This window comes from Colias croceus, chromosome 30 (genome assembly GCF_905220415.1).
Source record: "Colias croceus chromosome 30, ilColCroc2.1".
Classification (NCBI taxonomy): domain Eukaryota; kingdom Metazoa; phylum Arthropoda; class Insecta; order Lepidoptera; family Pieridae; genus Colias; species Colias croceus.
Window position 1 is genome coordinate 3,063,961 of NC_059566.1, and position 144,179 is coordinate 3,208,139.

General features: G+C 33.5%; 5 protein-coding genes and 1 long non-coding RNA gene across 18 annotated transcripts; 2 read left to right on the forward strand and 4 right to left on the reverse strand.

Annotated features, from left to right (window-relative positions):
• Window positions 1–1,198: 1,198 nt before the first annotated feature.
• LOC123704752 (gastrula zinc finger protein XlCGF57.1-like) lies at window positions 1,199–33,975 on the reverse strand. 4 transcript variants are annotated; one of them, XM_045653225.1, is made up of 7 exons: window positions 10,255–10,288; window positions 5,726–5,819; window positions 4,474–4,550; window positions 3,688–3,781; window positions 2,968–3,074; window positions 2,061–2,206; window positions 1,199–1,863 (listed from the first exon to the last, which is right to left on the reverse strand). In XM_045653225.1, the coding sequence occupies exons 1-7, from the start codon at window positions 10,258–10,260 to the stop codon at window positions 1,707–1,709; spliced, it is 681 nt and encodes a 226-aa protein (XP_045509181.1). In that variant the 5' UTR covers window positions 10,261–10,288; the 3' UTR covers window positions 1,199–1,706. The 4 variants fall into 4 exon arrangements, with proteins under 4 accessions (XP_045509181.1, XP_045509183.1, XP_045509179.1 ...); XM_045653227.1 differs by lacking the exon at window positions 10,255–10,288 and adding an exon at window positions 6,353–6,611; XM_045653223.1 differs by lacking the exons at window positions 1,199–1,863; window positions 2,061–2,206; window positions 2,968–3,074; ... (1 more) ...; window positions 4,474–4,550; window positions 5,726–5,819 and adding exons at window positions 7,043–9,929; window positions 10,973–11,134; window positions 33,949–33,975 and having other exon boundaries at window positions 10,255–10,379.
• On the reverse strand, window positions 13,915–15,291 carry LOC123704753. Its single transcript, XR_006753170.1, has 2 exons — window positions 14,933–15,291; window positions 13,915–14,554 (listed from the first exon to the last, which is right to left on the reverse strand). It is a non-coding gene; the product is annotated as an uncharacterized LOC123704753 (long non-coding RNA).
• Window positions 33,976–40,317: 6,342 nt separating the features above from the next.
• LOC123704742 (signal transducer and activator of transcription 5B) lies at window positions 40,318–89,628 on the forward strand. Of its 10 annotated transcripts, XM_045653193.1 has the most exons (23): window positions 40,318–40,478; window positions 42,428–42,464; window positions 42,838–42,896; window positions 43,820–43,896; window positions 44,931–45,080; window positions 45,524–45,644; window positions 47,129–47,249; window positions 47,651–47,760; window positions 52,669–52,775; window positions 53,334–53,538; window positions 54,194–54,276; window positions 54,661–54,730; window positions 60,938–61,044; window positions 61,280–61,327; window positions 62,239–62,362; window positions 62,681–62,809; window positions 63,479–63,585; window positions 66,656–66,829; window positions 68,242–68,366; window positions 68,639–68,791; window positions 73,840–73,969; window positions 84,927–85,047; window positions 87,579–89,628. In XM_045653193.1, the coding sequence occupies exons 3-23, from the start codon at window positions 42,846–42,848 to the stop codon at window positions 87,609–87,611; spliced, it is 2,346 nt and encodes a 781-aa protein (XP_045509149.1). In that variant the 5' UTR covers window positions 40,318–40,478; window positions 42,428–42,464; window positions 42,838–42,845; the 3' UTR covers window positions 87,612–89,628. The 10 variants fall into 10 exon arrangements, with proteins under 10 accessions (XP_045509149.1, XP_045509154.1, XP_045509148.1 ...); XM_045653198.1 differs by lacking the exon at window positions 61,280–61,327 and having other exon boundaries at window positions 60,938–61,092; window positions 84,927–85,068; XM_045653192.1 differs by lacking the exon at window positions 61,280–61,327 and having other exon boundaries at window positions 60,938–61,092.
• A 6,416-nt stretch (window positions 89,629–96,044) lies between these two features.
• LOC123704541 (lysosomal alpha-mannosidase-like) lies at window positions 96,045–110,538 on the reverse strand. Its single transcript, XM_045652923.1, has 17 exons — window positions 110,473–110,538; window positions 109,826–109,887; window positions 109,422–109,502; window positions 109,219–109,346; window positions 104,249–104,375; window positions 103,568–103,773; window positions 103,156–103,289; window positions 102,633–102,769; window positions 101,977–102,069; window positions 101,451–101,580; window positions 100,820–100,895; window positions 100,316–100,436; window positions 99,900–99,990; window positions 99,567–99,657; window positions 98,149–98,792; window positions 97,435–97,921; window positions 96,045–96,808 (listed from the first exon to the last, which is right to left on the reverse strand). Exons 1-17 carry the CDS (start codon window positions 110,536–110,538, stop codon window positions 96,048–96,050), a joined length of 3,435 nt encoding a protein of 1,144 aa, XP_045508879.1. The 3' UTR covers window positions 96,045–96,047.
• Window positions 110,539–115,151: 4,613 nt separating this feature from the next.
• LOC123704542 lies at window positions 115,152–135,219 on the forward strand. Its single transcript, XM_045652924.1, has 18 exons — window positions 115,152–115,217; window positions 115,989–122,079; window positions 123,143–123,454; window positions 123,933–124,040; window positions 124,382–124,414; window positions 124,995–125,034; window positions 125,372–125,467; window positions 125,903–126,042; window positions 126,384–126,444; window positions 126,700–126,905; window positions 127,378–127,685; window positions 128,519–128,669; window positions 130,707–130,799; window positions 131,651–131,762; window positions 132,540–132,712; window positions 133,353–133,508; window positions 134,044–134,147; window positions 134,931–135,219. The coding sequence occupies exons 1-18, from the start codon at window positions 115,192–115,194 to the stop codon at window positions 135,100–135,102; spliced, it is 8,382 nt and encodes a 2,793-aa protein (XP_045508880.1). The 5' UTR covers window positions 115,152–115,191; the 3' UTR covers window positions 135,103–135,219.
• A 1,711-nt stretch (window positions 135,220–136,930) lies between these two features.
• Window positions 136,931–143,911, reverse strand: LOC123704623 (zinc finger protein 675-like). Its single transcript, XM_045653018.1, has 9 exons — window positions 143,565–143,911; window positions 143,068–143,169; window positions 142,535–142,704; window positions 141,637–141,808; window positions 140,829–141,034; window positions 139,979–140,092; window positions 139,466–139,663; window positions 138,159–138,264; window positions 136,931–137,012 (listed from the first exon to the last, which is right to left on the reverse strand). Exons 1-9 carry the CDS (start codon window positions 143,655–143,657, stop codon window positions 136,953–136,955), a joined length of 1,221 nt encoding a protein of 406 aa, XP_045508974.1. The 5' UTR covers window positions 143,658–143,911; the 3' UTR covers window positions 136,931–136,952.
• Window positions 143,912–144,179: the final 268 nt, after the last annotated feature.

The following is a 144,179-nucleotide window of genomic DNA, read 5'->3' on the forward strand; positions in this document are numbered from 1 at the left end:
ATACCATATACAGTCGGGAAAGGAAAAATAAAAACGATACACATTTTTTCAATTATATTTATTGAAATGCATTATACAATTAAATGCTTCAATTAAAATTAAGAATAAATTATGAAATCAAGTCAGGAAAAAATAAGGAATAACAAAAATCTAAGTATAGTTAACGAAAGATAATCAAATTAGAAAATATTACATATAGTTAAAACAATCAGGTTAGTAAAAAAATATACAAAATGCAGTAGTAAAAGTACTCTAAGGAATATAACTTCATAAACATAACTACTTTTTATAAAAAAAAATATTTTTTTTTATTACATTTCACATGTGTGTTTTTAAATGTTTAATTAAAGAACTTTTAACTGTACATTGATAAGGACATATATCACAGGAAAATGGCTTTTCATCTGTGTGTGTTCTTACATGTTCAACTAAACTATGTTTTTGTATACATTTATAAGAACATATATCGCAAGAAAATGGCTTTTCACCTGTGTGTGTTCTTACATGTTCAACTAAACTATGTTTTTGTATACATTTATAAGAACATATATCGCAAGAAAATGGCTTTTCACCTGTGTGTGTTCTTTTATGTATAACTAAACTACTTTTTTGACTACATTTATAGGAACATATATCGCAAGAAAATGGCTTTTCTCCTGTGTGTGTTCTTTTATGTTTAACTAAATAATCTTTTTTATTACATTTATAAGAACATATATCGCAAGAAAATGGCTTTTCATCTGTGTGTGTTCTTTTATGTCCAACTAAATTATCTTTTTTATTACATTTATAAGGAAACATATCGCAAGAAAATGGCTTTTCATCTGTGTGTGTTTTTATATGTCTAATCAATTTACTTCCACAAGAAAATTCCTTATCACAAATAGTACAAGTAACTTGATTTAGAGTTTCATGTTTGGAATCATTTTGAATTTTTTCAAACACAATTTTGATACAATCTTTGCATACAATCTTTTCATTTTTATTACATTGGATATTTAATGTTTTCTTGCATAGTTTACAATTATTATTAAGAACTTCATTTTTGTTGATATCCATAGTCTTAATTGCAGGAATTTCATTTAAATTATTTTTGGTGAATTTATTTTTATCTGTTTTATCAATTAATGGATTCGAATTTTCTTGAATTCCGTTCTTACCGACATTATCAATATCTTTATCAGTATTGAGAGAGGACTTATTTTTGTCAATTACATTGCGTTTCATATTTTTATTACTTTTTAATTCGCGTTTAGATTCTTTTACTTTCTTAACTTCTTTGTTTTTAATTTTTGTATTTTTTTCTTTCGTAAGCTTCATTTTTTTAGTTGATCCACTTTCATTGTCAGCAGTTAAATTATTATTATTTGTATCAACATTATCTTTGTATTGTATATGTACTTTGTCTGTATTTTTTGAAAATGTATCGTTACATTTCGTAATTGGTTTTATAGGAGAAGCTGAAAGCGAAATGTGTATTATTCAATCGGTTTATCCTGTCTTATGCAACATACCTACTTAATTACCTATAAAAATCCAACGTAAGTACTTAAGTTTGTATGACACGCCATTTTTTCAACGTTAAATCGATACTAAATATGGCATATTTCTTGTTTTTATTTAATCCAACTTTAAAAGAGCAAAAAGTGTGGCAGTTTTTATGCTTAGTGTAGTTCACGTGAACGAAATTATGAGTAGAAGTTGGTTTATAAAAAAACAACACAAATATTAAACATACCCTCATCGTGAATGTAGAACCTAGGTGGTTTATTATATAGTCTTATATCTATACCAAGTCTGTTTGCAAATTCGCTTCCATAAAATACCATCAATTCAGTAAATCGGGGTATAATTTTGGTTGTTCTGAAAGTTTTTTATATCCTTAATTAAACTTTTAGTCATTTCGTTGATTTAGTCTTTAAATTACATTTAAAAGAACATATTGATTTAGGAAACATAATACTATACCTACTTCTGCGCTTAAATCATGAACAGAATTGTAAAAAAAATATAATAATTTTAGCATCTACAAATTGGTTTTTAGTAAGTATGTTTATTACCTATAGTAAAGCTGTCCTTGATATTGATAAGCAACGAGATTTTGTTCATACCAATATCTAGAACAATTAACATAACGCATCCAATTCGAATTATTCGCGTCTGATGCGTCCACCATGTGTGTTGGTTTATTGTTTTTATCGTAAATCTGAAATTGTATTTTAATTTTATGTTATAGTTTTTTTATATCTATTTATTATTTATTACTGTTAACAAGTTTTTTGTATTGTTAACTAATTATGTTCCTACACAATATTACACACATCAAAAAAGTCTAGGGATATTTTGAATTGCATCAAATATTTAAAAATCTAACTATAGTAATTTTGAGAAACTGAAAATATCAATAGACTTTGTTGATGTGTGTACATATTATGTATAAAATATAATAAACTTTTAAATGTCGATAATCATAAAAAGAAATAAGTCACCAAGATAAACATGGTTTTATTTAAAAAAATAAAACTATTTTAAGTATACATAAATACGTAATAATATGCAGTTTATAATCATATAAAAAAAAATTAAGAGTAAAACACTTTTTGTCTTCGTAGCCGACGCTTTGAAGAGGTGACTCTTTAATTTTTTCGATATATTTATAAAGCGCGTCACACACGGTGAAGATACTATAATATTTTATGTGACCCGAAATTTTGTGGGTCATTTGTAACAGGATGGCGGTTCTATAGGGGTCTTAGTACGCAATGACAAAAAGAAAAAAGATGGTCAGAACGCTGATACCGGATACCTTAAGATACTATAACGTTTTATATTAGAGAATCTATTATAGTATCATCACCGTGTGTGACGCGCTTAATTATGTACGTATCGTATTATTGCTATAATAATAAAAATATTAACTTGAACTATATACATTTATTAAATAAATAGGTTTTTATCTTCACCTACCTGCCAGCAATAGTCGGAATTCGCATCCTGCGTAATTAGTCCCCTATATGGTCCAAATTGCACATTGTTCGGTAGAGTCAGTGTTGTAAAAACACCTAAACCTGCCCCTAAGGTAAAAATGAATAGGTAATGATTTTTACTACTACAGTAAAAATGCTTTAAAATAGGCTAATATAGGACTACCAAGGCTTGGAATGTCCTTTTCTATATTGTAGTATAAAACTGATAAATTAGTACAAAAATATTATTTTTGCGTGAATATAGCTCCTCTTTACAATAGGTACGTTAAAAATAATAGTTTATATTTATTTATTTAACTCATTAATAGTTTTACAAATAGGAAACCTTAGAACTACTTACAGATAGAACAGAGTACAACTATTTTGGCGGCCTTATCACTTAATAGTGATCTCTTCCAGGCAACCAAGGTAAAAGGTAAACAAGCAAAAAGATCACTATTGGCGGGACGAGAACGAAACGAAACGAAACGAACGAAAGTTTATTCCTATAGAATTTTTTTTTGTATTCGTTAATTTTAATATGGGTACGTACAAATAATATGAGTTTTATAGGAAGCGCATTCTACTGTAGTAGTAAAAAAAACTGTTTAAAATAATAATTAATAAAAAATACATTATAACTACAGAAACGGGAAAAAAAATAATCAATGTTGATTTTATTGTTATTTGCATTTTAACTAAATATGTATTTTATACTTACCGAGTATGGTAGAAGGGGCCAAATGTAAAAACACATTTGGAATTGTGAGAGCGGCCCTTGGAACATACGAGGGAAAATTCGTTTTTGATGGTACCTTAAAATATTGGAAGAATGGAAGGAAAAAGACAGATATAGTATTTTTACATAATATTATATTACCAAAGGCCAATCGATTATTAAAATTTTATACATTTATGGTTATTGTGCAAAATATTTTATGTTACGTTAAAAGTTATAGTTACTAGCTTTCCGCCTGCGGCTTCGCCCTCGTTTTCAAAGTCAACCCGCATAGTTCCAGGTGGTTCCAGTACCCGTGGGATTTCCGGAAATGAACGTATGACGTGTTAATCCAAGTTACCCTCTATATGTGTACTAAATTTTATTGTAATCGGTGCAGTAGTATTTGCGTGAAAGAGTAACAAATAAGTATACATAACTACATCCATCCTCACAAACTTTCGCATTTATACCTAATATAAGTAAGTGTAAAAATATAAGAATTACAATATACATACACGGAAATTATTGTTTTTATTAACACTATACAATAAAATTTTATAAAACAACTAGCTGCTCCCCGCGGTTTCACCCGCATTGCTCCGCTCCTGTTAATCTTAGCGTGATGATATATTATAGCCTATAGCCTTCCTCGATAAATGGGCTTTCTAACACCGAAAGAATATTTCAAATCGGACCAGTAGTTCCTGAGATTAGCGCGTTTAGCTTTATAATATTAGTATAGATATAATAATATAATAAAACAATATAAAATAAGTTGTTTTTTACCTTTGTGTCCGGTATGACGAGTAAAGGACCGTGAATTGAACAATACTCGTAGACATAGTCGCCACAATCCGTACAATCTGTAATTTATTTGTAGAATTATTTTTGACTAGCTTTACGCCCGCGGCTTCGCCCGCGTTTCCATAGAAAAAACCCGCAGTTCCCATTCCCGTGGGATTTCCGGGATAAAACCTATCCTATATGTATTAATCCAAGTTACCCTTTATATGTGTGCTAATTTTCATTTAGATCGGTTCAGTCTTGGTTCAGTAGTATTTGCGTGAAACTAACTGTAACAAACATACATACAAACACATACACGTCATACATCCATCCCTTAGGGCTTCCATCCTCACAAACTTTCGCATTTATAATATGTATTACCTAAATCGGTTCAGTCTCGGTTCAGTAGTATTTGCGTGAAAGAGTACCTAGGTAACAAACATACATACATACAAACACATACACGTCATACATCCATCCCAGGCTTCCATCCTCACAAACTTGCATTTATAATATTATGTATTACCCAAGTAGAATTGGAGGTTTTATCACCCACTGTAGATCGAATTTGAAAAATATTTTTTTTTTCCTTGTGTAAGTAACCTTAAAAAGGATAAAATATTTTTACTTATAGGTTTTAATATCATTGAGTTTATAGAAGTAGTTTTAACAAAATACCTAGCTACATAATATGAAAAAATTGAATAAACTTCTGTTCAAAATTATTGAGTAGGTATGTATATCTTTAAAATATTATCTACAAACAATGAAATCGTAAATTGTGGTATACTTACCAATAACGTCGTTTTTTTGAAATATTTTGTAGAAATAGACACATTATATAACTACCTAGTTATAGTTACATAAAATTATAAACATAATATTATTACCAAGTTATTACCTACCTACCATTCTTTAACTGTGCCATAGTTAAAAGAACGTCTTTGATGACGCTATAATGATTATACCACAGAACATATAAGAGAGGTATTATACATAACGACAGCTTATCGTTCTTTTATTATAGTATAATCGCTATGAAGTATTCATCTAGGAAAATTATACCACGTAAAAGACAATAATTAGGTATCACACAGAAAATCCAGTACCTAAGTCATCATTGTAATAATCGCACGATATGGTAACTTGCAATTTTTTATTTTATGCAGTAACGGGTACAACAACGATCTTAATTTAGGTACTAGGGTAACTAAGTACCTACATAGGTTTTGATAAAACACACACAACTTACAAATATATTCATCCGGGCCAGGTTCATCCGGTTCGTAATAACTTACTCGTTTCTTGTTCCTCAAATTGAATTTACTCATTGTGAAAACATATATCTGTTAAGAGAATTAAAATTTAGTGATATGACAGAAATCAATACTACTTAATATGTATGTACCTACACTAATATAATTACACTGAAATTATTATAAGTATTCTTCTAAGGCATAAACTTTGCCAAACAAGATTTAGCAATTTTCCACAAATCGGATAACACAATAATTATTCACAAGCCACAATCCCGCCATAAAATAACTCCCGCCATTTCTCGAACCAAGACTGGATACGTTCACCACAGATAACAACAGCTATGATGCGTTCATTGTAGCTAAATTCCAGATCTAGTATTTTTAACTGTGTGTGATTTTACATATAATATATTAGTTACTTAAAATTTAAATTCACAATTTAAATGTAACTATATTGTTAAATAAAAAACCTACCTCAGTTTAATTTTATGACTTGTTTAAGAGTTTAGGCACTAAATTTTAGTTCAATAGTTGAAACGGTACATATACGTATTATATAGATTATAATAAAGAGAAAAAATATTTATATGTAACTACTATATAATATTTAGACTAATTACCTGAATTGAATTGAGCGCGAATCACACTAATATAATAGTTCTCACCAGTGTGTCAGGACCAGGATTAGGGATAATTCATAGACCTATATTTTTATAATACTTACGTAGTAATGCATTATATACAGCAAGTACATTTAGTTAAAACGATTACGTCTTATTTTAGTTATAAACTTAAGTAACTAATTAAATACTTGAACCGATACACAATGGACTGCAGTGTGATGTTGTTATTATAGCGCGTTTCAATATAGAAACTTATCTTCAATGGCGGCCAAAGCTGACACTGACATATGGTAGGGTCAGCAAAAAAGAAAATAAAAATAACGTAAATGGATAATTATTTTATTAATTATTTCAAATTATTTGTTGACAAACTTTTTTGTAATGGTATTTGTGTATTTATATGAATTATCATATGTATGTACGTATACAGAATGCAATAAAATTCCCATAATATGTAACGAGCCCATAAAACTGAACAAGTTTTCCCAAAGAACATATTTTGTCAAATTCCAATAAAACATTATTTAGTATCGCAAATACATAATTGTCAATGTAAATTTATGGTAAAAACTATTATAGATAAAGACTTAAGTATTATTAGGTTTTTTTATTACATACCATATAGGTACCTAGTATAATAGGTCATTGATAGGTACAGACGGGAAAAGTAAAATAAAAACGATACACATTTTTTCAATTATATTTATTGAAATACATTCATTAAATGCTTCAATTAAAATTAAGAATAAATTATGAAATCAAGTCAGGGAAAAATAAGGAATAACAAAAGAAAACTTAATTAGAAAATATTAGATAATATAGTTATAACAATCAGGTTAGTAAAAAATATACAAAATGCAGTAGTAAAAGTACTTTTCAGAATATAACTTCATGAACATAACTACCTTTTATAAAATTAAAAAAAAAAAACTATTTTTTATTGCATTTCAAATGTACCGTAAAATGGGGTTAATAGACACAACTTTCAACTTCTAGACTGATTTTCTTACACATTTTGTATTAAAGCTGTTATCAAATAATTGTCAAATTGCGAGTCTCGTTTTAATTAACCAAATAGTTATGCTTTGATTATACATAAATTTGAGAATTATTTGTGAAATAGGAAAAAGTAGGCCGTTTCTATTTACCTTGAAAGTGGGGTCAAAAGATACGACAGAGGGGTGAATAGAAAAAAACTTAGGGTTGTCAAAATCAACTTGTATTGTACTTATGTACCTACTTATTCGTTTTTCAGTAAACAACTATCAACAATAATTGAAAAGTTTAATTTTTGTAATTATAATCATATTGGTAGCGTTAGTAACATTACAAAGGTTGAAAGGATTAATGCCGATTAAGGCCGTTGAAGATAAAAAATGTAACTTTCAAATTAAAGTGTCACAGAAAAACATTTTAACAAAAATTTTTAATTGAAAACTGTCATGATGAAAAAATACTCGATTGACAACCCTGAAAATCATGTTTCTATTAACCTCTTTCTCGTTGCTATCAACCCCTCACTCGTATCTATTCACACCTTTGATCGATTCTATTGACCCTAAGGGCGTGTCTAATCGCCCCCCACTCGGTTCTATTCACCTCGAATTCTGTAAAAAATTTCTAAGTCTCGATTTTACTAAAAAATTAGAACAAAATGATGGAATATTGATACTCAACTTTTTATTCCTAATAGATGAGAAACTTAGCTATCCAAGTATGCAAATTGACAAGGAGATAACGGTGAAGAACTTGATGTTTTTTTAAAAGTTTTACACAGTTAATAAACAGTTGTACGCAGACATTCACTTCAACAGCTTTTTTCTTTATGTCATTAAACTTTACGTAAATTTTAATGTTGCCAGATTGAAGGAAAAATGTTACAGTTTTATTAATAGTGGGAATAAAGATACTTTAACAGACTATAGAGACACTAGAACGACCTTAAAGTTCTCAGGTTTGTTTCTATACACCCCGCGATTTCTATTCACCCCATTTTACCAGTATGGTTTTAAATGTTTAATCAAAGAACGTTTATCTGTACATTTATAAGGACATATATCACAGGAAAATGGCTTTTCACCCGTGTGTGTTCTTTTATGTGTAACTAAATCACCTTTTCGGTGAGATTTATAAGAACATACATTACAAGAAAACGGCTTTTCACCTGTGTGTGTTCTTTTATGTCTTACTAAATCATATTTTTGATAACATTTATAAGAACATATATCGCAAGAAAATGGCTTTTCACCTGTGTGTGTTCTTTTATGTCTAACTAAATCACCTTTTTGATTACATTTATAAGAACATATATCGCAAGAAAATGGCTTTTCACCTGTGTGTGTTCTTTTATGTCTAACTAAATCACCTTTTCGATGAGATTTATAAGAACATAAATCACAAAAAAATGGCTTTTCACCTGTGTGTGTTCTTTTATGTATATCTAAATTAACTTTTTTTATACTTTTATAAGAACATATATTACAGGAAAATGGCTTTTCACCTGTGTGTGTCCTTATATGTTGAACTAATCTAATTTTATAATTACATTTATAAGAACATATATTACAGGAAAATGGCTTTTCACCTGTGTGTGTTCTTACATGTTCAACTAAACTATGTTTTTGTATACATTTATAAGAACATATATCGCAAGAAAATGGCTTTTCACCTGTGTGTGTCCTTATATGTTGAACTAATCTAATTTTATAATTACATTTATAAGAACATATATTACAGGAAAATGACTTTTCACCTGTGTGTGTTCTTTTATGTATAACTAAAACATTTTTTCGATTACATTTATAGGAACATATATCGCAAGAAAATGGCTTTTCACCTGTGTGTGTTCTTTTATGTTTAACTAAATTACCTTTTTCATTACATTTATAAGGACATATATCGCAAGAAAAGGGCTTTTCATCTGTGTGTGTTTTTATATGTCTAATCAATTTACTTTCACAAGAAAATTCCTTATCACAAATAGTACAAGTAACTTGATTTAGAGTTTCATGTTTGGAATCATTTTGAATTTTTTCAAACACAATTTTGATACAATCTTTGCATACAATCTTTTCATTTTTATCACATTGAATTTTTAATGTTTTCTTGCATAGTTTACAATTATTATTAAGAACTTCATTTTTGTTGATATCCATAGTCTTAATTGCAGGAATTTCATTTAAATTATTTTTGGTGAATTTATTATTATTAATAATATCTGTTTTATCAATAAATGTATTCGAATTATTTTCTTTTGTTCCGTTCTTACCGACATTATGAATATCTTTATCAGTATTGAGAGAGGAGGACTTCTTATTTTTGTCAATTACATCGCGTTTCATATTTTTATTACTTTTTAATTCGCGTTTAGATTCTTTTACTTTCTTAACTTCTTTGTTTTTAATTTTAGTATTATTTTCTTTCGTAAGCTTCATTTTTTTAGTTGATCCACTTTCATTGTCAGCAGTTAAATTATTATTATTTGTATCAACATTATTTTTGTATTTTTCATTAATATCGTTTATATTTTTTGCAAATGTATCGTTACATTTCGTAATTGGTTTTATAGGACAATCTGAAAGTGAAATGTGTTCTATGAATTTAGAATACTCATTATTCAATCGGTTTATCCTGTATAATGCAACATACTTAATTATAAAAATCTTACGTACCTAGGTACTTAAGTTTGTATGACACACAATCATTTTCAAAGTTAAATCGAAACTAAAAATGACATATTTCTTGTTTTTATTTAATCCAACGTTAAAAGAGCAAAAAGTGTGAAAGTTTTTATGGTTAGTGTAGTTCATGTGAACCAAATTATGAGTAGAAGTTGATATATTATATATTAAAAAAAGTTGGTAGGTATTTGACTATGCACAAATAAATATTAAACATACCCTCATTGTGAATGTAGAACCTAGGAGGTTTATTATATAGTCTTATATCTATACCAAGTCTGTTCGCAAATTCGCTTCCATAAAATACCATCAATTCAGTAAATCGGGGTATAATTTTGGTTGTTCTGAAAAAAATTTATATACCTATTTAAAATTTTAGTCATTTCATTGATTTATTAGTCTTTAGATTAACATTTAAAAGTACATATTGATTAAGAAACATCTGTATCATGAATAATAATAATTATTGTTAATAAATACAGGCAGTCCCACTGTTGGTAAACTAAGCTCAAACTTCAAAGGAGGTTATAGTTTTGTATACGCTGAGTACCTACGTAAAAAAAAATTATATAATTCCAGACGCATTTTTTTTTCAAATACATGTGTACACCCATAACAAGCAACCCGCCCAACTTTGCCACCAGCATGTGAGCTATCGTTTAAGATTGTTTTCATAGACAAAATGCTCACATTAGAGAACCGGTATATTATGCCGGCAGCTGGCTGCGCGAAGCTAGAGTAGAAAACATGGATTTTCAGGAAAAATTAGCAAAAAAATTTTGACGTAATTTTGTTGTTTAAGTATTTTTTACGTGATCAGTGTATGCAAAAACTACAAGTCCCTTCGCGCTTAGCATACCAATAGTGGGACACCCTGTATATTAAAGTAATTTTAGCTTATACAAATTGGTTTTTAGTAAGTATGTTTATTACATACCTATAGTAAAGCTGTCCTTGATATTGATAAGCAACGAGATTTTGTTCGTACCAATAACTAGAACAATAATTAACATAACACCACAGCATAACACATCCAATTCGAATTATTCGCGTCTGATGCGTCCACCATGTGTGTTGGTTTATTGTTTTTATCGTAAATCTGAAATTTAGTGTTTTAATTTTATTTTATAGATTTTTTGTAAAAAATGTATAGATATTGTTATACATTACTTGCTCTGTGGTTATACGTAAACTTTTGATTTAATTAATTAATATTTTTGTGGATGAATAGTTGTCAATGAATAAGGAAAAGGAATCACATGGAAGTGACATACCTACAAAAAAAGTGTGGCCGGCGCCATATTGAATGTAGGTAACAAAACATGGCGGTGCTTAGTGCCGAGAATATATCGATAAACATTAATATGTTTATCGATTTAAAATTAATCTATAATATAAAAATGAATCGCAAAATGTGTTGGTAAGCGCATAACTCGAGAACAACTGAACCGATTTCGTTAATTCTTTTTTTATAACATTTCTTGAAGTACGAGGATGGTTCTTATGGAGAGAAAACGTAAAAATGTACCACGGGCGAAGCCGGGGCGGACCGCTAGTATTTATATATACATATTTTTTGAAGTTATACTTCTTTTGGCGCGATGGAGAAAAATAATGAGAATGAAGTATGACGATGAGTGCTCGTGACGGTAACACCTAAACAGGGTTACTTGTAAAACACCAGCAACCTCGCAGGACAAGATAGCTAACCCTGTATAGTTCAATTTTGACTTGGATATAAGGATTACGATAGACTTACAATTTGGCATTTAAGTTATCTGCTAAATTGACCAACTGGTTTATTGGATATTTTGTTTTGTTTGACTGGTGTTTTTGAAATCAGATATTATTGGAATGTAGTATTAACGGAAGCATGCCAGTAAAGAGCAAATGTGGTACAGGAATGTGGTATAAAATCTGTTGTATGCATTTTGCTGCTATGGTATTACAGCCATGCGGGATGGCGCATGCTCCGGAAAAACAGAATAATTTAGTATTCGATTGTTTTATTAAATTACTAGCGGTCCCGACTCCCGGTGAACTTCGTACCACCCAGTCATTGAATGTGCTGTTTGTTACCTTTTAGCTGAACTAATTTCAGTTTTGAGGAATGTTATATAATGATACAAAATAAATACTAATATAGGTATATAATAGTTTTTTATTACGATGAACAACACAATATACAGTAGGTAATAGGAAAAAAAAACAATAATTACTTAATAACAGAGAAAATTATAGAACTAAACTATTTCGTGCAGCCTGTGATGCACTCGGATTCACTCTGTTCATTTTTGAGTTCGGGATTTGAGGCTCAACCGGTACCTGCAGGGCTATTGTCTAATTTTGACACATTAAGTGATCAACATAGTTTTGATGATCACTGAACTTTGATGTCCACTAAAAATTTAAAGATTTGGTATTGCGTATAGGGCGTATTCAGAAAGAAAGCTTGAAACTTATAAGCGCTTATAAGCGCTTATCGGCGCTTATCGGCGCTGGTAACCCGCGCAGGAAAATATATGAACATGCGCCGATAAGCGCTGATCGGCGCCGACAAGTTTGTTGAAACTTGTTGGAACTTGTTGGCGCCGATCAGCGCTTATCGGCGCATGTTCATATATTTTCCAACGCGGGTTACCAGCGCTGATAAGCGCCGATAAGCGCTTATAAGCGCTTATAAGTTTCAAGCTTTCTTTCTGAATACGCCCTATCTTAGTAAGTGGACATCATGTTACGGTGTATTACGGTGCTTATCAACGATGACACCGAACGTCACTATTTTTTATCGACATTATGCAGCAAAATTAAAAATATATACATTTGGTCGTACATTCCATAAATAGTGAGCATATTTAAATCTTACGTGTTATATTAACCGGAACACTTGGAATTTGAAATGTTATTCATGGCGCTAAATTCATAACACTTGAATTTTGGTCTGTCTACAATTACAATTTTGGTCGTCGTTCCGTGTACACAAGTGTGAAGTGTATTTGAAAGTTAGAAACAGTAACAAATGAATAAAACAGCTGAGGTAAGTCTTATAACCCATGTTTTTAGAAAAATATTAACATTAATTTAAATATAAATTTGAAAATTTTTAATATTTGCATCCTTTATATTGCTTTGTATAGTTTTATGAAATGTTTAACAAAAATCTATTTTAAAGTACATCTAATAAAATGTAAGTTATTTACTTCAAGCACAATTATCTCTTTACTATCTCTTTTTGAAAATGACTATTCATGAGAGCTTCTAAATTAGATAGATTTGTCGGAAAACAGTACTTGAGGAGAATTAAATATTATTTAATTCCCATTAAATTAACCATTATTTTTAATTAATATACTTGTTATTGTAATAATGTGCTTTCTATAAACTATAGATAGTTAGTTGATTAACAAGTTTATCTAATTCATTGTGACAATTTTTTTAACGTATTGAAAAATCTAAAATAGTTCTAGTTACTCAAAGAAACTACTGAGTACAATATTTAATTTTGAAAATGTAAGTGAATTATTATGCTATTGTTATTTCAGTAAGCCAAGATGAGAGAGTGCCTCGTTGGGCCTATGAGTTGGAAAGCAAGCGATTGGCTGTTGAGGAAAGGCATACAGCTGCTATAGAAAAATTAGCTGCATCACTTACCAAGATACAGGAAGATATACATATACATATATATTAGTAAATTAAAATGATTTTAAAATGTTTTTGTTATTTTTTATAGTTTACATTTATGTAATTTATTATTATTAATTATTTATAACTCTATTCTGAGTTTTTCATAAATAACTGTCTAGATTTAACTAAAAATAACAATTATTGAATTTACATAATCTATAAGGTGTAAATTTCTTTAAAATTAAATAAAAAATATTTTTTTAGATATCAAAAGTTTAATTACTTAAATACCTTGTTTTAACTATTACCTAATTGACACAACTACATCACACTTATAATATCAGAGCATTAACAATGTATGATAATTTATAAATTATACAAGAAAATAATATACCCAATAATTGTCATATTCGATTAGAAGCTATAACATTATCTTAGTAAGAAAATATGTTTAATCACAGATACAAGTATAAATAATTTTCAGTTAAAACTAATACATTTTTAAGCACAATAAATATTTATTTAACATATCATCTTCTTGAATTCCATAGTCTCTGTACTAGTTGTTCTCTGGTAAGATCTTGTATAACCTCAACTATAGCATCCTCTCCTAAATCCTGAGACATTGCCTGTATTTCGGGTATTTTGGCATTCTGCATATTTGCAGGACAACACATGCATTCACTATTTTACCAGCAGTAACTGGATCATAATGAAGTACTCTATGAGCCAACAAAGTTTAACAACTCCAACTTGCTTTGAAAAACCCTAAACACCGTTCAACAGTATTCCTGACATGGCAATGAAGGTTGGTATAGTATTCTTCAGGTGTCCACAGGTCCTGCTCCTAATATTGGTGTCATCATCCAGGGCCGTTGCGCATATCCTGAGTCACCTAAAACAGGTATAATATTTTATACTCTATGCATACTTCATAATATGATGCTCACAGAAATTAAATTAAGATTTAGTATTTAATGAAAATGGATCCAAACATAGGAATCATGTGCTGTTTAATTTGTAAAACATTATGTTTAATTTGGAATCACATAGATAACAAAAGATATATATACATTAATTATTGTATTATTTTCTATGTAGGTATATCTAAGTATTTATAAATGAGTTACTTTAAGATGAGTTATTAATGTCTGTTAAACCTAATACAGATAATTATTAATGTTGAACAGTAATTTTATTGATTTGTAAGTCATCAGTAATAAATTACACATAAAAAAGGAAAAACAAAAGACATGGATATTTTTAAACTTACTATTAATACATTTAATGAAGGAAAATGTTTCCTATTTCAACATCTCCACCACCAGTTGAAAACCAGCCTTTGTCAAACGAAAATTCGCTATAAATTCTCTTTCAGGCAGCTGTAAAGGATCACCACAGGATCACTAGCATCACGTAAGCGTCGCCTTTCAATTGCTTTCCTCTTTCTTTCTTCCGCAAATCCAATTAAAAAAGAACGGGCCATACTTTATATTGCCCAGTACTTAAAAACAAGTTAAAAACCTTTTTTGACCAATAAAATGGCTATGTATTTATACTTAAAAAATTATTATCTATCATAGTACTAACTCAATGTTATCTATATATTTTTTGTTACTTATAGTCTTAGCTTATACCAAGAAGCTTATATCTAATACACTGGAGATTTCGGTATGAACATTGACGTGTAACAAGAAAATATTGCCCAGTTCATGTTTTTTATCACTTTCACACCTAACTTGGTATTGCCACTGTTAATACGAAGTTTTCCCAAGGCTACTATGTATGCTGTAATATTCTGCGCAAAAGGTTAGTTTTTGTACATGAGTTTGTTGATAAATTGCCAACAACGTCATTCAGAAGCATTGTTGGATGAGACAATTATTATTTATGCTAAATAAACTAAGTATCTGAACCAATTATTAAAAAGCGATACTCCCTGATTATGGGTAGTCACCATAATAAAATTGTAGCAACTCTCACTTTGTCAATATGGCATGTGTGTCAAAAAAATTGCGTCGCTTCGAATATTTAAGTTAATATTGTTGCTTATTTAATGAATATTTTCCGAATATAAAGAATGCATTGTATTGTGCAAAATTGCAGAAGTGTTTGGACACCAAATTCTGGCATAGAATTTCACAGGCAAGTGTATATTTACGTTATTTACAATATTCCTCAATACTCCTGCATTTACCTGTTTAGAATCATTTCAATGGCAAAAATTGTAAAATTTTGCATCATTTTAGAAAGCATTCATGTTAAATTTGTTATTTTCCTAATACTTTATCATTTTTCAACAAGTTTTCAATAAACAAAATTAACAAGTAAGATGACGAGTTTTTATGGATAGTGAAGAGAATATATTGTAATAACAATATTATGATGAAATTTAGAACACCATTTTCAAGATTTTTACTAGTAATGAAACAACACTCGACATCGGTATGCACTCTGAACATGTAGTTATAAGATTGTTCGTTTTTACATTGAAATTTATACTTTTTTAACTTACCTCATATTTTTTGTTTTAGGTATTTCAGCTTTCCAAAAAGTAAAATAAAAAGAAATATATGTGCCCATCAAGGGTAAAATTACTGAGGATTACGACCCAGAAAAAAATAACTTTTGAAAAATAAACTTTGTAAAGAAAATTTGTGCAAGGCTGCTATAAACAGTTTTTCTTTGATGATTCTGGCTTGAAATTGACCCGTCGAAGCAACGCGTTTAAAAAGAAGATCTGAGTAGCTAACAATTTGGTAAACAGCATCTGATGCAAAACACAACTTTCCTCTATTTACAAAGGATGTTAATGCTATATATCGGTTCATATCCAAGCTTTGTAGCCAAAAGTTATTTATAACTATCATTCTATACCAATTAAAATTGTATGTACCTACCTATAAAGTATGACCATAATATTATAATATAAATACTGTTAAAAATATATGTCGTTATTATTTATAGACCATGATTTTTAGTTTTTTCTATTTTGAAAAATCCTGAATTTACAAACCAGCGTGGTCACTCGACAGAAAGAAACAAAAAACATGACTGACGTCATTGAATGTCATAGTTTCTTGTTTCAAGTTAATGGTCATAGTGCAATCTCCAGTGTATTAGAGGATATAAGCTTCTTGGCTTATACCTACCCCTTGTCTGTTTTATAAAATCTTTAGAAGAACGATGTCAAAAAAATCGCATCTGTGGACCCCGCTCCTGGAGCTTGATTATACCGTGACGTACCTTCTGTCGTATTTTTTACAATTGTATATCGTAAACTATATCTTTCCTACTCAAACTAACACAAAATATCAACAGAAGAACAAGGATGGCATACATCCACATGTTTACATAACAAAAACGTAGCTACGAGCGTCTCTAGCGCTTTAAAAAGTTACCGTCCAACGTCTCGATTTCGCGCGCATCGCCGACAGCGTCATTGGGTTTAGTCATCGATTTTAGGAATGTTTTACAAAGGTTTCATATGTCTTTTATTGTTTTAACGATTCGTAAATGAACACTATGCTTTATCATGACATCTGTCATCAAATAAATGTAACAGAATTCATCCTGTCAGGTATCCAAAGTTCAAGAGGTACTTTTTTCAAGTGCTTTTTTTGTTGTTTCATTTCTCGTAACATAAAAACTTCTTACAGCCAAAACTCTTTTGTAGTCAAGTATAAGAACCGAACTTTAATATAAGTTAATAACCTAAGCCACTTGGATTGAAGAATAATTAACGGTCCCTATTTTTTGCCCGGCGCTCGGCCGCTCGGAATGGCTAATGTTTTTGTAAGCCTTGTATTTTAAAAAAAATGTATAGGAATGAATGGTTTTTATTATTTAATGAGTTTGTATATGTATTATTGTAAATACAATAAAACCTTTTTGTATGAATAATTATTTATTTATTTATTTTTAACGAGTTTTGTACAATGAACTAAAAAAAATTGCTCACCCTGATTTCAAGCTAGAATTACTTATTTATTGCAAAGTAATTTATGACTAAGATATCTTTTATATATTAGCTTGTTTCATAACGATTCGAACGATATTAGTTATACAAAGTAGCTCCCTACAAAATTTTAGAGATATCGTCATTGTTTATAACTCGCACGGTTTCGCGCTGACCACGCAGAATGGCCTTCACAGATGCGCGAAACCGTGCAAAATGGCCGCCACAGCTGAAGGGGTATAGAAACACGAAATTAAATCATATACGTGCTATTCTTCCTTTATCTTGTTTATATATTTGTAATGTTTAACTTATCCGGATTATAGTGTCGATCACTGAGAATTTCCAAAACACTGCTCATTGCTCAATACTAGTTCCTTTCACAGCGATAAAAATAATATAGTGATCAACCTTTTGATGGTCACTTGGCTTACGGAATACCACTTTATAAACTATCGATACAAAAAGCTGTCAAATGTGTTACGGTGGCTTTCAAGTTGATTTGGTGCTCATGACGTCATTTCAGTTGATAACTTGGTATTTCTTTAGAAATTTGCGGCACGAATTAAGGGGGGGTAGGGGAGGGAAAGGGAGGTAAGGGGAGACCCCCTGTGAAGTGGGGGGGTGCGGAAACCCCCCCTTCTATTTTTATTTTTAATTTATATTTATACTAGCTTACCGCCCGCGGCTTCGCCCGCTTTGTCTAAAACCTAATAAATTATATACTAAAACCTTCCTCTTAAATCACTCTATCTATTAAAAAAAACCGAATCATAATCCGTTGCATAGTTTTAAAGATTTAAGCATACAAAGGGACATAGGCAAATAGGGACAGAAAAAGCGACTTTGTTTTGTACTATGTAGTGAAATGTAGTTAGAAATATACTGAAGATTATGGGCTTTCTTGACTGCTCCGGCGCTGCAGAACGTGGCGCTTGCCCCCGTGTACCTCGTTGCAGGCAGGAGTCTTCACTCGCCTTCTTAGCTTCGGCTTTTTGGTCGCCTTTGGCGACCAGCCTCAACCACTCCGGCTCGCTTGACTCTGCCTGCTCCTCAGCACACGCGGGCGCCACGCTCCTCCGCGCCTCCGACTTTTTTAATACACTCTAGTGTATGACAGACAAGTACCACGTGGAGTCGGGGTGGACAGATTCGGTTCTGTTACTAACAATTTGTGTGCAATGTACATACAATAAAAAAAAACATTTTTTTAATAATTATACATGTTTGATACAATTTACAAGGGCAATGAATGGATCAATTTTATTTTTTTCAAATCAGCGTCTCCACATATTATATTCTTTAATAATATCATCGAAGTTTGGGTGGTTATAGTTTAAAAAATCTCTATACAACACGCCACTGGGACTCAATTCTTTGAGTATGAGTCCCATCAGGGGCAACAAATGCAAATGGGTTGTCTGGGTCTGAGTGATTAACTTTTTTAAAAACATACCCATGTTGCCCCAATCATATACTACTCGCCAATAATCCGTATGAATTGTTGTCCCTCAGCAACATGCTTTTGAATGAACTATGAAGGAACTATGGGGAAGCACTTTAGAATAGGCAACACCTCAAAACGGGGCGGGGGGAGGGGAAGGGGGAGGGGTAGAACCCCCCCTGTGAAGGGGGGGGGGGGTGCTGAGCCCCCCCCCTTTATTTTATGCCGGCACTACACATAGGCCAACGCGTTGGCAAGCGCGTTGGCACATGCACTTGTCCAATGTGTAGAACGGGCGTTCGCGCGCTGGTGGTAGGTATTTGAACGTTGGCCAGCGCGCTTGCGAGCTTGCCGCGCGGTGTCGGAAACATCAAAGGACACTTGTCGCAAGCTTGGCGCACCATCCACACATTGGCCGCGCGATCAGTTTGACTGTAGCAGCGATCAGGAGTGCACGTTTTTTTCTTGCGGCGAATTAACACCTAACTTGACAAAATGGCGAACAATATGAGTAACGAGGAAACATTTAAATTTATCGAGCTCTATCAGAGTTAAAACTGCCTGTGGAACCCAAAAAATAAGTACCATAAAAATAAAAATGTTGTATGTATTAAAAGTGCCAAATAAATAAGGTTCTTGGACATGCCGTTTTCCTCACAATGTTTTACTTCACAAAGAGCATCCTACTTTAATATTATTTTAATATTATAAATGTGAAAGTGTGTTTATTTCTTTGTTTGTTACATCCATTTTGAATCCGTCCGCACATTGGCTCGAACCAAACCATACTGAACGACCTTCCAATGTGTGGATTACTCACAAGCGCGTTTGCAAGCGCACCGCCAGCGTGCTGGCGAATGCGCTGGCCTATGTGTAGAGGCGACATTATATTAATTTTTTTAGTTTGAGGTTAATTTCACACTTTAAAGTACCAATTTAGTGTAGGTTACACCTCAAAAGTTTAAACCTACGTAGTTTTTTTTTTGTTTGAGTGGGAATCGCCCTAAAGTCGCTTCTGGCACTCGCCGGCCGCTGCCGCGGCACGCTCGCTTCGCTCGCTCGGCTCGTGCGGTAGTTCAAAAGTTAACCTAACACGCTCGTCGCTTCGCTCCTCGCTACCTGTAGTGTAAGTCCTTCCCTATTATCGGCTCTTAGACGCACACGACCTCTCACTCCGACCGCCTGCAGCCAACTGAGCTGTGTGAGCGGTGTCACCGTTGCATGTGCGCAAGAGATGACATAATACTTCCCTCTCTTTCACTCACATACACTACATCCCTCCTTTATTTTAGAAATTTTTAATTCTTTCCAATTATTTTATTAAATAAAATAAAATATGCTCTATTCGGGTATGCTAGTCTATATACCTAAACACCAGTATCAGTTAGTACACACAACTCAGGGACGCGTCCGCTCCATACCAACGATAGAGTAGAATGTGTCACCTGGCCTATAGTAATATAATTCTATCTATAAGCAACATCTCTCCTTTTCTTCTTTTTTTTCTTTTTTTTTTCCAATACGTAATGTGTACATTCAAAATTATAATCATTTTTACAATAAATGTATTCAAATCAATATTAATTAATAATTTTTTCAAACTCAAACCTTCATTCATCAACCAGACCTCGTCCAGAAACGTTTTCAAATCGTCAGTATAGGGAAAAAATATGAATTTACCACTGGTTCGGAAAGCCGTCTCGACAGAGAAGAGCCGGCAAGAATATATAGGCATAGTTGCTCCTTCAAAATCATAGAAATGTAACATCTTCCATAGGTATTTATAATAACAATAATGGCAATTTATTTAAGTATACGACAATCTACCACGAATAAGTTGTATACTTATATTTAAGTTTATTAAGTCATTATTTATTTATTAACCAATGGAACGAAATCGTTTTCAGTAACTTAATGTATATGTAAGGTATAATGTTTAAACTATGTTCCTTCTGTAACTTAACTATACTTTTGACTAAATCCTGTACTGTACCTGTACTGTACTTAACCTGTTTTATTTTTTCCTTACATGACTATTGCACTACCTTGTTGATGTGGAACTAACATAGGTTATCTTCTCTCTTTTTTCTCACTATTTATCATGACCTGCACTCCAGGTCATTTAGAAGAGGTGAATGCTGCTTCTTCTGACGCATAATTTAATTCACTTTACCTGCACCGGCATCTGCACCATTTAAGTAACCACTGTTTTCCCACATATTAAAATTATTATTAAACAATAGCTGTAAAAGACCTTATAAATCTTATAATTGGATTAGTAACAATCTAAGTAAAACTTCGGTACAATTATTACCAAGTAAAATGCCTATAGACTAGGTATATACTTAAATATTATTTAATATCTATATTCTGTATGTGTACTTCGTTACTAAAACAATATATGTTCCAATTTTAATTCAATATACCTAATAAAATCGGAATGTAAATGTATATCTGTACCCTAAATAATATAATAAATATTATACGGCAAAATTTTAACCAAACATTAATTGGTTCATTATTTATTCTTATTTAAGCAACAACAAGTTATCATATAATATATGATAACTTGTTGTTGCCTAAGGATCATATTATGATCCTTAGGCACAGGGAAGATTTGTTTATTTATTCGTTTGTCCGTCTCTCTTTAGTATCGCAATAAAGCGATTTATGATATATTTTTGGTGATAGTTTAGAGGCTAGAAAGTGGCAGCTTTTTTTTTATAGCGCATTAAAAATATTTAATTCATACAGAAACATGCATTTATGGTTCGCATTTGAATTCCTAATTGTATAAATTCCGATAGGTCACGCAATATGAAAATGTCACATGTATAACAATGTTAAGTTCGATAATTATCAATAATTTAAATACCAACTTTTGGGTATAAACCACTCTGACAGAATTACAGGCTTTGTGGAGCTTGCTCTGCAAGTTGCAACAGTACAATAGCATACTATATTGTGCCATTGACTTCTATTGAACCGCTTTTAGCTTCTCCTGTATGTTCGTATGACTGTATGCAACCGATTCTTTTCGATTCGCTAATGACCTACCCAAACCGTACAGATTTAACTTCAGTGACAATATTACAACAATTTATTGACAATACAATAATTAATATTTAGTAAAGCGTGATTAATTATTACTTTTTTTATACCTTCTATTTGTAACCTCAACACACACGCGGTGTTGTTCATTGTATGGTTATTACATTAATAACACATATTTAAAATTTAATTAATGTAACGAACCTAAAACGAATCACAATGTATCATTTTGTTGATGACATTTTTTATTATTATTTTTTTTTAATTTATTTGTTACATAAGATAACATTTGTATGTATTTGTATTACTGACAACGTAATAGCCACTTGAAAAAAAAAGAAAAAGAAGATAACTTTATGACAATAATAATGGCTTAACCATGGGCTAAACATTAATCACACATTAATGGTCTGAAAATGTTTTTTTTTTTTAACTGTACAATGTTAACTGTAACAATCAATAATATAATATTTTTTTTTACCTATATTTATATAAGTATTTGCAATATTCAATTTTGCATTTCGAAATCAATACCACTACCACCTCAATATTGTAGAGATTAATACTTGGAATATATTATATTCTGACTAAGGCACGAATGGTGAACTTTTCGCGATAATACATTTTTTTTATTTTTTTTTTGACAAGAAATCTTTAAGGTATTTCTTAATTGATAATATCTTTTTATTTTCAATCTAGTACGATATCTCTCATATATAATATGAGCTCTTAAAAGATGTATTACGTAAGTACTTTATGAATATGAAATCAGACCAGTCTTACAAACCACCATTAAAACTTGGATTTTATATGAATTGCTACGTTGTAAATCTTATAAAATTCTTAATAACTTTTTAAACTTGTAGATAAGATTATTAGTGTAGGTATTGACTTTTATAATATTAAATATTTATTAATCTATTCACATTGATGTTTCTGTTGCTGATTTTCTCATCTTTAATAAAATTGGTGTTTTAAATTATAAAAACAGTCGTTATTAATATAGTAATAACTAGATGCACTTGCATATATACCAATATTTGCGGTATGATGTGGTTATGATCCATTTTTTATTTTACATTAAATGTTCGTCTTGAAATTGACCTTTATTATCTATCTAAATATTTAAGTGTATATTTGGCAGGTTGTTTGACACTATACACTATCTATCAAAGTAATTATTGTTATCTACAATTAACGATTCATATTTTATGCCAATTGTCTATTGTCCAACTATTGTCTTTCACGGTATATTATTGTATAAATTACGTAAAAGTTGTTTTCAACGTTCCAACATGTAATAATTAACAGTGTGTTATAACCCCAAACCGGGGTGCTACATTTCCGCTGAGGGAGTAGTGTTACATTACTGCTACGTTCCGTTTAGAAAGCTTCTACATACCTGCAACGTTCCCGGGCAGGGAATTGTCGCGTCCTTGCCACGTTCCGATAAGGAACCTCATACGCTGCTACATACCGCTTAAGACCCATCTTCAGTAGTACTACGACATTGCTACGATTGCGCTGAAGGATTACTGCGACGTTCCCGCTGAGGAAATCCTTCTACGTCTTGCTTGCTTCGGCTCCTTAATTCCTGTTGAAGGAATTCAGCGACCAACCCTAAAGACACCCTACCGCCTGGCCTTCGCAACGAGACGCGCACTCCATGTTAGGTCCACCTATATCAGTAAGAGGAAGAGCCCTACCGGAGGGTTTGGTCCTAGACACACCACGACCCTTATTGTTACTGATATTTGTATTTATTTTATTAATTAACTAAATTAATTATCGACTGTATGGTGAGTAGTTCTTATTATTTTTTATTTTTTTTTTCCACCTCAGCTACAACGCCACATAGTTTAAACAATAAAAATGAATAGCCAAATACCTATTATGTTGCTAAGTGTAAAACTCAAAACTCGGCGCGCGGCGTATCGGCTTGACCAATTCGGATAATATTCATATTCCAATAAAGAGCATAACAACGTCTGCCAGGTGGCTAGTTTGAAATAATGAATATTGAGACTACTCTGTATGTCTCTCTTTCCATTTATTTTTGTTTTCGAATGTTCATTGTTTTATTACCTTACCCTGTTTATGATTATTATACTATCACTTAGGTAACCTGTCTAACTTTATAGTTGTCGGTTAAATGTGCAATACCTATCGCAGATATTTTAGGCATTGTTATCATTATGATTATTTGTGAACAAAATCTGCTATGAAATTACGAAAATATTAAGTCACTTTTAGATACGAATAATAAAAAACTACTGTAAATATTTTAGCATTTACTATTTATAATCTTAAAATTGTATTATTCCATTTTTTATTTGGATAACAATACTAACCATAAGTATTTTCGAAGATACAATAAATCTTAAAAGAAACACTATCACATCTTTTTTTTTAATATATTACAATATATAATAATTATTAAAATATATAATACGTATTTAAGGGGAAGCTCCCTGAATTTTATGTGTTTTTGCATTAATATTCTGAAACAGGCACACATACAATCAAAATGAAACTGTAGTATATGATATTGGGTCTTTTTCTTTCGATGTACAAGACAGTTACGTAATTGTAACATTTTCACTCGATTCATTTTTTTTTTATTCAAAAATTATGCCTTTTTTTAAGGATTATTACATTTTTTAAAGATTTACTTGGACTTTACGTCTAAAATAAATGTTAACAGTAAGAAAATAGAGTTTACTATCGAATCCCAAGATATTATTTTTCTAGATTAATTATTACCTTACTTAGTTATAAACGAAATAAGAATTGAGACTTACTTTTCGAGCTCGAACGCGATCAAAGAGCGCACGCGATATTCAACTTTATTACGGCTGTATTACCATCTAGTACAGTAACCGGTCTCTCAGTGCCAGAAATGAGAAAGGGAGCCTCCTCTTAAAATTCATAATATGGGCATCACCCAAAATATAAACATTTTAAACGAGCATCACCCGTATCACATCACTACAGGTACTACTGTATTGTAATTATATTACGACTGCCAGGCATCATCTGGTATAACATTACAAAGTACACACGGGCGTCACTCGTTTTTTTTTTGTACTACCAGGCATCATCTGATATAACATTACAAAATACACACGGGCGTCACCCGATTTTTCTTGACCACCAGGCATTATCTGGTAATTTACTAATTAGCCTGTCTAGGAAACTTACGTTCCTTGCGTGATAGCCATTAATTACTTCTTTTATCCAATAATGAATAATCTTAAATAATACTCGTGCAATTTCACATCGAGTAATTAAATAAGATATAAGTGGGTATTTGGTATAATTCTATTTTGTAATCAGACCAGTCTATTCTGAGCTGATCGGGAATCGAACCTTCTTAGCTCATTTAATCATGTTTAACCAATCCTCTAAGCAGGTTCTTACATATCAGTATTAATAAATTTATATGTAAACAAATGTCCCAAAATAATAATCTACAGCATCGACTAAACAAAATATCACATTTAGTCTCGCATAACGCAGTTACAGTCCTATGCATGACTACGTGAGTAGTACATACTGGACGACGCTAGCTGTATACCCGTACACTGTACAGTGTATTTATCATACAGGCACCATACGCTCGAGCAATAAAGCCAGCCCGCGTATGCATTGGTATCAGTATAGTTATGTTTACGAAAAACAATTTACAACACCTACTTTATCCTTCTGGCTACAATTGTTTAAGAGGTTTTGCTAAATCTTTATGTAAACGAAACCTTCGTTTTCTACGGCGCGGAGGCCTCTCGAAAGGCACGCACATGTTATTTTGTACTTTGTGCGGGTAATTATTTTATGTAAGCGGCACAAAATATCATAATGAAAATAAGTATGTGTGTATATTATTACTAACTTTAATATTCGCTTCGATGTAACTTGACTGTGGATATAATTAGTTCAATAGTTATCACAGCACACCTATTTCCTCCTTTTTTTTTTTTGTAATTTTTAGTATCAAAGAAAATTACTTACAATTATTCCCGATTTACCTCGTCGCCAAAAATGTAGTGTAAGTCCTTCCCTATTATCGGCTCTTAGACGCACACGACCTCTCACTCCGACCGCCTGCAGCCAACTGAGCTGTGTGAGCGGTGTCACCGTTGCATGTGCGCAAGTGATGACATAATACTTCCCTCTCTTTCACTCACATACACTACACTACCTATTTGAATACTAAAAGTAAAAGTTAATCGTTTTTAAAAACTGAAGCAAGTGAGCTATATAAAAAAAATTAAAATGTATCATTTATACTCTATGATAAGCTAGTATATTTGTATTGCTAATCTGCGATAATGGCTAATGATAGGCAGAAATGGAAAATTTTGGAGGAGGCTTTCACCGCACAAAGCGGTCCTTACAATTAAGAAAATAGAATAAGTACTAACATAGAATAGCATCAATGTTACTAACAATAAACATATACTAGTTTTAAGATTTTACAAATTATTATATAAAGTATTAAGTGTTAAGTTAAATTGTAAAACATTTTTTGTAAAAGTAAGGAAATAATAGCTTATATTATTATGTATCTATTATTATTATTATTAATCTGCTATCTGCGTAAATATGGATTTTAACATTAGGGTATTATTTATAGCTAAGTTTAAATAATAGGGTATTATTTATTGTTTAGGGAAGCAAGTAATTAAAAAAAAACAAAAAAAAAATTTTATAAACATATTTAATTACTTTTATCAATTCTTCAAAGCTGTCTAAATGACTTTTTTGAATGTCAGTACGCCATAAATATTCTACTAGCCAATCTTCAAAATTTTCTTTATAATTCACTTTGTGAAACCGTCGCTTCAGATTCCGCCACTGGCTCTCTACGAGGTTACGCTCGCGTCTATGATTTAGGTACGTTCCATATTAGGTATGTCATTGACGCGGAAATTTGACATTCACAAATGCTTTTATCGAAACGAGTTGAAGTTTGATATGTCATCGCGTTTTTTTTTGCACATTTCATGGTAAAGAGTAACAGTAATCACGTTTTGTTTGCACAGTTGGAGGTTATATAACATTTTTTCAAAAAAATATATCTCAAAAACAAATGCACTCCGCACCTTGATATTTTGGTAAATGATACCTCTTAACCATACCTATCTACCAAAAAAATATCAATTTAAAATGAGGTGTTGCTTATTCTAAAGCTGAGCCGAAAAGCCGCTAATGTATGTTTCGGGGCATTATTATCGATCGAAAAAAATTAAAATCACGCCGAAATTCGTGCCGCAAGTTTCTAAAGCCAACCCGATAACTTATAATAGCCAATACGAAAAACATGGTTTGACACGAAATCGTTGAGCACCGTGCAAAGTTATCATCACTATGAAATGTCAAATGAGATACGCAATAGCCGCTGGTTTTCATTCTTTCCGGAGTCACATCCCACAATACTGCGCTTTGGCATTATGCCACTATTTGTCCTTGACCACTCTATATGTTTCAGACACAAATGTTTGTCACAATCACAAAAATATTCAATATTTTTCAATGTTTACTACGGAGCAATGACAGAGCATGTACATCGTAATAACGAGAACATAAAATGGCGACCGGCCACAGTAGGTATTTGAGCTAACTTCAAATGTCAAGCGGTATAGAATTAAAGGCCCTACTCACGGTTCAACACAACCAACAATCTGCTGAAACAATTTGTTGCAGTCGCGATTGAGCGTTCTCTACTCACGATTCATCCAACCCTCAATCTGATGACACAATTTCATTCCGCGATTGCTTGCCACAACGTGCGCACGTCACGTTGATGCCTGGCCTGATGCTAAACCTCAACGCAATAATACGCATTATTAATGGATATACTAATTTATGAAATATAAGATAATTATCTTTGTAAAGCTTGTATTTTTTCCAATTTTATTGATAGATTTCAAGGGCTATAAAGTATAAACGGCTATAAAATATAAACATCTTCCTCAAATATGTAAAAATGTCTTTCCCGCGTTTATCTCAAAACCGCCATTTTGCGATTAACGCGGCAGCGCGATTGAGCCGAGATTGGAGCAATCACAATACTCACGTTTCAACACGCACACAATCTGCTGAGACAATTTGTCGGGTTGCTTCCGCGCCGATCCAATACACAACATGTTGGGTTACGCCCCCAACGTGCCCTCAACTATACTATTCACGACACAATCTGTCAGCTCACTGCAGATTGTGTCAACAGATTGTTACTGAAATTGAATCGTGAGTAGGCTACTTTAGCACTGACTGACGCTGACTGACGTATAGCCATATTTTTTCACATATCAGAATATTTATTAGTTAGAAAGAGACAGTATTAGTTTTATTATTTCGGTATCGAAATGCATGATATTTGTATAATCAGTTGTTTGTATAGAACAATATGCCCTGTCCATAGGATGCCTTAGGCCGCGTTTCCACCTGCAAGTAAACTCGCGGAAGTCTTGCATGAGTTACTTGCAATATCGTTTACATATCCTGCAATTTATTGCTGCAATAAATGTCATGCGAGAAGCTCGCGGATCATACTATCGCAACTTATCGCGGAGGTGTTTACACACATCTTGCGAGTGACGGGATAGGAATTACTGTCATAATTTTTTTATTCTATTTTGTGAAATAAATCGTATACTATAATTTATAATGTAAAATGATCTAATGAACTAATGTAAATAATATATTGTTTAAATAATAACTTAGTTAAATTATAAAATTAGATAAGCATAATGATTATAAAATTAGATAAAATAATATTGTATGCCAATGTGTTGGTGAATTGTGTGGACATTAAATTTATTATAAAAACTTTGTAACCACAATTCAACAAATAAATTTTCATTTCATTTCATTTTCAAAAAATAATCACATTATTCCATCTTAAGATCTCATAATTATAATCCTATTGACTTTACAGTTTCTTCATTCTTCACAAGAGCATTCACGACTCATAAATTTCAAATAAACAAAAATCAAAAGCCGTGCGGGCGATACTTGCAGCTTGCTGCGAGATATACGGAACTAGACCGATAAGCTGCGAGAACTGTCGCGAGTAGACGCAGTCATGTTTACACATGCTTTCGCTACTTCTCGCAAGAAGCGCTTGACAAACTGTCGCGACAGAACTTGCAACATAGTTTACACATGCAAGCTGCTGTCAGACAGACTGTCGGACAGTTCTTGCAGAAGTTTACTTGCAGGTGGAAACGGGGCCTTAGTCATTGCCGGCCACAGTAGGTATTTGAGCTAACTTCAAATGTCAAGCGGTATAGAATTAGCACTGACTGACGTATAGTCATATTTTTTCACATATCAGAATATTCATTAGTTAGAAAGAGACAGTATTAGTTTTATTATTTCGGTATCGAAATGCATGATATTTGTATAATCAGTTGTTTGTATAGAACAATATGCCCTTGTCCATAGGATTCCTAAAGTAGCCTACTCACGATTCAATTTCAGTAACAATCTGTTGACACAATCTGCAGTGAGCTGACAGATTGTGTCGTGAATAGTATAGTTGAGGGCACGTTGGGGGCGTAACCCAACATGTTGCGAATTGGATCGGCGCGGAGCAACCCGACAAATTGTCTCAGCAGATTGTGTGCGTGTTGAAACGTGAGTATTGTGATTGCTCCAATCTCGGCTCAATCGCGCTGCGCAGTAATCGCAAAATGGCGGTTTTGAGATAAACGCGGGAAAGACATTTTTACATATTTGAGGAAGATGTTTATATTTTATAGCCGTTTATACTTTATAGCCCTTGAAATCTATCAATAAAATTGGAAAAAATACAAGCTTTACAAAGATAATTATATTATATTTCATAAATTAGTATATCCATTAATAACGCGTATTATTGCGTTGAGGTTTAGCATCAGGCCAGGCATCAACATGACGTGCACACGTTGTGGCAAGCAATCGCGGAATGAAATTGTGTCATCAGATTGAGGGTTGGATGAATCGTGAGTAGAGAACGCTCAATCGCGACTGCAACAAATTGTTTCAGCAGATTGTTGGTTGTGTTGAACCGTGAGTAGGGCCTTTTAGTCATTGATAGTTGTCAATATAGCTATCACTGTCACCTGTCAGAACATGCTTAGCTGTCGAATACTATAAAGGCGGATTTATAAGTGACAGTGTTCGGAACCGTACGATAATTATTGTACAAACACGATAATTTTGTGCCTACGTACGATGTACGATAGCATAGTATTATCGTGCGATAATTTCTATCATGCTAAATTCGAGAATTTATATTATTTCACCCATACAAATATGAAATTTTGACGTGTTTCATATCGAACTTTCATGGGAACAGTGACATTTTGTCAGATTGAATTTTAAACTTGGCGCGTTTATTGAACATAAAGTGGAAATGGAATCGGTTCAGGTCTATAGTCTGTACCACGCGTAAAACCAAAAGAGTACATAATGAATAGTAGGGCACGTAAAACGTTTGGGTTTCAGTGTCCCGTTGATTTGACAGCGGTAGTTAAACAAATATTAACTATAGGGACTTGCATACTTATCAATATTACAATTTATATGATTTATTGACTTAAAATTCACTTTATTCAAAAAAGTACGATAATTTCGAACCATAAACGCCTAATAAACGATAATTTTACGCCCCTGGTACGATAATCAGCTCACTTCAGGTTGCTAACACTGATAAGTGATGGGAAAATACCTCGGACGTAAGCTCGGACGGGACGTGAGCGGGACGGGCACGTGATTGCCACGTTCAAAACGGGAACGTGGTGCTAACGCATACGTACTACGTAGTATATATCTGTCAACTGTGTACGTACCGTGGCATTGATTCGGATCTAACGTGCTAGTGTTGTGAACAACGAAAGATGGATTTTTCAATTCAAGAATTGGCTTTAATTGCTATTGCTCTAGATGACGAAGAATATATAACATATATGCTTAAGATGTTTCATTTTTATATTTTTGGTAATAATGCCGCCATAAAACAAAAATATTATGCACTAAAATTATTTTGGCATTTTAAACATAAAATACGTAATTCAGAACACGATGAAGTGTCACAGGAATCATCATAGGTGAAAAGGACTAAGTATAGTTAGGAATACCACAATATATTCATTAAATAACACTTACCGTTTTCACTATATGACAATTTCACTGCAATTTTACGCCATAAATAATTTTTATACTTTGTGTCTAAATATTGTGGGTTCGCTATACTATACAACGCTGGATATGAGCGAACACATTCGATCAGTTTTTCGTCGTCCATTTTCGATACTTGGAAGGCGTCACTACTAATCTCTCCGGCACGAACGGAGCGACTGTGCATACGTAGCGAAATCACGGACGGGACGGGGCACGTGCGGGACGGGACGTGCTAAACATCGTCGGCGACGATATTTTTCCCGTCCACGTTCCCGTCCCGTCGATGTTCCCGTGACATATACGTATTTGCATACATTTTGTATGCAACGATGTTTCCAAAACTTCCCGTCACGTCCCGTCCGGGTAAAATCCCGTCACGTATGCAGCGGCCTTTAATTGCCGCTTTCCTTTGACTCGTGGCGCAATCGTACGGCGGTACGGATCGTGCCTAGGGGCTCGGACGTTGTTTATATACGACGTTCGACCCAACTACCTTCACTTTGCTAATAGTCGTTGACTAGCTGCGATTTGTTAATCAATTAGGTAGCTGTGTAGAATCGCAGTACATTCTAATTACATTTCAAACTAATATTTAACCCAGTCTCTCGTGTAATTTCTATTATCAGAATTGGGATAGAATTCAAGCCCACTATTTTTAAATGTGTTTAAGTACGTAGTTTTGTAACTGGCATTTGTTTACGTACGGCGGTACGGATCGTGCCTAGGGGCTCGGACGTTGTTTATATACGACGTTCGACCCAACTACCTTCACTTTGCTAATAGTCGTTGACTAGCTGCGATTTGTTAATCAATTAGGTAGCTGTGTAGAATCGCAGTACATTCTAATTACATTTCAAACTAATATTTAACCCAGTCTCTCGTGTAATTTCTATTATCAGAATTGGGATAGAATTCAAGCCCACTATTTTTAAATGTGTTTAAGTACGTAGTTTTGTAACTGGCATTTGTTTTTTTTTTCGTGCGTTGTGTAAAGTAAAAGTTTGTTACGTGGATTATTGTAATGGGAATGTAGTCCATCGAAGAAATTGTGTGTGCTATCTGGGCTGCGGTCCAGTGTTTGTAATAAAAACCTCTCAGTTCACAGGTAAATTAGATTCAGGGATGCGAGGGCCCTACGAAGTAGTGACTATCCTTTCTAGTGGTCGATACGAGTTGAAACTCGTTGTGGTGACTACGGAAAGAAGATTCAAGCCGCGGCACAGCATAATATGGTGCCCTGGCGTGGCGAGTGGTGTCCCGAAGCATCTGCCGAGTTTTTTTGACGATGAGTGTTATTGGCTCGTAGTGATTCAAATCGCTAGTCGAACCCTGGCGTTGAGGTATTGTCTAGTCGTTGACGTATCGTAGTGATGTATTTCACTAGTCGTACGAGCGTAGATATACCGTCAAGTCGCCGTCTGTATGTCCGTAGTGAGTTGTCTCGCTAGTCGGATTTGAGCGTTGAGGTATTGTCTAGTCGCTGTTTTACTAACGAGTGCGTAGAAAAGTATGGTCAGTGTGGCCGAGGCAGTGTGTTTTTGAAATCCCGAGATGAACTACCGTTGTATTGTAATACGAGAAAAGGCGTACGAGGACGTACGTTTGTCAGTATGGCCGTGTTATGTTAGACGTAACTTTTAATATAGCTGTCACTGTCACCTGTCAGAACATGCTAAGCTGCATTGCTAAGCTGTCGAATACTATAAATTGCCGCTTTCCTTTGACTCGTGGCCAAAGAGTAAAGTAATATAGGTATGCTCGTGGCGCAATCGTACGGATCGTGCCTAGGGGCTCGGACGTTGTTTATACGACGTTCGACCCAACTACCTTCACTTTGCTAATAGTCATTGACTAGCTGCGATTTGTTAATCAATTAGGTAGCTGTGTAGAATCGCAGTACATTCTAATTACATTTCAAACTAATATTTAACCCAGTCTCTCGTGTAATTTCTATTAATATAATATAATATATTTATTACTATTAACCAGTTTTTTGTATTGTTAACTAATTATGTACCTACACATAACACACATCAACAAAATCTAGGGATATTTTGAATTGCATCAAATATTTAAAAATCTATAGTAATTTTGAGAAGCTGAAAATATCAATAGACTTTGTTGATGTGTGTATATTTATACCTAAATTATTATGATATATACTTTTAAATGTTGATAATCAAAAAAGAATTAAGAGTCGCCAAGATAAACATGGTTTTATTTAACAAAAAAAAAAAAAAACTATTTTAAGTACCAATAAAGTATAAATCAATCCATACTATATAACATACTATATAATATTATAAATGCGAAAGTAACTCTGTCTGTCTGTCTATTACTCAATCACGCTTAAACTACTGAACCAATTTGCATGAAATTTGGTATGGAGATATTTTGATACCCGAGAAAGGACATAGGCTACCTTTTATTGCGAAATATGTACCACGGGCGAAGCCGGGGCGGACCACTAGTATACAATAAAATATACATATAATCAAATACATACATATTATGACAAATTTTAAGACAAACACTTTTTGTCTCCGTAGCCGACGCTTTGAAGAGGTGATTCTTTAATTTATTCGATATATTTATATGTACAGCATATTCTTACTATGATATTAAAAATATTAACTTGTACTATATGAAATAGGTCTTTATCTTCACCTACCTGCCAGCAATAGTCGGAATTCGCATCCTGCGTAATTAGTCCCTTATATGGTCCAAATTGCACATTGTTCGGTAGAGTGAGTGTTGTAAAAACACCTAAGCCTGCCCCTAAGTTAAAAATTTTTTTCTTACTACAGTAAAATGTTTTAAAATAGGTTAATAAAGGACTACCAAGGCTTATGTCCTTTTCTATATTGTAGTATTAAAACTGTTACATAAATTTGTACAAAAATATTATTATTGTGTGAAAAGCTCTTCTTTACAATACATATTATAAAAAATAAGAGTATTTCTTTAGTAAAATTACAATTAGGTTGACTTTATGCACATTCTTTTTGTATTCGTTAATTTTTACAAAAAAATTCTGTTAAGATTCTTATGAGTTTTATAAGAAGCGCATTCTACTGTAGCAGTAAAATAATTGTTTAAATAATAAAAAAACACATTAAGTATACCTAGTCGAGAAACGGGGAAAAAATAAAAAGATATTCAATGTTTATTTTATTTTTATTTGCATTACCTATAACTAAATATGTTTTTTTTAATACTTACCGGGTATGGTAGAAGGCGCCAAATTTAAAAACACATTTGGAATTGTGAGAGCGGCCCTTGGAACATACGAGGGAAAATTCGTTTTTGATGGTACCTTAAAATTTTGGAAGAATGGAAGGAAAAAGACAGATATAGTATTTATTACATAATATTTATTTATTTATTTATTTTATTTATTAATACTTTATTGCTCTTAGAATCATTACAATAATACTTAATCTAAGGATACCTACATTACAACAATTGGCGGTCTTATCGCTATGCAGCGATTTCTTCCAGACAACCGGACGTACGGAGAGAAATTAAATTAGAGGAAAGGTGAAGGGTAGAGCATAAACTATATTATATATTTATAAAAGAAATAAAACAAATAAATATGACACTAAATAAATTACCTGCGTAAAGATATATCCATATAATATACATATAATAGATACAGTATATTAAATATATATTCACAATCAAATAAGAATATGTTACGTAACAATAGTATAATATTCATACATATAATATAAATAATTTATGTTAAGTACAGCGAGAGAAATGATAATCACGCACCAATGCTTTAAAACTTGATTAGGATTGTGCATTCTTTATATGTACAGGTAAAGCATTCCACAATTTGATTGCCTGAACGGTGGATGAAGTGTCATAGAAGCTGGTGTTGTGTTGTGGCATTATTAATCGGAGCATTTCAGTCACTCTAAACACAAATTTTTCTAAATAAAGAAGATGTAGCACATGAGCATCGGCGAAATCGGATCGGTAGCCATATTTTAATATTACCAAAGGCAATATTCAATTGACTATTAAAATTTAATACATATTCATATGGTTATTGTGCAAAATATTTTATGTTACGTTAAAATTAGTTATACTAGCTTTCCGCCGGCAGCTTTGCCCACGTTTTCAAAGAAAAACCCGCATAGTTCCAGTTCCCGTGGATTTCCGGAAATGAACGTATGACGTGTTAATCCAAGTTACCCTCTTTATGTGTACTAAATTTTATTGTAATCGGTGCAGTGGACAGTAGTATTTGCGTGAAAGAGTAACAAATATGACATAACCACAGAGCAAGTAATATAGGATAATATAACTACATCCATCCTCACTAACTTTCGCATTTATAATATTAGTAGGGTAGGTAAGCAAGACTCTTTCTAATCACGTAAGTGTAAAAATATAAGAATTACAATATACATGGAATTTATTGTTATATATATACCTACGATAAAATTTTATTAAACAACAATGATGCGTTCATTGTAGCTAAATTCCAGATCTAGTATTTTTAACAGAATATAAATATTACTTAAAATTGAAATGTAACTATATTGTTATTATAAATAAAAAAAACCTACCTCAGTTTAATTTTATGACTTGTTTAAGAGTTTAGGCTAAAATTTTAGTTCAATAGTTGAAACGGTACATATACGTATTATGGGAGACATGCATAGAGTTTATATTATATATCATATTGTGTACAGGCCGGCGCATTCTTTTTCATAATCAGAGCGCATTCTAAATTTCAATTTCAACATTAGAATTCTGATTGGTTTTGTTTTTGGTCGATTTTTGTATAAATACGGATATTGTGTGCAAAATAAAATCATTACGATCAGTATCGTCTTTGAGTTCACAACCCCTCTACAGTATTAAATAGATTATGTATAATAAAGAGAAAAAATATTTATATGTACTTAAATATAATATTTAAACTAATTACCTGAATTGAATTGAACGCGAATCACACTATATAATATTAACACTCAACAGTGTGTCAGGACCAGGATTAGGGATAATAAATTTATTCATAGACCTATATTTTATAATACGTTGTAATGCACTATATTATACAGCAAGTACATTTAGTTAAAACGCTTACGTCTTATTTTAGTTATAAACTTATGTAATAAATACTTGAACCGATACACAATCGACTGCAGTGTGATGTTGTTGTTTTTTTTTTATTTATCAATAAAAAATACATTTAACATAATTGAACATGCCAAAAACCACAAAGATTTGTCCGGCATGCAAAGCGATCCATCCACGACAAATTAAAATGCAATTTTAATTTAGATTTAACATTATTATTATTTATGTTTTTTTTTAAAGTTCAAATCAAGATTATTTAATAATATGTTACTATAGCGCGTTTCATTAAAGAAACTAATCTTCAATTCCTTTTCAATTCTTCAATGGCGGCCAAAGCTGACACTGACATATGGTAGAGTCAGCAAAAAAGAAAATAAAAATAACGTAAATGGATAATTATTTTATTAATTATTTCAAATTGTTTGTTGACAAACTTTTTTGTTATGGTATTCCATAATACTTGTAATGAGCCCATAAAACTGAACAAGTTTTCCCAAAGAACATATTATTTTGTCAAACTCCAATAAAACATAATTTACTATCGCAAATACATAATTGTCAATGTAAATTTATGGTAAAAACCATTATAGGAAAAAACAAATACATTTTAGTGAAATTACTTTTTCCCTATTTTTTTTGCACGCCGTACGACCGTGTGTACTGTGTAAGCGAGAGGGAATGATAAGCGCCGCCATTTGTAAGCGTCTTATTCACGGTCCGTTTGGACCACAGAACAGTAAGAACATAATAGAAGTGCTATAATGTCATAATTAGTATGAAAACCAGTGTCGCCAAACCCACACATTTAAACCGATAGTTATACAGTACACTACAAGTAAACTATGCCTTTGATTGGACAGCTTAATTTGAGTAAAAACTGACTTAGGTTATAAATTCAGCATTTCAATTTGTACCCTAACGAACCAAGTTACGGTTTATTTTAGTATAACATCCCTAGGTATATTAGCTGTTTTGTTTCTCTTTGCTCAGAAATTCCAAATTCGAAAACATTCAGCTATTCCACAACAGAGGGCGTTGGTTTTCAATACATATAACTTTGAACCTCAACACATAAAGATAAGGTTGAAATTTGTGTCACTCTAAATTAATGACATTAACTTGACATTAACCTGATGCTATGCTCTAAGGGATGTCAGCCTTGTTATCGATATTTCACAAATAAATATATTTTTGTGCATTTTTTTTATTTCTCTTATATGAGTATAGGATAATGTGTCACATTTTGGAGTATGTTTATTACTACTAAGTACGTCTTTTCATATTATTATATTTAAATAAAAAACGGAATAGAATAGTATAAATCTATATTTACAAAACAAACAGAAAATATGCATTATTTTAAATCTTGGAACTGCCGTAGGTTTGATGTATCGGTGGCCTTTGTTAGACTGCTCATTGCTGTTCGGCATCCAGTTAACTCGTCACGTTGCATTTATTATCCATTTCTCTTTTAAATTAGGCTCTTTCGAAAATCTATAAATAGATAGGACAAATGAAAGCTAAGGAAAAATAGAATAAAATTTAATATTTATAATGTTTGTCTTTTCTAAAGTATCGATACTGTCGATATGCGCCACATGCATCACTAATCCGACATTCGTTTGTTTATTGCAATAATATTCCAGAAAGTCTTGTTTGCTGTTCAATCTATATTAGTACTTATTTCTTATGAATTAAGGTTCATTCTGACTTAATATTTTTATAAATTTTTGACAAATTACGATAAGCGAAGTTGTTACATAAAATATATTTAAAATAAATTAAAATAAGACTTACCGATGGTATGAAATGCCTCGATTGCTGATATTATTTCGTCTGCTATCATTTTTCCACTCTAATACCGAACAACACGCTCTAAATAATGAATAAATATGGAAATAAGGTTTGACAGTTGACAACCGACTCGAATATTTTTCTGCGCACAACTGAGAGCGAGTTAGGTGATCTTACCTTACTAGTGACACGTGGGCCACGCCCACATCGCACTTCTATTATGTTCTTACTGTTCTGTGGTTTGGACGTACGTCCCGCCAAGGTCATACACGATGCACGACGCAAAACGACCGTGAATAGTGTTGACGTACGTCAATAATTATTATTATTACGTTGCTGGATGTGCACGACCAACTTTTCGTCCAGCGAGCACCCCCACCACCGCGAACGTCGTGCAAGCGCATCGTGCACCGTGCATGCTTGATCGTGAATAGGCTTGCTGTACAGCAGAACAGTGTTACCAACTCGAATTTTTATAAATCCTTCCGTACCACAGATATATAAACATTACTTGAACATGACATACTTATATTTGGATGTCTGTGTTCCGTACGACTCTTAGTACTCTAGTTGGTACTTGGTAGTTTCCAACCAAACTCAATTTGAAAAGTAGGTACATCTTTTTTCAACTTGTTGACAAGATTTAGAAGGAATCTGCACGGTCGTATAATATCTATAACCGATTATTTTATATTATTATTATGAGCCATGGCTGTCCCACTGCTGAGCAAAGGCCTCTCTTCCCTCAATCCATTTCTCCCTAGATTATTTTAGTAAGAATAAATAATTTTTTTGACTATTTTTGAATATGCAATAATTAAAAACCAAATTGTTAATATGTTGTATTTAGTAAAACAAAATTAAATCAAAGACTGGACAGCGTAATTGGACTGGTGAATTATTTTATGATCTATTTATTTAAATATTTTTGGCATGTCAACTAAATAGTTAACCATAAATATTTTACAATTTTAATCTTTATATGAGCATAGTTTGATTAAATAATTTAAAATGCGCATCAGTAGGTACACGTACAGGTTGTTCGGAGCTGTCGCTGGTAAATCGTTTCGTATTAAAAGTCCCTGGAGAGTGTCAGTAGATAAATTATTGCGACTAGAAGTTTTTAATAGATTAACAGCAGAAAAGAGTCTCTCAACATTAGCACTACTGTGTGGAAGCACAAGTAGTTGTCTTACAAATTCACTTAGCAGAGGAAACATTTGAGAGTTATCTTCTTTTTTAATATTACAAATATGATCCTCCTCCCTGTTAAAAAAATCCTCAACCCTGTTATCCTCTCTATTTTTTCGATAAATTAAAAAGTTGGTAGATTTTTCATCCAAGATTTGTAAAAAAGTTTGAAAGTAGATAGATCTACCTAAAAGTTGGTAGAGTGGTAACATTGCAGCAGAATCTGTTGATATTTTTATAAAATATCGTATTTTCGATATATCGATATTTTAAAATATATCAATATCGGAATTCGATACATCGAAAAAAATATCGATATTTCGATATATCGGCTTTATTTAAAAAAAATCGTAAGTCAGCTCAAAAATGATTACACAATAATTTATAGTCTAGTAGATTAATTATTAAATAAATTAAATAATGAATGTATATAATATGTAGTTAGTAGGTTATAGTTCTTGGTAATTACTTTTTAAATTTAAATAAGACAATTATGTAGGTATACCAATATTTTTCTTAGAGTTTTTAAAAATACTCTTTGTTTTATATGTTCAGCTGTTTAGATTGATTGAAGAAGCAACTCGTTCAAATGATAAAAAATTGTCAAGCAACTGATAACTTTAAAATCGTTAGGTCGATTGTTAACGATGATTTTGTAGATTATATAATTTACTGAAAAAAAAAAAAATATTAAAAAAAAATATTGACCGATATCGATATTTCAATATCGAACTATCGATACACACAGCAGCCTTGAGCTGACGTACAGCGGGGATGGACCGTGAATATGCGTCGTGCATCGTGTATGACCTTGGCGGGACGTACGTCCAAACGGACCGTGAATAAGACGCTTTAAGATTCGTTTCTTTAATGAAATGCGTACTTGTTGATTCAAATTTTTGAACGTATTACTATCTGTCAATTCATTTATACTGTCACTGTCATAAATTATCAAGCCATTCGCGTTTGCAAGGCGGGGACGTTTATTTAACCCTTTTTACGCTGAATAAAGTTGCTTTGTATTTCGCATTTCCACTGCTTGAAAAAAACGAGTGTCGGACTTAATAAGTGTTGTTCTAATATGTGATTATCGTCAAAAATCCATCACCGAACCAGGTAAAGAAGGTCGAATGTTGTTGACATAGCTAAAATTAAAATTCCATGCATGTGTGACGTCGGTGTGCCTTAGTGTGTGTGCACGTCGAATTTCCAAGAATTGTGGCTGGCATGAAATTTATTACGACTAACGTTCAATACAGGTAAATTTACGGGGTGTTCACCCTGCTAGCTAGTAGCTATTCTCTAGCTATACTGGGATAGCTCTTAAACGCGAAACCAATTTTTATGTGCTTGGCGGTAATACGGTATGTATTTATAAATTAATATTGTTTTTGCATGTAATAAGTTTTTAGTCACGATTCGTACTATTTTATAGGTTTTCTGTAGAGTACCTAGACTCTAGAGTACCCATAGCGTTTTTTTTAGTTGTCAATAGATTATTGATTCTATAATGCTTTTAGTACAGTTATTCAATTATCTTTAGCTTAGATTTGCAATTCATGAGTTGAACAATGGATTTTCCAAGAATTCAGTGTTCCATAGCACTTGACTATGTGAATAAAGTTACAACAATACACATGTTTCTCTATATTAAATTATGATGTTCTTAGATTTATGTTCTTACATCACATATTAACAGATCTCATTCAGATTTTAAAATTATTACTGTACATTTTGAGTGATAAAAACCTATCTATTGTCTAAGAGACAGATTGCCATTGCACAGAAAAACAGAAAAAGTTCAAACTAGACATACTAATGTATGTCTAGTCTTACATCTTACTGAAGGCCTGGTTGTTCTCTCGTCTATTATTAATCCTCTTGCTGCGCTCCGCGGTTTCACGCGCGTGGCTCCGCTCCTGTTGGTCTTAGCATGATGATAGCCTTCCTTATTGAATGGGCTATCTAACACCAAAATAATTTTTCAAATCGGACCAGTAGTTCCTGAGATTAGCGTGTACAACTACAAACAAAAAACAAACGCTTCAGCTTTATTATACCAGTATAGATACCAAATAGATTTTAAGAAACTTATGAACACTAATCTCTATTATTATAGAACAGATTTTGATGCGTTTTTTTTATAGATAGAGTGAATCTCGTTTAAGTATGTAATTTACTAGCTGCATCCTGCATTTATAGTTTTAGGAATTTCAGTATAAAAATAGCCTAAGATCATACATAACTTTTATCTCAGACTTTGAGCGCGGCGACCGAATGTAAAAATTCCGTAATGAAACAACCTAATACCCTCCACTCCAACCGGCACAGCGATGCGATGCTATGCAATAGCGCAACCGCGGCAGTCCTCGAGTGACACACATATTTTTTTTCTTGCTTTAAAAAAATAAAATTGCTTCCAAACACCTTGAACTATATTTCTTGTAATGCTTATCAATCTTTATCTGTACATATCTACTACTTCAGTTCAAAATTTGACACAAAAAATCTTTTAGTATTGTTTTAAACCTAGTTTTAAAATCATTAATTAATAATATATATATAAAGCTGAAGAGTTTGTTTGTTTGAATGCTCTAATCTCAGGAAGCAAGAGTTTGATTTGAAAAATGATTTCACTGCAGCCATTTATCAAGGAAGACGATAGGCTTCATATATTTTGAAATATATTCTTATTTTATTACTAGCTGAGCCCCGCGGTTTCACCCGCGTGGCTCAGCTCCTGTTGGTCTTAGCGTGATGAAAATAGCCTATAGCCTTCCTCGATAAATTAACTATCTAACACCGAAATAATTTTTCAAATCGGACCAGTAGTTCCCGAGATTAGCGCGTTCAAACAAACAAACAAACAAACAAATAAACAAACAAACAAACTCTTCAGCTTTATAATATTAGTATAGATGTATCCACCGAACACCAAAAGAACACTGAAATTTTTCAAATTGCACCAAACAAACATTCCCTTTAGCTTAAGCCGCGGAGCACTGCTAGTAATTAATATATTAAGTTGTGTTATTCTATGTCTTATTCTTTTATTCTTCTTACAGATAAAAATATTTGCAACATTGACGAGAAGTTAAAAACGTAAGGATATTTTTTCAGTTTTTTTTTAGTTTATTCATTTAAATTTACGTGGAACACAAAAATGTGTAACAATTACCTATTATTAATTAGTAAATATTCGTTAGAACAATAAAAATTCCAGTCCATAATAAGTTAAGAGATTAAAAAATTTTTCATTGCTTGAATTAATTTGGTTTTTCATCTCAAAAAATGAAGACTATAATTTTTATTTTTAACCGAGTTCAAGAAAAGAGGAGAAATTTTTTTTGTATATTTTTCTTTATACTTTATCCATATATTATTTTTGATGTCAGATATTTTCTTAATCTCAAGAAGCAAACAGCCTTAATTCTTTTTTTTATATGGCAACTAATTCAAACTTTTTTTCTTACAGCTTCAACAATGTCTCTTTGGGCCAGGGCACAGCAGTTACCACCCGAAAGCCTGCAGAAGGTAGGTTTAAAGATTTGTAAATATAATATCTTCCTATATATAAAACTAGTGGTCCGCCCCGTCTTCGCCCGTTGTACATATTCACGTTTTCTCTACATAAGAACCATCCTCGTACTTCAAGGAATATAATAAAAAAATAATTAAAGAAATCGGTTCAGCTGTTCTAAAGTTATGCGCTTACCAACACAAATAAAGAAATAAATGATTTCTTATTCTTATTCTTAATGAAATTGGTTCAGTCATTCTCGAGCTATGCTCTTACCAACACATTTTGCGGTTCATTTTTTTATTATACTAGCGGTCCGCCCCGGCTTCGCCCGTGGTACATATTCACGTTTTCTCTACATAAGAACCATCCTCGTACTTCAAGGAATATAATAAAAAAATAATTAAAGAAATCGGTTCAGCTGTTCTAAAGTTATGCGCTTACCAACACATTTTGCGGTACATTTTTTTATTATATAGATAGTCCCAGCAAATATTTTGCCGTTGCTAAGCGTGCAGCTCGAGAACGGCTCGACTAATTAAGTTAGGGCACAAGGAAGGTTCTTATGGAGGTAAATCACGAAAAAAGGGGCAATAGGGCAGAACAATGACTGCTGAAAATACATACATATATAAATTTATATATATATATTTGAGATTGTTATCATTATTTTTGAGTTTATCTAGGTATCTTTTTAATCTGTGATGTTCTTTATTATCTATTAGCTTTTCGCCCGCGGCTTCGCCCGCTTTGTCTAAAACCTAATAAATTATATACTAAAACCTTCTTCTTGAATCGCTCTATCTATTAAAAAAAACCGCATATAAATCCGTTGCGTAGTTTTAAAGATTTAAGCATACAATGGGACATAGGGACATAGGGACAGAGAAAGCGACTTTGTTTTATACTATGTAGTGATTTCTTTTTCTTTTTAAAGGTGCGAGCAATTTACGGGGACCATTTCCCGATTGAAGTGCGTCATTGCCTGGCAACATGGATCGAGAGCCGTATTTGGTATGTTTTATTCTGTAAAATTATATAAATATTTAATTTAGTCAAAGTTATATGGGATTTCTAGGATAAAACTAATCCTATGTAATTTCTGAGGTTGCAAACTATTTGTACAAAAAAAGTAACTTACAATTTTTGTCTGTCTGGATGCTCCTAATCTCTGGAATGGCTCTACCGATTTTGACGGACTTTCACTGACAAATAGCCGATTTAATAAGGAGTAACTTAGGCTACTTTTTATTCTTAAGGCTCTATTACAGCTGACTAGTATAAGGGTGCTTTTCCACAATTAATGTGTGAAGATAAGTCGCGAAGAATGTGTTTGTAAATAAATACTACGTATGTACGCTTCAAACGCTCAACGCTTTAAACTTCAAACTAAATGATCCCACATTATTGGTGGAAAACCCCCCATATTGTTTTCATGATTTCCAATAAATGTTTCATGTTAAAACGTTTATATTTTCTTTCTTTCTTTCAATTAGTTTTAAACTCTAAATTAAATAATATTAATTAGGGCTGATTTTTCAATCCTTGGTTAAAATTTATCCGTCCAATAAAGTAACACGAACATTTTAAAATGTCACCTGTAAACTGTCAAATACGGACAATTAGAATACATTTTTGAAATGGTAGTTTAATACGTTATTTGATGAGTAAGTTTTAACCAATGATTGAAAAATCAGCCCTTAATAACTCAGGCCCCGGAACCACAGACACAATAGAAAATCTATTGTGTCTGGGACCGATCGGACCGCTTGGGGCTCAATGGGTTAATAATATTAATACTACTTCCTTTTGTATACTATTGTTTGATCATATTTTGCATAATAAAGAATCTATACTAATATTATAAAGCTGAAGAGTTTGTTTGTTTGTTTGTTTGAACGCGCTAATCTCGGAAACTACTGGTACGATTTGAAAAATTCTTTCGGTGTTAGATAGACCATATATCGAGGAAGGCTATAGGCTATACGTATATCATCACGCCAAGACCAACGTAGTTATAAATAAATAAATAAATATAAATAATACAGGACGCAAGAACCTGAAGAACAGCAGAGGTTCTTCGTGGAGGAGCTAGTACAAGAACTACACACGCACACAGAGCTGATGCTGTCGCCAGAAATGTTCGTCACCAAGATGAAGTTGATAGAAGCGGCCAAGATATTTAGGATGCAGTATGGGTGAGTGAAATCATCAATTTGGAATTAAAAATAATAATTTAATGAATTATTTACCAAAATAAAATTTAATCTATACTTAATAATATTATAAAGCTGAAGAGTTTGTTTGAACGCCAGGAACTACTGGTCCGATTTGAATAAATTTTGTTTCGGTGTTAGATAGCCTATTTATCGAGGAAGCCTTCTCTATAGAGTATAGGCTATATTATATCATCATGCTAAGACCAACAGGAGACCAACCGTCATGTCATGGAGGAAGGTGACGATTGTGGAATCTTTGAATCTTTCCGAAAAAGTTTCACTTCTGCACGATCTTTTTTTCATATAATAATATTTTGTCGCGAAAACTTATGTAGCGAATGTTAGTGCTTATTGTCTCGAGTCCGACTCGCACTTGACCGATTTTTTGTGTTTTTTTGTTTATTTCTATTTTTTTTTCACAGGCACGCGCCTCACGAACTGTACACTTACATGCGGCGTTGTCTCGCTATGGAAATGGAGGTGATACAGAACGCTATGGGCCCGTATGTAGCCCAGCCGCAGACTGAACGGAAGTATAGTGAGGTTAGTTTGGGGCAAGGGGCACTTTTAGGGGCAAGGGGCACTTTTAGGGGCAAAGGGCACTTTCAGGGGCAAATGGGGCAAAGGGAACTTTCAGGAGCAAAGGGCACTTTCAGGGGCAAAGGGCACTTCAGGGGCAAGAGGCACTTTCAGGGGCAAAGGACACTTTCGGGGGCAAATGGGCATAGGGCACTTTCGGTGGCAAGTGGGGCAAATGGCACTTTCAGGGGCACTTTTGATGGCAAATGGGCCACAGGGCACTTTTAGGGGCAAGTGAAGCAAAGGGCACTTTTAGGGGCAAATAGGACACCGAACAAGAAAAAGGGGCACTTTTAGGGGCAAGGGGCACTTTTAGGGGCAAGGGGCACTTTTAGGGGCAAAGGGCACTTTCCGGGGCAAAAGGCACTTTCGGGGGCAAATGGGCAAAGGGCACTTTCGGGGGCAAATGGGCATAGGGCACTTTCAGGGGCAAATGGGCAAAGGGCACTTTCAGGGGCAAATGGCACTTTTGATGGCAAATGGGCCACAGGGCACTTTTAGGGGCAAATGGGGCAAAGGGCACCTTAAGGGGCAAATGGGCCACAGGACACTTTTAGGGGCAAGTGAAGCAAAGGGCACTTTTAGGGGCAAATGGGGCAAAGGCCACCTTAAGGGGCAAATGGGCCACAGGACACTTTTAGGGGCAAGTGAAGCAAAGGGCACTTTTAGGGGCAAATGGGACACCGAACGAGAAAATTTGCAATTTGGGCTAATATAGTAAGAAGATGCTTTTTGGGACAAATGGGACACATAGTAATGAAGCAGACTGTTTGGAGCAATTGGTACGGGGCAAATTGAATAGAATGTAGTACAGAATGCTATGGATGTCATACAAAATGCTAAAAATAGTTTTTTTTTTTTACTTTAAAGCTTAAACTAACATTACAGTACTCCAAAATTAATAATGCACATGCAAATCTTCGCTAATTTTCGTATTTCCAAAATGTATTTCATTTTACTAAACAAATTTTACTAAATTATGCATGAAGAAAATGCATTTAACCACTCTATATACATATCGTCTTCGGACGCTCCGGGAATATGACAGTTGTCGAACTGTGACTAAGATTTCTATGCGCATTATCACTATTGGAGTACTGTATGTAAATATGTATAATAAAATAGTAAGTAGTGTTGTGTCAATCTACAGCAAAAAGAATCTTACAGTTAGTGATTGCATATTTTGTGGAAATACATCGGTCTATAATATAATATTTTATCTAATAAAGCTGAAAAGTTTGTTTGTTTGAACGCGCTAATCTCGGGAACTACTGGTCCGATTTGAAAAATTTTTTCGGTGTTAGATAGCCCATTTATCGAGGAAGGCTATATAACATCACGCTAAGACCAACAGGAGCGGAGCAATGCGGGTACAACCGCGGGGCTCAGCTAGTAGAAATATAAAATTAATCATTAAAATAACTAATTTAAATTTAATGTTATTTCAGCTTATAACAGGTCTGCAAAACGTTCGTCAAAAAGTGAACATGGCGAGCGAAGAGATACGCAGCTTGCAAGCGAACATTGAATCTTTTTCGCTGCAATACCACGAGTGTTTGAAGAATAAAGGTATTTGTATAAATCTATACTAGTATTTAAAGTTGAATAGTTTGTTCGTTTGAACGCGCTAATCTCAGGAACTACTGGTCCGATTTGAAAAATTCTTTCGGTGTTAGATAGCCCATTTATCGAGGAATGCTATAGGCTATATATCATCGCGCTAAGACCAACAGGAGCGCAGCAATGCGGGTAAAACCGTACAGCACAGCTAGTAATAAATATTATCACCGTTATTTTTGATTATTATAATTTTTGTTCTCAAAAAGGATAGTATTTTCTTGTTTCATGTTTGATTTTACACGAGGATTGAAAAGATAAAGACTTTAACGGATTTTAAAGGGGATTTATTCATGATATTATTAAGGTTTATTTAATTTTTTTATTATAAATATTAATTTTCCATATTTCAGGACACATAAATTACTTGCAACAGTCCGGACCGATGACGAACGAACGTCGCGAATTGGAAGCGTGTCTCAGAGTTCAAATTGAGGAAATGGAGAGGAAATTGAACGCTTTGGTAAGCAAAAATAATAAATAAAATAAAAAAAGGCGTGTGTGTTGAGCACACGTGTCAGAAGTGAAACTTCTTTGGCAAGATTCTAAGATATCAAAAGTATCGTCTTACTCCGTGACGTGACGGTAATGGCAAGATGTAACCTTGAAATTACTCTCAACGCGCCTAAATAAGTTTCACTTCAATAATTTAGTTTAAAGAATTATGGGTGGATAATTTATGGTTATCTTTTTTTTTTAATATTTGAGAATGTTTTCGTTCATATAGATTTTTCGTGTTAATTGTAATAGATATACTTTTGATATCTATACTAATATTATAAAGAGGAAAGGTTTGTAATTATGTATGTGTGTATGGTTTTCACGCATAAACTACTGGACCGATTTCAAAAATTCTTTCACCATTAGAAGGTTGCATCTTCACTGAGCAACATAGGTTCCAGGAAATCCCACGGGAACGGGAACTATGCGGGTTTTTCTTTGAAAACGCGGGTGAAACCGCAGGCGGAAAGCTAGTTTTAAATAAATTGGGTGAAATTTAAAGTAATACTAAATTTAAAATAATAACTTTAACTTGATGAAATAATGTAATGGTTTAAAAGACAATATTATCATCAAACTCAAACATTTATTTATTCAATTAGACTTCTTCGTGAAGCACTTTTGAAACGTCATTACATATTAACATTTACCATCGAATTCTAAATGACCAAGTTATTATGTAAAAATAAAAACTCCTTTTAGATATACTTTAAAACCTATCTGTCTTAACACAAAAAACTTTAGACAGGGTTTAACTTTAAGCGCGGGTTCTCTTTAATCTGGTTTTGTCGTACTTCACATAGACAACTACACTCAGCGGCACGGAATCTTGGCCACTTACAAATTTGCCGATAAAAAAAGTTTGAATTGTTTTTCACGATTTTTTTGAATGCAGATATGTTAACATATTATTTGTTTAATTTTATGGTAAGAAATCATTGAGTTTGAGAATAATCTTTTACCACTTTTTAAGAGTTACTCGTAATTTGTGATTTGTGCGGTTAAGCCGAAGTTACGAATTGTTCGTTTTAAACTTTTTTTGATATCGTTTATGCCGTTTTAAGATATTGTTATTGTTGTACTATAGTCAATGATCATAACAAACAATAAAAAATGCCATTAACATCTGAACAACCTACTCAGGCCATCACAATGTTAGACCAATGACTGCCGCAACGTAAAGTACCTAATGTACAGTATGTACCTCGTTAGCGATGCACTATGCATGGAGAAGATACCAGGAGACTGGCAGCCACATGTGCAGACCAGGAAATGAAGGTGTGAGGTGCACATCAGCTCGAGAAGACCCGTTTATTGTTCGAGAGATACTCAGAAATGGCTTTCTGACAGTTTTTAGGATACGCCACCGGCTCTTAAACACCAGGATAATAAATGTGAGTGAGCAATCGGTGAGAAGACTAATGAAAGAAGTTAATTTGAAGGTTTGCCGACCAGCACGCCGTCCAGAACTCCTCAGACATCACAGAGAAGCACGTCTTCGTTTTGCACGAGAACATGAAAACTGGACCCACAGCCAGTGCGCTCGTGGGGTGTTCACAGATGGCTGCTAAGGTACTTTACGAGCTTCTGATAGCCAACAGTCAGTATAGAGGAGACGAGAAGAGAGGTTTTCACACATCACCACACTCAAAATGCGTATTGGGAGGTATAAGTTCCGATGCTCGCACGGAGTTATTTATCGTAGATAATGGCTTAAATTTGATCAGGTACATCGAGGAAATTCTCCAGGAACATGTTCAGCCCTATTACAGGTTTATCAGTGAAGAAAATTTGCTACTTATACACTATAACGCACGTCCGCGTGTCATACGATACGTATAAGAGTACCTTCAAGAGGTTATTATTGAAAAATTGGAGTGGCCAGCTCATAGCCCGGATCTTAATCCAATAGAACACATCTGGAACATGCTTAAAAGAAACATAAAGTTCGATTCCAACCCAGCACTAATGTTAGATGAGCTTAGAAATACAGCTGGGGCCGTTTGGTACACTATAGCTCAAGTGGTCTCCAAAAATGTATTCTAGAGTATGCCAGACTGGATGCAAACAGTGTTTAAAGCAAGAGAAGGAAGCTTTCAAGCATACAAGGCACCTGGTCCAGATGGTATATACCCAGCTTTATTACAATGGGGGGGACCGATACTCACGTCTCATCTATCTGCCATTCTGACATCCAGTCTTGCTCACGGCTATATACCGACCAGCTGGAGGACTGTTGACGTTATTTTCATTCCTAAACCAGGGAAAACAGACTACACGGATGCGAAAGCCCACAGACCTATCAGCCTCACATCCTTTTTACTGAAAACACTAGAACGGCTATGTGATAGACACATTAGAGATACTGCCCTCGCGCGTTTTCCACTACATCGGAACCAACATGCCTACAGCCATGGTAAATCTACCGATTCGGCCTTACACTGTGTGGTGTCCAAAATAGAAGAAGCCCTCCAAGAAAAATCAATGTGCCTGGGCACTTTCGTAGACATTGAGGGAGCTTTCGATAAGACACACTACTCAAGTATACAAAACGCCCTATCACAGCATGAGGTTAACCCCACAGTAGCCTCATGGATTATAAACATGCTAGGCAGTAGAGAGATACAACTTAGCAAGGATAAATCAAAGAAAGTGCTGGTCACCAGAGGCTGCCCACAAGGGGGAGTTCTTTCACCGCTCCTGTGGAACCTAGTTGTAAACGACTTGATCAGCACACTAAACAAAAACAAATTCCATACCATTGGATATGCAGACGACCTAGTAATACTTATCTCTGGTAAGTTCACGAGTGTTGTCTGTGAAATTACACAGAGAGCTCTATCGATAGTTGAGCGCTGGTGCAACAAATATGACCTTTCAGTGAACCCGCGCAAGACGGAACTTGTTCTATTCACCAACCGACGCCTTCTAGGAAGCTACCAGCTACCAAAGCTATTTGGCTCCGTACTTCAGTTATCGAAAGAGGTTAAGTACCTCGGGATTACCTTAGACGATAAACTTAACTGGAACAAACACCTTGAAAACAAGATCGAAAAAACAAGCATTTCTTTCTGGCAATGCCACAAAATGATTGGTAATAGATGGGGGCTCTCCCCGAAAATCACAATGTGGCTCTACAAAACCGTCATAAGACCAATGCTAACCTACGGCTCTGTGGTTTGGTGGCCAAGGACACAACAATCGGCGGCTATAAGCAAACTGCAGAGATTTCAAAGACTCGCCTGTCTGGCAATCACTGGCAGCATGAGCACAACACCAACTGCTGCGATTGAGGCAATGCTCGACCTGCCACCCCTACATCTTTTTGTAAGACAAGAAACTCTATCGACAGCTGTAAGGTTAAAGACACAAAACCTCTGGAGAATGTTGCCTACAGCACACAGTAAGATCTTAACTATAGCAGCTGAGAAGGAGTCCTCACTCCTTGCCATAAGTGATAAGATCCCAAAGCAATTCATCTTTGACAAGAAATATAAGATACAGCTACGTGAATACACGTCAGAACACAACAGCGTTGAAGACCTTCTAATCTTCACGGACGGGTCCAAGACTGGAAATGGTACGGGTGCTGGGGTCTTCTCTGAGGACCTAAACATTAACATCTCGCACCCCTTGGGACCCCATAATACAGTCTTTCAGGCTGAATGCCTAGGACTTCTACTTGCAGCTCCGGCCATTATTAAAAGAAATGTAACAAACTATTCGATTCGGATCCTATCGGATAGCAAAGCAGCACTCATGGCAATCAAAAGCCATGAAATCACTTCAGGGTTGACCCTTGAGTGTCACTTAGCCCTAACTAAGGTATGTGACCTGGGAAATTCCCTAGTATTACAATGGATAAAAGGACACAGTAGCTCACGTGGAAACGATGCTGCTGATATACTAGCCAGAAGGGCATCTGAAACACCGGTCATGGGACCTTTTCCCATTATACCGCTACCTGCTAGCTGGACCCGGATGATGATTACCCAGCTCACTAGCACTGCTCAGAGAGCGGAATGGTCAAGCAGATCTGACTGCAAGCAAGCCAGAGAAGCCCTACCGGACATTGACTCGAGACTTGCACGTCGGCTTCTCAACCTACGTAGAGTGCAACTACGTGTAATAACAGGGACCCTCACAGGGCACGGCCCCTTTAACAAACATCTCTTTAATCTAGGGATCACAGACAGTCCGCTATGCAGAGCATGCATGGCGACCGAGGAAACGGCAGCCCACGTCATCATGGAATGTAAGGGGGTTGCGGAGTACAGGGCAAGATACCTGGGGTCTCCTGGGTCCCTCCCCGAAGCCTTTGGCAGCCCTCACAAGCTGCTTGGCTTCATGGAGGAGCTCGGGTGGTTTCAGTTTTAGCTGGTTTCCCCCACCTCCCTCTCTCACGCAAAATAGGCGCTTGACGTCGAGTTGCGGAGAAATGCCCGTCTATTATTTAAGAGAAGGAAACACCCTTTATTAAAAGGTTCAATTTTTTTTTATTGAAACGTTCTTTCTAATTTTTTAGCATTTTTTAAGAAATCATTTAAATTTCACAGGAAAAGCGTAAATTCTTGTTTAATTCATATCTACTCGGTAGTACTTCTTATTAACTTCCAATTATTACTGAAAGTTAGTAAAAACATTAAAGTAACTAGTTTTGATTAAATTTTTATTGAATTTTGTAGTAGAAAAGAAATAGTGTTATTTTACGCAAAAATTTGCAGTGGCCAAGATTCCGTGCCGGTGAGTGTATTAAAGTGACAGATCCCTGGTTTAAAGTTAGTCTGTTTTTAAATTGTTTTGTGGTAATACCATATATTTTCGGTTTAATCACTTAAAATAAATTTAAAACAATCTCATTAAATTATAGGTAGCGCAAATAAACCAATCTCAAATGGAACTAGTTGATCACATGAAGGATAACATCGCTAACCTTCGTCAACTGCAGAGTCAAGTTTTGGACGAGGAGCTTATCAAGTGAGTATTAGAATCTATACATATAATGACCGCCTCCTTAGTACAGTGGTTGACGCGCGAGCGTAGCACCGAGGGGTCCTGAGTTTGATTCCCGGTGGAGACGAAGAAAAGAAATGTCTCGGTCTGGCAGGACACAGAAGCCTGATCACCTACTTGTCCCTAAAGAAAATCGATCAGTGAAACATATATGTATATTGCATATGCCCCTTACCCCACTACGGGGACATGGGACTTCACTTTACACATATAATAAAATGGTAGGAAAGGCAAAACTGTACATTTAATATTTTTTTAAAAGAATACGATGCACTATCAATATCGAAGTCAAGAATATGTTTTTGAATTTTCGTCTGTTTGTAAGTCCGGGTTAATCTCAGAAAGAACTGCATGGATTTAGTTCAAATTCTAATAATGCGTGTTTTTGCGCGAAGCTGTGGGCGAAAAGCTACATTTGATTTCATTTTTTTATATTAAGGAGACAAACATTGATTTTATTACAATTGATTATATTATGATAGCTCTATCAATTTGATTTATTGATTTGATTTCCCCTTCCAGATGGAAACGCGAACAGCAGTTAAGCGGTAACGGTGTCCCCATGCAATCAAATCTCAACACCATACAAGAATGGTGCGAATTACTAGCTGATTTGATATGGAGCACCCGGCAGCAAGTGAACAATGTTGCTAGAATCAACAGCAAGACGATTGTGGAGTTACGTCAGCCACATCTAGCTGAGATGCTCGATGAGATGAGCAAGCAGGTGGGTTCAGGTGGTAGAGGTCGGTCGAGATGCTACAGATGTTAGACGAAATGTATGTAATGAGAGGTGGGTCGAGATGGGTCCAGATGGTACAGGTGGATTAGGTGGGTCTAGATGGGTTGAGATGAGCAAGCATAAGCATAACAAAAAAATGTTCAAAATAACAGAGAAAATGCAATGATTTTCATGATTTGATCATTGGCCAAATAATAATTATCTTATTCAAAACGTCAAGTAACGTTATAAGAAAATATGCCACAAAATATTGTATTACTTAACCCTACTGCTATTATAAATGCGAAAGTTTGTGAGGTGTGTGTGTGTGTGTGTGTGTGTGTGTGTGTGTGTGTGTGTGTGTGTGTGTGTTTTTGTTACTCTTTCACGCAAATACTACTGAACCGATTACAATGAAATTTAGCATACATATAGAGGATAACTTGGATTAACACATAGGATAGGTTTTATCCCGGAAATCGCACGGCAACGGGAACTATGCGGATTTCCTTTGAAAACGCGGGCGAAGCCGCGGGCGGAAATCTAGTAAGACATATATGCTACTTCTTATCCCGGAAATCTCCCAGGAACGGGAACTATGCGGGTTTTTCTTTGAAAAAGCGGCGGAAATCTAGTAATATTAAAAAATTTCTTTTAACAGGTAACAAGCTTGCTATCAACTTTGGTGACATCTACTTTCGTTATCGAGAAGCAGCCGCCGCAAGTTATGAAAACCAACACACGGTGAGATCCCACTAATATTATATATGCGAAAGTTAGTATGTTTGTTTGTTTCTCCTTCACGCAAAAACTGTAGTACTGTTTTCGTGAAATTTAAGTGTGGTAAATTACACACATGTCACGACCGGATCCCATACTAAGCTTTCGCTTGTGTTATGGAAACCGGACGGCTGATAAACATACATATATTATTTTAAATAAATACTTATATAGATAATTAACACCCAGACACAGAGCAAACATATATGTTGATCACGCAAATATTTGCCCCGGGTGGGAATCGAACCCACGACCTCTGGCTTGGAAGGCAGGGTCACTACCAACCAAGCCAACCGGTCAGTCAATTGTAATGTTATCAAAATGTAATAATCTTCATTTCTATTACAGTTTTACGGCAACCGTTCGTCTGTTAGTCGGCGGACAATTGAATGTACACATGACACCCCCCAGAGTTACTGTAAGTATTATTTTATTGATTACTAGCTTACCGCCCGCTGCTTCGCCCGTTTTGACTTAAACCTAATAAATTATACACTAAAACCTTCCTCTTGAATCACTTTATCTATTAAAAAAAACCGCATCAAAATTCGTTGCATAGTTTTAAAGATTTAAGCATACAAAGGGACATAGGGACAGAGAAAGCGACTTTGTTTTATACTATGTAGTGATTATTTATTAATACTAAAAAGAGGAAAGTTTTTTGATTGTTTGTTCGTAACAAAGGAATGACTTTAACGAGTGAATTTAGCTATTTTTTTATCTCAATTTTAAAGCTACTACTAGTAGTAGTAGACTACTTTTTACTATCCTATAACTATAAAGTATAAACTACTAGCTTCCGCCCGCGGCTTCGCCCGCGTGGTGTTTTGATTAAAAGCAGCCTATGTTCTTTCTCAGGGTCTAAAGATTGTCTGCGCCTTATTTCATCAAAATCGGTTGAGAGGTTTAAGCGGGAAAGCGTAACAGACAGACAGACAGATAGACAGAGTTACTTTCGCATTTATAATATTAGTAGGGATTAGTATAGTTTTCACAAAAAAATGGAGATACCTTCTGAGCGAACAAATAATGTTCTATTCCTTTCTATTTTGATTTTCACTACATTTGATCAAACGTCTAAATATTTTATTTGTCAAGTAATTCTTTTGCACAGAAAAGTATAACTTTTCTTATTTTCGCTCTCATCTTACACAATAGTAATAGTTTTAAGAGGGCTTATTCAATTTAACGCAAGTCAAAAACTCCGCGATCTATTACGATAGATCGCGGCTTGCGCTATCCTTTTACTATGAACAGCATAAGTCCACAGGAGAGCGCCGAGCAACATGTCCTCTCTCTGGAAAGGCTCGCTGCCGACTGATTTTAATCGGGTCGCGCGCAGTGTTTTATAGTACTTTAAAAAAAATTGTAGAAAAATAATAGAGGTACCTTAGTTGATTTTTTAAATTTTATCTTATAAGTAAGACGTTCTTTTATTGCAATATGTAAAAATTATTTTTAACTAAGTCAAATATCTTGGTGAAAATAATCATTTTGTCGACTATAATTTCTAAAAAAATTCACATTGTTCGGATTTTAATTTCGTAAGTTAGGAGTCCAAAATAAAAAAATCTTTTAACTAACTATTTTAACAAGGATTTTTGCAGTTAGTTAAAAAAAATTGTGTGTTAGATCTATCAGCGATTTCAGATATTTTTAGCTTCGAAATTGACACTAAAAGCGAAATCAAGTAATCATCGGCTCAGTTATCTTGATGGTATTCACAAATACTGTATTAATTGAAAAAAACTCTTAACTAACTATATAGACAATAAAATTTCCTAAAATTATTAGTAATTCATATAGTATCACTGCTTCGACGGTACCGAACAAGTTAACATTGCGTTCTTTACGCTCCGTATAATTATCAAGTTTTTATAAGTAAATAATGGTTATTTTTAATAGTAATGTATATCATCAGTTTGCCGGTGAAACTAACTAACTAGTGACAATTTTGTGATTGTGAATGGACTTATAAACTGTGAGTAATAAACGAAATATTATAATTAATTATCGAACATTGCTTTGCATTCTTGACCTACGACAACCCGCAGAGTCGCCGCTTCTACAATCTACGCACACGTTAACAACTCGCTTGCATACCTATCTACCTACCATCTATTCAATCGCAACAGCATTTTGTACTGCGTATTGTCGTGTCTGATACCGCTTGGAGTTGCTATAATATTACCTTTGTAAAATAAAAAAATATTAATAATGTCAAGTACAAGAAATAAATGTTCGGCTTGCACTAATACAATTAGTAATAGAGAATATTTGGTATGTTCGTCGTGTAAAAAAAAATACGATCTTCAATGTGCGAATATGACATCTAAGGCATTCCATAACAACATGAACCTTGATCAGAAAAATAATTGGATATGCCCTGAATGTGTCTGCAAACAGCCAAAATGCGATAATACTAATACGCCCGTTAGAATGTCCAAAGCTGAGTCCATGATTGACACTCAAAATATCACTCAAACTTCTGCATCCGGTGAAGGATTTATAAATATGCGGACGAGAGGCCAGCGCAAAAATTCATTCGATTCTGAGGTTGACAGTGATGACTATGTTACAAAAGGTAGTTTGCGGGATATATTAAAGGAGGAGTTATCCAAATCACTCAATGTAACTATGGGTAATATGGTGTCCGATCAGCTTAAAAACATTCACCACGAAATCTCATCATTTAAAGAATCGTTAAATTTTTTCAATGCACAATTTGAGTTATTGAAAACATCGTTGGACGAAAGAAACATCTTAGTAGATGAACTCAAAAATGAGAATAATAAACTAAAGTCCACAGTTCTTGATCTCGGCACCAGACTGCATATTGTTGAACAGCAGCTTCGTGAAAATAACATCGAAATCAACGGTATTCCTGAAAACAAGGGCGAAATTCTGTCTAACACTCTGGGCCAGCTAGCGAAAACTGTAGGGGCGCCAATCGACGACAGCGATATTCTGCACGTAACCAGAGTTGCTAAGTACAATAAGGATAGCAGCCGTCCTAGGTCTGTTATAGCCAAACTACGTAGCACTCGCATTCGTGATACAATACTAGCCGCTGTTTCTAGATACAACAAAAATAATCCTGAAAACAAGCTCTCATCGCAGCATCTAGGGATCGCTGGACGGAAGTCTCCTGTCTTTGTATCAGAGCACCTAACTCCTGCAAATAAACAGCTCCATGCCGCTACACGACAAAAAGCTAAGGAACTCGGTTACAGATATGTGTGGATAAGAAACGCTAAGATATTTGTTCGGAAACAAGAGTTTGGCCAGGTCTTAACAATCCGTAATGACGATAGTCTTAAAGCTCTAGAATAAGTCTATTTTTATTATATTATTTTAGTAACTTAGGTGAATGTTGTAGATTTTAATGTACTATAATGCTTGATATATATTATCAGAATGTAAGAGGGCTTCGAACAAAAACGAACATTGTCTATAATAACATTTTACTTTGTAATTATGAAGTAATCATATTTACTGAAACCTGGTTAAACTCTAAAATCCATAATGGTGAGTTCATTGATAGTAATAGATACACAGTCTATCGTAACGATCGAAACAGTTCTGTGAGTTCATCGAAATCTGATGGTGGCGGTGTTATGGTGGCTGTTTCAAATGATATAAACTCCTACCGTGTTTCTAAATGGGAATCTAAAACTTGTACTGCTGAAGATTTATGGGTGGTTGTAGAAGTAAGTAGTAATGATAACATTAGATCATGTCTAAAAGTTGCAATTTGTGCGGTGTATCTGCCACCACCTGTAAATTTACTTACCCTAAGTAATTATTTGGATAATATAAATAACTTGGTATCTGATAATTTTGATGATATAATTATTATTGGTGATTTTAACATGGGATTTGTTAAGTGGACTGTACAGGATGATAATTATTTTCCAACCCCTTCTGACTATCAAAATGCCTTGGGTTATTGTTTAATTGATTTTATGTCTGTAAATAATTTTAATCAGCTCAATACAATTCCCAATAAAGATGGCAAGATTTTGGATCTTGTTATAACAAACATAGCGAATGCTCACGTATCACAGCCTACTGATATTCTCAGTAAGCTCGATCCATTCCATCCTCAATTAGTTATCACGTTGTCACTTTCTAGATATAAAAACCTCCATGCTCGTAGTCAGTCACATTTAAATTTTTACAAAGCTGACTATTCGGGAATAATAAATCATCTAAAGTCGATTAACTGGGCTGATGTTTTTAATAATTGTATAAATGTTGACGCAATGGTTGAGAGATTCTATGATGTATTGTATGATGTCATAAATAAATTTGTTCCGAAACGTTGGTCTGTTAAAGGTAAATATCCACCATGGTACAGTCATACACTTATTAGGCTATTGAAAGAAAAACACAAATTGCGCTTGAAGTTCATAAAGTTTAATAATCCCCGAGACAAACTAGAATTTGATATTGTAAGAGACCGTGCTCACAAATTACACGATGTTTGTCTGAGTAAATATAAACGTAATCTTGAGGAAAATATTCAATCTAACCCTAAACATTTCTGGAAGTTTATAAATTCTAAGCGCAAAAATGTATCTAATATTCCTTCTTGTATGTACCTAGATGATCAAATTGCGAAAAGGGGGCCTGATATTTCAAATCTATTCGCGGAGAAATTTTCCTCAATTTTTACCAATTACTCTCCTATGAATCTAGTATTACCTGTTTCTAGCTGTAATATTCCTACTTTATGCAAGTTACAATTTACTGAAAATGAGGTCGCTAAAAAATTGAAACACTTAGACGCATTCAAAGGCGGCGGACCGGATGGTATTCCACCCCTATTTTTCAAACGTTGTTATGTCGTAATTGCCTTACCTGTTAGTAAGATTATTAATCGTTCGTTAGACAGTGGAACATTCCCTTCTGAGTGGAAGAAGGCCAGAATTGTGCCTGTCTATAAGAAAGGCGACACTGACAATGTGCGAAATTATCGACCGATCTCTATTTTATCTTGCTTAGCCAAGTTGTTTGAGTCTCTCTTATGTCCTATAATTACCAGTCACACGTCCTGCTTCATTAACTCAAACCAACATGGGTTCCTTAAGGGACGATCTGTGGAGACCAATCTGGTTGACTATATATCACATATATCTAGAGAGGTAGATAAAGGTAATGAGGTCCACAGTGTTTACACTGACTTTTCGAGTGCATTCGATAGAGTTAGCCATGACCTCCTTTTGCTCAAACTTGAATCATATGGAATATATGGTTCTCTGTTATGTTGGTTTGGCTCTTACCTAAAAAATAGAATGCAGATCGTTACTGTAAAAGGATATGAGTCTAATCCTTATACCTTAACCTCAGGAGTTCCCCAGGGTTCCCATTTGGGACCGATATTGTTCAGCCTGTACATTAATGATATAAGTCGCGTTATCAACCACTGTAGCTTCTCTATATTTGCCGATGACCTCAAGATATTTAAAACGATCCGTTCTCAACAGGACGTCTTGTTGATGCAATCTGATTTGGACAGAATTGTAGAGTGGTGCATAGACAATAATATGGTACTGAATGCTGAGAAATGTTTTTTAATTAAGTTAACCCGGAAGAAGATACCTACATCAGCAATTTATACTATAAATAAAGATATTGTGTGTGAATGTAATGAAATCCGTGACTTAGGGGTAATAATTGATAGTGAATTAAAATTTTGTTCTCATATTAATACAGTTGTAAAAAAATCATCACAAATGTTAGGCTTTTTAAAAAGGAATACCAAATCATTTAGTGTACAAACTAAACTGTGTCTTTTTAACTCATTAGTACGATCCCAACTAGAATACGCCAGTGTGGTTTGGAATCCCCTCTACTCAGTGCATTCTCAACGTATTGAAAATATTCAACGTAAGTTCAGCCGGCACATTGCGTTTATTTCTCAAGGTATATCTCATAGAAACCCTTACGACACCCGTTTAGCGTTCTTCAATATGATATCTCTTCGTAATCGTAGGCTACAAAGGGATATCTTGTTTTTATACAAAATAATAAGAGGCATTATTGTATGTCCACAAATCTTTGAGCAAATTAGGTTTACAGTGCCTAGTAAAATACCCCGTCTTCCCATATCTAGAGCTTTCGACCTGCCGTTTTATCGGAATAATGTTGGTAAAAATTCGCCAATTATTAGAATGTGCAGTGAGTTTAATGTTTTGTGCGCATCTCAGCCTAATTTGGTGGATATTTACTTTGATTCGTATTCAATTTTTTCTATAAATATTGTTAATTACTTTAAAAATAATAACGTTAGTCATAACAAAATTTAACGTAAGCGTTGTGTTGATTTAGTTGGTACTATTTAAGTAAGTTTAAGATATAAAAATTAATTTGTCCTTACCTATAATTGGTTGATACATCCTTAACATTTATGTATTTCTAGATTTAAGCTTGCAAGATTTGTATGTATTTACTGTTGGTTTGGCTTAATAAATAAATAAATAAATAAATAAATAAATAAATGTTTGTAAGATAAGTGGTTGATGGACAATCTGGTTTGAAAAATCACATATTTGAGCCAAACAGCGCACGGACCGCGTACACGGCCTTAATTAAAAATAACTTTTCTTATTTTCTCTCTCAGGTTGTCATAATATCGGAACAACAAGCCCAGCTGCTCCTAAAGAGCGACTCGCAGAGTGGTCGCGGGAAACAGCCGGTCGAATGCGGGGATATATTGAACAACAGCGGGTGTATGGAGTACCAGCCGACTAGCCGGCAGTTGAGCGTCAGTTTCAGGTATAAAATTGGTTAAAAATGTGTCAAAATTGTCAAAAAATTGGTCATAAATGTGAAAAGTTGATCGAATGTGTCAAAAATATTGAAAGGGTCAAGAATGTCAAATTTGGCTCGTTTGACTCGTTATAATTAACTAGATAGTCATTAAGCAGCCGGTCGAATGCGGGGATATATTGAACAACAGCGGGTGTATGGAGTACCAGCCGACTAGCCGGCAGCTGAGCGTCAGTTTCAGGTAAGAAATTGGTTAAAAATGTGTCAAAATTGTCAAAAAATTGGTCATAAATGTGAAAAGTTGATCGAATGTGTCAAAAATATTGAAAGGGTCAAGCATGTCAAATTTGGCTCGTTTGACTCGTTATAATGAACTAGATAGTCAGTAAGCAGCCGGTCGAATGCGGGGATATATTGAACAATAGCGGGTGTATGGGTACCAGCCGACTAGCCGGCAGTTGAGCGTCAGTTTCAGGTAAAAAATTGGAAAAAGTGTCAAAAAAAAATGTGAAAAATGTCTCGTGTGTGTCAAAAATGTGAAAAGTTGGTCGAATATGTCAAAAATGTTAAAAGGGTCAAGTATGTCAATTTTGTCAACAATGTGTCGAATGTGTCAAATTTGTCAAAAATGTGTCGATTGTGTCCAACGTGTCGATAAAAACATGTGGCTCGTTTGACTCGTTATAATGAACTAGATAGTCATTAAGAAGGGGATATATTGAACAACAGCGGGTGTATGAAGTATCAGCCGACTAGCCGGCAGCTGAGCGTCAGTTTCAGGTAAAAAATATAAAAGGTAAAAGCGGCGTGTGTCACTCGGGGACTGTGGCGGTTGCGCTATTGCATGCTATGCCTTCAAGCCACACCTCCGCCCGTCCCCGTGGGGAGCGTGAGGTTTGTTCGTTACGGAATTTCTCGATTCGGTCCCCGCGCTCAAGGCCCGCGATAGAAGCTATGCAATAGCTTAAAAAATGTGAAAAATGTCTCGTGTGTGTCAAAAATGTCGAATGTCAAATTTGTGTCAAATGTGTCAAATACGTCAAAAATATGTAGAATATGTCAAATTTGTCAAAAATGTGTCGAATTGGTCAATAATGCCAAATTTGTCAAGCTATAAATAACAAATATTAACCTTACAATTTAATGTTACAGGAACATGCAATTGCGTAAAATAAAACGCGCCGAGAAGAAGGGCACGGAGAGTGTCATGGACGAAAAGTTGACTCTGCTGTTCCAGTCCGAGTTCAATGTGGGCGGCGGAGAGTTGGTGTTCCAGGTGAGTTGGAGAGAGAGAGAGAGAGAGGAGAAAGAGAATGAGTTGGAGAGATAGAGAGAGGAGAAAGAGAATGAGAGTGAGAGGGAGGGAAAGGGGGAGGGAGGGAGAGTGGGAGAGTGGGAGGGAGGGAGAGATAGTGGGAGGGAGGAAGAGTGAGAGAATTGTTGAATTTAATTTGATTTGAATTTGAATTATTGATGGCAATTGTTTAATTTATCGGTATATTGTATTTTTGACTTCACGATATGGCAATTATTTAATCGATATTGTATTCTCGATAAATGAATGCCCCAATTATTTATTATTTTAATCCCACAGGTGTGGACGCTATCCCTGCCCGTGGTGGTGATAGTGCACGGCAACCAGGAGCCCCACGGGTGGGCCACGGTCACGTGGGACAACGCGTTCAGTGGGCCTGGGCGGGTGCCCTTCGCTGTACCTGACAAGGTTACAAATTAAAGATTTTTAACGGATTTTAAAATCAATTTATTTATTACTCTGCGCGGTTTCACCCCCGTGGCTCCACTCCTGTTGGTCGTAGCGTGATGATATATAGACTATAGCCTTTCTCGATAAATGGGCTATCTAACACCGAAAGAATTTTTCAAATCGGGCCAGTAGTTCCCGAGATTAGCGCGTTCAAACAAACAAACTCTTCAGCTTTATAATATTAGTATAGATAATAGATTTTTGAGTCATATACAGGTATTTCAATTAAAACAGATTCCTTTGTTGTGAATCATCAGTTATTTGTAATTGGGGTTTAAGAAATGTATAGTCTATGAGCTGTATTTTTAGACAACCAGTGTGTGTAACTATTGTATTAGAAAGAAGAAAATATAATTTGTTCTTCAATCGTGGGACAATGAAGTTTATCTATATCTATAATATAAAAATGAATCGCAAAATGTGTTGGTAAGCGCATAACTCGAGAACAACTGAACCGATTTCGTTAATTCTTTTTTTATTACATTTCTTGAAGTACGAGGATGGTTCTTATGGAGAGAAAATGTAAAAATGCACCACGGGCGAAGCCGGGGCGGACCGCTAGTACAAAATAAAGTAAATTAACACATAATATGAAAACGTTATAATGAATTCTTTGTTTTTTTACAGGTCACTTGGGGCCAACTCGCGGAAACTCTGCGCATCAAATTCTGCTCAGCCACGGGTGGGGATCTTTCCGAGGATAACCTGAGATTCCTCGCTGAGAAGATATTTAGGTATTTCTCAAATTTATGATGTCATTATTGCTTTTATTATAACGTACAATTATAGTCGAGCCAATTTAATAGGCAACATTTGACGTCTATCAATTTTATCTTCGAAGATAATGTGAATTAATCGATACGGATTTGAAACATTTGTCAATCGAATTTATTAATTTATGATGATTTTTATTCACAAGTAATCAATGCATTCGATTCTAGATGTCAGATTTCGATTTTTAGAGTAACGTCTCTGGTATTTAAAAAGAAAAAAGGTTTATTGACACAAAATTGTAACGACGTCAGTTCTTCAATTCAGAAATTGTTTATTATGTTTAGTATGGTTTATCAGTAGAATGAAATCTTAAAATTACTTGTATCGGTCATTATTATTACAAATATGTAATCATAATTGAAAAAAGTTAAGCAAATGTGCAGTTCTAACAAAACAAAATATCATGTTATTCTATGTCGTCGTTACTAGGTTACGTTGTTGAATTTTGTTGAACTGTCAAATGTTGCCTATTAAAATGGCTCTACTATAATAACTTGACTCACAGTCACGTTCAAAAATTGTCTACAACGAAATAAAGTGTTAATTTCAATGAATGTCTATACTAATACTAATAATATTATAAAGAGGAAAGTTTTGTAATTATGTATGTATGTATGTATGGTTTTCAAGCATAAACTACTGGACCGATTTTGATGAAATTTGGCACAGACAATCTTTAGACCCTGAGAAAGAACATAGTCTACCTTTTATTGCGAAATATGTACAAGAGCCGAAGCCGGGTCTTATATAACGATTGGATAAACTCAAACTCAAACATTTATGTTATATTTATCGCATTTACTATGGGGAGTGCTCTGAGGAATTGTTTGGAACATTACCCACCGCTGAGTTCCATTACCGCACAGCCCGCCATAAACAGAAATACCACCCTCACCACCTTGACTGCTGGCGGTCGACAACTGTGCGCTTTAAACGGAGCTTCTTTCCGCGCACAACAGTTATATGGAACCAGCTTCCTAGTACGGTATTCCCGAATGGTTACAATCTGGGGACCTTTAAGAAGAGAGTGTATTCTTTCCTAAAAGGCCGGCAACACACTCCCAATGTCCCTGGCGTTGTGGGTGCTTATGGGCGACGCTGAACGCTTACCATCAGGCGTCGCGTCTGCTCTGTTGCCTCCTCTCTCATAAAAAAAAAAAAAAAAAAAATTATTTATTCAATTAGACTTCTTCGAGAAGCACTTTTGAAACGTCAATACATATTTTTAACATTTACCACCGATTCGGAAAGCAGTATCTATGGAGAAGAATCGGCAAGAAACTCCATAGTTGCTCTTTTAATCCATATATTCCTTAATGCTGTAATAGGCTCTCTGAACTAAGACGTTTTTTACATAATTCTTAAATTTAGCACTACTAAACTCTTTAATACTATGAGGAATTTTGTTGTAAAAAAGTATACCTTGACCCATAAATGAATTTTTAACTTTAGCTAACCGGTAAAATGGCATTATTCCTTGCATTAATTCCTTGTGCCATAACAGTGTCTATCTCCTACTCTTGTGTGTAAGTCTGCGTTTTTGTGTACATATAAAATATTATTATAGTCGAGCCAATTTAATAGGCAACATTTGACGTCTATCAATTTTATCTTCGAAGGGATGTAACTTGTATAAAAACATCGATTAAAGTGAATTAATCGATACGGATTTGAAACATTTGTCAATCGAATTTATTTATTTATGATGATTTTTATTCACAAGTAATCAATGCATTCGATTCTAGATGTCAGATTTCGATTTTCAGAGTAACGTCTCTGGTATTTAAAAAGAAAAAAGGTTTATTGACACAAAATTGTAGCGACGTCAGTTCTTCAATTCAGAAATTGTTTATTATGTTTATAATGGTTTATCAGTAAAATGAAATCTTAAAATTACTTGTATTGGTCATTATTATTATAAATATGTAATCGTAATTTAAAAAAGTTAAGCAAATGTGCAGTTCTAACAAAACGAAATATCATGTTATTCTTTGTCGTCGTTACTAGGTTACGTTGTTGAATTTTGTTGAACTGTCAAATGTTGCCTATTAAAATGGCTCTACTATAAATATATACTGTGATGGTACAGTGATATTTTTGACGATCAAAAGATCGTTTGAAAAATTATTGTCGACTGTGAAAATAGTGTTCAATAATTTGAACAGATTTACGAACCCTTTTAGGTTAATAAATACTTCATTATAATTTAACTAGCTTTCCACCCGCGGCTTCGCCCGCGCAGTCAAAGAAAAACCCGCATAGTTCCCGTTCCCGTGGGATTTCTGGGATAAAACCCATCCTATGTCCTTTCTCGGGTATCAAAATATCTCTATACCAAATTTCATGCAAATTGGTTCAGTAGTTAAGGCGTGATTGAGTAACAGACAGAGTTACTTTCGCATTTATAATATAAGTATGGATTAACAACCTTTGAATGTAAGCAACTTTTTAATTGCGTTGAATTTAATAATTAGGTATTGATAGTTAAAGTAAAGACAATGAATACATTTAATTGTGCCTTTTTATGTCTTTATGTCCCAATATTATAAAGCTGCTGAACTGAACGCTACCCCAGTTCTGCTAAATAATGTTATTTATCATATATCATCTGCCCCTTTCACAATAGGCAGTCTATACTAATATTATAAAGCTGAAGAGTTTGTTTGAACGCGCTAATCTCGGGAACTACTGGTCCGATTTGAAAAATTCTTGCGGTGTTAGATAGCCCATTTATCGAGGAAGGCTATAGGCTATATATCATAACTAAAACCACATATCTAAAACCAACAGAAGTGGAGCACTGCGGGTATAACCGCGGAGTAACCGCGGTCTTTTATTTGTTGTCATTGTACTTGTATTGTTTTGTTTCATGTTGTGTTGTTTTAATTTTTATTATTGTATTCTGTGTCAATTGTGTTTGTTATTATTGTGGAGTCAAATAAATGATCTTTCTTTCTATCTGAGTACAGCTAGTAGAGTGTATTTGCCCTTTGTCCCCTTTATTTGAGGCAGCCTATAGAATATGTTCAGTATCACGACCAGGTCGAGTCTGCCCCTGAGTGCCCTAGAGCTGAACGCGACCACGGTCAGTTGGACCCAGTTCTGCAAGGACGCCCTGCCCGAGAGGAACTTCACCTTCTGGGAGTGGTTCTACATGGTGGTGAAGGTCACCAGGGACTATCTGAGGACGCTGTGGTGCGACCGGTGAGTACATGTGGATAAACAAACAAAAAACTGAATTTTGTGATGAATTTATATATTTTGACTTGTTAAAAGCGTTTCAAACTCAAAACATTTATTTATTCAATTAGACTTCTTCGAGAAGCACTTTTGAAACGTCATTACATATTTTTAACATTTACCACCGAATCGGAAACAAGTATCTATGGAGAAGAATCGGCAAGAAACTCCATAGTTGCTCTTTTAAATCATTTCAGTATTACAATTTAATTTTACAAAATATGTTAGAAACTATATTATCACAATATGCCAAAGAACTGTCCAGCCCCCCTAGCCAAGTGGATTTCTGTTAGCGTAGCGTTCAATAGAATAGACTACGAATGTATGAGATTGACGTAAGCTGTAGATAAACAGCTTACGTCAATCTCATACATTCGCAGTCTATTCTATTGAACGCTACGCTAACGGAAAGCCACTTGGCTAGGGGGGCTGTGGTTTTTACGCGACAACCCTCCATGGGTTTTTATCTTCCATATATTCCTTAATGCTGTAATAGGCTCTTTGAACTAAAACGTTTTTTACATAATTTTTAAATTTGGCACTACTAAACTCGTTTGATAGGGTGTATCACTACATATGATCAAAATTAAGATATTATACGTTGAGACAATAGTAGTGGACACATTAAATATTTTAACATTTACCACCGAATCGGAAACAAGTATCTATAGAGAAGAATCGGCAAGAAACTCCATAGTTGCTCTTTTAAATCATTTCAGTATTACAATTTAATTTTACAAAATATGTTAGTAACTATATTATCACAATATGCCAAAGAACTGTCCAGCCCCCCTAGCCAAGTGGATTTCTGTTAGCGTAGCGTTCAATAGAATAGACTACGAATGTATGAGATTGACGTAAGCTGTTTATCTACAGCTTACGTCAATCTCATACATTCGCAGTCTATTCTATTGAACGCTACGCTAACGGAAAGCCACTTGGCTAGGGGGGCTGTGGTTTTTACGCGACAACCCTCCATGGGTTTTTATCTTCCATATATTCCTTAATGCTGTAATAGGCTCTTTGAACTAAAACGTTTTTTACATAATTTTTAAATTTGGCACTACTAAACTCGTTTGATAGGGTGTATCACTACATATGATCAAAATTAAGATATTATACGTTGAGACAATAGTAGTGGACACATTAAATAAAAATAAATCATGATACATCATCATTAATGAATTTACTTGCGTACTTTTTGAATATGTAGTATTCCGCAAGGTTCAATGCTGGGACCACTTGTATTTATAATTTATGTAAATGACTTAATAAATATTCAGTAATATTTAGAACTATCAATGTGATTACTATACTAATAATATAAGCTATTTGTTTTAACACGTTAATCTTAACATAAATAAATAACATTACAGGCTAATCATGGGATTCATACAAAAGAAGCAAGCCGAGGAGATGCTCGCAAAGTGTCCTCCGGGAACGTTCTTGTTGCGTTTCTCCGATTCTGAACTCGGCGGCATCACTATTGCTTGGGTTGGGGGTGAGTTTTTAAACCAAATCAAATATTTTTTTAAGCTATTGCATAGCTTCTATCGCGGGCCTTGAGCGCGGGGACCGAATCGAGAAATTCCGTAACGAAAAACCTCACGCTCCCCACGGGGACGGGCGGAGGTGTATGTATATGTATATTTATCAGCCATCTGGTTTCCATAACACAAGCGAAAGCTTATTATGGGATCAGATCGTGCCGTGTGTGAAAATTGTCCCGAAATATTTATTTTATTTTAATTAAAAATAAATTTTCATCACCAGAGGGCAACGAAGTGTTCAGCCTGCAGCCGTTCACCTCCAGGGATCTGATGCTGCGTTCCCTGGCCGACAGGATCCTGGATCTGGCTCAGTTGCAGTTCCTCTACCCCAACGTGGCGAAGGACGATGTCTTCTCGAAGTACTACACTAAACCTGGTGAGTATACTTGGGTATTTGGGTATTTACCCAGGGATGTACGGGAAAAGGGGAATTTTTCAGGTTTTGTTGGGAAAAGTGTCATATGAAAAAATAAAGTAATAAGAAAGAGAAAAGTATTATATGCGCGATTTTATATTATTTTGATGATGATGACATATAAGTTTATAAAGAATAGAGAAAAATCGATCACGAGGCGGGACTTGAACCCGCGTCCTTTCACGCCAAACCGGCACGGATGCCTGACCAACTCAGCCACTCGTGATCCGCCAGAGCGATGAAATTTATTGTATTCTTTCAGTTTTAAGTGTCTTACGAATTTTTTCTATTCTTTATAAATTTATATTTATAAAGCATTTAAATGTCATAAAACCAAATATATCAAATTCAATGATAATATATTTTTTTGTAAATAATATTGAATTATGATTGTATAAAAAACTAAGGTCTGCATGGAAAATTGGAAGATTTTTTTTTTTCGGAAAACTGGCCTATACTAGGTAAGTACGACTATGTGTAGCTGGTGCCCGTTATATTTCTTTCGCCATTTTGTAACTATATTCTAGGAACGGAAGGATGATAATATACCTACTACACTTACATTTGTAACTCATCATGACTAACGTGTGTAAGTAAGTGTACATGATGATAGATAAGTGTACATGACTCTCAAAATTACTATAATAACAACTTTTCATGTTTGTGATTTGATTCTTTTAATTTACTATGTACGGTTATATATTATATTACTAATTGCTCTGTGGGTTATATGCAAATATTATGTTTAGTAGCGTACCTTCACAAATTAATAATAAACTTTGTTTTGTATGTGTTAACTGTCAGATGTCAATTGTCATGGTGTCAAAGTCATTACGGATATTGCCAGTTACAATTATTTTCGGTTAAGTTTTTGTTCTAAAACTATTGATATTTTTGTCGATATATAAATATTATGTATAAACTTCTAAATTGTTATATTTATTTATTGATATTTATTTTTTTTTTTGGCTTGTTTTTAACTGTCAAATGTGATGATTTATACTTTGATGTGCTTAATTGTGATACTTTTACTGTTGTGGTGGGTACAGGGTAATCAAGCGTACCTTTAATTTATAAATTTAAAAGTTTTATTTTATATTAATATTATATTTATCTGTATATAGTAATTATAGTTTTATTTAATTCATATTTATATATATTATTGATATTTATTGTACTATATTTATATTTATATTATATTTTTAGATGTCAGATGTTAGTGTGAATTTTGATATCAATGCCGATTTATTATCCGATTCGTCGCTTTATAGCGAGGATAGTTTTCATAGTGCCATTCCTCCTCCTCTCGATTTTTCCCTTTCCTCCTTTTTTAATGATGTCCCTAAAAATTTTAATGCCATCCACATTAATGCACAAAGTATTCCGGCACATTTTCCTGACATGCTCTCAGCGTTTACGTCAAGAAATATCCATGCCCTCCTTGTTTCAGAATCCTGGCTCAAACCGTGTCATCCATCAGCTGCTTATTCTATTCCTGGCTTTCACCTCATACGCAACGATCGTGTTGGGAAGGGTGGTGGTGGCGTGGCGATCTACCTCCGATCTCATATCCCGTTTAAATTAATTTGCTCCTCCCCACAACCTCCTCCTTCCAATTCGACCGAACATCTCCTCATTGAAGTACACCTGCCACATTCCAAAATCCTCCTTGGCGTTTTTTATAGTCCTTCTCTCTCCATTGATTACTTTTCCTCTTTTGAAACCCTCCTTGATAACCTGTCTCCACAGTATGAGCATTTAATTTTTATGGGAGATTTTAACACATGCTTGCTTAGAGGTGACAGCCGTGCTAATAAGCTGCTCTCCATCCTCAACTCCCACAATCTCCACACACTTTCCTTAAATCCTACTCACTACTTTCCCGGTTGTAATCCCTCACTTTTAGATCTGATGATTGTCTCCCTACCCAACCTCATATCCAAGCATGGGCAGTGTTCTGCCGATGCTTTTTCCTTCCATGACCTTATTTACCTTTCATACAAGCTCCGATCACCGAAATTCAAACCCTCCACTGTTTTGCTTCGTAATTTTGTGGGGATGGACAGAGATCTACTCCGGTCTGATGCGAAAAATATCTGTTGGCGTGAGGTCTACGAGGCAGAGCTCATTGATACGAAAGTGTCCTTATTTAACAAGCTGATTGTAGATTTATACGACAGACACGCGCCATTACGGCCAGTTAAAAAGAAGCACACACCGGCACCTTGGCTTTCACCTGAGCTAAAAAGCCTTTCGTTGAGGAGGAATCGTGCTAAATCCAAACTTAAAACTGCTCAAACGGACGAAGCGCGGGCAAAGTACAAACGTATACGTAATCGCTGCAATGTATTGTGCAGAGACGCTCAACGTCGTCATATCCACAAGTCTCTTGAGAACGGTGATTCAGTTTCTAACTGGAAATTCTTGAAAAGCTTAGGCGCTGGTAAAGTGACTCATAACTCTCCTAACAATCTCGACATTGAACAGCTAAATGGGCACTTTACATCGTCTCCTTCTCTTGAAACCAGTAAGAAAAACCGAACTCTTGCCAGACTCTCCTCGCTCCCTACTCCTGACTATCCTGCTTTCCTTTTCAGCCTTGTTACTGAACGGAATGTTAATAAGGCGATATTGTCAATATCATCAAACGCAGTTGGCTGTGACCTTGTTAGCCGTAATATGATCATTCCTATCCTTGACCTCATTGTACCCATCATCACTCACATATTCAACACCTCCATTTCCACTAGCGTCTTCCCAAGTGTTTGGAGAGATGCACAAGTTATTCCAATGCCTAAAAAATCTAATCCTAATTCCTTTTCTGATTACCGTCCCATCTCTATACTACCTTTCCTCTCCAAAGTCCTTGAACGTCTTCTTCATAACCAACTCACTTCTTTCCTTAATACACACAATATCCTTAGTGATTTCCAATCTGGTTTCCGTCCTGGTCATAGTACGACTACAGCTCTTATCAAGGTTACTGACGACATTCGTGCTGGTATTGACAATAAGAAGCTCACAGTACTGGCTCTGCTGGATTTCAGCAATGCCTTTACCACCGTCGACTTCGACATACTGTTGGGTTTGCTGCGTTTAATTAACATATCTCCTTCAGTAACTGACTGGTTTCGTTCCTACCTTACCGGTCGGAGGCAGCGTATCATGATAGGTTCTAAGCACTCGTCTTGGTGCGCAGTCTCTGCTGGTGTTCCGCAAGGCGGTGTCCTGTCTCCTCTCCTCTTCTCCATTTTTATCAATTCCTTATGTTCCCGATTGACGGCTCTGTACCATATATATGCGGATGATTTACAGATTTATACCCAGTCTACTATCGCTGACTTACCTAAAGCAATAGATTTTTGTAATAATGAATTAGCTTCTATACTTAGTTGGTGCGATGATTTTGGTCTAAAACTAAATCCTTCTAAAAGCAATGTCATCATAATCGGTAGTCCTTATCTTATTTCTGAAATCGACTGGGGTATTTTGCCTAGCGTCAAAATCGGTGGCGTAGTCTTGCCTTACCAAAAGGTAGTCAAAAACTTAGGTGTTCTGTTTGATCAAACGTTATCCTGGTCTAATCATATCCAGGAATTGAGCCGTAGGATTTATGCCGCTTCCGCTACGCTCCGAAGGCTTCGTAACTTTTTGCCCATTCCCACTAAAATTATGCTAGCACAATCCCTTCTACTTCCTATTCTTGATAACGCTGATGCATGTTTTCCTGATTTATCAGTAGAGCTAACTGATAAACTTGAGCGACTCCAAAATTTTTGTATTAGGTTTATTTTCGGCCTTCGGAAATACGATCACGTTTCTATCTACAGAAAACAGCTCAAGTGGCTCCCCATCCGTTTTCGCCGGAATCTTCATTTGTTGCAATTACTGTTCCGTATCCTTTTTGATCCTTCTGCTCCTATTTATCTCAAAAACAATTTTTCCTTCCTGCACAATGAAAACTATTCTCTTCGCTCGGCTGATAGACTCACCTTGAGTGTTCCTGTTCGACGTACTCACTTCCTCGCTAAATCGTTTGTTGCCACTGCTGTCAATCTTTGGAATTCTTTGCCACTACCTATTAGACAAGCTAAAAATATATCTTCATTTAAAAACCTATTGCGACGACACTTTCTCACTACTGCTTTCAACTCGGCACATTAACTATGTATTTATATATTATTAACTATACACAGCATGTATTTGTAGTATTTTATATTTGTTTTATGTAGCATGTATGTATTTAATAATATGTATCATGTATTTAATTTATAGTCATATAAGTATATGTATAAATTATATATATTATTATTGAATTAATTGTATATATTCGAGTGTAGTATATTTATCTATATTATGTAGGTATTTTTATTATATATCTATCTATATGTATATCTATTTTAATTATTATTATTTATTTATTTATCTTGTTTTGTTTTTTGTTACTTGCCTTTTTTTCTACCTACCATCGTAATTTCAGTAAGCTTGTTACCTTTTGCCCAGGTTGCCTGGAAGAGATCACTTCTAAGTGATAAGGCCGCCTAATAAACTATACTTTTCTTGTTTTGTTTTGTATAAGTTAGCAATAAGTTTCCCATGTATAGTTTTGTTAAAGAGTAATAAATAAAAAAATAGATTTACACTAAGTATTTTCATGTTTGATTTTACGCGAGTATTAACTATTATACATTTAGAAATTAAAGATTTTTTTAACAGATATTAAACTTTCCCGTGACCACGCTCGCTGCAAAGTATTCGAAACGTCGGGAAAATAATATAATGAATAAATCGCGTTTAAAATCCGTTAAAAAATATATTTAATTTCAAGATTAACACTTACACTGACCGACTTACAGAGAACGAGATGCTCAATGGTTACCTGTGGCCGGTGCCTTTCTTTTACCATTTTTGTAACAATATTCTTCAATCAGACGGATGATTATATACACTTACGTGTAAGTACACTTACATGTGTAAGTACACTTACACTTACACTGACCGACTTACAGAGAACGAGATGCTCAAGAACGGCTACGTGAAGCCGGTGTTAGTGACAACGTTGCCGCCGTACATGTCCCCGTCGCCCGCGTACGCGCATTCGCCCGACTCGCACAGGAACACGCCCAGCGTGCATACTAGGTAAGGGATAATGTATAAATATGTATATTGTGTAATATTATATGTGAGAAATGAGTAATTTTTGGGGTTTTTTTTGCGGGGAAGTGACAAAAAAAATATTTTGGGGATTATTTTTGGGTAGAATAATTTTTAAGACGGGTTTTTTTGGTAGGTAATAGTGAGGGTAATTGGGAATTTTTTTGGTAGGTGGGAGAAAAATTCAATAAAAAAGAGCGTGTGTGCTGTGCACACGTGTCAGAAGTGAAATTTTTTTGATAGTTTATCAAGTTCAATAAATTTTCAAATAGGAAATTTATTGAAGCGCGGAAAAATATGAATTTTTTTTGCATAGTTTATTTTTTTTGCTTGTTTTTGCTTTTCTTAAGTTGTCTGAAATTGCAAAAATTAATAATGTTTATTTGCGAATTTATCTAGATATTATTTTATATAGTTTCTTTCGAACGAATTGTCACTTAACCTGACTTTTTATTCAGTTTTTTATTATTATTTGTTTTTCTTTAGGTACATGATTGAGTTTTGAACGACGCTTGAAGATTATTTTGTATTATTTAAGTTTTATATTTTAATAGTCACATCCTACTTTCTTTTTGTGCTTCCCTAGTATTATGTTATTCCAAATTTTTATCGAAGACTGCTTTTAAAAAGAGATGCCGGTTTTTGCCGAAGGAAAATTAAAAAAAAAATCGACAACATCTCATTATGGCTAAAATTGCAATATTTTTTTCTAAGTTTAGTTAAGTTTTTTTTTTTTATATTTTTTATTTTATAAGTTTACAAGCTTGTGATTTGAGTTTTAAGTAGTGTTTAAGTATTATGAGTGTGTTTTTGTCTTTATTCGATTAAAAATATTATAAAAAATAAATAATCGATTCAGGATAAATCCCTAAATTTTCAAATAAAAAATATTTTAGAAAAAATCGATTGAATTTAAAAATATGACAAAAATTCACTCATATTTTAATATTAAGGTATTGACGTCTATCGTTTAGTATTGGTAATATAAGGCTGATTTTTTTACATTTTTTGACGCTTTTAAACTCGTTTTAATCCCGAAAAAAAAAGAACGTGTGTGCCGAGCACACATGTCAGAAGTGAAACTTCTTTGGCAAGATTCAAAGACACCAAAATCGTCGCCTTACTCCATACGGTGACGGTATCGCCATGGCACTACCTTGAAATTTTACTTTCAACGCGCCTAAAGAAGTTTCACTTCAAATTATCAAAATTGTATTATGATTGCGCTATTAACGTGAAATTAAAGAGGGAAAAAAAGAAATAAGGGATTGCAAAAATATGTATATATTATTGCGTTTTTTAGCGCAAATGAAAGAAGGGTTATAAAAAAAAATTTTGTGTGGTTTTATGAAACCACGGTAAAAGTGAAACTTTTTTTCACACTATAGAGATTTAACTAAAAATTATCGTGTTTGTACGATAATTATCGTACGTATCGTGCGTCACGCGACATGCGCTACACAGACCAAAAAGTTTGAGACGATGTAATAAAAGTTTCACTTTAAAAATCATTTAAATATTGATACAGAATGATTATGTGATTACAAATTAAATCACATCATTATTGGTTATGAAAAGAAAAAACATTTTAAATAAATAGTAATAAATGCACTTATTTTAAGCAGTTTTGATTATCTAATTGGTCCACGTGATCAAAAATTTTCAACAAGACTTCTATTAATATTCATAAATTAACATTAAAAAAAGACACAGAGATAAGTTTGTATGTTTGTTTGTTTATAGCTGTGGAACGACCATACTTCAACTATAAGGAGTTTATGAAGCGTGTCAATTTAATCGCATTTCGATATAATATGACTATTTGATATACAATTATCCATAGTATTATTTTATACATATTTTGTATTTTTCAAACATTTTCTGACTGATGTTTTTTTAATTATTTTTACTCTAAAACGATAATCATCAGTTTCCATTCGATTTTAGGCCTATTCAGATAAGAGCGGTATCCGCTACCGCCGTAGGTAGCGTTATCCCGATGGCACGCGATTAAATCTCTTACGTAGTATATTATAGAGACTCTAATCGCATACCTAGATACCTATCTATGTACCTACATAGATATGTATACCGCTAATCGGTGCGCGATTAGAGTCTATAGTATACCACGTAAGAGATCTAATCGCGTGCCCATCGGGATACCGCTCCGCTACACACGGCGGTAGCGGATACCGCTCTAATCTGAACAGGCCTTAAAGACGGCATTTAAAGAAAATTATCGATTAAAATAATCGATTGTTAACGAATAATCGATACAATTCCATGTAACTTGCATTGTATTAGCATTAATAAGTGTTTTTGATGTTGAATGTTACTTAGATAGGTATAAAATTTTGTAGTTACTATAAGCGTATTGAAATATACTGTTGTGTGTTTAAAGTTATCGATAAGGTTAGGTACGTTTCAAAGTTAAAAATCCCTTATTTAGAGTGTGGTTGTTGGTGTTATTAACAGTATAAGTAATATAAAGCAAAGGACCTAATGTAGACCCTTGAGGTACACCTATAGTTTTGCACTGGAAAGAATGTGTTTTTTTATCAGTGTTGTTTCGGTTTCTCATTGGATATATTGTTTTCTAGGCTACTTATTGAGTATATGTGTCCAAGTCAAATTTTTAAGGTGATTTTGTCACAAAATATTAATATTTCTAATAGGTGTACCTTATCTAAAGCTTTGTATGGTACCAAATGGTAGACTCTCTAACTTGTTATTACTACTAGTATACAATATACATGTTTATTTTGAAAATACCAGCAATTATTTTTCAGTATTAAACGTATTTTAATTATAAACATTCGGAAACGTAAGGAAATTAAAAATAAGTATTAATTTTACTGATAATTTCTATTCCTTAAAAAAAATATTTTCTGAGGCTGTACACCGTCGAATCAATTATGGATGTCAATTTTAACGTTTTTAACATATCAGGAATTAAAAATAAAAAACAATAATTTTGTACACGAATATATTGCAAAGAAAAATAAATATTTTATTTCGGCCGGTTCTTTACAGGGTAAACCGTAAACAGGAAGTTTTTTAACAAAATTTTTATCACGTTCATAAGGATATTACAATTATTTTTAAATATGTATTTATATTATAAAATCAACCTTTTAATTCTTATTTTTAAATTAGTGCTAAAATAAGAACAGTATTTATTATAAAACATTAACTCCCCCACTTATGTTTTATTATTTTCTCTTTTGATTTAAAGTGGTCCAATAATCTTAAATCTATAAGAAAATAAAATTGATCATCTTATACACAATGAAATTAACTTTCATACAGTAATTAACAATATTATTTAGTTAGGAAAATTTATATAATTATGTATACGATTTTAATGATATGCCATAATCGACCAATTAACATTAATCCTTGAGGTATCTAAATCTATATACATATTAATATAAAAGACGTATTATTTTGTGCTTTGGTGCAGATATCATAATAATATTTCTCATGACAATTATAATTTAAAAAAAATATTTTAGAGACGATAAACAAAAATTCCCTAACGAATTCATATTATTACTAAAATAAATAGTTTAATTATAAAATCAAAAAGCTTATCACACTTATGGGTGTAAAAAATAGTATACGGCCTATTTTCAGAACTACTGAATATACACAATTTCATAATAATCAGTCAAGCCGTTTTAAAGGTTGACTACAAGTACTCGGACTTTTTATATAAGATGTATAAATCATTGACGTACAATAAAGAACTAGACTTATGATAAAAAAATTGTCCGAATCAAAACTCTGCCAATGCGTGTATAAGGCAGAGTTTTCTAATGAGCTATACAGTGGACTTTGAACATTACTGCAACGAAATAAGGTGTTAATTTCAATGAATCTTTTATACTTCGGACATTTTTGACGATCTTTTAATAGGTGATTATGAGTCTAGTGGCTTATAGTACGTCAATAGTATAGACATAGTACCTATAAAGAGAACAAGTGAACACATGTTATCTTCGAATAAAAGTACATCGCACGCACACAATGTCGCTCGGTTCATTTTCATGGACCGTTCTTGTGCGGTCGGTGCTTGTTTATACAATAACTAGCTGCTCCGCGCGGTTTCACCTGTCCCGTTGGTCGTAGCGTGATGATATATAGCCTATAGCCTTCCTCGATAAATGAGCTATCTAACACCGAAAGAATTTTTCAAATCGGACCAGTAGTTCCCGAGATTAGCGCGTTCAAACAAACAAACAAACAAACTCTTCAGCTTTATAATATTAGTATAGATTCAAAATATCAACGTAACAAGTGACAACCCTGTTTGGGTTCCGTGCGCTACTAAACGCCGGGAGACGGTCTACTTGTTCTCTTTATACTATGGTATAGATAAATGTATATGAACGAATTTCACAACGAATTGAGATTAAGTTAGTTTTAAAATCACATTTAGAATTATGTTTCTTTTCTTTATTCTGATGGTAAAACAGTACTGAGATTTTCTTTAATGCTAATATTTTCTAATTTTTAATGATTATATTTTTAAATGGGTCCATTATACATATATGCATTTCTTCAAACGGTCTATACAGGGTGTAATCGTTAAGTGTGCACAAGCGATTATTCCGTAACTATTGCAGATACCAAAAAACTTTAAACTGATATCAAAAGTACTTAACCTAATGAGTAAAATGGCCATAATAAATTTTTAAAAATAAAACGAGAAATATCCAAAAATGTTACATTAAACGCTCCCATACATTTTATTTCCCATACATTTTGTATTCATAGCAGATTTTCGAAGTGATGTCCTCATTGTGCAATACAATGAGGAGCTCTATTTACAGTTTCTAAATGAACTTCCCTTCAAATTTGCGAAGTAATTAAAGCAGAAAACCGAAAAAAGAAAGAAAATGCTAAAATCTTTCATATTAAATGTACTAGGTTGATCCAAAAGTAATGATAATTGGGTATTTCCTGTGCACATAAAAACATAAAACAAATGTTTTTTGCTTGTTCATGTATTCAATAAGTAATCACAAAAAAATCATATCAACAGGCCACGTTTCCAATTATTTACATTAATTTGAATGTGAACCGTGCGTGCCAGAATGTTTCCCGACGAAAAGAAGAAACAACGATTCGACATGTAGAGGGTAAATTTCTAAATTTTTAATGATATCAGGATAATTTTTTGTCACGTTTTGTGATCATGGACGTTACCCGAGTTCACCATGTTTATGCTGAAACCAAAAAACAATCAATGTCCTGGATGCGAGCTTCCAAAGTGACGATGAAGAAATTCAAAGTGAAAATCAGTAGGTTAGATTAAAGCGGTAGTTTTTTGGGACGCTGAAGAAATAATTATGGTGGAATATTTTAAAAAAGTAGCCACTTTATTGGGCTCTTACTAAACAGACCAAATTAAAAGATTGCGGTAGGTTAGTAAGGAAAAGAGACATGGCAAACTGCGGACCTGAACGCTGTTTCACCAAGACAACGCACCAGATCACAAAGCGTCAGTTGCAATGGCTGCCATTCAAAAATCGGCATTCCAAATGCTTGAACACCTACCCTATTTTTTAGATCTAGCCCCTATTTACTTTTATCTCTTTCCTCGGCACAAGAAACACTTTCTTAGCAATAAATTACTTTAAGACGACAGCGAAGTGATGGCCGCGTGGAGGGGTTTTTGTGGATGAAGTCAAAGTTTTTTTTAAGTTTAGGAAAAAAAATATTGAAGTATATTTTCTAGTTAGAAGACTATCTAGAGAACTACATAATTATTATAACTGTAATGACCTTGTTTAATATTGATTATCATTACTTTTGGATCAACCCATGTACATGGGATATTCGTATCTCATACTAAATGTATGGGAGGGTTTCAAGTTAATTTTTTAGATATTTCTCGTTTTATTTTTAAAAATTTATTATGGCCATTTTACTCATTAGGTTAAATACTTTCGATATGAGTTTAAAGTTTTTTGATATCTGTAATAATTACGGAATAATCGCCTGCGCACACTTAACGATTACACCCTGTATAGGTATTATATTTTATTGAAAGTATTTGATATTGTAAAACATGGGAATGAAGTATACAGTGCCGGACTTGGGAAAAAAGCTCAGAGGCTACAAAGAAAGGCCTTGCAGTATCAGACATAAATTTAAAATTTCGATGAGTCAACATCAGGTTTTTCTAAATTTTACGAATACTAATTACACAAATATTTTAATACTGTTTTTGAATATAAAAATCTCTATTCATGCTTGCTCGCTACACATAGCAAAACATAATAAATGTGGCTGAAATAAAAAAAAAATAGAAAATAATAAAGAATAGAAAAAATTCGATCACGAGGCGGGACTCGAACCCGCATCCTTTCGCGCCATTCCGGGGCGGATGCCTGACCAACTCAGCCACTCGTGACCCACGAGTAGGGTCGTAAATTTATATTTATAAAGCATTTGAATGGCATAAAACCTAAAATATAAATTCAAAATAATACTTCATTGAAATTTGATAAGTTCTCTTATGCATAAAGGCATATATAGTAATTTTCTAAATATAGATATGAGGGCCTCTATTGTTACCTCGGGGCTTCTCAATTCGATACTGGTTACTTTATAGAAGCCCTGATTTTCTTTTGATTAGTTTGAAATGTGAAGGCATTTATTTATTTCGTTCTAAAGAAATAATTTATATGCATTGAATGTGGTTTCCTATTTTGGGTAGATTTTTGTGGTTATGAAAATTTTTACTTTTCAAAATCTAAAAAAATCTAGGTGATGTTTAGTAGGGAATATAGTTATATGGTTTATCTACATTATTATGATATTTATTTATAAAATAAATCAGGCAAATGTCCCATTTTTAAATAAATTCTGTCCATATAAGATTTATTTATTAAAAAAAGAGTGTGTGCCGAGCACACGTGTCGAAAGTGAAACTTTTTTGGCAAGATTCAAAGATATCAAAATCGTCGTCTTACTACATGACGTGACGGTATTTCCATGACGCGACCTTGGAAATGTACTCTCAAGGCGCCTTGAAGTCTCACTTCAAAAATCAACTAGAAAAAACATTATGATATATGTATGTATATAATTATTAATTTTTATGTGGTGCTTTTTCTTTATCATATTCTGAATTTTAATAGTGTTTAAATATTTGAAGTTTTATGTATTATTATTATTAATATTGAATTATTAAAATATTGTAATATTTTCGTTAACTTTTAAGTGAGTTACAAACATTCATAAATTAATATGAATTTCACAGACATACATACTTTCGCATTTATATTATTAGTATGTATAGTTTAGACAGAGCTGTGTATATCAAAATGATCTCATATTATATTGGCACTTAAAAACTGAAATTGCAGTATTTTTCCATACTAAAAATATAAAAAAAATTGAGAGGTGTCAAGGGACACCCGGATGGAACGAAGTTACTTAAATAACTGGCTTGCTTTCTATGAGAGAGACAGAGAACGCACGCCGCACGGCTTACAACTATAGCAAGAAGTGTCGTTACAACTTTTGGTCTTAATTCTGACTAGCCCGCTTTGGCAACACGCGGTAAGGAACTTCGTTCCAAAAATATGTTCCAAAAATGCTCCGTCCCCCTTACGGCTTTTTATTTACAATACAAGTTTATTTTAAGACATATTAATATTGGCTTTTTTAGTTATCGTAAAAAGAATTAGTTATATATAATTATATATTACGTATATTTAATTGGATTTTCTTTATATAAATGTAGTAACATGTTAATCAAAAAAAAAAAAAAAAATAAGTGAACATATCCATAATATGTTAAGCCAAAAAAAATCTTACATATCTAAAAGTGCGGTGTTCCCGCAGCACAATGCGGGCTTGTCGAATGTGTTTCATCGTGTCAAATTACGACCACTGTTTTACGGACCCTCGTCACAATGGGCAGCGTTGGGCAAGCAGAGGCAATCACGATAGTGTAGAACCTAAATGTCTATGATCGGCCGTCATTGTAAATGTTTTCATCATCGCCGTAATGGCATCGTCGATCATCTGTTGGGCCAACGTTGCCCAATGTGTAGAGGGCCCATTCAATTATAATTTAAAATACCTATTTATAATTATAAACCTTTGAAAAACACTACGTATTATTAAAAAAATGAATAAATAATTTTACTATCTTGATTAAAACATAGAGTTTATGGATGTGACTATTATATTAAGAATCAGTTTCACGACTTGCTGATAAACTTACTGATAGCCTATCTACTACTTTTTGTTTAACTTTTGTGTCAAGTTAACTGACAGATAAGCAAAACAGAACATATCAAGAAGTTGTGGAACTGGTATACATTTATTAAATTAATAGAGAACTGTTTTTAAATGCTCAAAATTTTGTATGAATCGAATGCGATAGAATTTGACTAAAAACTTACTTGCCTTTGATTTTAATAAACTTGTGTGTGAATAAAATAATGTATATTAGTATGCCAATAAAAAGAAATGGGTGCGTGTACTAATGTACACACGTAAGAAGTGAAATTTCTTTATGACCTTATTTTTCAAAAAATATTTTACTGTATAATGCAACTTTACAGAGATACGTCGAATTACGCGTGGTAGGGATCAGAAAAAGATGGCGCGTAACGGAAAAATGTCACGTGTAATGAAAAAATGTTACACTAACTTTTTTCCAAGCCCGATAAAGAAGTTTCACTACAATAATTTGATGTTAGTTTACTTTTTTGGTATATATCTATCGCATTTTTCATTTTGAACTACAGAAGTATTATAGATAGAATCAAAGAGTAACCTCTCTTTCCATAGGTAAGAAAGAGAGAGAATATATAGTTGGGTTATCTGTCTCTGTCGCACTTAGTGCGGAAATTAAAACAAATGTTTATTTATTTTTCATAACAACAAAAAGCCTATTAAAGGTTAATTAAAGGTAAATATTGTGTTTTGTTGCATCAATAGACAGAGATAGATAGTGGCATTTTCTCTTCTCTCTATCTCTTTCGTAAGTAATCAAAAATCATAAAAAAAATGTAATTAAATGTAAGATGTATTTACTCTATCTTTAATGTTTTGAAGTTAATTCATTTTATTTTTAAAGTTATGTGAAATGATTAAATTATTATATACCGAATTTAAACACGAATTAAAAACAATCATGACATTATTAATAGTAATTTTATAAGTATCTTAATACCTTTACATAGTAAAACATTTAAAATTAGGTTGTACTAAAAATTATAAAAAAATGCATTGAAAATTGAACCTTATCACAATGGTAGAAAAATCGATTTTATTTGAGCCCTATTTAAGGTGGAGTACTCATAAGAAATTTATATATATTTGAGTAATTTTTAATTCTTAGAGCATAAAGAAATTAAAAAAATATGCTTTTTGAAGAAATTGATTTTGACAAAATAAAAATTATTGTTATGAAAATTGGATTTCAGTGTAAATGAAAATGGCTCTAATTTTCCGTAACATTATAATATTATAACTACCTATATGTTAATTATTATGTTGAGATTAATTATAAGAGCTAGCGCGCAAGAGCAACTCTTGTCTCGTTCACTATTGAGTGTCTCCCATCAACTGTATGGGCTAGTAAGAAAGTGCGCGCACGTAGCGACGCAACTCCCCATACAGTTGATGGGAGAGACTCAATAGTGAACGAGACAAGAGTTGCTCTTGCGCGCTAGCTCTTAAGCTATAGACATTAAGAATATACATGACAGTGTTGTATGTTTGGATGTATTTATGATAAAATATATGTGAGATTTCCAATATAATATGTTCTTTTATTGATCTTGAGGTATGCTTTTTGTATGTGTTTTTCTATTGTTTTTTCTCGTGTCTAAGGGCGGCCGTACACGGACCGCTTCAAGCAGTTAAGACCGACGGCTTGAAGCCGCGAACATTCATTCACTGTCGTACACGGACTGCTCGAGCAGTCGCGACCGCTTCAAGCCATCAACTGCGCGGTTTGTAGCGACAACTCGAGCAGTCAACGACCGACCGCTCGAGCAGTCCGTGTACGTCGCTCAGCCGTTAACTGTACAAGCAGTCCGTGTACGGCTGGGCTTTAATAAACCGATTTTAAAGATATATCTATACAAAAAGTAAAACTCAAAAAATGCCTCGCGAAAATGCAACACAGACGGTCGTTAATATATTTATTTGTTTTTGTCTTTTCAAAGATTTATTTTTTATTTATTTTTTCATTTCGTTCTATGTCAGTCGATTGTGCTTTTGTTTATATAGTCTGTGGTGACATTTTGGCGATGTTAGTTTTTTTTGTTTATTTTTTATTATTTTTTTTTCACGACCGTCTTTACTAACGTGTTGCATTTTCTCTCTTTCCCGATACTTGCCGCTGCGCTGGACTACGATCTACACACACACAAACAAACACATCTATTCCTGTAATAAAAAAATATAATTATGATACTTTTACTAATATTTTGTCAATTATAACAACTATATTAAAATTATTAAAATATATCATTCTTATTATCAATCGAAATTCGTCACTAAAACACGGTTGAATATTTCAACCTTTTACTAATAAATACATCGATATTAAAATAAATGACCATGATTATCCAAAAAAACATCAACACGATACGATTTATTTTAATATCTTCAATCATTTATTTAACTCACAAATTACTTAACATTTCGATTCACACACACAAACTGTCCAATTCGACATTTAAACAAAATTAAATTCAATAATATCTTAATTATACGTTAACACAATCATGTGAAATATAAAAAAAATATCATATACACTCTCAAAATCACAAATGCAAATGTCGTGCACACACATCAAAATCATAAAAAATAACACCCCCACCAACACAAATTTCATACACACACACACATATATACGAACACAAATTTATCACTTAAAACAAACAAACAAACACACAAACAGCTACTTCAGCGCGTCAACACCAGCGCAAACGGATAGCAGCTTTATGGACAGCGAGCTGTTTGAACAAATACGCGCGTTCGAGCCGGAGGGCTTCGACGATTTCGAGTTCTACGGTGGCAATGTTAGTATGAAGTGAATGCAGGTGAGCATGCGCATGTGGTGTGGTAGATTGTAGAATTGAGAAAAATAGGGAAAAATATATGAAAAATTTGAAAAAATATACAAAAAATGCAGTAGGAACATTTAAAAAGGAAATATGTCTGTGTTAGTGCATAAACTTATTCTATATGACATATACGAATATACAAAAATTCGAAAAACAATAAAATTATAGAGGGCTCAAACTTATTCTGTAATTATGTAGATATACAGGGTGTCCCACCGTCGGTATTCTAAGCTCAATGGAGGTTTTGCATACGCTGAGTACGTAAAAAATACTTAAAAAATTCCAGTTGAATTTTTTTTTTCAAATAGATGAATTCTTAAAAGTCTGTACACCCCTAATAAGCAACCCGCCCAACACAGACACAATAGAAAATCTATTGTGTCGTGGACCGATTGGTCCGCTTGGGGCTCAATGGGTTAAGTATTTTTTACGTGATCAGTGTACGCAAGACTGCAAGTTCCTTCGCGCTTAGTATACCAATAGTGGGACACCCTGTATACCTTCTTCAGGAAGAACTCAAATATTAAAAGAGGCAGAAAAAAATACATAAAGTAATGGTGTTGACAGGAATACACTAAAATATCTGTAAATTATAGAAAAATAGTCGTGCGACGCGGTTTCTTCCGCGGATTAGTTATGTTCCAAATTTAATACACATCGGTTCTGTGGTTTTTCTTTCTGTAATAGATCGAATTACACAGTGACAAATTCAGTCAGTATTACTTTTAATATAATATTTATAACAGAGGGGTTAGACAAGTGGCTTTCGTTTAGCGTAACGTTTGATAGAATAGATTATGAATGTATGAGATTGACATAAGCTGTAGATAAATGCAATAATGCATCGACAGCTTACGTCAATCTCATACATTCATAATCTATTCTATCAAACGTTACGCTAATAGAAAGCCACTTGTCTAGGGGGGCAGGAAAATTATTCTATAAGCAGCTTCCAAGGTTCGATTCCCAGTGGAGACGAAGAAAAAAAAATGTCTCGGTCTGGTAGGACACAGAAGGCTGATCACCTACTTGCCCCTAAAGAAAATCGAACAGTGAAACAGATGTAAAATGCATTTGCCCCTTACTCCACTAGGGGTAACTTCACACTTTTTTTCTTACTCAGTAGTCACTTTCAATGCGAGAAAAAAACAGGAGTATGAGCTAAAATGGTCGTATATTTGAAGTTCTAGAAATGTGGCTAGTTAAAAAAATGTAGATTTTGTTTTGCAAAAATACATATATTGTAATGCGATCAGAATAGAGTTGACTTTTGAATATTGGTTGAGGGTAGTTGCACTATCTTTACACTTTATAGGGCTGACAACTTCTTATATACTTATTGATTTTTAATATTTCAAACATTTATTTATTCAATTAAACTTCTTTTATATCATATAACGAATAATAGCCGTATTTATCAAAATGAAAATCAACAACAATAAGATTATTAATAAAAAAGGCTAAAAAGCTAGTTCTAATTCAGTCTACAGTTTATTCATTATAAAATTGAACATTTTATCAAAACAAGACACAATGAATGTCAAAATTGCTAGTTGTGATAATTTTTACATTGTTGACAGCCCTATTTGAATGGTAAACACGTAAACATAATTTACGCATGAGTAGTTAGAAAATAAATGAAATGAAAATGATGAATTTATTCTTATATAAGTGAAATTTACGCAAGAAAAAGGAATTTCGTTCAATGTTCCTTTACTAAGGACTTTATAATAGTTACTAGTTGCTGCGCGGTTTTGCCTGCAAAAGTATTTCTATAGCTTATTATACATAAGCTACACCCCTGCCAAGTATCATCAAAATCCGTTCAGTGGTTTTCCCGTGAAACAGGTACAAACAAACATACATGCACATAAGCCATGTTGGTAAATGAACGAAATTCCTTATAATGTATTTTTACTACAAAAGCTCGTAATTTAAGGCCCGGATTTACCTCTTCCTGATATGTTCTGTTTAGTTTATTTACATATAAACGAATAAGTATGATATTTTTATAAAAATGTACTTTAAAAAGTGTCAGTTAGCCTATCAGGGACATTATCAGCAAGAGCTGAAACCGATCTTTAATATTATTTAATTAAAGAATTAGGCATTGAAATGTAGATTAGTTTATATGAATGGGATGGTAGTATTTTTAGGTAAGAATTTGATTTGGTGTTGGTATATGTAATTGGTCCTTCGAGACCTAGAATGATGTATTGGTTAGATATTGTATTCGATTTCTAATAACTAAAATTTTAGTGAAATTTTTATAACTCAATGCCCCAAGTTCGATTTTTGGATGAGACAAATTTAAAAAGAGACCGCAATATTTTTATTTTGCTGTATAAAATTAAATCCTAATCACATACATACGGTTTTTCCCATTCAAAACTAGAATTGACTGACCGATTTGACTAACCTGATCGAAAAGATTATCTGGTTGTAACCTGATTGTAAGATTTTACATGTTTTATTTTTAATTACAGATGCCTAAAAAACCAGCCATAAACAAGATGTAACTGTGCCATAGACGCAGCAAACGCTAAATTAAAAAAAAAAACTTTTCACACTTAAATTTACTTATAAAAAATCAATATAATGGTGACCTTATTTCTTAAGAGCTGATTTTTCAATCCTTGGTTAATACTTATTCGACGAATAACGTACTAAACTACCATTTCAAAAATGTATTCTTTGGCCGTATTTGACAGTTTACGGGTGACATTTTAATATCATCGTGTAATACTTTATTGGGCGGATAAGTTTTAAACTATGGATTGTAAAATCGGCCCTAAATAAAGATATATTTTTAATAATGGTTACCAATGACATTGTTTTTTTTTTGACATACGTCAAAAAAGGCGCGAAGTGTGTCATTGGTTGTCTATGAATGTCTTTGTGAGTTTCAATGCAATAATTGTATTACAAACACCTGACAAATCTATATTTTATTATTATATAAGAGATTTTTTTATTAGTCATTGTTTTCTTAGCTTTAGTTTATATATATGTAAGTTTAATGGTTTTTTTATTGGTTCTAGCTAGAGCTTTTATTAATGAATAAGAGAGAAATTAAATATTAGGATGGGTTTACATGAAAAGTTGTTAAACACATATTATAAAATATATCTGACCGCCTCTTTCGCCTGTGAGCGTCAAACCGGAGGTTCTGGGTTCGATTCCCGGTGGAGACGAAGAAGAAAATGTCTCAGTCTGACAAGACACAGAAGGCTGATCCCACTTGTCCCTAAAGAAAATCGATCAGTGAAACAGATGTATGCATAACGCATCTGCCCCTTACCCCACTACGGGGACACGGGATTTCATTTATAAAATATATCTAAATATTGATGATGACATGACATTAAAAATCTATATAGTATGTTATAATATGTGATAATAATTGATTATTAAAATAATTGCAATCAATTTCGATATTTCTGCAAATAGTCATACGATAGGCAATTTTTGATTTTGTATAATTAATTACCATGAGCAAAATTTGAACAGTACAATAATAAAAAAGTGACATCTTTTGACAGATTTTTTTTAATGGTGCCTTTTTAGCCAAGCGTCAAAATATTGAAGGATAGATTAAAAAAATAAAGGCTAGAGAAAATGCAAATGGTGTTCAAATTAAAATCAGGTGCCTATTTTAGAATTTATTCGTTGATTACATTAAAATAGATTTATTGAAATTAAATGTATATTAGTTATATTTGTTAGTTTAGTGCCATTATACCAGTATATATTTTATTAAATATATAGACATATGAAAAAAAGAGGTGTCAAAGAACGCCCGGATGGAACGAAGTTACTAAAATAACTGACTTGCTTATGAGAGAGATAGATAAACACGCGCACGCCGCACGGCTTACAACTGTAGCAAAAAGTGTTCTTACAACTTGTCTTAAATTCCGTCTAGCCCGCTTTCGCAACTCGAAGGAACTTCGTTCCAATATTGCATTTACAAATATTGGTGTTTAATTGAGATTTTTTATTACATTTGGTGCTTTTATTGGCCTTTTGTAAACTTTATGATGTTTAATAAATATTATATTAAACTTATAACTTTTGTTTCTTCCTTGTAATAATTATTGTGAGTGTAATAATTTGTAGTCACAGATTAAAAATGCTTTTAGAGTTATAGATATAACGGTATTGCCATTATAATATGTTTCAAATTTTCTTATAGCTATTAAATAAAATAATTATGTATCTATTAGTTTTCAGAGGAATGTTTTTTTTTTATGAATTTACTATGTGTATTTTTAATACTTACTCAAATTATCATATGATGTATCTTAAAATATCTCCGTGGTAGAGTGGTCGTTTTTAATATTATAAAAAAAATCTTCTATGTTCTTTTCCTGATTAAATTCGTGTTTTTTTTTTATTTTATTTAAGATAATATCGTTGTATCTATATAAAATGTAAAACCAATTATAATTTATGTACATAACAAATTGATAATGTCTTCTATTCTTAATATTTTATGTAATAGAACCTTATTTTTTAATAAATGTTCATTTTTTATTTTTGCTTTTTATTTTTTATGAATTTCTTTTTCTTTTTAAGTGTAGATTCTTTTTTTTCTAAGGTCTTTCGAATTAATTTTCAATGATTTTCTTGTATTACAACAAGGTACAGTACTAAATACTGGTAATAAATTTATAGGGATTGGAAATATTGAGTGAAGAATATCATAATATGCAACATTAACTTATTATTTTGTTAGTTACACAAATTCTAGAATAATCTATAAATGGTTATGGATAAATTGGAATAAATTACATGGTTCAGTATCTATCTATTAAATATGTATCCCAAGTCTTAAAAGGGCCTCTTTAAGAACAGAGCCCTTAGAACAAGGCTCTTTTACGAACGGGAATTATGCCTGTTTTTCTTTGAAAACGCGGGCGGAGAGCTTGTACTCTATAAACCATATTTTCTATCAAACTTATCGTTTTGAGAGCTAATAATTAATTGAGAGAATGATCACAAAAAACGTACTATCTACTTTTCTAAATTTAATGTATTGTGTGATACCTGTGGCCTTATTTTGTAATCTATGTAACATTTTATGTTACCTATTTTGAGAGGGTGAGTCAATTTCATTTCCTATTGGACGAAGCGTTTTGACAGCTTTCGCCATTCGTACATATGTGGATTAAACAGGCTACTCACCTACCCGTCCCTGCGGAGGCAATATTGGAATTGGACCATTAATTGCCTCCATAATTGTGATGTGCATAGGCTGTAGGCAAGCAGGGGCAATTTAGAGAACAGCTGAAATAACTCCGACCGCCGTGCAACCTTTTCAGGGGCAAGATTGTTCCAATATTGCCCCTGCTGCAGGTACGTGAATAGCCGGCTTTATACAACATAAAACGTTTTTTAAAGAAAACAATCAAACTCTTTAGAATTTATAATGTAGGATAACTTTTTAAAATTAACTTTGCCGCGCGGTGTCGATCGCAAATTTATACATAACTCACCCTCTTATAAATCTATACTTATACATATAATAATTTAGAATAAATAATTTTCAGATCTAGTTTTTCTTCCTTGTCATTTAACTCTAATATATCTGTAAGTTAACATTTAACTTAGATTTTAGACTAAGTTTCCGCAAAAATATAAGTACTTTATGCTCGTTATTTTAAATTCGAATTTGCGTAGAAAAAACCAAAACCGAATACTCGGTAAGCTCGGTAAAACTAGTTTTGAAATCGATAGTAAGTTGTAGACTTACCGAATATTGTACTGAATTCTTCTAGAATTCTTTCTGGGTTGCAACCTTGGAATTGATAATTTTATAATCATGAAAACATTTATTGTAGTTTATGTGTGTGTGTTCGTATGATGTATATGTGTTTATAAAATTATAATAATTAAAATTAAATGTACCTACGTATTTTTCTGACCATGTAAAAGCTTCACCGGTTTGAAAATAGATGACGTTAATTAATACGAATAAAAAAATAAAATTCCCACTTATTATTGCATTTTATAAGCTTTTTGAGTAATAACAAATGTACTTGTATAGTAATAATAAAGTATAAGCTATTTTTGCAAGAACACAAAATTAAAAAAAAAATGTGTGCCTGTGTACACACGTAAGAAGTGAAACTTCTTTATGACCTTATTTTTCAAAAAATAATTTACTATTACTATCACACGTAGTAGGGATAAGAAAAAATGGCGCGTAACGGAAAAATGTTACACAAAATTTTTTTCCAACCCCGATAAAGAAGATTCACTTCAAAAAACGTAACATAATATTTGTATACCCAGGGCCGGACCGTGAACTTGTGGGGCCCTGGGCTGAAACTACCCAGGGGCCTTTTTTTGGAAATGTTCAAATTTTCTTAATACCTACTTACTTTCGCAATTTTGTTATTTTAACATAATCAAATTTGATTTGAAATCGTTTCATTAGTTCAAGAGTCTATCGCGGACAAACAAAGTGACAAACAAAGTGAACTTATAATATACACGGTTGAAATGTCGATGAAGTGATGCTGTGACCGCGCGCTCTCCACCCTCTATCTCGAAAACGGTTCACCGTATACAAATTTTTTTAAACAAAATTTGTGGAGAATTTTATATCCTACAATATTGATAATAAATACAAATAGCAAAAAACCCATAAGAAATGAGATATTTTTTTGTGACCTTGTAGTTCCTTACACCCTACCATATGTAGATTTTGAGATAACTTTTAGGGTGTCAATATACAAGTATTTACAGACTTACTGCTGGGTGTCTCGAATTCCGAGATTCTTACCTAATTTAACCTTTCATGACTGGGCCATAACTCGTTCGGGCTCGTACATAAGAGTTAAAACACTTCTTAATAACCGAATAACGCATTTCGTTAAAAAATCACAACTGTTTATAAGTATATAAATTTTTAATAGTACGTTGATAGTTATAATAAATCTGTATTAATAAAAAAAAGTATTTGAATAAACGAGTACAAATAAATATTAATTTATCGAAAAACGGTTTGGTAAAAAAACATGGCTTTAAAATAAGCCTATATATATAATATTATATATATTATATAGCCCTCTAAAAAGAGTAAAAAGTGCATTTTTGAAGTGAAACTTCTTTAAGCGCGTTGCCAACTGCTAAGTCGTTGGTTAAATGCTCTAAGGCTAAGTCGGATGACAATCTAGTGCTAATTTCTCCGGTACTTTTTAAGTTATATTTTTGTAATATATGAAATAAAGTCATGAATATATATCTATACTAGTATCTATACTTATTACTTAATATTATAAAGCTGAAGAGTTTGTATGTTTGTTTGAACGCGTTAATCTCAGGAACTACTGGTCCGATTTAAAAAATTATTTCGGTGTTAGATAGCCCATTTATAGAGGAAGGCTATTATATCATCAGGCTAAGACCAACAGGATCTAAGCCACGTGGGTGAAATCGCGGGGCGCAGCTAGTTATTATGTATACCTCTACATAAACTAGCTGCGCCCCGCGAAACTATTTGGTTATTTTATATAGGAAGGTACCTACAGTGGTGGACGTATAATTAGAAACACGTAACACAATGAAGTAGTCATCAAATTCATTTGACATTTGTGTATAATAACGTATTAGAGATTAAGCATTATTTCATATTATGTAATAGAACATCCGTTTATCTAGCTTTATAAGAAATTGTTTAATTTTAATCAAACGTTAGCTTAAATTAATAAAATTTAACAACTTTAAGTGTAGTCTAATTTCCGAGTATTTTCAGTCTGGACAACAAATTAGAAACAGCATGGTTCGAGTGTTCTAAAGTCAAAACCTATTAAAATGTCGTTAATATTTTTTTCTTCTAAGTACAAATATTTGCACCATTTTTTAAACATTCTATCTAAAAGTTTCTGAAAATTAATTAACTTTGCATTAAAAATGGGTATAAGTAAGATTTGTGACCCATCAACAAGAAAAATACTCTTAAGTTTACATTTTGACAAAAGCTGGAGTTACAAGAAAATTGCAAATCATTTAGTGTTCGATAAAAATATATTCAATGTTATAGTCTATTTCAAAAAGCATGGTACTTCTGATCAAGTGTCTAGAAAAGCTTGACCATGAAAAATCACTGCTCACGAGGATAGGCAAATGATTCTTTTGGCAAAGATGGATCCATTTAAAGGCTCAAATTCTATTATAAAATTAGGTTTTTCCGAAGATGAACCACGCCATTGTGTCGATGAGATCGATTTGCAGGTGGTAAGTCGAGGCAAAATTGTTTGTGAAAGTGGCCAGGAAAGTACAGCTTCTTATTAGGCAGTACAGGGAATGACGATATGCATTTACTAAGAAATATTGCTTGTGGACAGTCCGCCAGTGAAAAAGTTTTATTTTGGGACGAAACAAATTAATTTAATCAATTCTGATGGCAAAGGATACGCGCGTCGTCCAGTTAACCATACCTTAGATAATAAATAAACAGTTAAGCATTGCGGAGGAAACATGTATGGGGTTGTTTTGAGATTGTTATAATCTTTATAGACAACAACGGCTTTACAACGTCGTAGCTTAGACTGTATGAGATTGTCACACGTTTGCAAAAACATATTTCCTAATAGAATCGGAACCCTTAAATGAAGAAGAAGAAGAATTTGCCTATCCTCGCGAGCAGTAGTTTTTCATGGTCGAGCTTTTCTAGGCACTTAATCAGAAGTACCATGCTCTTTGAAATAAACTATAGCATTGAATATCTTTTTATCGAACACTCTAAATGATTTGCAATTTTCGTGTAACTCCAGTTTTTGTCAAAGTGTAAACTTAAAATTATTTTTCTTGTTCATGGGTCACAAATCTTACTTTTATACATTTTGGTGCAAAGTTAATTAATTTTCAGAAACTTTTAGATAGAATGTTTAAAAAATGGTGCAAATATTTGTAGAAGAAAAAAATATTAACGACTTTTTAATAGGTTTTGATTTTAGAACACTCGAACCATGCTGTTTCTAATTTGTTGTCCCGACTGAAAATACTCGGAAATCAGACTGCACTTAATGTTGTTTAATTTTATTAATTTAAGCTAATGTTTGATTAAAATTAAGCAATTTCTTATAAAACTACATAAACGGGTGTTCTATTACATATGAAATAGTGCTTTATCTCTAAAACGTTAATACACAAATGTTAAATAAACTTGATGACTACTTCATTGTGTTACTGTCTCTAATTAAACGTCCACCATATAAAATAACCAAATAGTTTCAATAAATGAGATTTATTTTCTAAAAGTTGAAAATCAACATGCAAACATCCTTTTACATGTAAGCAAAAGTTATTGAAGTAGGTATGCGATTTTCATCATTTTTTTTCGAAAACCGACTACAGATTTTTTTTTAAATTATCGCCCATTGGTTTTATCGGAGTAAGGGGGCCCTTTTAACCTCGGGGCCCTGGGCTGCAGCCCATAAAGCCCATGGGTAGATCCGGCCCTGTGTATACCAATTGATGAATTTTAAAAAACTTTAACAAACTGAGCTTGGATCGTGTTTTAAGAATAATTATAAATAAAGTAGACTTAATTATAAGCTATGTTTTATAAGTAGATATATTAAAGTCGTCCAACTTACCAATTATTTCCTAAAATTGCCTTTTCGTGTAACGTGAGCAATGCTTTTTAAAAATTTCCGCATATTTTGAACATTGGGACACAAAACTTCTGCTATTTGATTATTTTTGCATGTATATTATGAAAGAAACCCTAAAAGCACTACTTTACTAGCAATCCTTGATCCTTACATGTATTAGATAATAGATTTATGGATAAGACAAATTAATATTACAAAATGTGTGAAGAAATAATATTAAAGGCCTATTCTAACTACAGCGAGCGGTATCCGCTACCGCGGTGGGTAGCAGTGTCCACACGCACGCGATTAAATCTCTTACGTAGTATGTTATAGAGACTCTTATCTCATACAGATCCGAGTACGGTAGCGAACAGCCATTACGCGATTAGAGTCTCTATAATACACTATGTAAGAGATTTAATCGCGTGCCCATCAGGATACGTGGGTAGCAACCCACGGCGGTAACGGATACCGCTCTAATCTGAATAGTCCTTAATGTGTATTTAGTGTAAGATAATATTTTTGTGTCCGTTTAACAATAAAATTAGCGTTCCATTTGAGCTTCGCGTTTTCTATGTGTAGATGATGAATAAATATTGATTGTTAATACTGTTGTTTTATTTACTATTCCTTTTTTCCGGGTTTGATACACCCGATCCATTTTGATATGGGTTAATTCAACACATATATTTTTTTAAGAGTTGAATGTTAAAGGACTATAACTACTACAGAAGTTAATTTAGTAAATACTAGCGGTCCTCCCTGGCTTCGCCCGTGGTACATATTTCACAATAAAAAGTAGCCTATGTTCTTTCCCAGGGTCTAAAGATTGTCTGTGCCAAATTTCATCAAAATCGGTCCAGTAGTTTATGAGCCTATTCATTACAATCAAACAAACAAACAAAGTTTTCCTCTTTATAATATTAGTGTAGATTACCTAAACAATCAATAAAATAGATACGACTTCAAGTAAAAATTCAATAGTTAAATTTCGTTTTAATTAAATTTCGAAGTGATTAAAAATACGCATCTTCCCATGTGATGGTGAGGATGATAATTTATACGTGAAAAAAGTATCCTTAATCAATAATCCAATAATCATTCCCGAGTACCCTATCTCCAGACATAAAAATCATTTCATAAAACGAAAGGAATGGAGGACAAACAGACACATTTTTGCATTTTGTACCTAATATTAGTAAGGATATATTATAATTGATAACTCTTTTATATTACAATACTGCTCAATCGATTTTGATGAATAATATTTATAATAATCTTCAACTAAAATAGTGTCAGGAAAAATTAAACTACGTATAAGTTTACACATTTTTATTGACATCATTATCAAGATATATCTTTCTTATACCACACAACAAATGTCCTAATTTGCTGTGGAGTTAACTTGACAATTTTCAAATCAACATCCACAGCTTTCAAAACATCTTCACTGTATTCTTCTTTATCACTTCCATAATATTCATTAAAATTCCTAAAAAAACTGCCATTTTTCTCCCATTGTAGCGGCAGCCAATCAGAGAGCCACATGTTTGCTGCTAGCGTTGTCTCTTTCACTCTATCCATCTTTATATTATGAAACAGATCTTTTAAAACAACATTTTTAATACCACTCTTAACTGTATCACTTTTCTCTAAATAATTCTCAAGTCTAACTAAAATAGTACCATCATTCCATTCCTGTAAACCCAAAACATGGACTCCTATGGGTAGTTTTTTATTCAGTCCTTTAAATTCATTGCTAAGATCTAACCAATCGTCATATTCCATACTATTTGATACAAGAACTACCGGTCGTAACTCAATTTCCTTTGCTAGTTTCTTTTCAAACACTCTATTAGGTTTATAATCAGCTTTAGACAGATATAGATAATGTGTTCCTCGAATAATAACTCCTTCACCATTTATAGTATCATTAATAATATTTTGAACACCTGCATCATCTGTGAATAATCGTCTTTGAACCATAAGATCTAATGTACCATCTAGCAATGAAGCCCCGGCTTGAGATCGATCATTGAATATTGATAATCGTATATTTTTCTTTGTATCTTCAATGTAGATTTTTGAAGTTACTGGATAGAAATTACCTAAAACCGAGTATACAAAACTGATAATGAGATATCACTGAACACAGTTAACGAAAGTAAATAATTTGATAAGTGAATATAGTAATGGCCATATTTTAAAATAATTGTTATTGACAAGTTCTACTATTAGATTTATTAATTCAATTTATAATTATTAGGTTGATAAAATATTTTCCACTAAAAGTTTACTAAAACTCGAGGAGCAAGCAAGTGCTTTTTCACATTTTTTTTTTTATGTAATGAAACCAGAACTGAGTGAATCTATTACAAGTGATAACTGCGTTAAAAACAACCGACTTCAAACTTGCACTTGCAAAATTTACAAATACCTACAGACAAAAATGCTCATAAAATAAAAACTACTGGGCCTATCCGAATAAAATTTTTATGGGACCAATTCGACACCATCCCGCATCGAACAAAAAAAGAATCACGTAAATCGGTTCAGAAACCTCGGAGTAATCGGTGTACATACATAAAAAAAAAAAAAATATACCGGCCGAATTGATAACCTCCTCCTTTTTTTTGAAGTCGGTTAAAAATCATTTAACATTTAGTTTATTTACCGTTTTATTACGTTCATGAAAGGTTTTCGTAGGTAATTAGCAAAATATTTAAGTACGCACCTGCCACCTTGTTCAAATTATAAGGTTGGTACGCAGCTCGTCTATTCCTTATTCTCTTCACAGTTTGCCTTCCATTAGCGTCTGTATAGAATACGCCTCCATTCTCCAAATCTGTTGTATATCTTATAAATACTTCTTTGCCTAATTCATCATCATCAGGTACTGGACCTATAACCCAATCAACTTCAACCACAGGATTGTCCTGATACAATCTTAGAACAAAAGAGGCGTATTCTGAATATTTAGAATGTATTTCTTGCACCAAATCTGTTTTATATACTTTAGTATCGATCACATCAATTATAGGAACCGGAGTTAAGTCCATAGGTCTAAAAATATAGACGCCTGGAGGTCGTTTGTCTGTGCCCAGTTTTTTTGGATCGTCGGACACGTAATAAAAGTATTGTATATCGAGTGAAGTGTTTATACCATTCGAAAGAGATATGTTTGATACTTTCTTGTAGCTGTCTAGGTATATTTTTATGTACTGGAAGAAGAAAATTGTGTATATTAATTTAGTATACATTGTTTTTGCTAAACGGATTACAAATACAGTTTTCTGTAGATGACAACTTTAAAGCTATCTGTATATTTTTACAGTAAGTTACGCATATTCGTAGATTTAAGTAAAGCTAAGTATTGTAATTTAATCATTTACTTTTTCAAACACGAAAACCTAAAAATTATATACTACAGAAAAATCATAATCACTACCTTGTTTTCTATAAAAGTATCATTAGATTCGACATAATAATATGAATCAGTAGATGGGTTTTCTTCTGATTTATCATCATCGTCATCATCATCTATTATAGTTTTCATAGTCGTTCTAGTAACTTCTGCGTGTTTAAAATTACTACTTGAACTTTCTATATCAAGTTCAGTAGTTGATATTTCATTATCTGTTGTAGTTTCTTCAAAAATAGATGTATCAGTAGTAGATTTACTCAAAAATTTTGGTGTAACATTATTTTTATCAATGATATTTTTTACGTTAGCAACATCAACACTAGTTGCGCTATTTGAAAAATTATCTTGCTTTTTTGTAAAAACGAATTTTGGATGATTTATTTTATCACTTTCAGCATCTTCATAGCTTGTGTCTTCTTCGAAGTACGTTTTATTATAAGCCTCAGCCGCTTGTCCGATGTAATATTTCTTTTGCGGATTCTTATTCAGCTTTTTTATTATCGACCTTTTTCGTTTGTTTGTTTCCTTTTTGATGTAAAATGCTTTGTAGCCGAGCGGTGGAATGTTTTGGGCATTGAATAATAATTCGTGATCTGTTGTTGTGTTTCTTAGAGGTATTTTTAGTATATGTTGTGATACTGGTGTGAGATATACCTTTATTGGTTTACCTGAAAGATGTATATTCATTAAATCGCCGTTGTGATTATAAAACAATCTAATCTAAATAAAACTAAATTATTTAACTTTTTATAGGCGATTTTTCAATCCTTGGTTAATACGTATTTTTTTAATAACTTAATAGAGAACCAATGTGTTTTGTTGCCCGATTACATGTAACAATTATATATAGTAATGTGTATTTATTTATTTATTTATTACACTTTATTGTAATACAATCATTAAATAATAGGAAACAATAAAAAGAAAAAGAAAATATGGTACTAGAAAGATGTAGTACAATTGGCGGCCTTATCACTAAGCAGTGATCTCTGCCAGGCAACCAAGCGGGAAAAAAGCGAAATATTTAGTAAATAAAATTAGAATTTAAATAACATGAAAATAAAAAAGTTAATGTTAAATGTTACATGTGTCTTGATTGGTCGGATAACTTTTAATGAAGGGTTAAAAAATCCCCCAATAATCAATCTTTATGATATTTTATGAACTTTTTTTAATCTGATGCAACTTTAGGTAGGAATGTATAGATTTTTACTTTTCCGTAAAATTTCATTGTAATGGCTGCCACCCACGCTATGGTATCCGTATACCAGGTTAAACTAAAGAAAGAACTAAATGTGTGGAAATGGACCTGTGCAGATTTTTGAGTCTAGGTACGTATCACGTATGATCAGTTTACGTGTGCATACCGTAAACCTGTACCTACGGTAGACGGTAGCGTGTATGACTTACATAGATAGACATAGATTAAAGACAAATTTTACCTTTTCCATCGTAAACCATATACTTTTCTTTCATTGTAGGTAATCTTACTGGAACAGATACTGTCCAAGCCAGGGGATTGTATATTAAAATCTGGCAATATAAACATAATTGGTCTTACCACAAAACAATTTAAACACAGTCTAACTTTAAACCAGGGATCTGTCACTTTAATAGTTGTCTATGTGAAATACGACAAAACTAGATTAAAGAGAATCCGCGCTTAAAGTTAAACCTTGTCTAAAGTATTTTGTGTAAAGATTTGTTTAAAATTTAAGAAGATAAATATAGATTGCGGCTATAAATTATGTTTTTAATTTTCAGACACTACTTACGTGAAATGTTGAAGAATCAGTAAAAGGACACGAAGATATATTAAATGGACATCTATTGTATTTTATCGTTTTCTTGGAGTTTTGTAGTTTGCTGGAAAAGTAATTTCATCAGCGTATAACATCATTTTTTATTCAGTCAAGTCTTATACTCATTGTAAATTATATTACCTACACGATACACGACATATTATATTTTCAAAATGATCTACTGGACATAATTAAACAACTTGTGTTCATCTATACTAATATTATAAAGCTGAAGAGTTTGTTTGTTTGTTTGAACGCGCTAATCTCGGGAGACTCGGGAACTACTGGTCCGATTTGAAAAATTCTTTCTGTTTTAGATAGCTCATTTATCGAGGAAGGCTATATAATATAGTCATTTATAAATAACGCGATGTGGGATTAACACTCACTTAAAAGCAGATTCCAATAAAGGTATAGACCGTTGTATCACATCATTTAATTCCTTTATATAGTAATACTTTCCATATTCTCTTAAAGCTCCTGATATTATGTTATGATCTTGCATTACACCTAAAATAAAATATTAAATATACAGCAGTCTTGAAGTCTTTATACGTTGAGAGTATAATAATTTCAAAGTTGCGTCATGGCAATACCGTCATGTCAGGGAGAGGCGACGATTTTGGTATCTTCAAATTTTGCCAAAGAAGTTTCACTTCTGACACGTGTGCTCGGCACACACGCTCTTTTTTTGTATTTTATTAACCGCTCTTTTCCATCCGCGGCTTCTTCCATACACGAAAACCATCCTCGAGAACTATCTATTGGTGAAAACAGAATGAAAATTGGTGCAGTTGTTCTTGACTTTATCGCGAACAGACAAACAGACAGATGTGGAAGAGGACTTTGTTTAAAATACGTGATTTAGATTTATTTAATAAACTAATTAATACCCATGATCCACATAAAGTCTTCTAAAAGTTTATCCTGATTTTCCAATGATGCCAACACTTGCAGTTGCTTTGCCACCTAAAAAAAAAAAGCTATGTATTGGTATTGCCATAGACTATAGAGTAAGTACAACAAATAAAATATTAGATTAAACATTTTTAGCTAGGTAATTTCTTATTTCACAAATTTTGGATAATAATATGTTTAATTGTTTAGCTTAGGGCCGATTTTTCAATCCTTGGTTAAAACTAATTCGTTGAATAACGTACTAAACTACCACTTCAAAAATGTATTCTAATTACTTGTATTTGACAGTGTACAGGTGACATTTTAATATTATCGTGTAATACTTTATTGGACGGATAAGTTTTAACCAAGGATTGAAAAATCGGCCCTTAGGAAAGCAAATTGGTAGACAAATATAGATTCATCAATTTTCATATTTTGAAAAACTTACAAAGTTTACTTGGACGGAGCCAGTGCAAGTTACTATGAAAAATACGTCGACATTTTTTAAACAGGCTAAGTATCAGTCACTTTTCAGTAAATGTTAGAAATGGGTTCTAAAACTAATTGAATTTCACTTTACTTATTTATTTGTAAAAACTTCAACTTATTATAATTATAACTCACTTGTAAATAAATATTTCCTTCTCTTATAAAATATTTTAAGTCTGGTCTGGATGTAAACATTCCGGAAGTGACGGAGTACTTATCATAGCTATAGGGAAAGAAATCGTCCTGTTTTGTTTTTAGTACTGGCCTGAAATTACAAGGAGTAAATAAGTAACTGGCTAATATACACAATTTGTCTACTTATAAAATGTAAATTTTTCCATTAATTGCTGCAAACATCGACGATCATTTGTTGGGCCAACGCTGCCCATTATGAAGAGGGCCCAATTTATTTTATTAATCACTACATAGCATAAAACAAAGTCGCTTTCTCTGTCCCTATGTCCTTTTGTATGCTTAAATCTTTAAAACTACGCAACGGATTTTGATGCGTTTTTTTTAATAGATAGAGTGATTCAAGAGGAAGGTTTTAGTATATAATTTATTAGGTTTTAGACAAAGCGGGCGAAGCCGCGGACGGTAAGCTAGAAACGGATAAAGCGAAGCGAAGCCTGTACAAATAGGAAGTTATCAAAATGCTTACTTAGAACTGTGCACGGCCTTCAAATAACAATTAGGTGATGAATAAACCAAATGTATATTTGCTCCCGTGCGATACGACTTCTCGTTAACAGAACTGTAAAAATGATAAAAGTTGTGTAAAGTGTAAATCCATACTAATATTATAAATGCGAAAGTAACTCTGTCTCTCTGTTATTCAATCACGCCTTAACTACTGAACCAATTTGCATGAAATTTGGTATAGAGATATTTTGATACCCGAGAAAGGACAAAGGATAGGTTTTATCCCGGAAATCCCACGGGAACGGGAACTATGCGGGTTTTTCTTTGACTGCGCGGGCGATGCCTCGGGTGGGAAGCTAGTGTAAATATAAATGTAAAGTGTGGATGTGTGTGTAATTGGAACAATCTCGGTTGCACGGCGGTTGGGGCAATTTCAGCTGTTCTGTATATTGCCCATGCTTTAGGCAAGCAGGGGCAAATACAGCACATAATTAAGGGTGCAATTCCAATATTGCCCCTGCTGCAGGTATGTGAGAATCTGGCTTTATACCACTTATAGAACTCAAAAACGGTTGAATGGATTTTAATGATTTTCATTTCATTTGATTTGTCTCCGACCAGATTACTTAGTTTAATAATCGTTATGAATTTGATATATCTGCATATTATACTCACTGTATCAACACATCGATGTTTTCGAACCACATTTTAGCGCTGTGGTACCCGAACATTTGCCCCATCATCACCATTATGTGATTAGTGGTGTAGAATGGTGATTGGCGATATCGTATCTGTTCTATGAAAACGTCTACCTGAATATAGAGAACAAAATACAATGATGATGATTTTTAAAATGTTTTTGATGATACATGATGATGATATGCAGATGAGGACGATGATGATTATGCTAGATTGTTTTGTATCACGGGTGACCGGGTGTCGGTACCCGAGCGAAGACAGGGCAAATAGCTTGTAAATAAGTTTAAGCAATACCTATCGACAATTTCAAAATAACTCTAATTCCTTAAATTATGTACTTTCTTATTGAACAGATATAACAAAAAATATATGTACACTCTGTAGTACTATATCTACATTAACCTACATAAATAAGAAACATTATTAAAAGAGATTATTTGTTAATTAAATTATAATAAGCCAAAGGCGCACTCAGATAAAAAAAAATAGTTTAACTCACCCTTTCCTCGATATTATTAAACACACTATCTGAAGTTATCAGAAGCGGGTCAGAGCACATGGCGCCAAAACAGAACCCTGGGGGGGACCAGTACCCATCGAATAATTTACTTGTGAATATGTCCGATTCCATACCTGTAATATTGTTACACTGTTATATTGTATGTGATGTAAAATCTATACCTACTATCAATACTAATATTATAAAGCGAAAGAGTTTGTTTGTTTGAACGCGCTAATCTTAGGAACTACTGGTGCGATTTGAAAAATTCTTTCGGTGTTAAGTAGCCCATTTATCGAGGAAGGTTATAGGCTATAATATATCATCACGCTAAGACCAACAGGAGCGGAGCAATGCGGGTAAAACCGCGGAAAACATCTAGAAATAAATAAACTAGTAGATAGCATCTCACCAAGATCATCACTCCCCCGCCATAAGAACTCCAACGCCACCTGTTCCATCCTAACCAGTTCATCATCAAAGCTGATGGGATTGATGAACATCCCATCGAATCCCATTTGAGCCACCAATGATGCATATTCTCTAGAATGGCCGAAGGTATCCGCTTGCCAGGCGACGAGCGGTCGACCGCAGTTTAGAAATGTTCGGTTTATTTTTCTGTTAAAATATTTTATTGTTTTTAATTAAAAATTTTAGGAACGTAAACAACGCCATCTGGTAGTAAACGCGAAAATGAAAAGTGCAATTGCAATTTTAATATAATACTTGCATCCAGACACGTCTATTCTTCTTATTATTATTTCAAATTTAAACACGTTATCGTGCTGGCAACGAAAAATAAAATTATGACGTCATCATTTTCATTTAACCACGTTTATTAATTAATAAAGAACGATAGAATAAGTTTTAATGATTTCAGGTTCCTTATTTACCTATGCTTGGATTAGAATAAAAACTGCTGAAAATTTATTTATTTATTTAGAACAACCTACAAAACAGACACCATAATATGATTACGGATATAGGTAAAAGAAGGCGAAGACGCGGGCGAAAAGTTACTAATATTACTTAAAATTACTAATAAATAAATCGTAAATATGAAATGTAAGAAACAAGCTACTTAGCAGTTTACCTTAAAGTATATGTATAGCTATCTATAATTGACTGATAGCTCGTTGATCCTTCATCTGGCATCCCCCAACTACCCCCTACTATTATTAAACGACCCTGTCTAAGTAGTTGGTATACCATACGACGTACTGCAAAAAAATGAATTAAAAATTATGTATGTTTAGATTTTTGACAAAAGATGGCGTTAATCAACATCGATTGATTTCTAGTAATTTTGATAGTCAAATTTGTATACTGCTTAATAATATCAAAAATTGTAAATCAGTTTACTAACAAAAATATAATCTAATGGGCCCTCTACACAATGGGCAGCGTTGTACGAGTAGAGGCAATCACGATAGTGTTGAGCCTAAATGTATGTGATCGGCCGTCATTGTAGAATGTAGTTGTTTATTCATAAACGCCATAATGGTGGCAAACATCGACAGTCATTTTGTTGGGCCAGCGCTGCCCATTGTGAAGAGGGCCCTTAAACTTATATAATACTAGCTTACCGCCCGCGGTTTCGCCCGCTTTGTCTCAAACCTAATAAATTATACCTATACACTAAAACCTTCCTATTGAAACACTCTATGTATTAAAAAAAACTGCATCAAAATCCGTTCCGTAGTTTTAAAGATAAGCATACAAAGGGACATAGGGTCAGAAAAAGCGACTTTGATTTATTCTATGCAGTGAAAGACCCATAATTATCATTAGTTTAAAAACCATTAAAATTGTAATTTCTATATGCCCACTTATAGTACCTACTCTGTGACATTATTTGATTATCTACTATCTTGAGAAATAAGCTTTTTTTAATATTTACCTGTTCCATCACGCCTAGCCCACCAGTAAAAGAAATACGGTAGCTCCGAACCAGATAATGTAAATCTACAAGAAGCAAGTAGGTATACAATACAATAAAAAATAAGACATCAAACAATGTAATAAAAATTCACTCTCATAATTTTTCTCCATCGCGCCAAAGTATAACTTCAAAAAATGTGTGCATATACTAGTGTACACACGTAAGAAGTGAAACTTCTTTATGACCGTATTTTTCAAAAAATAATTTACTAAATGCAACTTTACAGAAATACGTCGAATTACGCGTGGTAGGGATAAGTAAAAGATGGCGCGTAACGGAATAATGTCACGCGTAATGAAAAAATGTTACACTAGATTTTGTTCCAACCCCGATAAAGAAGTTTCACTTCAAAAATGTAATAATTAAGTCCTCTTTCCCAGGTAAATATTTATTTATTTCTTTAAGCAATTAATCAAAAACTTTAAAAAACAATGCACCAATGCTAAGGTGCAATTTCAACCAACGCTTAATGCTTCAAACTTCAAACTAAATGAAGAAATGTGATTGGTTATTTACAAACACATTTCTCGCTACACATCCTCACACATTATTGGTGGAAAAGCTAATGCTAAAATGTGAAAGAAACTCTGTCTGTGCGTCTATTTACTTATTTATTGCACAAACTAAATTATGACAAAAATAACATTAATACAAAAAAAGGCATCGTTTGTACAAGAGGCGGCCTTATTGCTAAGCAGCAATCTCTACCAGGCAACATGATGGGAAAGGAAATGTATGTTTTAAGTAATGTTATATATACTAAGTTAATGAGACAGTGCAAAAAGAAAAAAAAATGTCTATCTGTAGTAATACATACAATTTATATAAACAAAAAAACAATATATGTACTTATAGATAAACTTTCTTACCGCCCGCGGCTTCGCCCGCTTTCTCTAAAACGATTTGAGATTAATTAAACTATCCTACTTATCTCTCAAGTTGGATCGAACTGCACAATATGGTGTGCGAATTTTATTATAATTGGTTTAGTGGTTTAGGAGTCCATTGAGGACAAACATTGTGACACGAGATTTAGGGTAAACGCAGGTATTAACGACCCCTCTAAGGCAATTTCAAAATCAACCATATTTTTTAAGTATACTGGTTCTTCTAAAGATTTATAATTTCATTTTATATGCTAGTGTTATGTATAAAAAATGTATTTATTGAAGCAAATACATTCTAATAAAGGATTATCTTGTAAAAAATAATTTACAATGTGACTTAATCGATTGTTGCTATTACCGACCCATAAAAACGGCTGTGAAGCTATTAACGATTTTTATGCAGCTATTCCCGATCGTATGTGAGAGGAAGCCATTTTCCAGCAATGGAATGTATAGAAGCTAGTGATGATGATGATTACCGATCTTAATAAAATGAAATAAAAATGCAAATATATTCGTATTTTTTAATTGTAGTTATTTTTAATAAAACAAATGAGTACTTTTTAGTAATGAACTAAATAATTATAAACTTTTAAATTAATCAACATAATACTATTAATATATGTACATATATTAAATTAAGGATTTCAAACTCTAGGATATTTCGTTATGCTATTTGATTGATTGCTTCGGCGAGTTTTGTTTTACTGAATACTTTTCGCCGCTTTCGTGGCTCCATATTTCTGGAAAAAATATACCTAATTATATGTTTTATGTTAATTTAACCTAAAAACCTAAAAATATAATTTTTTTAAATTTTTTAAATTTAACCTAAAAATATAATTTTTAATAGGCACCTATTATGTCATAAAAGTAATAAAAATATATTTGCACGCTCAATTACGAGCAGAATGTTTAAGGATCAATATTATCTGTATATACAAACATCTTTATTCTACATTCTGCAAATAAAGCAATTTGAATTTGTAGATGAGAAACTAAACAATCTATATTCGATCGGTAATAGCTTCCTATAGTTGCTATTGCCGACCCACATGGGTCGGTATTAAAGTATGTAAGTATAAACCTAAATTGTATTACCGACCCATAAAAAAATGGTTATTTTAATTCATTTGACCATCAGACTATAAAATAGATTATAATTGATTAGTGTCATACAAAATATGAACAAATGCATATTGCTTAAACAAAAAAAAAACAATGATTTACTTCTGTAACTATTCGATAGGGATCCTCGAAAATATCATAACTTTGTATAAATTGACAACGCTAAAAGACACAACACTAGACAAAAAAGTTTAGTCGCTAATAGATTTTTATGAAGACTCATAGCTTAGATTTAAACTGGTCCATAAAACCACTTGTGTTAGTGTGACATAATAACATAAAAGAAAATAAAACAAAAAGTTACGTTGCTGCCATTGCCGACTTACGGGTCGTTGATACCTGCCGCGGCTTAAACTGGTGAAGCTAACACCGTCCCATTTTAATTTTAAGTTTTATCGTTTCAAATTACTTTTTATTAATAAAATGTTGTAAGAAATGAAAAGTTGACACTTAAATGCATTGACATTTAGTAATATAAATTAAAGTATAGATGTCATTTGTTTGTAAATGTCTTATAAAGATACTCACAGTACTTACCCGAAGGAACAACGGAACAGTACGACACGTCCTGCTTCCACGCTACCCCGCAGCAACTTACGCATTTTAACTCTTTTTTGCTCAGTTACTCACTCTAACGTTAAAGTATACGATGCTCAAGTAATACATTCGTGTATAACTTTGCATACCTATAGCTAGAATAGTTCTGGAAACGTTTAAATTTCGAATTACTTTTATAGGTCGGTAATACCTTCAGATTTTCGATGGGTCGTTGATAGCTGCGTTTACCTTATATACATATATATTAAGATAAAATACAAACTTCCTCGTCTCTTTTGCCCACAATTCAGATATTGTAGCATCGAGGATTCTCTTCATGTTTATTTTGCTCGTCATGTAAAAGTCATCATCTGAAATTTAAAACAAAACTATTACTTGACTCTATTAAAAACAATAAGAAACTATAGCTAAAGCTGTGCCCGCGGTTTTACCCGCAATGCTCCGCTCCTTTGGTCAGCGGTCTACCCAACACCGAAAGAATTTTTCAAATCGGACCAGTTGTTCCTAAGATTAGCGCATTCAAACAAACAAACTTTTTTTGCTGATTTAATATCTGTTGCTCAATTTATTTTATAATTACTAACTTATTTAATTTTTGATGAATTTATTTATGTGCTGAAATAATTTCGAATTGTGTTTTGGACGTGCTTTATTTGTAATGACTAATGAGTTACCTAGACACATTTTGTTTTTTGTTTTGCTGTTTGTACTTATTTGTTATTGATTTTTATAGTTTTAATTGCATGTAAATTTTTAATTTATTTTGACTTTATTTAAATCATCTCTGATCTTTTTCGTGTCGTGTAACTGTAAATGGAAGACACAGGCTCCTGAAAAACAGTTCTTACTATCTTAGGAGCCTGGGTCGCTCTAATTTGTAAAATGTTTTAAGTGAAATAAATGATTTATTTATTTATTTATTTTATTTATTTAAACAAACTCTTCAGCTTTATAAGCAGCATCTATACTTATTAAGTTATTACATTCAATTAAAAAGAAGTTAAGATTAATTATTTTACTAGGCAAAGACAGAGGTATCTTCCTGGTTTGAAAATACATTTTAAAGCCGTCTTGCAGTTTTTGCCTTTCAACGTTACAAACAAACAAAAAATACATTACTTCCTCTCTTTATATTTTTATAACTTTAGTTTAGTTGGTGAACAATAAAAAAAAAAAAAATTACTTACTCAGGGCCGATTTTTCAATGCTTGGATAAAACTTACCTATTCATCGAATAATGTATAAACTACCATTTTAAAAACGTATTCTAATTGCCCGTATTTGACAGTTTACGTGACATTTTAATATTATTGTGTAATACTTTTGTAGCGACACCTCGCTCTGAATCGCGCAAGCGAAATGTTTCGCTACAGAGCTATATATACAACTTTCCGACATCATCCATTGGGGCCTTCACGGCCGGCCAGTCGAGTAGACTGGTCGAGGATCCTCCCTTTTTCGATGGAGGAATTCCACCTTCCTTCCTCCACAGTGGTGACCCCTGACAGCTCACAACTCCTTCTGTCCATCCATGATGTCCATGCTCACCTATCCCTTCCCCGCCCACGATCACCGCCCGCCAGCCAGCGCACTCGGCTTCAAATGGAAACCTGTCCACTACCATGTGCGATCGCGCATGCTTGGTCAGCTCCACAGCCACTGCACACTCCGACTCACTGGAGCATTACACGCAGCATCACCGCACTCAGTTCCGACTCACCGTGAACTAGCGGCTTCCTGTTCCGACTCACTGGAACATACCTGGCACTGGCAAGGCAATTCGTAGTACTACGACCTCCGGTCTCGGAGGGGAGTTCACGTCGTGGTCACCACTGTGGAGGAAGGAAGGTGGAATTCCTCCATCGAAAAAGGGAGGATCCTCGACCAGTCTACTCGACTGGCCGGCCGTGAAGGCCCCAATGGATGATGTCGGAAAGTTGTATATATAGCTCTGTAGCGAAACATTTCGCTTGCGCGATTCAGAGCGAGGTGTCGCTACACTTTATTGGACGGATAAGTTTTATCCAAGCATTGAAAAATCGGCCCTAAATCGAGAATCAAGTTTGTTTCTGGAATGGTCGGTTAAAGTTGTCATTCTATAAAAAACTACTTACGTCCGGTAAAATGGTCATAAAATGTCTTTGAATATCCCAACTCAGCATGCGTATGAGGCACTATGTGGACATTTAATTTGCCCTCTTTTATTGTAGGACATGCCTGAAAAACAAGAAATATCTTCATTCGAAGTAGAACTGCATATAATAAGAAAGAGCGTGTCGTGTCAGAAGTGAAACTGCTTTTAATTCTAAGATACCAAAATCCATGGCGTGACGGTATTGCCATGACGCGAAATTGAAATTTTACTCTCAACGCGCCTAATGAAGTTTCACTTCAAACAAACTATTAAAATGGAGTGCTATATTCATATTTTTGTGTTATTATGATATGTACATAAGCTACATCACTTCCAAGTATCATAATAATTCGTTCAGCGGTTTTCACAAACATACATACATTCTCTTCATTGACTGACCGGTTGGCTTAGTTGGTAGTTACCTTCTAAGTCAGAGGTCGTGTGTTGGATTCCCACCCGGGGCAAATATTTGTGTGATGAACATAGATGTTTGCTCTGTGTCTAGGTGTTAAATAAAAGTGTTCATTTAAAATTATATAAGCTTATCTGGTTTCCATAACACAAGCGAAAGCTTAGTATGGGATCAGATCGTGCCGTGTGTGAAAATGTCCTGAAATATTTATTTATTATTCCTACAAACTATGTTTATATAATATTAGGATACTTACATCATAACCACAAGCCTCTCCCAAACCTTTAAAAGGGGTTAACAAATCGACTATTTCTGGATCCATTCCAAACACACAACTAATATAAATGATTATAATAATCAAGAGCATAATATGATATTTTTTTTAATAATATTTGTATCGACAGCTTTAAAGTAGAAATGTAAACTTAATTTTTAATAATTTATTGAAATTTAAGTAGATCAGAATAGTATTTTTTTCAGGCGTTTGGAAGTATAGTGACTTCGCTCACATAATAATTTTTTAAATTTAAAAACTTATCAAATAACAATAATTTTAAGATTTTTTAATCATAAAACCTATTTGAAACCAGTTTGGTGCGAAATTATACTGTACAATGGCTTTCATTCATTCATAATATTGTTTACACATTTTTGTATTTGTTTTTAAACAAGATGTTTATTATATACTAGCTTCCGCCCGCGACTCCGTCCGCGCGGATGTCGGTCTTCGCGTGGATGGTTATTTCTCCATTTTGAGTACCTCTGTCAATAACATCTTATAAATATCTATTGGACCCAATTCCCAAATACGGCTAGGCCTATAATAATACGCAACGTGTTTTCGCGGTTCTACGGAACAACGTCTATGGATAAAACTGAAAAATTAAGATTAATTTTTTTCTACGTATTTTTCCAGGATAAAAAATATCCTATTTTACGCCCACGATAATAAGGTATAATTATACCAAGTTTCATCGAAATCGAACCGCTAGTTTTCACGTGATGCCTTCACATACAGACAGACAGACAGACAGACAGACAAAAAATTTTTTAATCACATATTTGGGTTTGGTATCGATCCAGTAACACCCCCTGCTATTTATTTTTTCAATATTTTCAATGTACAGAATTGACCCTTGTACAGATTTATTATAGGGGAGACCGGGTACAAAAGTAACGGTGGGTCGAAAGTAACAAATGATCTCTAGATTTATCCAATGGGCGAACACCGCTTAGCCTCTGTCAGGCGATAGCCGAGAGCGCCCCCTTTAATTGTATTCATTCGCCGCGTGTGCCACGCGCTGTTAGGCTGTGTGACAGGACGCAACGTGTTTTCACGAATCAAAAGTACGATTTTCTAAATTTTTTTATTAAACGTTTACGTAGTCTTAAAATAATGATAGAAATCTGAATGTTTGCATATCCATTCTTTATTAGAGTAATTGTATATTGCTCATAATCATTTTTATGTAACAAGTTCCGTTTTAAAGTTTTGTTGCACATCTTGGCAAAAATATAGACGGGTACAAAAGTAACATAGCCCTATGGGTACAAAAGTAACATGTTATTTTTGTCCCATTATGATTATGTATATTTTTATGTACATCTTTACTTCAACAGAATGCCGCGACAGCGCATTAGAACTACTGATCGAGTTAAACGGACTGAGACGGCTGAAGAGCATTTTGAAAGATAGTGCAACAAATTAGGGGCCTTGCAAAAAAAATATAATATTTGCCATTTAACATTATATAGATTTATAAAAGCCGGTAATACTAGTGCAGCTACCTTGCGTCGATCGAGATTTACTAATAACAAGTAAAGTAATCTACGCGACTATTTAATCGAGTGCTCTGCAGTTTATTTTCAGTTATCTCCATCAACGAGCATAATGTGAATAATTTTTTGATAACCTTGCTGAGGTATTGGGAAAGGTACCAATTTGAGCCAAAAGAAATTTGGAATATAGACGAGACAGGGGTGACCACTATCCATAAACCTAACAAAATTTTAGATTAAAAAGGGATTAAACAAGTACCTAGGTGCTATAACCTTAGCAGAGCCTGGAAAATTAGTAACTAACTGTTGCTGTTACTAAAATTAGTTACTGCCATTAATGCTAATAGGAGAACACATCCCGCTTTTTTCGTATTTCCGAGGGTCCTGTTGGTTGTACTGGAGCTAGAAATGCTAGTGGATGGATGCAGGATGTAGAATTTTTAATTATAAAAAAATGATTCCCTTAATTAATTTCATAACTTAAACTAAGAATATTTTTTATAGATTTGTTTTGTACTATATTAGTAAGTATTATATTTAAAATACAAAAGTTGATATGTGTTATTAATACAAAGTCTGTAAACAAACAATTTGTTGATTTACCATCATAATATTGTATTTATTACCAACCCCTTTTTCTTGTTACTTTCGACCCACGACGTGTTACTTTCGACCTGCTTACGGGGTCGAAAGTAACAACCGACGATTTTTTTTTAAATTTCGTTTATTAATATAAATCACTACATAATGTAATAAATTGAGACGCTAGTGTAAAGAATATAAACTAAATTTGTATATGGTTATATAAATTTAATGATAACAGTAACACCCAGTGAGAAATCAAGGCAAAAGTACAAAGTCCTCCCCTATGTATAGATTATACAAGCGAGTCGAAAGATATTATTCATAAATACTTCACATAACTGCAGAAACTTGTTTTTTTTATATTTCAGAAAAGGTTTACTTAACGTTAAATCCATATATATAAGTACTTATTATAAAGCTGAAGAGTTTGTTTCTTTGAACGCGCTAATCTCAGGAACTACTGGTCCTATTTGAAAAATTCTTTCGATGTTAGATAGCCCTTATGTTGAGGAAGGCTATATATCACGCTAAGACCAACAGGAGCAGAGCAATGCGAGTGAAACCGCGGGGCACAGCTAGCTAGTAATGCGAAAGTTATTTGTTACTCCTTCACGCAAAAACTGCTGAAACGAGTTTCATGAAATTTGGCACACTTAGGGTAACTTGGATTAACACAGGCCTTAGTTTTTGTTTGTTTGAAAGTTTGTTTGTTTGTTTGAACCCGCTAATCTCAGGAACTACTTGTCCGATATGAAAAATTCTTTCGGTGTTAGATAATCCATTTATCAAGGAGGGCTATAGACGTATTGTGTCCTATTGGGTCCTAGAAATGCGGGTAAAACCGCGGGGCACAGCTAGTCGTCTACAAAAGTATTATAATGAAAAAGTCTAACCCTGACCTATGGCTAGAGAAAGTGATCACTTGCCAAATAGGTTAACTTTTATCCATCTGCCAATTAAACAGTTTTCTTTGAACTGTGGACTCGTTTGTACTGACTAGTTCATCAAATTGTGAAGGTAAGGCTTATATTTTATTCATTCATTCATTCAATAAATAAAATAACTGAGGAAACGTATTAGTAACAAATTACTAAACAATTAGATTCTTATCCAAATTAATATTATAAATGCAAAAGTAACTCTGCCTGTCTGTCTGTCAATCACGCCTAAACTACTGAACCAATTTTGAGTCTGAGTAACAGACAGACAGACAGAGTTACTTTCACATTTATAATATTAATATAGTTTCTAATAATAGTATATACTTAGTATGGATTGTTTATTCATTGGCCAGGCTTGCAATCATACTATAAAGTTGTATACATTTCACAAACGTTGATTGACTGAGGTCGATCACGTATGCCAATAACATATTTATAGGCAAGTGTCAATGCTATTTCGTCATTCTTTTGTCTTTAATGTGATTCGTATGCTTGGAATTTAGCTGTTTTCTAGGGACTTTTTTATTGAAGTCTATTGAAGTCTTCCAGGATCCAACTGAAATGAACACCGTCGTCTATAATAAGTACCTACTCAAACTAGTATAAGTACCTACCTACGCAAACCATCCGTCGTTTTTAGGGAATGTCAGTTAAAAATAATGTTTAAGCTATCTGAAACCTTTTATTTGCATCAACATCAATGTGATGACAAAAGCAGTCACATTTAATTATTATTGGAAATAGTCGATACTATATAAAATAGACTATGCCTGTAGAGTATACATTCAAATTAGAGTTTTAGATTTGTTAGATATGTATTTATCTTTGTTGTATTCAACGCTGAACATAAGACTTTAACCTTATCTAAGCTTATCTACTAATTAATAAACCAAGAAGGTCTGTTTAAAAAATACCAGTCGAAATATACTAAAAATAAAATAGTAAACAGTTTGACTGCACCTTGAGTTTGAATACGTTATATCTTAATTATAATTGCCAACACAATGAGATATTTGATTGATTCGATTGCCAATATCGACGGGTGAGCCACAGGTGCAGTTTTCGTATGTGGTTCCGTATAAAAATTAATTTAATACTTACGTCCTAAAGTATGCAAAAATTGATCGGTTAGTCAGTAAAGCGTGAAATGTCTACTTTAAAGAATATTTATAATGAACTAGCTTTTCGTCTGCAGCTTCACCCGCGTTCAGGATTGTGGCCTAAACCACTATTTTGAACCTTCATAGCCCATAGGTCATAGGAGGTCTTTCCATTTGCAAATATTGTCATTCCGCTTCTAAAATAAGTGGCTAAAACATAAAGATATCAATTTTTGAGTTTGATTGCCCTGCAATCGTAAGTATCTAATAGTTGGTATGTTTTTTGGCATATTATGATATATTATGTAGTTAGATGTAGAAAGTGCTTCTAAAAGAAGTCTAATTGAATAAATAAATGTTTGAGTTTGATGAAAATTATCCTCTAAAATGAGCAGAATATTACCGTTCTATACCAGACAATAAAGTATCGTATCATAATCGTAGTTGAATAAATATATTTATATTTAACGCATCCCTAAAGTTGAATCATACAGAAACATAATCAGGGTGACACCCACATAAATTGTTTCTCATTCCCTCATAGTTATCCACGATTATAAGTACATTAAAATGAAGTACGATTTTGTGTGTAAGAAGTGAGTTTTTAATTTTGTGTTTGTGTTTGTGAATTACATTGTAATAGTTATATTATGTTTAATATTGTTTCATACATTTAAAGCGTGATTGAAGATCTGTGTAAAGATTTTGGTGGATGAGTAAAATTTTTAAATGTTTATATTATAATATACTTAACAAGCTTTTATTAGCTTCATCTGTATGTTTGTATTATTGTATGTAGGTATATATATAAAACAAGCTTTCCACACGCGGCATCGCCCGAGCAGTCAAAGAAAAACCCACATAGTTCCCGTTCCCGTGGGATTTCCGGAATAAAACCTATCCTAGTCCTTTCTCGGGTATCAAAATATCTCTATGCCAAATTTCATGCAAATTGGTTCAGTAGTTAAGGCGTGATTGAGTAACAGACAGACAGACAGAGTTTTTCGCATTTATAATATAGGTAAGTATGGATGTTTGTATTTAACCGACACCTTGAGACTCGATTTTGATATACATTCAGACAATACAATAATTTCATTCATGAATTGTTGTTATCTTAAAAATACATTATTTAGTCTTCATAAATTATTTTAGGATTACCACCTGTGATTACCACGTTATTTTTAATTATACTCAGTTTATTCGTAATTCATTTTTTAAGTTGTGGTGTAACTTTTGTTCTCAGTATATTAAAAAAACTATCAAGTAGTTACATATGTTTTTAAATTATTTATCTTTAACTACCTAGCTCATTCTTGATTTATGCATTTTACTTAAGTCTTAACAGTCATAACTTACTTTTTCAGTGGCCAAAACACACCAGCTCTGGATGACTACGAGGGAATCTATACAGTACAATCGGCCAATATAAATCGAACATCACAAGAAACAGTCGAGGTATCTACTCAAATTAACCAACCAATACAAGAATTTCCAAAAGCCCTAAATTCGTATAAAGCCCTTAAGAAGCAATACAAACCCTTCACTGGTTCTGAGAAATTCCCTTTTCTAAACCAACCCTTAACTCTAAACCATGATCTTAAAGATGAGCTGGTAACTAATGGTAACGCAGAAGAGATAAAATTTAAACAAACAGAATATTCCGATGAAGATACCAAGAGAAAAGAAAAGGAGCTTGCAGTTAAAACGATAGTCGAAAGGCTCAAATTTATACAATCCCTTACCAGTAATAGGGCTTACGAAGAATACAAACATGAGTTTGAAAAACACCATGTCCAGGACAAGATTGAAAATAGCTTTAAACAGGAAAAGAAAGAAGTTAAACATATACAAAAAATAGAAAAATTTAATAAAAAGGAGTTGAAATGTGAGACGAATAAGAATGATTTGCAAACGATTAAAATGACAGCATTTGATATTGTTGATGAAAATATCAAAAGAGCTGTCTCGGTAGCTGAAGAAATAAAAAGGGAGATTGATGTGGAATTGACAGATAAACGGCAAACTATAGAAAAAAGGGAATTAAAAGTCGATAACAAAGTCAAGTCTTCTGGTTTTCAAAAGGAAAGTTTCGAGAATAAAGATAAACAAACGACTGAATCTTCTCTAAAAAGATTAACTAAACAAAGTGCTTTTAATCTTGGCCTGCAAACTATACCTTATATGAAATCTTACATGGAATCTAATTATTTCAAAACAATTATTGTAAAAACGATATTTCTTCACTTAACTAAGTTCCTAGTGTCTTTATCAAGATACATGTTAAGTAAACAGAAATCAATGAAACAAATATATGAGTACAATAAGCAACTTAAAGAAAGTCAATATATCATGTTTGAAGGACAAGATGAAGAGTATTATGAAGACAGAATTTTGTCTGGAGCTGAAATGTCAAGAAAATTTGGTAAAACTCCTTTAGAATTTACTGAAAAGATGGACCAAGTAATAATTGAAATGGAAGGTGAAACTAGAGTCGAGAGAAGTAGGTCCAGAAGTCGAAGCAGAGTTACAGAAAGTGTGACAAGTAATGAATGGGAATATGAAATGAAAACTAAAGTAATGGAAGAGTTGGTGAAGAAATTTTACTATGCCTACGTATTGTTCGTAGGATGGAGTGAGTATTATGATGTTGGTGAAGTAAAGCAATCCAAAGAGCGTCTAGAGTCTTCTACAGAGGAGATAATGAAGAAGGACATAATTGAGAAAGAACTTAAAGAGATTGTTATTAGGGATGAGACTCCATTGACTTACGTAGCTGTTGTTGAATCTCATGTTTATCCAAATGAAGAGGCTATCCGACGAGATACTTTGAAAATAACTGAACAAGTTGAAAAAATCGCGGTCGATATCAAAAAAGAACAAACGGCAACTTGCACTGATCTCCAGCATCACGTTGTAGAAATAAGAAAAGAAAAACCAGAAAAGATAGTAGTTGTCGAGTCTATTGAAGACATTACTCCGATAGATGAAGAAAAACCAGTAGCTTTCTTGGAAAAGGGAATAACTGGAATCACTGTCCAAACTACGGAAGTTTTAGAACCTGTGATGGAAATAAAAACTGAGCAAATTCAACTGAAGCAAGCCCGTTCTTCAATAGAAAAATCTGGTGTCAATATAGCTAGCAGCGAGGCTATAGTACTTCAAGAAGAAAAAGATGAAGAATTTGTTTTGCCTGATACGCTGCCAAGAAAATCAATCACAATGATAGAACCCCCATTAAAAATAGTAGCTGAAACGACAGAGGTTCAAATAAATGAAATGCAAACCGAACCACTGCAAGAATTCAAATCTAAAGTAGAAATGTCTAATGCAACTGTTGAACCAGTCATAAAACCAGTTGCTGAAGTATTTGAGACTACAATAAATCAACCAAATACAGAAACAATCGAGGCTCTTGAAGTTAAGCAAGAAATGCCTAAAGTATTATTGGAGCCTATAACAAAATATATTGCTGAAACAAATATAGTAAAGACGGATGAAGCAAATATAAGTAAGTTTGTTGAAAACATTCCGAAGAACGAAAATGTAAAATCGTCTGTTGAAACACCAAACAAAATTGTGGCTCAAAGAGAGCTTTTTATAGACGCGGAAAGTACACAAATTTTAGATGATTTAAAAATAAAACAAGAATTTTCTGACACTTTAGTAGAAACTCCTTCACAAACTGTAGCAATGAAAAGCGAAACGTTCTTGGACGAAATGAGCGTTGAGCTTGGCGCAAAAGTTGATGTTAAAAGAGAAAGTATCAAAAATATATTTGAACCGCCCATTCAGACCGTTGCTCAAAAACATGAGACATATGTAGACACAGCTGATCTAAGTAAGTTAGAAAAAATAAAAAATACCGAAGAATCTACTCGTTATTCAACTGAAACATCGATTAAGTCAGTTGCTGAAACCGGAGAAGTTGATGTAACTATTGCTGATATTGGTTTATACAATGAAGAAAAAGTGAAAGCCGAAAACACTGTCCTTGCTGTTGAAAGTTCTTTCAAATCCATTGCGGATAAACTAGAACATATAACTAATGATGAAAGTATTCAACAACTAGATAAACTTAGTTTGGTTGGTGAAAAAATTTCAGTTTCTGTAGAAATGCCTTCCCAAATCGTTGCAGAAACTAGTGAAAGTATTATTAACGAATCTAGTGCAGATTTGTTTGAAACTGCGATAACAGATATCGAAAATACCAATAATAAAGTAGAAACACCACAGAAAATTGTAGCCCAGATGTTTGAAACTTATGTGAATGATTCTAGCAAAGAATTTGAAAAGTTCGATACCAAAAGCAGCAAGCTAGAAGCCGCAATCGAAGAACCTGTAAAAACGATTGTTGAAACAAATGAAATATATATAAGTGATGCTGTTGGGGTAATTGGTGAATTCAAATTAAGTGAAGAAAAATTAAAATCTAATCTTGAAACTCAATTGAAAACAGTCGCTCAATCTTATGTAACATTGACAGATGAAATAAGTGGTATATTTAAAAGTGATAAATTACAGACAGATAACACTAGTTCTTTGATTGAACCTCCGATTAAAAGTGTAGCATTGTCTAGTGAAACTTTATTGAGCGAAACTGGCAGTAAATTCGCAGAAAAGCAAATAATTCAAGAAAATTCTAGAGTTTCTATTGAAGTTCCATTTAAAACGGTAGCCAATAAGATCGAAATAAGTGCAAGCGAAGAAATTGAAGGGATTGTTGAAAAATTCGATACTAAAATGGAAGTTTCTAAAGGTTCAATCGATACCAGTTGTAAGTCTGTTGCTGAAATTAGTGCCAACATATTAAACGAAAGTAGTGTGGAAATGGAAATAAAAGAATTAAAAACTAATACACCTAAAACATTAATGGATGAATCATTAAGATTTGTAGCTGAAGCTGTTATTCCTGTTATCGAAGAACCTAGTGAGGCTCTTGATACGCCGAAAATAATCAACGAAGAAGCTAAACTAGCTATAGACAACTTTGAACCAACAATAATAACTGAAGTCTTACTCGCAGAACCGAACCAAGAATCGTTTGAAGTACAAGAAGTTAAGAGTAAAATACCTTCATCGAAATTAGAAGAACCTTTTTTACCAGTAGCAGAAACTATTTATCTGTCTACAGAGGGACCCAAGGATGATGTTTTCAATGTTCCTAAAGTTATTGAAGAGCACGCGAATACTGAATTTAAGAGCTCGGAAGCAACTAAAGTGACAGATGTATTACCTCTAGAACCTCCATGTGATTTACTTGAAGTTCCAGAAATTAAACATCGCCAGTCGCGAACCTTGTTAGAAGAGACGAAATTTGTGGCTGCAAGTACAGAAATTAATTCTCAGTTAGGACCTAAAGAAGACAGCTTTATTATACCTAACATAATCAACCAGAATGCCAATTTAAAAATAGACGAACTCAAAGCGATTGAAACATTAGTTGTTAATTTAGAAGAAGCGACGCAAAAGTCGTCAGTGGAATTTAAAATAGATGAAATGAAGTCAAAAACATCTATTGAGGATAATTTGAAAACTGTAGCTCAAAAAGTTATTGTCTCAGCGGCTGAGTCAGAAAAAGTCATTTCTGACGTCAGTGAAGTTTCTGTACAATCTGCTACTTTAGCTGTACAATCTCTAGCAGCTTTAGCGCAAACAGCAGTGATTCCTATTGAAGAAGTCAAAACAGGAGCTAAATCTTCCGAACTATCCAGCCATAACGCTAAAATACTTTTACAAGAATCAACCGCAGCTCACGTTTTACAAGTGAATGCCATATCTTCTTCAATAAATGAAAACTTCGAGATTTCTAAAAACTTGAAGAAAGTTGAAACATCCGTCGAACGTTCTGAAGCAGCATCGGCTAAGGCGTCCGAAATTGAAGTTAAAGAAGCAAAATGTGAAATCACAGAAATTGTAGATGATAAATCATATGCAGACGTGGAAGCCGAATTTACAGTCGAATTGGCTCACGATGAACCAGAAGTAGACGCTTCTGCTGAATTGAGAATAGTAAAAAAACAGGCTATCAAAAAACAAGAGGATATGTCTGCATCTTTGGAAATACAAAAGGACATCGAATACATAGAGAACGGTATGACATCAATTATCAAATCAGTTGAAGCGGATCTCCAAGCTACGAAACTTTCAAAGAAATTTAAAGTGGAAGCAAAACTTGTTCGCAATGAAGGCAGCAAGAGCCCATCGCCTGATACTCCTATTATAGACGTGTATTTCTTCAAAGTAGACACCCCACAAGAACGTAAACGTGTAAGTTCTGAAGTCCAGTCAACAGAATTAGATTATAGATCGGTAAAGAAACGTCGCTACACACAAGCTGAAATGTCAGTTGCACAATCTATTGGAATAGAATATCAGATTTCCGACTCAGACCAGGAATCAGAGTCAGAATATATGGAAGTCGAATATGTTGATGAAGAGGAATATATAAAGCGACAATCCAGCAAATTTCAAGCAGCCATGTTCGAACAATCAGCAGCAACTCATATAGAAGCAGGTAGCAAAACATCACAAAGTCTCCAAGCTTCACAAACGACACAAAGAAGCAGTAAACATAAGCGTAGTGAAGCATCAGTCGCTGTGAGCGCAAGACAAGAAAAATCAAGCATAAGCGAACAAAGCAGTGCTTCCATAGAAATGACCAGAAAAAGCAATCAAGCGATGATGGCCCAATCAATCGCTGCAAGCGCCGAAAGCGTAAGTGCACATAGTACAAATGCATCTCTAGAAATAAGTCAACGAAGTCACGAAGCGTCTATCGCTGGTTCGCTTGCTGTAAGCGCAAAACAAGAACAAATGGTTAGTGCAACACAAAGCAGTTATGAATCTACTGAAATGAGTCAACAAAGCAATCAATCAGCAGTTGCTGTAAGAAGGAAAAAGAAACAGATGAGTGCAAGTTCGCAACAAAGCAGTCAGTTATCCATGGAAAGCCAAGAAACATCAATTCAACAATCATCTGCTGCCACTAAAGTTAAAAGTGCCCGAAAAAGTACCAACATTCAAGAATTGGAAGTCGACACGAAATCCTTACAAAAGGACATAAGCGTAATAGAAAAGGACATAGAATCACGACACGCCAAACTGTCTTCAGCAGATCATAAAACCAGAATCGAAGGCGGTTCAATACATGACACTAAAAGTCCCTCCCCTCCTATACAACCACCTACTCCTCTAACTGACGAATACATGTTTAGACTTGTAGCCCCTTTACCTAGTAGGGAAGGAACGCCTGTACCCAGAGATTGCACGGACAGTTCAGAATCAGATGAAGAAATACTTAAAAAGAAACTAACTCCCCATATTGACTTGACGATTGAACAGAGAATTTTCGATCCTCCTTTACCGACGCCACCAACGTCCCCAGAGAGAAGAACTAAGCCGTTTTATACTAAACCAGGTTTAAGAGGCGGTGGCGATAGATTGGATATTACAAAGGTAATCGAATAAATTATTTATAATATTTTAGGGAAACAGTTACATCATGTATTAATTTAGCACTAAATATGCAATTAAGTTTAATTCATTTACAAATACATATGTGTCGTGGCCATATCGTAGATTTGCTCACTTCGTGAAATGATCGCATTTCATGAAATGGTTGGTCTATTGGCTACATCATGATGTGATTTGAGCATATCTATGATAAGAAATCGTTTCTCAATATGAGCAAATAAACGCGCGGACATCTGCATAATAAACCTAGTAAGTATTGTTAGACAACATGTATTGATTCTTCGAAATAATAGTTCACTAATAATTTTTTTCTCTAGTCGTTTGTGTCAAGTCTTCTAATTAATGTTCATATTAATTTAATTAATCATTGTTAGAAAAGCTAGTAAGGTGATTGCATTTTTAATCGACTTCAAAAAAAGGAGGAGGTTATCATCAATTCGGCCGGTATGTTTTTATTTTTTTATTCTTTATGTATGAACACCGATTGCTCTGAGGTATCTGAACCGATTTACGTGAATCTTTTTTTGTTCGATGCGGGATGGTGTCGAATTGGTCCCATAAAAATTTTATTCGGATAGGCCCAGTAGTTTTTATTTTATGAGCATTTTTGTCTGTATTTGTAAATGTTGCAAGTGCAAGTTTGAAGTCGGTTGTTTTTAACGCAGTTATCACTTGTATTTTAAAAAGTTATTAAAATCTTCAATGTATCTTCAATACAAGTTCCATCAAGAGGCAATAATACAAAGTATAACATACATCGTGTACAAGTGTTTAACAGAGCAAAATCTATTTTAATCACACGAATGCAAACGCCTACTCCTGCCATGCCTTTCATAATATTAGTAGCAGAAACAATCAGATATACTAAATCGAAATGAATAATATGCATAGTTATTTAGTCAGCTCATTTATATTATGTAATATGTTCTAATAATATCTAAAAATCAATCTTAGTGCCAGTATAGATGCATTCCCTGTCACAATACGACTTGATTCTTCAGTAACGTCGCCAATAAAGAAACTTAATCAAAACTTTTGTATACAGGAAGAGATCTTAGAAATCGGTAGACAATCTACTCTTCTAGCCTCTGCTATAGGCGAAACGATACGAAATATACAACAATATAAATCTGAAGCAGGAATAAATAAAGATATGGAATATAATAGTAGTGAAATGGAGATAAGCGAATTTAAGTCAATGGAGTTAAAAGAATTTAAAAGCGAAGTCGCTGCTGATAATAAAGTGGAAGTACTGATCGATAAAATGATAGAAACTTCTAGACGTTTTTCTGGTGATGCTGAGGATGTAGGAATTGCAAAGGAAGAAGGAAAAGAGTGTATTATACCTATTAATAAGGTAAGGGGTTATAAAACTCAAGTCAACTCAAATTCCAACATTTATATATTTATCAGCGATCCTTCTATTTAATATTATAATGTATTTTATCCTTTCCTATTATTCATCTGACGACGCGGTTGGCGCAGTGGTAAAGTAACTGCCTACTGAGCCGACGGTCCCGGGTTCGATCCCCGGTCAGGGCAAATATTTGTGTGATGAACTCAATTATTTGTTCTTGGGTCTGGGTGTTATTATCTATATATGTATTTATTAAATATTATATTTATCGTCGCCTAGTACTCACAACACAAGCCTTAATTGAGCTTACTGTGGGACTAGGTCGATTTGTGTAATAATGTCCTATAATATTTATTTATTATTTATTTATTTATTTATGTATTTTATTTTTTATCTTCAGTTTTCACAGCCACCCGCGTAACATTTATTTCACTTTTTCTTTATCTCTTACCTTGGGCAGTCTGAAATAAAATGAATTTTTAACATATCCAACAGGATGGATTCTAGTTCTCTCGGTTACAATATTCAAAAGCCTAACAATATCAATTACAACAAGCTTAACAATACAATTTTACAAATAATTTGTAAATAAAACAAATCTTTTATTAAATAAGGATGAAAAAAGAAAGTTCTGAAATGTTCGATTTTACAAAAATAAACATTTTATAATATGTTGTTTTCTTCTCTAAGCCATAATCTCGATAATAATACAAAGAAGAAACAACTTTACAGCATAAAACCATTAAAAACTGTAAAAAAAAACTCCAAACTAATAATTTACGGGATCATTATCTACTTTAGTCATTTATTTAAACCCATTAAAAACAAACAATTATTTATTTTAAATCACTATCGATTCAATTAGCAAGCAATATTGGCCCGCTTTCAAAATTGAATATTTTGGCAGAGACAATACGTGATTTTTAGTCCGAAATATATCGAGGTGTTGAGAGGTACACTGTAAGTACATAATTACTTATTTAACAGTTTCTATTTATACACTTACGTAATTATAAAAAAAAAAAAACTGGGATTAAAAAACTATGTGTTAACCTAGGTCACAGATAACATAATACAGGTTAACAGGGTCGCGAGATTTAAAAAAAAAAATATTCGCCCATAACTTCGTAATGTGTTTACTACACATAGAAAAGAAAATTACTATATAATAATATATTTAATTTTCGTTATCTAGATACTAATAATATAAAGCTGAAGAGTTTGTTTGTTTGTATGTTTGAACGCGATAATATCAGGAAATACTGGTCCGATTTGAAAAATTATTTCGGTGTTAGATAGCCCATTTATCGAGGAAGTCTATAGCTTATATATCATCACGATAAGACCAATGGGAGCGGAGCAATGCGGGTAAAACCGCGGGGCACAGCTAGTTTATAAAAAGTTTCATTCGGGGATGTTTCATGTTTACTACGTCTCTAGTTGGAGGCTAGACATAGAAATCATACCATAAAATGGCTCTACAATGAAAGAAAGATACAAACACACTTTAAGTCTTTTTATATGTAAATTTCCTTTACAGGATACTTCGGTGACCGCTGAAAAAGAATCTAGTAACCAAGGTAAAACTTAATTGTCATTTTTTGTGGTCAGCACAGCATACCTACCTACTAACTTCCTAGCTAACTACTTCATATGTTATCGAAAATTTATCATCTTATTCACAAATTCTAATTATGCAAGTTTATTTGATAACTTGGTTCCTAAACACATTCGACAAGTCCACATTGTGATATACTATGGTTAATCCTTGGTTAAATATTATTCGTCGAATAACGTAATAAATTCTGATCGCCCGTACTATCGTGTAATACTTTATAAGACGGGTAAGTTTTAACCAAGCATTGAAAAATCGTCCCTAAGAGAAGACACGTATTAATATAGAAATAATGTTTTCAGTTCAATCCAGCTTTAAATTAGAAGAAGTTAAAGAAAGAAAGATGGATGGAAATAAACTTTCTGATCAACTAATGCGAAGCGTTCAAAGTATGATTGGTAAGTAACACTTGCATCCATACTATAAGTACATAGATAGATTGCGTAGCCTGGTAGAGATCGCTACCTAGCGATAAGGCCGCCCTTTGCTGTTTCTTTAGTCTTGTCTTTGGTATATGTATTTTCAATGCAATAAAGTATAATAAATAAAATAAATAAATAACTAGTTAGATAATTCTTTTTTGCACACACACAAGATTTACTTAGAACACAGAAAGAAAGATAAACAGTTTTTATACAAATGGCGGCCTTATCGCCAGGTAGCGATCTCTTCCAGACTACCACTAATGTAAATAAAGAAACACATACAATGTGGTGGGTATGGTATGTCTGCTTGTCTCTTCTTCAAAAATAAGTAATCCAATACATACTTATACTAACGTTTTTCTTTACATACTTACTTATTAATTTTGATTTATTTTTTGTTGCTTTTAGATCCCAACGCAACTTTAGAAGAACGTTTAAAACAGGTTCAATCTCAAATAGCCGAACTATCCAGACTTCCTGACGTCATTCAGAAGACTCTAGAAGATGTTAAAATGCAGTTCGAACAACTTAATCAACAAGTACAACAGGTAATAGTATAAATAAGTACAGGTAGTGATATAAATAGGTAAAGGTAATTGTATAAATGGGTACTTATAGGTAATAACGTAAAATGAAGAATTTATAAATTGCTGAAATGGCATCATGGGTGGGCTAGGCGTTGTCGCGGTATGGCAAAAAGACGCGGGTTCAAATCCCGATTAGTTCTTTTTCCATCTATTAATTTAGATTAGTTCTTTTTCATTTCCCGATCTAGTTATTTTTCCATTTTTTTTAATTCCTCATTTTATAGAAAAGTCGTCATGATTTTACTTGTACAAGAAATATTATTATTGACCTCGAATTCAACGCATTTTTACTTTTATTACAGAAAAATGTTGAAATTCAAATGAGTCAAAGTGTCCAAGCTGAAAGCCACCAGCAGTTCCGAGGTAAATATTTCCATTTTGTTTCTTCTTCACAATAAATACGTTATACGTTATATACGTTATTAAAGATGATCAAAATTATCATAAGGTAAATTTATAGCGTGAATTAAAATTGGTTTGTAGTTAAGTAATAAAAAAAATTATGGACATAAGTCACGTAAGTGCCTTTTATTTTTTCGAAACTAACAATAATACGTACGTACTTATAATTTTTGGTCCATTACTTCATAGAAAGGGAATCTTAAAATCAAATTTCAGTTTCAGAACAAGTATTTGAAAGTAAGAAAGAAGAGATTGAATCACAAAAACCAATAATAATAGAAGTAACAGAATCTGAAAATGCTGAACCGAAGAATTTGGAACCAATTCAGCAGAAAGAGATAGTTCATTCTGTAGAAGAAGATTTGGAAATACAGAATATTATTGAGAAGAGAAGATTGGAAGCGGAGAGTAAAGTTGATGAGGTAAGAAGAATATTATAAATTATAGAGAGGACAAGTTTATTACCTAGTGTAATGAAGGGAAGTACCGAAAATTGACATGATTATAAAAAATTCGAGTGTATTGTCTCCGGCTGTTAGATGATAATATGTATTAGGGTGCTTTTCCACCAATAATGATCCAGGATGATGTAGTAAATGACCAATAGTATCGCTTCAAACGCTAAACACTTCAAACTTCAAAAATGAAACGATATAATTTGATTTTTACAAACACATTCGTCGCTATACATCCTTGCACATTATTGGTTGAAAAATACACTTATTCTGTGCATAATACTTAATATTATAATGTATAATAGTTAACCCAATTGGTCGGCTAGACATTATTATTATTTATTTTGTATGACTATAAACGCATTAAGCAATGACTCCTACTAATTATATACCTATATCAAATTATTTTAAAATATAAAAAATAATTTATTATTTTCAGGAACTAATGAAAGAACGACTCAGCCAAGAACTAAGATTGGTAAGGGAGAGATTATCGCCAAAACCAGGCGTCGAAGGCAGGTCCATGCCTAATTTGGGTCTCCCAGAAAGATTTGCACAAAATTTAGGTCCCCATGAAAGATCTTCACCAAAATTGGACGTAGCTGGTCCAGCTTTTCAAGAACCAGCTAGGCCTGTTACTCCTAAAATGTGGAAGAAGTTAGATACGTATGATGATGCTAATTTGGAACAAGTGCTGTCAGAAACTTTGGCTGCGCAAGCAGAGGTCATTCAAGGGAAGGCTATTGGGTAAATTCACAAATTATTTTTATGTTTATTTTGTCTGGTAGCGATGGAATTCAAAAGTTTTCATAATAATATTATGTACTAATCTATATTATAATTATTGAATACTAGCTTTCCGCCCGCGACTTCGCCCGCGTTTTCAAAGAAATACCTGTATAGTGCATAATGGTTCCCGTTCCCATGGGATTTCCGTGATAAAACCTATCCTATGTGTTAATCCAACTTCCAAGTTACCCTCTATATGTGTGCTTTATTTTATTGTAATCGGTTCAGTAGTATTTGCGTGAAAGAGTAACAAACACACACACATGTCACATAGGTACACATCCTCACAAACTTTCGAATTTATAAGTACATATTGGAAACCTTAAATACCTACTTATTTTAAAGGTTTTATTATTGTTATTTATTATTTTATAATGAACTAGCGGTCCGCCCCGGCTTCGCCCGTGGTACATATTAACGTTTTCTCTACATAAGAACCATCCTCGTACTTCAAGGAATATAATAAAAAAAGAATTATCGAAATCGGTTCAGCCGTTCTCGAGTTATGGAATTACAACGAAAAGTGGCATTGATTTTTATATATTAGATAAAGAAAAATCTATTATATTACAAGATGACTTAACAGTTATAAGATTATATTTTTGAATATTTTATAAACTAACTACTTAAATGGTGAAGATATAGGTTACGAAAACAACATTCGATCTAATAAAAAACGGCACACTCATCACCATGTTTTAATTATTGTCGTGGGCGAAAAAGAGACCACTGAGCTATCTACACCTTATTTCTAATAATAATTTATATGTTAATCAACATGAATATTTCAGAGTTAATTTCAAGAAATACGAGAAGCCCCCACCACCCCTCGATCATCTCCAACACTCTGAAGTGTACAAAGCAATTCATGATATGGAACAAAAGCCACTTAAAAAGGTGGAACTTTTAAAACCAGCGATCGCGGCTTCGGACTATGTTGAGGTAAAACACTTTTTCCAGAGATAATAATTATGACCTATAACTTTTTTACGCGGTTGAGAACAAAATATATTATGGTAAGTATAAAAGAACTAAAAAACACTCATGAAATTATTGTTTATTATTAATTATTATTACATCGATCCTTGATGAGTGTACAAAATCAGTCCGTATAGAGTCGATCAAAATCGATTCTACTGGACTATTTTTAGGTACGCGTCGCCGCGCCGGTCACGAAAACTAATGAGCATAATATCTATTCATTTCCTCGTTTTTTCTTACATCAAAAATATTATATTGAAAAACGGTTTTCACCTGTTTATTGCACTGTTATTACATGGCGAATAGAGTAGCTCTAATAAAAATAATCATATTTTTCACGTTTCTATTTTACAGAGACTCCGCTCCGTGTCGCCAAGCCCCGCAAAAACTTTTATAGAGGACTGTGAAGTTTGAAAATAGTGTATTTTTAATTTAAATGTATACATATTATTTAAATAAAATTTATTTATTTCGTTGATTTGTTTTTTATGTACATTTTGTATTTTTAAATACGGTGTACGGTGCTTATTTTTAAATTCTGAACATAAGATTATTCACAACTGTTTGATTAAAGTTTGAATAATATATTAACGCTGGTTGCAGAGCTTGACCGACCATCAGTGCGTACGTCAGTCGCACTTGTTATAATTATGTATGGAAATTCATAAAACCGTTCATAGCTAGACCGAACATACGCACGCGTATTGTCATGCGCATTACGCACTGTCTTATATATACATTATACTCTTTGGTACGCACTGACGGTCGGTCAAGCTCTGCAACCAGCCAAAATAAACTTAAAGCGAAGGAAGTTCATTATTAAACTTATTAAATTTACTATTATTGGTAATACAATAAATTTTATTAAAATCGGTCCAGGGACCAGTCGTTTAGGAGTAGTTCAATGTCAAACACACGCATAGAAGAAAGCTAATACATAATACATTTAAAACCTATTATAAAAATATTTCCTAAAAGACTAAAGTCTGAAATAAAAACTGAGCGAACACTAATTGCTCACAACCGCACAACGTGTTCGGAATGATGGTCACGACAAACAAAAGATCTACAATGCCATATGCTGTGGCGATATGCTTGGTGTGATTCAAATGAAAACGATCACTCTATAATATGGTATCAGTAGGTAATTCGTTATTTCGTTCTAATATAAAAGGTTATTTTATTATTTTACTTGCTATTTTTAACATATTTAAATATTCACGTTCAATCACCGTTCAATGTTTTCTCTACTCGTCAAAAAGGTTTGCATCCAAGTTTTACGTCAACGTCAAAACCATGCCGTGTTTTTTATGACAGTGTCAAAATGACAAAAGTAAATAAATCACGAAGGAATATTGTGAAATGTGAACAAGTTTCGCGAATTTTCTATCAGGAAAACTGTATTATTATAAAATAAGTAAAATATTGTATTACTTAATAAAGATATCAGTGTATCTTTAAAGTTTTAAGTTTTCGCTACAAAATGTTAACATCAAAAGTAAGTACACTAATTTTAAATATAATAATTACCCATTTATTACCCTTTGACCTTTTAAACATTGATCGACTATACAATTATAATGTAAAAATGTGATTACTCGGCTAATTTTAACATAAGGTCATGTCTGCTATTAAAATTGAAACCAAAACAATCGCTTTGATACAAAGATCATATGAAAAATATGGATAAAATAGTATTTTCTTGTAGAAATTGTTTGATAAATTTCATACTAACTGTGCTCCACGGTTTTACCCGCATCGCTCCGCTCCTATTGGTCTTAGCGAGATGATATATAGCCAATAGCCTTCCTCGATAAATGGGCTATCAAACACCGAAATAATTTTTCAAATCGGACAAGCAGTTCCTGAGATTAGCGCATTCAAACAAACAAACTTTTCAGCTTTATAATATTAGTATAAATTACCAAGTCACCATTGATATTTAATTTTTTCAAAAAAACATTTTTATGTAATTTATATTTACATATTTATTTTCAGCTAGAAGTATTGTTGGATTTGGGACCACATCCCGACGAGACAGTTGTGAATAAAACAGTTAACGAACTAAAATCATTGGATGGAGTTAAAGAGGTATTTATTCTAAACTAACTAACTGCACATGGCTTTGCCCACTTTGTCTAAATCTTAACAAATAATATACTAAAACCTTCAATAACCACTATCTAAAAAAAGGGTGAGGCCGAGCACACGTGTCAGAAGTGAAATTTCATTGGCAAGATTCAAAGATAACAAAATTGTCGCCTTACTCCATGACGTGACGGTATTGCCATGACGCGAAATTTAAATTTTACTCTCAACGTGCCTAAAGAAATTTCACTTCAAAACCCCATTAAAATAAATTGCATAGTTTTAATGATGTAAGACGACTTTATTGTATACTATGTAGTGATATTTTCCATGAATACATATTTAGATACATATAACTAGCGGTCCGCCCTGGCTTCGCCCGTGGTACATATTTTCGTTTTCTCTACATAAAAACCATCCTCGTACTTCAACGAATACAGTAAAAAAATAATTATCGAAATCGGCTCAGCCGTTCACATGTGATGCCATGACAACGCGAAAAGGGTTTCATTTTTATATAATACTAGCGGTCCGCCCCGGCTTCGCCCGTGGTACATATTAACGTTTTCTCTACATAAGAACCATCCTCGTACTTCAAGGAATATAATAAAAAAAGAATTATCGAAATCGGTTCAGCCGTTCTCGAGTTATGGAATTACAACGAAAAGTGGCATTGATTTTTATATATTTTTATATAATATATAGATATGTATACATACAATTTCTGTTTCTTTATAAAACTGCTTTACAGCACAAAGGAAATTAAAACTGAACTTAAACCTTAAATTTATTCTATCCTATTATACATATTTTTTCTTTAAATATGGCCGTCTTCAACATATTCAATTTTACAGGCAATTTTCAAAGATGGCGCCGTCATGGTGGAAACAGTGTTGCCCAGCACAATGGTTGTCGATATTATATCTAGAGTGTCTGGCAAGAGAGCAGTGTTGCAAGGTTTTGGTGGTAAGTGAAGCCTCCTTGGTACAGTGATTAACATATGAGTGAAGAAGTGAGAAACATTATGTTTAAATCTATACTATGGTTTTCACACATAAACTACTGGACCGATTTTGTTGAAATTTGGCACAGATAATCTTTAGACCCTGAGAAAGAACATAGGCTACCTTTTATTGCGAAATACGTACCACGGGCGAAGCCGGGGCGGACCGCTAGTAAGGAATATTTTAAAAAATGTCTACAAATAGGAAATAATAATAACAGAAAACAATGTAGAGATGCAAGATTTAAAAAAAAAATTACATAGAATTTTAGTACTTACTACTATATTACTGATTTTTTTTTAATTATGAAAAAGTATAGTTGTTTCTTCCCTTTCATGCAAAGAAACCTGTAAATATTAGGTATTTATTTTATATGTTTGCTTACCACTCACAGAAACAAACTATGAATATTTTTTATCTGTTTTATTATGCATATTTTGTTTTTATCTATACTAATATTATAAAGCTGAAGAGTTTGTTTGTTTGTATGTGCTAATCTCGGGAACTACTGATCCGATTTGAAAAATTCTTTCGGTGTTAGATAGCCCATTTATCGAGGAAGGCTATAGGCTATACATCATCACCCTAAGACCAATAGGAACGGAGCAATGCGGGTGAAACCGCGGGGAACAGCTAGTTACTTATATTTTAGATTTACAAGTGTTTTTATTTATTTATTTTTACATACCCATGAATTACAAAACACATCTACTTATATTAAATTTAATTAAATTTCCAGAAACGCAATCAGCTGTCGCTATGATATCGAACCAAAGCTGTGGTAAGATCATAATGGGTGTAGTGCGATTTCAACAGACTGAACAGGGGCCGCTCGTTGCGGACGTTTGTATAGACGGACTGACACCCGGTGAGCACGGACTGCATGTGCACGATACGGGCGATTTGAGTGAGGTGAGTTGTGAGTAAGTTGATAGCTGGTTGTGAGCGAGTTGGTTTATCAGTTGATTGTGAGTTGGTTAGTTGCTTGATTGTTTAATGAGTGGGTTGATTGATTGGTTGGTTAACCGTTGTAAACAACATGATTTGATGATGACGTGTGATTGGTTGTTCTTTGTAAACTGCCTTTTGCATAATATTGTAAACTATGTTGATTGGCTGATGTGAGTTAGTTGTTTTTTGTAAGCTATGTTGATGGTTGGTATATGTAAATAACATTCAATGATTGTATACTGCATTGATTCAATGGTTTTTGTTAACTACGTTAATTGTAACTATAAACTAAGTTGTAGGTTTAATTTTAGTAATATCCTACTAATATTATAAATGCGAAAGTTTGTGAGGATGTGTATGTGTGTGTTTGTTACTCTTTAACGCAAATACTACTGAACCGATTACAATGAAATTAAGCACACACATAGAGGGTATCTTGGATTAAAACATAGGATAGGCTTTATCCCGGAAATCCCACGGGAACGGGACCTATGCGGCTTTTTCTTTGAAAACGCGGGTGAAGCCGCGGACGGAAAGCTAGTATAATATAATTTTAACTATAAGTCATAGGTATTGTTTAACTTAAAACACATCATTGCAGGGTTGCAAGTCAATAGGGGGTCATTTCAACCCCCACAAGTCACCGCACGGGGGTCCGTTAGACCCCCCGGAGAAGAGACACGCGGGTGACTTGGGAAATATCATAGCCGATGATACTGGAAGAGCGACTTTTAGAATACTGGACAACGTGCTTAAGGTGGGTGGATATTAATTCGGATTTTTGTCATTTAGATTGATTGAACCTGCTTTTTTATGTGATTTTTTTTTATATTCCACTGCGCTTAGGAAATTAAACCGATAGTTGATTGATTTTAATGAAATTTTTAACAAAATGATCTTGTTTCAAAAAACCTTTTTGCGTCTTCTTAAAACGTACTTTTATAATAATAATTTTTTTATAAAGTCTATGTTAGATAAAAATTTAATAAAAATGACAATTTTGAAAAAAAGGTCGTTAAAAATATCCAAGCGGCGTTGAATAAAGCATTCATTGTAATTAACTCTATATTTCGTATGACTACATAGTATAAAACAAAGTCGCTTTCTCTGTCCCTATGTCCCTTTGTATGCTTAAATCTTTAAAACTACGCAACGGATTTTGATGCGTTTTTTTTAATAAATAGAGTGATTTAAGAGGAAGGTTTTTGTATATAATTTATTAGGTTTTAGACAGAGCGGGCGAAGCCGCGGGCGATAAGCTAGTTATATTATTAAATAAATATATTTTGCAGGTATCAGACATAGTGGGTAGGTCGATAGCCGTGACGTCACAATGCGACGACATGGGCAGAGGTTCTAGTCCGCTATCCAAAGTGAATGGAGATAGTGGAGAGCCGTGAGTATTAATTTTTTAAGGGTTTTTGAGGGTAGTTGGATAAAACTGAAAAAATAAATAGTGAAATGGTATTTTTGGCGTTTTTGAGGGTAGTTGGATAAAAAAAAATTAATAGTAATAAAATGTAAGTTGCTAGCTGTTTTAATCGGGATTACACTCAGGTAGAAACGTGTTGAAAATATAAATAAATATAGCGTGTGTAATAAAGAATTAATGAAGAATTTTACAGGAGAAATAATTTTTAAAATTAAAAAATTTCAGTCTGTATTTGGTTTAAACAAAACAATTTTTTCTTATCTATATTCTATACTATTCATTAGTTTGAACGAGACTGATTTGAAAAATTATTTCATTAGATAGCCCATTTATCGAGGAAGGCTATAGGCTATATATCATCACGCTAAGACCAATAGGAGCGGAGCAATGCGGGTAAAATTATCTAACAATTTTTTTTTTCAAATCGGACCCCTGGTTCGTGTGATTAGCGCGTTGAAGCAAACAAACAAACTCTTCAGCTTTATATTTTTATTGATTATATTTCTTGTTATTCTTAAGTTAATGACGCCTTTTTATGAAATTACTAGCTGCGCCGCGCGGTTTCACCCCCGTGGCTCCACTCCTGTTGGTCGTAGCGTGATGATATATAGCCTTCCTCGATAAATGGGCTAGCTAACACCGAAAGAATCAAATCGGACCAGTAGTTCCCGAGATTAACGCGTTCAAACGAACAAACTCTTCAGCTTTATAATATTAGTATAGTTTAATAAATTGCTTTCGTTCCAGAATCGCCTGTGGAATAATAGCGCGTTCCGCTGGAATATTCCAGAATCCGAAACGCATTTGTGCGTGTGACGGTGTCGTGGTTTGGGATGAGAAGGATCGACCGTTAGCTGGCAAAGGACGGAGGCAGTGTTGTGTTAAAGATAGTGAAGTGAAACAGTGTTGTAAAGTTTAAAGAAGAAATAAAATGTGTGCGTGTACTAGTGTACACACGTAAGAAGTGAAACTTCTTTATGACCTTATTTTTCAAAAAATAATTTACTATATGCAACTTTACAGAAATACGTGGAATCACGCGTGGTAGGGATAAAAGAAAGATGGCGCGTAACGGAAAAATGTCACGCGTAACGAAAAAATGTTACACTAAATTTTTTTCCAACCCCGATAAAGAAGTTTCACTTCAATAAAAATAATTTTTGACTGACCGGTTGGCTTGGTTGGTTCCCTGCCTTCCAAGTCAGAGGTCGACGAATAAGTTTTATCCAAGCATTGAAAAATCGGCCCATAGACAACTATTAAAGTGACAGATCCCTGGTTTAAAGTTAGACTGTGTTTAAATTGTTTTGTGGTAGGCCAAGAATGTTAAGTTGGTATCCTATCTACCTACCTTTTTACTTTTAATATTGGTTTCTTGGCAATATGTAACTTAATTTATATTTTAGATTAAGATATCTGTGATAAAAATGGATTGGGATAGTTTTTAAGGCTTTTCTTATTATTAGAAAAAAAAGTGAAGTCCCATGTCCCCTAGTGGGGTAAGGGGCAGATGTATTATACGTCTGTTTCACTGATCGATTTTCTTTAGGGACAAGAAGGTGATCAGCCTTCTGTGTCCTGTCAGACCGAGACATTTTTTTTCTTCGTCTCCACCGAGAATCGAACCCAGGTTCTACGCTCATGCGTCAACCACTGTACCAAGGAGGCGGTCAAATATTATTTTAAAGGATTTTGAAATTAGATTAAAATCCAAATTGTGATGAGACCAAATGTATCTTTCCATGTTATGTTAAGGTTGTTTTTTATTTAAGGGTTCGTTATTTATTTGTTTTTATTTTGGGCTAAATAAATGATGCATCAATTATTTTTTTTATTTTTATTTCATACCAACTTAACTTTATAATATGCTTTTTTCTAAGAAAGCAGATATGCATGTGAAATTACATTGTAATATTGACACGATTTTAAAAGAGCAACTATGGAGTTTCTTGCCGATTCTTCTCTATAGATACTTCTTTCCGAATCGGTGGTAAATGTTAAAAATATGTAATGACGATTCGAAAGTGCTTCTAGAAGAAGTCTAATTGAATAAATAAATGTTTGAGTTTGAAGCAATGATAAAGGTTCATAAAAACAGTACTTCACGTATTTTAGCATGGCTGATTTTCACGTGTTTTAGAACATATAGTTAAAAAAAATATGTGTTTTTTTATTTATTTATCTCAGTAGTTACTCCCAGATCCTTCCGGTGGGCCAAATTGCTCAACAGAGTTATTACATATCTTTATCTCCGGGGGCTCATGTTGATGGAAATTTGTTTATCTCAATGACTTATTAATAATTTTGCAGGCAAGGCATCTGTTAAGGAAAATGGCCCACAGGAAGTGGATGGGAGTACTGACATCTTATTTTTAACTGTATATTCTAAAATATGTGAAAATCAGCCTTGAGAAAAGACGTGAAGTACTGTTTTTATGAACCTTTATCATTGCTTCAAACTCAAACATTTATTTATTCAATTAGACTTCTTTTAGAAGCACTTTTGAATCGTCATTACCTACATATTTTTAACATTTACCACCGATTCGGAAAGCAGTATCTATGGAGAAGAACAGGCAAGAAACTCCATAGTTGCTCTTTTAAAATCATGTCAATATTCATCGTCTGATATCTGATAGGTAGGCGTTCTATGGTATCACAAATTAACACTAACCAATCGTCAACATTTCATCAATTATTTTTTCAAAAATTATGTGAGGTCTACTATAAAAATAAATAAAAAACAATTTTTGTATAAAAATATATATTTCAACTTTTACTATGCACACAGCGTACATGCTTCTTCAAGTTTGAGTTATTTGAAAATATCTGAAACAAATAATAAAAAATATATTTATAAAAAATAAATAATAACGTATCTTTATCCTACTAATAGACTACAGGCCCGTGTTGAAAAAATTATGGGTCATTTGACCCACCAGCCCCCCTAGCCAAGTGGATTTTTGTTAGCGTAGCGTTCAATAGAATAGACTACGAATCTCGTCATACGTCAATCTCATACATTCGTAGTCTATTCTATTGAACGTATCTACAGCTTACGTCAATCTCATACATTCGTAGTCTATTCGTAGGCTAGGGGGGCTGGTGACCTATCTAGAACGATATAAGAGCATAAAATAATAAGATTCAGCACTATGACGTCACTTGTAAGCTGTCCACCTGAGTACAAAAATGGTGGTCCACAAAGTCGGAATTTATTTTTATTTTTCGACAGTTGCCGGGGTAAATTTGGTCATTTGATTTTGTACGGCATCTGTGTCATACTATTTCTATACTGCTTTTAATCCATTATTCCGCAACGCCGTACAAAAATCATGGAGACAAGAGGAAAAAATCTCTGCCTGTACTTTCGAATTCTCATCTGCACTCAGGTGGACAGCTTACAAGTGACGTCATAGTGCTTAATCTTGTTATTTTATGCTCTTATATCGGTCTAGATAGGTCACCTGGTGGGTCAAATGACCCTAATTTTTTCAACACGGGCCTGTAGTCTTTAACATTATAATTAATACAAAAGTTTATAAGAATTTACTTATGAAGGTTGTCTGGTAGAGATGGTTTTGAGCCATAAGGCCGCCATTTGTACAATTTACTAGCATAGTATTTTATATGCTTGTAACTACATAAAGAGTAAATAAATAAATAAGTTTATTACTCTCACGCGAAAACCATTGAACGGATTTTGTTGATACTCGGCAGTGATGTAGCTTCAGAATTAACACATAAACAATAGAAATACTTGCTCTTAATTAATAACTAGCTTTCCGCCCGCGGCTTCGCCTTGCTTTATCTAAAACCTAATAAATTACATACTAAAACCTTCCTCTTGAATCAATCTATCGATTTAAAAAAATCGCATCAAAATCCGTTGCGTAGTTTTAATGATTTAAGCAAACATAGGGACAGAGAAAGCGACTTTGCTTTATACTATGTAGTGATGCTAAAACGGCTCACCTTTTCACAAATATTACATTTGTAAGTCATCAAATGGACATTTCTTATATGCGAAGACAGTGATATTTGCGAAATAAACTTTCTGTCACATTGCGTACAGGAAAACCTAAAAAAAACAACAAAAATAATATTGTTAGACGTAACTTTTGATTTAATATTTTTGTGGATGAATTGTTGTCAATGAAAAATGCGGGTCATCTATAGCGTGATCGTGCGGGGTGAGGTAAGTGTTTAATTAATAATATTGTTAGAAGTAACTTTTGATTTAATATTTTTGTGGATGAATAGTTGTCAATTTAGTTGTCACTAGCTTCCGCCCGCGACTCCGTCCGCGCGGAAAAATTAAGAAAAATTAAGATTTATTTTTTTCTACGTATTTTTCCGGGATAAAAAGTATCCTATTTTATGCCCAGGATAATAAGGTGTAATTATACCAAGTTTCATCGAAATCGAACCATTACTTTTCACGTGATGCCTTCACATACAGACAGACAAACAGACAGACAGACAGACAAAAATTTTTTTAATCACATATTTGGGTTTGGTATCGATCCAGTAACACCCCCTGCTATTTATTTTTTCAATATTTTCAATGTACAGAATTGACCCTTCTACAGATTTATTATATGTATAGATTATTTCATGTCTGAACATGCTTAGCTGTCGAATAGTATAAAATGCCGCGTTCCTTTGACTCGTGGCGCATTCGTACGAATCGTGCCCGGGAGGGGGGGGGGGGGGGCGGACGTTGTTTATACGACGTTCAAACTAATACTTAAACCCGGCCCCGCGTGTTATTTCTTACAATATGTACAAATAAATTACTAAATCTATCCTATAAAGCTGAAAAGTTTGATTGTTTGTTTGTACGCGCTAATCTCAGGATTCTCTGGAAGTACGGGTCCGATTTGAAAAATTCTTTTGGTGTTAGATAGCCCATTTATCGAGGAAGGCTATAGGCTATATATCATCACGCTGAGTATAAATATGAGCAATAGGAGCAATGCGGGTGATGCCGCGAAATGCAGCTAGTCTTGTACATACAACTTACTAAAGCCTTCCTACTAATATTATAAATGCGAAAGTTTGTGAGGATGTGTGTGTGTGTGTTTGTTACTCTTTCACGCAAATACTACTGAACCGATTACGATGAAATTTAGCGCACTACACATGTAGAGGGTAACTTGGATTAACACATAGGATAGGTTTTATCCCGATAATCCCAAGGGAACGGGAACTATGCGGGTTTTTCTTTGACTGCGCGGGCGAAGCCGCGGGCGGAAAGCTAGTACAGGTATAAAACTCACTCTCTTTCTTGCACATGTTTAAGAGAACTCACAAAGTGTCTTCGCAAACTCTTTTCACTCTTATATCTCTTATTACATTCTACACAAAAGAACAATTTCTCTTTCTCATGCACTATAGAATGAGCTTTCAAATTTGAGTGCGTGGAGAAAGTTTTATCACATTCAGTGCAGCCGAACGGTTTCACGCCGGTGTGGGAACTGCAAAAACAATCATACAAAATTAATAATATATGTGATTGGTGTTAATTATGAAGTTATATTTCGGGTTCGATTTGAAAAATTATTTACTTACAATATTATAAAGCTGAAGAGTTTGTTTGTTTGAACGCGCTAATCTCAGGAACTACTGGTCCGATTTGAAAAAATTATTTAGGTGTTAGATAGCCCATTTATCGAGGAAAGCTATAGGCTATATATCATCAAGCTTAGTCCATTAGGAACTGAGAAATGCGGGTAAAACCGCGGAGCACAGCTAGTTACATATTTTTAGTTAATGCCATATTGAATACTAACCGTAAATGTATGATAAGATGTTGTCTCGTTCTAAAGCCCTTGTTACACTCGTCGCAAATAAAATTTCTTTCCTTTGTGTGAATTTTCTTGTGGATGTTCAAAGAATTGTTATCTCTGGAATGATAATAGTTTTTTTATACATAACTAAATTATATTTGTCTGATAGAAAATTACTTAACAGAAAATAAAATTGTCAATATGTAATCATAAAATGTAATGTAATAAATATTTTTATTGTGTAAAAGGTGTAAATATAATGTAAAAATAGTATAAAACAAAGTCGCTTTCTCTGTCCCTATGTCCCTTTGTATGCTTAAATCTTTAAAACGCAACGGATTTTGATGCGTCTTTTTAAATAGATAGAGTGATTCAAGAGGAAGGTTTTAGTATATAATTTATTAGATTTTAGACAAAGCGGGCGAAGCCGCGGGCGGTAAGCTAGTCAAATATAAAATACATCAATTACACAGGCTGTAATCGTTAAGTGTGCACAGGCGATTTATCCGTAACTATCACAGATAACAAAAAACTTTAAACTGATATATCGAAAGTACTTAACCCAATGAGTAAAATGACCGTAATAAATTTTTTAAAAATAAAACGGGAAATATCAATCGTGAGTGTAACTATTAAGTTTGTGAGGATGTGTGTGTGTGTTTGTTACTCTTTCACACAAATACTACTTAACCGATTACAATGAAATTTAGCACACATATAGAGGGTAACTTGGATTAACACATAGGATAGGTTTTATCCGGGAAATCCCACGGGAACGGGAACTATGCGGGTTTTTCCATGAAAACGCGGGCGGAAAGCTAGTAACGGTATAATTACCAAAAACTAAACTTACCTAAAAACTTTTTCACATACATCACAAGCCACATTGTCCCACACCCCACACTTCGTCCCATGCTCCAGAGCGTGGGACCATCTTTTGAATCTTTTTTTACATAACACACATTTGAATCTTCGTCTATGAGCTAACTTATGTTGTGCCAATACTAAATTAGTTTTAAAATGCAGCTTGCATATTGCACATATGTGGTCGCCTGCTTCCTGTTGGAATAAACAATTTATTTATATGTATAATAAAAAAAATCATGTTTTCTACACTAATATTAGTTATAAAGAGGAAAACTTTGTTTGTTCGTTTGATTGTAATGAATAGGCTCAAACTACTGGACCGATTTTAATGAAATTTGGCACAGACAATCTTTAGACCCTGAGAAAGAACATAGGCTACCTTTCATTGCGAAATATGTACTACGGGCGAAGCCGGGGCGGACTGCTAGTAATAAGATAAACTCATGAAATTAATAATCATTTGGTTGTCACTAATCACCACAGAATATTTAGTAGCGAATGCTTTCACTACATAGTATAAAACAAAGTCTCTTTCTCCGTCCCTATGTCCCTCTAGAATCTAGATGGTTAAATTACCGTTAAAAAATGCCCGCGGCTTCGCCCGCTTTGTCTAAAACCTACTAAAATTATATATTAAAACCTTCCTCTTGAGTCACTATATTATAACTAAGTATATACATATATTTAAAAACCGCATCAAAATCAGTTGCGTAGTTTTGAAGATTTAAGCATACAAAGGGACATAGGGACAGAGAAAGCGACTTTGTTTTATACTATGTAGTAATTATACTCACGTAGCTATGTCTAAAATTATGTTCTTGCAAAACGTCATCAGTAAGAAAACCGACACCACACAGTTCACATTTATATTTCTTATTCATATATTTGTCAGCTTTCTTTTTATTTTCGATATCTTCCAATTGTTCTTCTTGAGATAAATAGATAACTTCAAAATCTGTGTTTGTACTGCAACAAATATTAGACTAACATGTACATATTAGGTCTTCTAGTATGTTTATTTTCACACTAGCTGTGCACCGCGGTTTCACCCGCGTTGCTGCGCTCCTGTTGGTCTTAGAGAGACAATATATAGCCTTATAACCTTCCTCAATAAATGGGTTATCTAACACTGAAAGAATTTTTCAAATCCAACCAGTAGTTCCTGAGATTTGCATGTTCAAAGAAACAAACTCTTCAGCTTTATAATATTAGTATGGATATTCAGGGTACAACACACCACGCCACGCCACACCATGCCACACCTTCCCACGCCACGCCATGCCACACCTTCCCACGCCACGCCATGCCACACCTTCCCACGCCACGCCATGCCACGCTACACCATGCCACACCCTCTAACGCCATGTTATGCCACGCAACACCTCGCCATGCCACGCAACGCTACGCCATGCCACACGATACCATGCGACACGCCGTGACCTTCCACAATGAACAAATATAGTGTATTTCTACACTTGTTATTTTTATAAGATCTATAATATAGGAAAAAATGAATAGCAAAATGTGTTGGTAAGCGCATAACTCCAGAACTACTGAACCGATTTTGTTAATTCTTTTCTAATAATATTCCTTGAAGTACAAAGTTGGTTCTTATGGAGATAAACGTAAACATGTACCACGGGCGAAGCCGGGACAGACCGCTAGTCATAAAATAAATTTAAATCAATATACCTTGAATTTTTTTCCCCAACATTATCCCAGTCACAATTTATCATTTCATCATTTTCGGTACAGCTATTCTCATGGTACTCAGGCACAGTTTCATCTATATAGACTTCGTTGAATGTCGGCATAATGGTTATACTATCCAATTTTTGTATTGTAAATATGTATGGATTATACTGGAAGTAATAAATTTTAAATTATATTTTGTGTTTTATTTGGACATTTTGAAAATGTTCAATAATAATTGACTGACCGGTTGGCTTGGTTGGTAGTGACCCTGCCTTCCAAGCCAGAGGTTGTGGGTTCAATTCCCAACTGGGGCAAATATTTGTGTGATGAACATAGATGTTTGCTCTGTGTCTGGGTGTTAATTATTATCTATATAAGTATTTATTTAAAATTATATAATATGTATGTTTATCAGCCATATTGGTTTCCATAACACAAGTGAAAGCTTAATATGGGATCAGATCGTGCCGTGTGTGAAAATTTTCCTGAAATATTTTTTTTTTTTTTTAAATAATAACTACTTTACTTACATCATCAACTATTGTTTCTTGAGATAATTTAATGTATTGAAGAAATTTTCCAATTTTCTTTAGTACTTTTTCACACCAAACGCAAATTAATGATGGATCGTTCTGTAATTTTTATAACATTTATATTTTTTACTATAATAATTTATATATAAGTACTGAATATATTACACTAGCTGTGCCCTGCGGTTTTACTAGCAGTGCTCCACTCCTGTTGGTCTTAGTGTAATAATATTATATAGCTTATACTCTATAGCCTTCCTCGATTTGTGGGCTATCTAACACCGCAAGAATTTTTCAAATCGGACCAGTGGTTCCTGAGATTAGCTCGTTCAAACAAACAAACTCTTCAGATTTATAATATATACCAAATTTCATGCTAAATGGTTCAGTAGTTAAGGCGTGATTGAGTAACAGACAGACAGAGTTACTTTCGCATTTATAATATTAAGTATGGATTATGTAATAAGTAAAGATATTCAACTTTTACATTAACTTACATTAAATCCGAGCTTGAGCAATAAATGTGCTATGTTTTCATCTACAATTCGACTGCCTTTTCTACGGCATAAGCAACAAGATTCATTGTTCATTTTGATTTATTTTGTATTGTACTTGCAAGTTTCACGTTTGGCTACGATCTGTTAAACTTATGTTTCAACTTATGGGACTTGGTTGGGACTTTATCACAAATCTAACTATATGAAAAATTTAACATGAGTCAATTTAACACGCTCAAAATCCCTCAAAGAAAATTTAAAAGCGCATTTGTTGTTTGTTTATTTTTTAACATGTTATTTTTAAATCTTCAGAAGTCGGGTTTTTGATCAGATAGGGAGTCTTTTTGAAATAGAGACCTTACCACACACTCCGTGTTTTCCAATTACAGCACTAGAGCGCATTATGCGGCATAATGCTTAACGTTGAATGTTCCAACTACAGCAACGCTTTGCACAATCGAGCACTGTTAAAAGTAGTGCGCGTGAATTGATGCGTGCAATCGATTTATCGTTAGTAATTATTAATTGTTGGAAAAAATTTTAAAGCTTTCGTTTCATTGTAGTTTTTTCGAAGTAATCAAAGTTAATTCAAATTGTGTTAAAAAAATAAATATA

Excerpts from the sequence above, each read along its gene's own strand:
- LOC123704541 (XM_045652923.1), bottom strand. The coding sequence starts at position 110,538 with ATGGATCCAGAAATAGTCGATTTGTTAACCCCTTTTAAAGGTTTGGGA. Across the intron at positions 103,774-104,248 it reads AGCTATACATATACTTTAAG|AAAAATAAACCGAACATTTC; the intron begins GTAAACTGCTAA and ends ATATTTTAACAG. Across the intron at positions 102,070-102,632 it reads AACATCGATGTGTTGATACA|TTCTGTTAACGAGAAGTCGT; the intron begins GTGAGTATAATA and ends TCATTTTTACAG.
- LOC123704752 (XM_045653223.1), bottom strand. The coding sequence starts at position 33,974 with ATGCGAATTCCGACTATTGCTGGCAG. Across the intron at positions 11,135-33,948 it reads ATTCCGACTATTGCTGGCAG|ATTTACGATAAAAACAATAA; the intron begins GTAGGTGAAGAT and ends ACTAAATTTCAG. Across the intron at positions 10,380-10,972 it reads CAAGGACAGCTTTACTATAG|AACAACCAAAATTATACCCC; the intron begins GTATGTAATAAA and ends AATTTTTTTCAG.
- LOC123704742 (XM_045653192.1), top strand. The coding sequence starts at position 42,846 with ATGTCTCTTTGGGCCAGGGCACAGCAGTTACCACCCGAAAGCCTGCAG. Across the intron at positions 54,277-54,660 it reads GTTATGAAAACCAACACACG|TTTTACGGCAACCGTTCGTC; the intron begins GTGAGATCCCAC and ends TTTCTATTACAG. Across the intron at positions 62,810-63,478 it reads CCTTCGCTGTACCTGACAAG|GTCACTTGGGGCCAACTCGC; the intron begins GTTACAAATTAA and ends GTTTTTTTACAG.
- LOC123704623 (XM_045653018.1), bottom strand. The coding sequence starts at position 143,657 with ATGAACAATGAATCTTGTTGCTTATGCCGTAGAAAAGGCAGTCGAATT. Across the intron at positions 143,170-143,564 it reads TGCTCAAGCTCGGATTTAAT|AACGATCCATCATTAATTTG; the intron begins GTAAGTTAATGT and ends TAAAAATTACAG. Across the intron at positions 141,035-141,636 it reads ATAATTTTAGACATAGCTAC|GAAGCAGGCGACCACATATG; the intron begins GTGAGTATAATT and ends TTATTCCAACAG.
- LOC123704542 (XM_045652924.1), top strand. The coding sequence starts at position 115,192 with ATGAAGTACGATTTTGTGTGTAAGAA. Across the intron at positions 115,218-115,988 it reads TACGATTTTGTGTGTAAGAA|TGGCCAAAACACACCAGCTC; the intron begins GTGAGTTTTTAA and ends TTACTTTTTCAG. Across the intron at positions 126,906-127,377 it reads CGGAGAGTAAAGTTGATGAG|GAACTAATGAAAGAACGACT; the intron begins GTAAGAAGAATA and ends TATTATTTTCAG.